General features: G+C 33.3%; 4 protein-coding genes and 1 non-coding gene across 8 annotated transcripts; 3 read left to right on the top strand and 2 right to left on the bottom strand.

Moving 5' to 3' along the window:
* Window positions 1-9,703: 9,703 nt before the first annotated feature.
* Window positions 9,704-9,810, bottom strand: LOC131174209 (small nucleolar RNA R71). The gene has a single exon (XR_009144457.1). It is a non-coding gene; the product is annotated as a small nucleolar RNA R71 (small nucleolar RNA).
* Window positions 9,811-10,922: 1,112 nt separating this feature from the next.
* Window positions 10,923-11,525, top strand: LOC131174049 (uncharacterized). The gene is made up of 2 exons (XM_058137087.1): window positions 10,923-11,129; window positions 11,211-11,525. Exons 1-2 carry the CDS (start codon window positions 10,923-10,925, stop codon window positions 11,523-11,525), a joined length of 522 nt encoding a protein of 173 aa, XP_057993070.1.
* Window positions 11,526-48,390: 36,865 nt separating this feature from the next.
* Window positions 48,391-53,562, top strand: LOC110650445 (protein IWS1 homolog 1). Its single transcript, XM_058136189.1, has 11 exons — window positions 48,391-48,567; window positions 48,839-49,355; window positions 50,110-50,229; window positions 50,562-50,782; window positions 50,876-51,005; window positions 51,105-51,167; window positions 51,261-51,338; window positions 51,752-51,840; window positions 51,984-52,046; window positions 52,160-52,313; window positions 53,127-53,562. The coding sequence occupies exons 1-11, from the start codon at window positions 48,548-48,550 to the stop codon at window positions 53,223-53,225; spliced, it is 1,554 nt and encodes a 517-aa protein (XP_057992172.1). The 5' UTR covers window positions 48,391-48,547; the 3' UTR covers window positions 53,226-53,562.
* Window positions 53,563-79,225: 25,663 nt separating this feature from the next.
* Window positions 79,226-90,150, top strand: LOC110644795 (pyruvate kinase isozyme G, chloroplastic). 4 transcript variants are annotated; one of them, XM_058135852.1, is made up of 13 exons: window positions 79,226-79,667; window positions 80,332-80,613; window positions 81,180-81,345; window positions 82,357-82,491; window positions 82,605-82,715; window positions 82,812-82,900; window positions 83,013-83,075; window positions 83,563-83,738; window positions 86,667-86,766; window positions 86,990-87,138; window positions 88,030-88,138; window positions 88,225-88,369; window positions 89,227-90,150. In XM_058135852.1, the coding sequence occupies exons 1-12, from the start codon at window positions 79,437-79,439 to the stop codon at window positions 88,336-88,338; spliced, it is 1,725 nt and encodes a 574-aa protein (XP_057991835.1). In that variant the 5' UTR covers window positions 79,226-79,436; the 3' UTR covers window positions 88,339-88,369; window positions 89,227-90,150. The 4 variants fall into 4 exon arrangements, with proteins under 4 accessions (XP_057991835.1, XP_057991833.1, XP_057991832.1 ...); XM_058135850.1 differs by lacking the exon at window positions 89,227-90,150 and adding an exon at window positions 88,829-89,152; XM_058135849.1 differs by lacking the exon at window positions 89,227-90,150 and adding an exon at window positions 88,845-89,152.
* On the bottom strand, window positions 89,639-93,712 carry LOC110644794 (protein NRT1/ PTR FAMILY 7.3). Its single transcript, XM_021797734.2, has 5 exons — window positions 93,501-93,712; window positions 93,163-93,277; window positions 91,785-92,002; window positions 91,071-91,633; window positions 89,639-90,961 (listed from the first exon to the last, which is right to left on the bottom strand). Exons 1-5 carry the CDS (start codon window positions 93,525-93,527, stop codon window positions 90,085-90,087), a joined length of 1,800 nt encoding a protein of 599 aa, XP_021653426.2. The 5' UTR covers window positions 93,528-93,712; the 3' UTR covers window positions 89,639-90,084.
* Window positions 93,713-144,179: the final 50,467 nt, after the last annotated feature.

Genomic DNA, 144,179 nt, shown 5'->3' on the forward strand with positions numbered 1-144,179 from the left:
TGGTGCCATTCTGTATGGCGTTATGGAGATTGGGTCTACACCAGGCATAACATCAATTTCAAACTGCACTTCTCTTTCTGGAGGAAATCCTGGCAATTCATCAGGAAACACATCCGGAAAGTCACATACAGTAGGAATGTCCATCAGTGCTGGACTCCCCACTTGGGTGTCTATCACATGTGCCAAGTATGCCTCACACCCTTTTCTAATTATTTTCCTGGCCAGTGCAACTGAAATGATGTTTGAAGGTAATAATTGTCTCTCCCCATGTATTACTACATCACCATACTGAGGAAAACCAAAAGAGACTGTTTTCAATCTACAGTCAATCATGGCGTGATGCCTTGCTAACCAATCCATGCCCAAGATAATATCGTACTCTCTAAAGGGCATTTCAATCAAGTCTAACAGGAAAACATGTCCTTGGATCACCAAAGGACAGTCTCTATAAATTCTGTTGACCAGGACCTCTTGTCCTAACGGACTAGTTACTAGCACTTCAAAACCCATTTGCACACATAGAACAGCAAGTGAACCAACTATGCTAGCACTAACATATGAATGGGTTGAACCCAGATCAAACAATACAAATACTTCTTGATCAGAGATAGAGAATGTACCAGCTACCACATCAGAAGTCTCAGCCTCTTCTCGTTGTCTCATTGTGTAGATTCTGGTTGAAGCACTTCCTTGTCTGATCGACCAATCGCGTTCTCGATCGCTCAAGTAGTGCCTCTACCTGCCTCTTCCTCCGCTAACCGATCAGTGAACCTCTGAGAGCAGGACTCTGAATAGATCCCTCGGCAGTAGTAAGAGCTGGACTATATCTCGGAGCACTAGTACAGTCTTTAGCTATATGGCCCTTGCCTCCACAATTAAAGCAGGCTCCAGTGGCCCAGTAGCACTCCCCCCCATGAATCTTGCCACAAGTCTCACAGGTAGGCGTAATGTGAACCCTCGCCGATCACCGACTAGACCTAGGGGGTCTCTGTCCGGAGAATCGGCCCCTACCAAATCTTCCACCTCGACCCCTGCTGGGTCCACTAAACTTCTTTCTCTTTCCAGAGGTAGCACCAGAACTCTGTTCAACTGATTTTTCCCCCTTATCTTTTTCTGATTTCTCAACTTTTTCTGATTTTTCTTTCTTTGGGGTTGCTTCTGATTCAATTCTCTCCAGTTCAAGTGCTTGAGATATAAGCTCTGAGAAGTTGCTGTGTTGAAATCCTACAACTTGCATCCGTATGCTGGGCTTCAAACCCGTTTCAAATCTCTTGCACCTTGCCTTGCTGGTAGTAAGGAGACTCCCCGCATAGTGACTCAGGCGGGAGAACTCCCTCTCATACTCTGCCACTGATCGATTTCCTTGTTTTAAGCTCAAAAATTCTTGTAGTTTCTGATCAACATATGCATCTGGGATGTATTTCTGTCTGAATTCTCTGATGAAGTCATCCTAGGTCAACACTGGTGGTTCAGCCAAGCTGTGGGGGATGGTCTTCCACCAGTCATACGCATCCCTTTGCAGTAGCAACACAGAGTATTCAAACTTCAGCTCATCTTGGCAGTGCAATTTCTTAAATACTCTGTCCATTCTTTCCAGCCATTGCTCTGCCTCTAAAGGGTCCACTGTACCCTTGAATTCTGCAGCCCCATACTTCAGTAATTTATCATACTGTCTGGCTGGAGGCAGTGGTTGTGTCACAGGTGCAGGGTGGAGCTTGAGCGAGCATACCCTGACCATTTGTTGAAACATCGCAGCCATCTGTCAGGCGACGTGCAGGAATCGCGGCATTTGTGGGGTCTTCTTGACCCACTGACATTCTACAAAGCTGGGGCTTCCCCTTGTGCCTCAGCTTCAACAGACTGCTCAACTGAGCGATCCCCTTCTTCCATTTCAGGCTGAAGTTAAGGTATCTCCTGAACAAGTAACACAAGGAAATTTCCCTCCGTTAGTTCATATTCATGATGTAAAGCACTGTATGTAACAATTATGGACATTGAGCAGTTGTACTTAACAAAAAAGACACAAATTTATATGTTAAAACATACTTCAAAAATTTGCTCTGATACCACTAAAACATGTCACACCTTACCCCTCTGTAAGGCATAACATGATCCCGTAGAATACCTAATGAACTACCGAACTTCACCTACCGATAACTCATTAAGTACCCTACAAGGGATTTTGAAACAATTTTCTTATTTTTGACAAGTGGAGATCATTTTCTAGTAAGTATTTAAAATATTTAGTTAAAATTAAAACTAGTTAATATTTTGATCCCTTTTTGTTTTCCGCAATTTCTATAAAAATTTTGACAGAGTTTCCTCTGTTTTTTGAGAAAACCGTTCTTCAAATACCTGTAAAAAGCACTTCTAAAAGTTTTTCTCAACCACTACTTCGGTTTCACATTCAAACTCAATCAATTTCACAATCATTTCAATAAAATTTTCAAGTTCAAAATTTAATAGTCCCCAAGGTACAGTCAATCAATTTCATACATTCATATTTCTTTAAAGATAAACAATTTATGTATACATCATACAAAAATTTACATTAAGAAAATCCAAACTAAAGTTTATTACGAATTTTATACAGATTTTGTACAAGCTGCTCAAAACCCGTCTTCACATGTCCATACATTTCTGTGCATTACATACATCAAAATAAATATTTACGATCAGGGTATAAATTATACCCGATAGCTTCAAAGCAGAACGATCCTCAATCCTCAGCAGCTCAGTCTGCTGCTCCTCTAGTCTTTGTATCTGCGACAGCAATAGAAGCTATCGCTGAGTACTAGGACTCAGTGTTGCACAACATACTAAAATAATCTTTATGCAAAACTTAAATCACATTTATTCAAAAATTTGACTAACCATGAGCAATAATCACAAAACATAAATTATGAGATTTTAATGCAAACCAAGTTCATTTCAAAATATCAAAACACATTTCATAAATCCCACAGTTAGATCATGCCATTCGAAACAAATAGAATCTCAATAGCCAGAGGCTAAAGAGAAATCACATCACAAGGCTAGCTAGCTCAAATATATGGATATCCATTCACATCCTCTTCTACTGGCACACCTCAACACTTCTCCAGAGAAGGAATCAAAATTCGAAACTAATTACCCCCACTAATCGTGTTAGTGAGATGTTCAAATATATGGTCATGATACTGTGGTTTCAAAACTTATCTTAACAATTTGTTAAACATTGTCATTTCAAATATACACAATAACTTCCAACAATTTAAGTCAAAACATCATAACTAATGTCACAAATAAATTCTCAATAATTCAAAGCAAATGTAAAATACATATTTCATTCACTTTATCAACACATTTTAAAGCATAGTGATGTTGTGCACAAACCTCAAATGAGTCGCCTTTTGGCCTTAACTCGACTCCTCGGGTTCTGTCCCGGTATTCTTTTCCACTGAAACACACAATTTTATAGTGTTTCAGTACCATAATTTAACATAAATCCAAAAATAAATTTAACTTCACAATTACTTAGCTCTAACGTGCTAAATTCGAAGTTCTTTAAATTTTGTGTTTTGGGTTGCTATTCACTGCACTATTCAAGTCAAATAATTGACTTTCTAAGGCTTAATAGGTATGGGAACTCCAACTTCACTCACATACCACATTTTGGTCATTAAACTTATTGGTTTTGGTCATTTTCTCAAAGCTTAGGTCATTTTGGCGAAATTGCCAATTTTCGGTTTTGGTGCTCCGAAGATGCACTGTTCCATTGGTCAATCTACTGTTGGAATTTGGCAAAACTTCCTTCATAGAAAATGTTCCTTATTGTCTTAAGTGTATTCTCATTTTCGGATCACCCCAATTGGAGTTTTGTAGCTCAAGTTATAGCCAAAATACAATTCCATCGCTCACGCAATCGCTCATGCTGAGATTTTGGTTCTGGCAGATTTTTGGTCCAACTTTATTCAGTAATTTGATCAAGTTAAGCTCATAATTTGGTCTAACTTTCTTCATATAAAATGTGCTACTATGTCTTAGGTTTCCATCAGTTCAAGAATCACCTAAATCTGAGTTTCCTAGAGAGAGTTATAGCCCTTCAAACATTACTGCTCAAATGGAATTCTGCAGAATCGCAGGTACAGTAACTCAACTTTGCTCAATAATTTGAATGGTTTAATGGCATAATTTGGGGTGGTGTTCTTCATGAAAGTTTTAGATATATGTCCTATCTAATTTCTGGTAAAATTTTAGGTCATTTTGACCTTCCTAACTCGAGTTATGACCAAATGAACAGTTACTATTCATTTGGTCAGTTTGGTGCAGTGGCAGCCTGCTCTCATTTCACTTGTTCAATTGTTTCACTAAGTTTTGGTCAGTTTTTGGCCATGGTTCCTTAATGAAAATTGTGCTATTTTATGTCTATTTTCATCTCCAATTGGTGGCATATCAATTGGATTTGTAAAATTTGAGTTTTGGTCCTTCAAAGTGGGTTTGGTCATGCTGCCAGCAGCATGACCAATTGACCTACGAATTTGGTTTTCGTTTCAACAATTCCCACACATCTCTTTTGGTCATTATTGACCATTTTTCATCTCACAATAGACCAAAGTCATCATTTAAGTATTTCTCAAAAATTTGGTTCACAAACCCTAGCATTCAAACCCTAATCTCACTAACTCTTGCATTTAACCATTTCAATGCCTTTAACTATCATCACTTAACTCATTAAGGTTCATATTCCTATCCAAGTCAATCAAGCCATGCAAATTACACTCTTCACAATGCTGGCCGAAATTCCCTCTCTTCCTAATCATGCAATATTTTTCAATTTCTTCATATAATCTCATTCATTTCTACCCTAAATCCATCATATATATATTAAAAGAAAAGTTGGATTAGCTTACCTTAGGTGAGCAGAATTTGTCTATCCAATTCTTCAACTTTGCTTGACCTAATTGCTCCCAACCTTCTTATCAATGTTCAAATACAAGTTTTAGTTATGGGATGTAAAGATTTCATGGCAAGATTTAGGGTTTAAGGGAAGCTTTAGATGGCTTCAATGGAGGTTTCATTCATGGGGAAGCAAGGGAGGGTTTCGGCTGGTTTGGGTTGGGAGAGAAGATGAGGGAAAAAAATTTTTTCTTTGTTTTATTTTTGTCTTATTCAATGGATATTTAACTTGGTCAACTTTGGTAGGAAATTAAAAATCAATTGTGACATCATTTTGATGTCATAAAGTAATGTAATTTGCTTTTTCTTTTCTTTTTTTTTTCTATTTATTTTTTTTCTATTAGTTCTTTAATTTAATTCTCGATTCTGAAATTTTCTTTTCTCCGATTTTATTTGACAGTTAGGTCAGGAGTCAGCTCTCGGGGTCAATTGACCAAATTGCGCCTCGCCAGTTCATCCCGGTTTGCAAATAATTCCATATTTCTTTTGGTTCCCTGACCTAATTATTTGACTGACTTAACAGTTCTTTTTCGTGACTTTCTCTTTTCCACTGTGTCCATAAGGGTCCTAAGGACCGTAGCGTCACTTTTTACGGTTCGAAATTTGAGTTTAAAATGACTTCGCAGTCGTTCCCGAGGAGGTCACCCATCGCTATGACTCTCGGCTCGTTTAACTTCTTATGTTCTGTTTTTCTTATTTATACTTAACTACTTGAACATTACTAATTATTTGTGTTTATGGTTTATCTAATTGTCTTAAGTATGGTTCTAATCCCCTTAATTGTCCGAACCGACACCGGTCACCGGAACAGTGAAATCTACCAGGCTATGCAAACGGGGTGTTACATCAAAAGTGGTAAGTATATATTTTTAATTATTGTTTCATTAAACTTTGAATGGGTGTTGTGGGTAGTTGATTTGTGGAAGGATTTTTGAAGTTTGATGAGTTAATGGAGAGGTACATTTTGGCAGCCATGGAACTTTAATAAAAACAGTTTATTCTTGCATGTAAATAGTGGTTTGAATGATGATTTAAATGTTAGATTGTATTGTACTTGAATTCCATGTGTAAGGTATGATTTGGAAGCTTCAAAAGTGAAAATGGCAATTAATGGGTATATGTAAACTTGTGGCAGCCTTATGAAGAAGATCAAAATGTGTTGTTTCATGGTATGGTTTATGGAATTATATTATTGAATTATGTTGTTATGGATGGCAGCATGTATGTGTGTATAAAGGTTTGAATTTGGACATATAAATGAAGTGCATTCATGTGTTTAATTATTGTAATTGGACTTGGAAAATTATGGGTTATAGTGTGCATATTGAGAATGGTTATAAGCTGCCAAAATGACCAAAAATGAGTTGCTAAATGTGTTAATGTTATGGTACAAACCAGAATTGGCATAGAAGAGTGACTTGGTAAGCATAGGATGTGTAATTGGTAAAGGATGAACAATGTACAATAGGGCAGTGTATATTTTAGCTTAGAACCTTAAGTGTGTGGCTCCAATTAGTATGAGACCAATTGGAGGTGAAATTAGGCACAAAATGTGCCAACTTTCATGAAGGAAGCTTACCAAAATTCTACCTAGAAGGTGACTTGAAAAATGATCAAATCCGGATTAGTGCTTTGAAAGCCTGAAAATTGACCATTTGGGCAGCAGTTAGTTTTTTAGCCATAACTCACTCAAAATAGATCCAATTGACCTGAAATTTTTATCATGAATAGTTGAGACATATATCTACAATTCTTATGAAGACACCAAAGCCCAGAAATGGCTAGAACCAAGCCAAATAGCTTGCATAATTTCGGGTCCAAAAACTGGCCGAACCAAAAGTGACCTAAAAATGACCTAAAGTTACCATTTTGGTACATTCTGTCCAGCATTAGTAAATTGACCATAACTTAGTCTACACAACTCAGAATGACCTGAAATTTTTCCCTGCATGCAATAAGACATAGACTTACAAGTTTGTAGTTTTGAACGAAACCCGAAAACCGAGGAAACTAGGTCATTCGGCTAGGTCAATTTAGTATATCGGAATCTAGCAAATTGCAATAAAATGCAATATACTTGGAAATGAATTTGGTAACATATACCAATACTAAAAGGCTACAAATGTGACATATTGATAACATTAAAACCTAATTCACCTAGACTGCATCGAGGGTCAACATCTTAGGATTGACTAAGGAAATAATAGAATTCAATAAGTTAATTATTAAGCCTTATTGTTAGAGACGGTTTAAATGAGTACTGAAACACTTCAAATTGTGTGTTTCAGTTAGCAAAAACTCAGGGAAGGGGAATGAAACACTGAGTCAGGGCCAAGAAACAGTTATCAGAGATTTGTGCACAACAGTTATTTCTTTTGAATTTTTCAATTGAAATAAATTATAACTATTTGTATATTATTATTTTAAACTGTGAAAAATTGTTTGATTGATATTTGATGGATAATTATTGATTGAAAAGCATTGCAAATAGTTTGAAACCACAGCTATCATGTATACTGATTAAATTCCTCGCTAGCTTGTCTAGTGGGACGAATTGAATTCCCTCTCTGGCTGAAGTGTTGAGGTGTGTGCCTGTTGAGGACGAATAGAATGAATACTCATATTATTGCTAGCTAGCTATGTTATTCCTCATTAGCCATTGACTTTTGGGATGAATTGAACTTTAGCAACATGATTAAGCTGTGTGTGTATGATTTATTGATATTTATTGTGATATTAAGAAATGGAGTTTAAATTCTTATTGACATTCACTGTCTTTGAATTTAACTATGGTTTTAAGTATCCACTATTTATATGACTTATGATTTGTGATTTAAAGTTGTATTTGGTTAATGTTGTGCACCACTGAGACAATGGCTCAGCGATAGCTTTTCATTGCTGTCGCAGGTAGATAGACTGATAGGGCAGCAAACTAAACTACTAGTACTACACTGAGAGATCATCGGGTATATTGAGTATACCATATTTTGTATTTTGTATTGTAATGTATGTTCATTGTATGTATATAGTGTTCTTGGTTTTGAGCAGTTGTAAATTAAAATTGTACATTAAGTAAACTAAATTTGTAAATTATTTTGGTTTGTAAATATTATGATATATTCTTTTATCTCGGCTTTTGAAAACACTGGAAAATTATTGTGGATTTGAGTTAACAATTGTTGAGACACTTATTGTATTGATTGAATATTGGAGTTTGGGGATTGAACAAAATAATTAAAGTGTTTTTTTATAGGTTTTTGAAGAACTGCTTTATTCAAAATACAGATAGCACTCTGCCAAAATTTTTGCAGAAATTGTTAATTCTTCAAATGTGTTAGCTGTTTCACTTCAGTTAAAAAAAAAAAATTTAACACTTGTAAATAGTGCTCAACACTCTAAAATGAAGTAAGAAAAGGTTTAAAATCCCTTGCAGTGTATTTAATGGGTTATTAGTAGATGAAGTTGGTAATTCATTAGGTATACTACGGGATCATGTTATGCCTTACAAAGGGGTAGGGTGTGACACTTAATACATGTTATGTGATAGTACCCACTTAGTTATGATACAAGATACTAGTTGAAGAACTGAAATGTGAAGATTAGTATTGGAAATTAGGATTTTGAACCTAGGAAATCTGACTTAGAGATAGGCTGACATTCTTTGTGGAATTTCAAAATTAATCAAAGACTTTAAAAAATTTTAATTGAGATTGATCACCATGAAAGTAGAGTTCAGATTAACTAAAATACACCTTTGATACCTTGAGACCATACTTAAGATATCTTAGGATTAATTTTCATTAAAGTAACAATTCTCAATCTATTAAATAAATGAAGTTAAGTCTATAATAGGGTTAAAATGTAAAATCTTTATTCTGGAATTATTTAGTTAATAGATTTCTAAATTTAATTTCATAGGTTTGATTTCTTTTAATTTTTAAGATTAATAATTTAGAATCAATCTCTCAACATATTTGATAGTTTAAATAGTCAAAATTGCTGTCTAACTTGGTACTTACTCCTATAAATTTCTCGTGGGAATGATATTCAACTCACTACTATATTACTTGTTCGCGATCCATGCACTTATGGAGTTGTAAACCAGCAAATAAGTTTTTAGCACCATTGCCGGGGAATTTAGTAATATCAAGCGATAAGCAATTTAGCTGTTTTAAACATTTATTTTTATTACTTTAATCTATTTAATTTGTTTTTATTTTTTATTCCTTTTCAATCCTTCTGTTCAGTTTGTGACCAAAATGAAACCTGAAGAAGAGTTATTGGAATTGGATCCTAAAATAGATAAGACTTTAAGAGCCATTAAGAGAGAAAAGAGACATTAAGAACCAAAACCTACAGTTTTTGAAACTCCAGTCATGGCTAACAACAACAATAATAGGCCAAGACCCTTGAGGGACTATGGAGCCCCAACTATCCAAGGATTTCAATCCAATGTTACTAACCCCACAGTGGGGGCCAATAATTTTGAACTCAAACCGGTATGGCTCTAGATGATTCAACAAACTCAATTTGGAGTTCACCTGCGAAGAATCCACATTATCATCTTTAGTGCTTTCTTGCTTTGTGTGACACCTTCAAGATGAATGGAGTATCTGATGATACTATTAGACTCAAAGCATTCCCATTCTCTCTCAGAGATGAGGCAAAAAAGTGACTATTTTCCCAACCAGCTAGAACATTCACCATCTAGGAGGATCTTTCACAAGCCTTCTTAGCAAGGTACTTTCCACCTATAAAGACTACAAAATTGAGAATAAAGCTGAACACTTTCAGGCAAAAGGAAGGAGAATCACTCTGTGATGCATGGGAAAGGTATAAAGACCAACAAAGAGAATGCCCACATCATGGCATAGAATACTGGCTTCTAGTTCAAAACTTTTATAATGGTTTACTACCATCTACAAGGAGTATAGTTGATTCTATAGCAGGAGGAGACCTCATGGAAAAGACAGTTAATGAAGCTCTCGAACTTTTAGAGAGGGTTGCTTATCATAATTTTGAATGTTCAAACGAGAGAGGAGACATAAGAAGAACAACGGGGATCCTAGAATTGGATGCCTTAAGTATGATTAATGCTCAGTTTGACCAGTTAACTAGGAGACTTGACAAGATGCAAGCCAATACAGTAGAATCAAGTAGCCAACATTGTGATAACTGTGGAAGAGACCACATGAATTTAGAATGCAGTAACTAAAGTGAGCCTTCCGTAGAATAGATGAACTATGTGAATAATAGAGGAAACTTTAACCAGAGATAGATTAATAACCCATACTCAAACACTTACATCCCTAGATGGAGGAACCATTCTAAATTCGCAAGGTCAAATTCGCAAAACTAGCCCATTAATAAGTAGCAGGGATATAGACCACCATTGCCATTTGGTTTTCAGAATAGAGGATAGAACTTAGCATAGTCACCACCACCACCACCTCAACCTCAACCTCAACAGCCTGAATCCAAGTTGACCATGGAATCCATGATGGAAAGCTTCTTACTAGTATAATAATAGCATAATGAAATAATAAAGCAATTAGGTCTAGAATGGATCAATTGGCAACTCACATAAAGATGCTTGAAAACCAAATTACCCAGCAAGCTAGTTCTTCAAGCAAAACCATTGGTAAACTATCAAGTCAATCTAAGATGAATCCTAAAGAGCATTGCAAGGCAGTTACTTTGAAGAGTGGCAGAATCTTAGAAAACCAAAAACTATAAGACAAATAAGAATTAGTAGAGGAAACTTCTAGTAATTCTGATAACCAAACAAAAAAGAAAGAGAAGGAAACTGAAAAGGACAAGGAAGAGGAGGAGAAAAAGAAAAACAAGCTACCTGAACCATACTAGCCCCCTCTACCTTCTCCTCAAAGGTTCCAGAAGGCCTAGTTGGACAAGTACTTTGAAAAGTTTTAGAAGTTTTATAAAAACTTTATATTAACATTCCTTTCACAAAAGCACTATCTTAAATGCCATCCTATGCCATGTTCTTAAAGGAAATCCTCTCAAAGAAGAGAAAGTTGGAGGATTACAAAACTATTGCTTTGAAGGAGGAATGTAGTGCCATCTTGCAAAACAAGCTGCTTCCAAAACTCAAGGACCTTAGAAGCTTTTCTATACCTTATCTTATTGGCAACATAAACATAGACAAGGCCTTCTGTGATCTTGGTACAAGTGTGAGTCTGGTGCCCCTATCAATATGCTAAAAGCTAAATGTTAGAGAGCTTAGACCAATAACAATTTCATTACAATTGAAGGACAAATCTGTTAAGTACCCAGTTGGCATCTTGGAGAACATTCCCATCAAAGTAGGCAAGTTATTTATTCCTGTTGATTTTGTTGTCTTAGATATAGAAGAAAATATTCAAATTTACATCATATTGGGAAGGCCTTTCTTGGCAACCATCAGAGTTATCATGGATATTAAAAATGGGCGATTAACTCTCAAAGTAGGAGAGGGGGAAGTAGAGTTCAACCTGTTTAGAGCAATGAAAGATAAACTAGATCTTGACGAATGCCTAAGTGCTAACATTCTAGACAAGCTGGTTGAAAAAGAATTTCACAGGAGATAACCTAAAGTCCTCTTGAAGCATGCATAGTGCACAGTTACATAGTAGATGATGATAACAAAGAAATTATAGCCTATGCATAGTCTTTGGAAGCTAGCCCACCTCTACTCTTAGCTCAAGCATTACAAGTGAAAGAGTTAAAGGAGTTATAACCCCAGGCTGAATCATAAAAGGCAAAAAAATAAGTATAATTAAAACTATTCCTTTTACTCTAAGGTATGTATTTCTAGACTCAAACTCTAAATTTCCTGTTATAATAAATGCTAGCCTAACTAGTCTAGAAGAGAAAAAGCTTTTAATGGAACTTAGGACCTATAGTAAAACTATAGGTCACACAATAGAAGACTTTAAAGGGATTAGCCCTTCTATTTATGTGTATAGAATACCTATGGAAGAAAATAGTAAACCTACCATTGAACATCAAATGAGACTAAACCTAAACATGAAAGAAGTAGTGAAAAAAGAAATTTTGAAACTATTAGATGCAAGTATTATAAACCCAATTTTTTACAGTAAATGGGTTAATCTAGTGTATGTAGTACCTAAAAAGGATGGGACAATTGTTATTAAAAATGAGAATAATGAGTTGATCCCTACTAGGATGGTTAATGTTGGTGTATGTGTATTGATTATAGAAAACTGAATAGTACCACTAGAAAAGACTATTTTCCTCTTTCATTCATTGACCAAATGTTAGAAAGGCTAGCAATGCATTCCTATTTCTGTTACCTAGATGGGTATTCAAGATTTTTTCAAATCCTAATTCACCCAGAAGATCAAGAAAAGATCACATTTACCCGTCCCTAGGGTACCTTTGCCTATAGGAGAATGCCTTTTAGTCTTTGCAATGCCTCAGCTACTTTTCAAAGATGCATGATGGCTATTTTTTCTGATTTTATTGAGAATATAATGTAAATTTTTATGGATGATTTCTCTATTTATGGAACCACTTTTGATGAGTATTTAGCTAACCTATCTAAAGCGCTATAAAGATGTGAGGAGTCAAACCTAGTCCTCAATTGGGAAAAATATCATTTCATGATAAGAGAGGGCATAGTACTTGATCGGCTTGTGTCAGAAAGAGGAATCGAAGCCAGATTATAGAGAAAATGCCGCTACCATCATTAGTCAAAAGAGTGCGAAGCTTTTTGGGACATGCAGGCTTCCATAGAAGATTTATTAAAGATTTTCCAAAAATAGCTAAGCCATTGACTAAACTATTAAACCAGGATGTTCCTTTTGTCTTTGATGATAGCTGTTTTAATTCATTTTGTAGGATAAAGGAAGCCTTAATTTCTACACCAATAATGCAACTACCAGATTGGGAGCTCCCATTTGAGGTGATGTGCAATGCAAGTGACTATACAGTGGGAGTCGTACTTGGACAAAGAAAGGATAGAAAAGTTCATGCTATCTATTACGCATGCAAGCCACTTGATAATGCACAGGTCAATTATGTAACCATAAAAAAGGAACTTCTAGTAGTAGTGTTTGCAATTAACAAGTTCAGATCCTACTTAGTTGGATCCAAAGTTTTTATATACACAGACCATATTGCTATCTGATACAACTTGAACAAAAAGAAAGAAAAACCAAGGTTGATCTAGTGGATTCTGCTTTTATAGGAATTCGATCTTAAAATTAAAGACAAAAAGGGGATTGAAAATATGGTAGCTGACCACCTCTTTATACTCAAGTAGGAAGAAATAGGGATTTCTTCTGAAGACCTGCCAATTGATGACTCCCTTCTAAATGAACAACTGCTAGCTTTCCCTCAACTCCAATGGTATATAGATATTGTTAATTATCTTGTATGCAGAGTATTACCACCAAATATGTCCTACCAGTAAAAGAAAAAAATTTTACATGATATAATAGACCATACTTGAGAGGAACATCTGCTATACAAAAGATGTAATGATGGGCTTATCAGAAGATGCATACCAGAGGAGGAAACAGAAAGTGTGCTGTAGCATTGCCATTCATCACCCTACGGAGGACACTTCAGCACATCCAAGACAGCAGTAAAAATATTACAAGTAGGGTTTTATTGGCCAAAACCTATTCAAGGATGTAAAGAACTTTGTACTGATATGCAATCAGTGTCAAAGAGCAGGAAACATTTCAAGAAGGAGCGAGATGCCACTCAATGGAATACTTGAAGTTGAACTATTTGATGTTTGGGGTATAGACTTCATGGGTCCATTCCCATCCTCATTTGGGAACAAGTATAGCCTGGTTAGTGTAAATTATATATCAAAATGGGTTGAAGCATCAGCCTCACTAAAAAATAATGCCAAGGCAGTCATCAAGTTCCTCAAGAAATACATCTTTACAAGGTGTGGCAACCAAAAGCGATCATTAGTGATGGAGGAAGTCACTTCTGCAATAACTAGTTCTAAGCACTACTATAGAAATGTGGAGTGGCTCACAAAGTAGCAATACCAAACCACCCTCAAACAAGTGGGTAGGTGGAGATTTCAAACAGGGAATTGAAGAGGATACTTAAGAAGATAGTAAATCACTTAAGGAAGGACTGGTCCTTAAAATTAGATGATGCACTATGGGCCTACTACACTTCCTTCAAACACCTATTAGAACCACCCCGTTTCACTTGGTATACAGAAAGTCATGCCATCTCCCTGTTAAAATTGGGCACAAAGCCTATTGGGTAATTCAAACCCCTAACTTTGACTTAAAGACTAGTGGAGAAAAAAAGGCTTTTATAGCTCAACAAATTGGAAGAGATTAGGTAAGATGCCTATAAAAACACAAAAATCTTTAAGGAAAGGACCAAAAGCTAGCATGACAAGCACATCATAAGAAGAGAAATCAAGGAAGGAAATCTTATCCTACTCTTTAACTCTAGATTGAAGCTATTCCCAAGCAATCTAAGGTCTAGATGGTCCAGCCCCTTCAAAGTTCTGCAAGTCTTCTCACATGGGATAGTAGAAGTATGGAGTGAAACCTCAAGAGCTTTCAAGGTCAATGGCTAAAAGCTAAAGCCATAATTCTCAGGAGAGCCAATAGAGAAAGTAGCCACACACTCCTTTAGCAACCCGCCTGCATAGCCATAAGCCAAGAGGAACAATCAAGCTAAAAACTATAAACAAGCACTCCTTGGGAGGCAACTCAAAACTTTAAATTTCCTTAAGTTTATTTCACCTTCATTTTCTTTAAGTTTTATGGGAATCCCTAAACCTTAACTTTGGACATATGGGTAGAAGCAAAGAGCAGAGAATAACGAAAGGATGGAACCAACAAGTCAAAACCACAAAAGAGAGAAAATTACAAAACTGAGGAAGTATTTTTGTTGCTAACCTCTATTATGCATCTCATTCATACACTTAAAAAAAAAGTTAGCATCAAAACTTGGAAAGATAGGGAAAAGAAAGCACTTAAAATACCTAAAATTCTAGATCAGAAAGTTACATAGGGTACCTTGTGTAAAGGCACATAGCTTATGTAACCTACTGGACCCATGAATACACATGCGAGTACACTCTAGAAAGTTACACATGGTACCCCGTGCAAAAGCACACGGTCCATGTTACCAAGATAAGAGAAAAGGGAATGGAAATTTTAAAGAATAAAAACTTATATGGGATACCTCATGCAACGTTACATGGACTTGTATAAGTTAATTGGGCTAAAACATGAAGGAGAAAAGGGAGGCTAAAAGTTACACGGGTTTGACCCGTATAGTGATACACATCTCGTGTAACCTCTAATGTACGGAAAAAATATAATAAAAGATTACACGGGGTGACCCGTATAGTGACACATGGCCCTATGTAATCTTTCGCAAATCGCACACTGAAGAGGTGTGAAAAAACTTCTCAAATGATGTGCCCATCCCTTTAAATCCCTTTTAAATGTTACAAAACCCATTCTTTCTTCTCTATGAACCACTCACAAACCCTCTCTTCCTCTTGATTCTCTCTCATAAACCCTAACCCTTTCTTCGATTTTCTCTCAATGGCTCTTATCAAAAGATTCACGGGAAGGATAGGTTCCTCCTCAAGGGGGAGGAATGATTCACAATCACCACCTCAGAGGCCAAAAACTAGGTAAGCAAGGTAAGAAGAACCACAACCCCAACCCCAACCCCAACCATGACTCAAATTTGTATTGGCCTGGCATTTTAAAAATGCCAAACACAGAGATATCTATGCCAGGTTGAGCACTAGGAGGATCATATCCACCAAATACATGGATATAGAGTTGCTATTGTCACACCTTACCCCTCTGTAAGGCATAACATGATCCCGTAGAATACTTAATGAACTACCGAACTTCACCTACCGATAACTCATAAAGTACCCTACAAGAGATTTTAAAACAATTTTCTTACATTTTGGAAGTGGTGAGCATTTTAGTGAGAATTAAAAATCATTTATTCAAAGCTTAAAGACTAGTAAAATTTTTTGTCCATTTTAATTTTACCGCAAATTTTATAAAAATTTTGACAGAGTTCTGTTTGTATTTGGAGAAAACCGTTCTTCAAATACCTAAAAAAAACACTTCCAAAAGTTTTCCACAACTCCCATCCTCCAATAAATCACAAATCAACTCAATTCGATTCACTTCAAAACAATTCCACAATCCAAATCAAAATTCATCATCTCAAAATACTTAATAACTCCATTCACAAGCATAAAATATGAAATTCACATGTACTAATATTAATTTACAGAAAGAAATCCAAAATAACATTATTACAATTTGTTTACAACTGCTCAACTTACATTGATACATACAACATTCCTATATTTACATCAAAATTAACTATAAGGGTATAAAATAATACCCGTACAAAATGATCGATGTGGTCCACAATTCGATAGCAGCTCACTCTACTGCTTTCTCCTTGCTCTTATCTGCGACAGCAAAATAAGCTATCGCTGAGTATAAAAATACTCAGTGGTGCACAATAAAAATACTCAGTGGTGCACAATAAAAATTTAAAATACAATAAATAAATCATTTATTAATGAAACACCATTTAAATAATTCTCAATCATATTTCACAAATATCAAAGCTCATAACAACTCCATTTAGTCAAATAATTCATTAAACACAGTGTTGCCAAAATCATATACACAACTTAAGTCATGACACAAAATTTCCGATCAATGCCGTGTTGTACACCACGACAAAGCAATCTCAACCCCATTAATCGAAAATCAATGAGGGAGGTGGCTAGCTAGCTAATGAGTACTCATCCGATCTCAACCTCAACTGGCAAGCCAGAGAGAGAGGAAAATAAACGATCTCAACCCCATAAATGGAGGAGGAATGATGTGATACTGTCATGCTAAGTGTGAACATAAAATCAATTCAAAACAATTTATGCAAATAATTTATTGGAAATCTGGTAAATTTTCAAAGTCATATTCACAATCATAAATGGCAACACAATTCGTAACTAGCTCAAAAAAAATCAATTTTTCAAGAATCATATATTCAAATAAAAATTATCGTACGAATCGACGTGAGTCGCCTTTAAGCCTTGACTCGGTCTCTTGAGTTTCAAGTCTTTTCAATTTGAAACACACAGTTTCACAGTGTTTCAGTACCATAACTTAGTATAAATCCAAAAATAAATTTCACTTCATTTTTACCTAGCTTTAATATGCTAATTTTGACGTTCTCGAAGTTTTTGTGTTTCGGGTTACTATTCACTACACTATTCAAGTCAAATTATTGACTTTTTAAGGCTTAATATGTATGGGAACTCCAACTTCACCCACATACCACATTTTGGTCATTAAATTTGTTGGTTTTGGTTATTTTCTCAAAGCTTAAGTCCTTTTGGCAAAATTGTCAAATTTTCAGTTTTGGTGTGCCTAGTTGCACTGTTCCATTGGTCAATCTACTGTTGGAATTTGACAAAACTTCCTTCATAGAAAATGTTCCTTATTGTCTTAAGTTTATTCTCATTTTTTGATCACCCCAATTGGAGTTTTGTAGTCAAGTTATGGCCATTTGAACCAGGGCTGCCGGATTGAAAATAACCCAGATTTTCTGGGCAATTTTGGTGCTGGCAGATTTGGGTCACCAACTTGGGGTGGCCAAATGGCTTGGTTGCTGAAAGAATTTGGACTTGTGTTCTTCATGAAAGTTTTAGGTCTATATCTCATCTAACCACTGGTAAAATTTCAGATCATTTGGACCTGCGTAGCTCAAGTTATGACCAAATGAATAAATACTGTTTATTTGGTCAGTTTGTACAGTGGCAGACTGCACTTATCCAACTTTGGTCAATTTGTTCACTAGGTTTTGGTCACTTTTTGGGCATGGTTCCCAAATGAAAATTGTGTCATTTTATGTCTATTTTCATCCCCAATTGGTACCATATCAATTGGACTTGTAAAATTTCAGGTTTGGTCCTTCAAAGTTGACTTGGTCATGCTGCCAGCAGCATGACCATACAACCTCCGAATTTAGCTTCCATTCCAACCATTCCAACACAACTCATTTGGTCACAATTGACCATTTTTCACTTCACAATTGGTCAAAGATATCATTTACTCATTTCTCATATTTTTGGTTCAAACCCTAGGTTTCAAACCCTAATATCACTACTTAATTACCATTAGCAAATTTCAAAGTTCTCAACCATAATCATTCAACTAAGGGAGGTCCATAAATTCATTCAAACCCATTAAATTCATGCAAATCATACTCCCCTTCAAGCTGGCCGAAAATTCAGTAATGGTCCTTCCCCCATATTTTTATTTCATTTCATTAGTTCTAAGCTCATTTCAACAACTAATTATGCATTTAAAATGGAAAGTAACAAGTTAACATACTAACCTCTCTTAAAACTTCAAAACCCTATCTTAACTCTTCTTTCTTCTTGTAATCCTCTTCTCAAGTTGCAATAACAAGCTCTAGTGAAGTTTTTATGAGAGTTATTAAGGTTGAGTAAGGAAAAATTAAGCTTAAGTGTAAGCTTAAATGAAGAGCTTTCATGGAGGATTTATGGAAGAAGTGAAGCGGCAAAGAGAGATGGAAGATGACTTTTTGTTTCTTTTTTTTTTCTTTTCTTTTGTTTTCTTTTATAAATTTTGGCTTATGGAAGACCACAAAATCTAAATTAATAAATAAATTAATTAATTTTTATGGCATCATGCATGAGGTCATGCATGATGTCATCACCTTTTTATTTTTTCATTTTCCTCTTTTTTTTTTTAATTTTTCTATTAGTTTTTTAATTTAATTCTCAATTTTGAAATTTTCTTTTCTCCGATTTTATTTGACAGTTAGGTCAGGAGTCAGCTCTCGGGGTCAATTGACCAAATTGCCCCTCGCCGGTTCATCCCAGTTTGCAAATAATTCCATATTTCTTTCGGCTCCCTGACCTAATTATTTGACTGGCTTAACAGTTCTTTTTCGTGATTTTCTCTTTTCCACTGTGTTCATAATGGTCCTAAGGACCGCAGCGTCACATTTTACGGTCCGAAATTTGAGTTTAAAATGACTTCGCAGTCGTTCCCGAGGAGGTCACCCATCGCTGTGACTCTCGGCTCGTTTAACTTCTTATGTTCTATTTTTCCTATTTATACTTAACTAATTGAACATTACTAATTTTTTTGTGTTTATGGTTTCTCTAGTTATCATAAGTATGGTTCTAATCCCCTTAATTATCTGGACCGACATCGGTCACCAAAACAGTGAAATATACCAGACTATGCAAACGGGGGTGTTACAATTCTCCCCCCCTTAAAATAAATTTCGTCTCGAAATTTTTACCTGGTATCAATCTCTGAACAGCTGTGGGTGTTGTCTCCTCATGTCCTCCTCTCGTTCCCAAGTAACCTCCTGGCCCGAATGATGGTTCCACAGCACTTTTACCAATGGTATCTACTTGTTCCGTAGCTGCTTCACCTCATAAGCCAGAATCTTTATGGGTTCTTCTTCATATGTGAGGTTTGGATTCACTTCAATTTCTTCTACTGATAGTACATAAGATGGGTCTGATCGATACCTCCTCAACATAGACACATGGAAGACGTTATGTATCTTCTCTAACTCTGGAGGTAGTGCCAAACGATAAGCCAAAGGACCCACTCTTTCCAATACCTCATATGGCTCGATAAAACCAGGACTTAGTATCCCCTTCTTGCCGAATCTCATAATCCTCTTCCAAGGAGAAACCTTGAGGAAAACTTTTTCACCCACTGCATACTCAATATCCCTTCTTTTCAAATCAATATAGGACTTCTGACGGTCTGATGCAGCTTTAAGTTGATCTCTGATCACCCTGATTTTCTCTTCAGTCTGTTGAACAATTTGGGTCCAATCATTTTTCTTTCACCCACGTCATCCCAACACAACGGGGTTCTACATTTCCTGCCATACAAAGCTTCATATGGAGGCATCCCAATGCTAGATTGGTAGCTATTGTTGTAAGCAAACTCAATCAAAGGCAAGTGTGTATCCCAACTACCCTTAAACTCAATCACACAAGCCCGTAGCATGTCCTCCAAGATCTGAATTACCCTCTCAGACTGGCCATCTGTCTGTGGGTGGAATGCAGTACTGAAGTTCAATCTAGTTCCTAGGGCTCTCTGAAGACTACCCCAGAATCTAGAAGTGAACCTAGGATCTCTGTCTGATACAATGGATACTGGCACTCCATGAAGTCTCACAATCTCATCAATGTACAACTTGGCCAATCTGTCTAGACTGTAGTCCATTCGGACTGGCAGAAAATGAGCAGACTTAGTTAGTCTGTCGACAATGACCCATACTGCATCATGACTCTTCTGTGTCCTCGGAAGTCCCATTACAAAATCCATAGTTATTCTTTCCCATTTCCATTCTGGCACTGGTAGTGGATGTAACAACCCAGTTGGTACTTGATGCTCTGCCTTTACTTGCTGACAAGTCAGGCATTTGGATACAAACTCTGCCACATCTCTTTTTAAACCCATCCACCAGTAATGTTCCTTTAGCCCTCTATACATTTTTGTACCACCAGGGTGCATAGCAAAAGGAGACTCATGTGCTTCCTTCAAAATAATCTGCCTCAAATCAACATTATTAGGAACACATATTCTACCCTGGTGTAGTAGTAAACCATCATCTCTTATTAAAAACTCTGGTTTCTTGCCCTGTCTGACTTCTTCCAACAGCTTCTGATACTTTTCATCATTCTGAGCAGCCATTCTGATCTGATCAATCAACACTGGCTGTACATGCTATGCAACTGCTGTCTACCCCTCATCATTAATCTTTAAACTGGCATGTAATGATCTCAACTCATGTACCAAAGACAAAGGAGTAACCCGTAGACTTGCCATAGTCTTGGGACTTAAGGCGTCAGCCACAACATTAGCTTTCCCTGGCTGATAGTCTATCAGACAATCATAGCCTTTTATCAACTCTAACCATCTCCTCTGTCTCAAGTTCAGCTCTTTCTGGGTGCCCAAATACTTCAAACTCTTATGATCTATGTAGATGTAATACTTCTCCCCATACAAATAATGTCTCCAGATCTTAAGAGCAAACACAATGGCTGCAAGCTCCAAGTCATGTGTCGGATAATTCCTCTCATGCGGTTTCAGCTGGCGTGATGCATAGGCAATGACATTTCGTTCTTGCATCAACACACAACCTAATCCATTGTGAGAAGCATCGCTGTAAACTGTATATTCTTTACCCGGTGTAGGTAAAGTCAGGACTGGAGCCTCTGTCAAACATCTCTTCAATTCATCAAAACTTTACTGGCATTTGTCCGTCCACTGAAATTTCACATCCTTTCTAAGTAGCTTGGTCAATGGAGATGCCAACATGGAGAATCCCTTCACAAATCGACGGTAGTATCATCCACTAACCTGAAAATCTCTGTGACATTTCTGGGTGGCTTCCAATTAAGGACAGCTTCAATCTTGCTAGGATCTACCTTAATACCCTTTGCTGATACTATGTGCCCTAAAAAGGATATCTCCTTCAGCCAAAATTCACATTTCGACAATTTGGCGTATAGCTGTTTCTCCCTCAAAGTCTGCAGTACAATCCGCAGATGTCTATCATGCTCTTCTGCATTCCTCGAATAGACCAATATATCATCGATAAATACCACAACAAACTGGTCGAGGTATGGTCTGAAGATAGTGTTCATCAGATCCATAAAAGCAGCCGGAGCATTAGTTAACCCGAATGGCATGACCAAGAACTCATAATGGCCATAGCGGGTTCTGAAGGCAGTTTTAGGAATACTCTGCTCTTGTACTCTCAACTAATAATAACCTGATCTCAGGTCAATTTTGGAGAACACAGCTGCACCTCTCAACTGATCAAACAAGTCATCAATGCGGGGCAATGGGTATCTGTTCTTTATTGTCACCTTATTCAACTGCCGATAGTCAATGCATAATCGGAGAGTGCCATCCTTCTTCTTTACAAACAACACCGGCGCTCCCCAAGGTGACACACTAGGGCGGATGAGGCCCTTGTCAAGCAACTCTTGCAACTGTACTTTCAATTCTTTTAGTTCTGCTAGTGCCATTCTGTATGGCGTTATGGAGATTGGGTCTACACCAGGCATAACATCAATTTCAAACTGCACTTCTCTTTCTGGAGGTCATCCTGGCAATTCATCAGGAAACACATCCAGAAAGTCACATACAGTAGGAATGTCCATCAGTGCTGGACTCCCCACTTGAGTGTCTATCACATGTGCCAAGTATGCCTCACACCCTTTTCTAATCATTTTCCTGGCCAGTGCAACTGAAATGATGTTTGAAGGTAATAATTGTCTCTCCCCATGTATTACTACATCACCATACTGAGGAAAACCAAAAGTGACTGTTTTCAATCTACAGTCAATCATGGCGTGATGCCTGGCTAACCAATCCATGCCCAAGATAATGTCATAATCTCTGAAGGGCATTTCAATTAAATCAGACAGAAAAGTGTGTCCTTGGATCACCAAAGGACAATCCCTATATAGCCTATTTACCCTAACCTCCTGGCCTAATGGACCAGTTACTAGCACATCATAGTCCATTGGTACACACTGAATAGCAGTAGAACACATCACCCTAGCACTAACATACGAATGTGTGGAGCCAGGATCAAATAACACATACACATCTTGGTCAAAGATGGAGAAAATACCAGCTACTACATCTGATGTTTCAGCTTCCTCCCTCTGACGCATGATATACACTCTGACTGGTGCACCACTGGATACTGGCTGGTTAACAAAGCTTTGACTTCCAGGAGTGCTACCAGGACCCCTACCTCTGCCTCTACCTCTAGCAGCTGACTGTGACACTCTAGGTGCAGAGACTTGGGCTGATCCTTCCGATGTAGCAACAGATCCATATCGGCGCGGACTAGTACAATCTTTAGCGAAATGTCCACTCCCTCCACAGTTAAAACATGCTCTGGTGGCCTTGAAACAAACCCCGCCATGAGTTTTACCACAAGTTTCACAACCTTCGATAAAGCTCCTCGGTGTTCTGGTCTGGGTCTGTGACTGCACCAGTGGTGGTCGTTGGCCAGAAAATCTGCCTCTGCCAAATCTACGGGAGCTGGATCCCCCAAACTGTTTCCTCTTTCCAGAACCGCTCTCAGATGCTTGTCCCGTAGTCTTTTCAGTCTTTTCTTTCTCTTGTGTACCCTTCTTCACTGCCCCTTCTGATTCTATCCTTTCCAGTTCCAGGGCCTGTGAGATCAATTCAGCGAAATTCTGATATCTGAAACCCACGACTTGCATTCTCAAATTCGGCCTTAATCCGGACTCAAACCTCTTACATCTGTCTCTGGGGGTGGAGACTAAGCTTCCAGTATAGTGGCTTAGCCTTGAGAAGTCTCTCTCATACTCTGCTATGGTTCGGTCCCCTTGTTTCAAACTCAGGAATTCTTGCAATTTCTTATCTACATATGCATTAGGAACTCATTTCTGCCTGAATTCCCTCAGGAAGTCTGTCCATGTCAGCACAGGCGGCTCAACCAAGCTGTGGGGGATGGTTTTCCACCATTCATACGCATCCCCTTGTAACAAGGAAACAGAATACTCAAACTTCATCTCTTCCGTACACTGCAGTTTTCTGAAAACTCGTTCCATTCTTTCCAACCACTGTTCTGCCTCCAGTGGATCCACAGTGCCTTTAAACTCGGTGGCCCTAAATTTCATCAATTTTTCATATTGCCGAGCTGAGGGCTGTGGTTGTGCTACAGGTACCGGCATTTGAACTTGGGGTGGCACATTACCCGCCATTTGCTGGAAGAACACAACCATCTGCTGTACAAATTGAGCAGAAATCGTGATCTTTGGAGCGGGAGCCGGAGTGGTGACCCACTCACGCTCGAGTCTTTGGGGTGGAGTGGCTAACCCACTCACGCTCGGAGTCCGGGCTTCCCTTGAACCTCAGCCTCAACAGATTGTTCTTCGGAATGATCTCCTCCTTCCATTCTGTTTTCCTAAATTTTCTACTTCCTGAGATCAAACACAAGGAGGTTGACCTCCGTTAATGCATATTCATGATGTAAATATGTCATATGTATCAATTAAAGACACTTGAGCAATTGTACTTATCAATAAAATATTCATACACATAGTCAAAATTTATTGAAAAAACATGCTCTGATACCACTAAAACATGTCACACCTTACCCCTCTGTAAGGCATAACATGATCCCGTAGAATACTTAATGAACTACCGAACTTCACCTACCGATAACTCATTAAGTACCCTACAAGGGATTTTAAAACAATTTTCTTACATTTTGGAAGTGGTGAACATTTTAATGAGAATTAAAAACCATTTATTCAAAGCTTAAAGACTAGTAAATTTTTTGTCCATTTTAATTTTACCACAAATTTTATAAAAATTTTGACAGAGTTCTGTTTGTATTTGGAGAAAACCGTTCTTCAAATACCTAAAAAAAATACTTTCAAAAGTTTTCCACAACTCCCATCCTCCAATAAATCACAAATCAACTCAATTCGATTCACTTCAAAACAATTCCACAATCCAAATCAAAATTTATCATCTCAAAATACTTAATAACTCCATTCACAAGCATAAAATATGAAATTCACATGTACTAATATTAATTTACAGAATGAAATCCAAAATAACATTATTACAATTTGTTTACAACTGCTCAACTTACATTGATATATACAACATTCCTATATTTACATAAAAATTAACTATAAGGGTATAAAATAATACCCGTACAAAATGATCAATCTGGTCCACAATTCGATAGCAGCTCACTCTGCTGCTTTCTCCTTGCTCTTATCTGCGACAGCAAAATAAGCTATCGCTGAGTATAAAAATACTCAGTGGTGCACAATAAAAATTTAAAATACAATAAATAAATCATTCATTAATGAAACACCATTTAAATAATTCTCAATCATATTTCACAAATATCAAAGCTCATAACAACTCCATTTAGTCAAATAATTCATTAAACACAGTGTTGCCAAAATCATATACACAACTTAAGCCATGACACAAAATTTTCGATCAATGCCGTGTTGTACACCACGACAAAGCAATCTCAACCCCATTAATCGAAAATCAATGAGGGAGGTGGCTAGCTAGCTAATGAGTACTCATCCGATCTCAACCTCAACTGGCAAGCCAGAGAGGGAGGAAAATAAACGATCTCAACCCCATAAATGGAGGAGGAATAATGTGATACTGTCATGCTAAGTGTGAACATAAAATCAATTCAAAACAATTTATGCAAATAATTTATTGGAAATCTGGTAAACTTTCAAAGTCATATTCACAATCATAAATGGCAACACAATTCGTAACTAGCTAAAAAAAAATCAATTTTTCAAGAATCATATATTCAAATAAAAATTACTGTGCACAGAACTGACGTGAGTCGCCTTTAAGCCTTGACTCAGTCTCTTCGAGTTTCCAAGTCTTTTTCAGCTGAAACACACAGTTTCACAGTGTTTCAGTACCATAACTTAGCATAAATCCAAAAATAAATTTCACTTCATTTTTACCTAGCTTTAATGTGCTAATTTTGACGTTCTCGAAGTTTTTGTGTTTCGGGTTACTATTCACTACACTATTCAAGTCAAATTGTTGACTTTTTAAGGCTTAATAGGTATGGGAACTCCAACTTCACCCACATACCACATTTTGGTCATTAAATTTGTTGGTTTTGGTCATTTTCTCAAAGCTTAAGTCCTTTTGGCAAAATTGTCAAATTTTCAGTTTTGGTGTGCCTAGTTGCACTGTTCCATTGGTCAATCTACTGTTAGAATTTGACAAAACTTCCTTCATAGAAAATGTTCCTTATTGTCTTAAGTTTATTCTCATTTTTGGATCACCCCAATTGGAGTTTTGTAGCTCAAGTTATGGCCATTTGAACCAGGGCTGCCGAATTGGAAACAACCCAGATTTTCTGGGCAATTTTGGTGCTGGCAGATTTGGGTCACCAACTTGGGGTGGCCAAATGGCTTGGTTGCTGGAAGAATTTGGACTTATGTTCTTCATGAAAGTTTTAGGTCTATATCTCATCTAACCACTGGTAAAATTTCAGGTCATTTGGACCTTCCTAGCTCGAGTTATGACAAATGAATAAACACTGTTTATTTGGTCAGTTTGTACAGTGGCAGACTGCACTTATCCAACTTTGGTCAATTTGTTCACTAGGTTTTGGTCACTTTTTGGGCATGGTTCCCAAATGAAAATTGTGTCATTTTATGTCTATTTTCATCCCCAATTGGTACCATATCAATTGGACTTGTAAAATTTCAGGTTTGGTCCTTCAAAGTTGACTTGGTCATGCTGCCAGCAGCATGACCATACAACCTCCGAATTTAGCTTCCATTCCAACCATTCCAACACAACTCATTTGGTCACAATTGACCATTTTTCACTTCACAATTGGTCAAAGATATCATTTACTCATTTCTCATATTTTTGGTTCAAACCCTAGGTTTCAAACCCTAATATCACTACTTAATTACCATTAGCAAATTTCAAAGTTCTCAACCATAATCATTCAACTAAGGGAGGTCCATAAATTCATTCAAACCCATTAAATTCATGCAAATCATACTCCCCTTCAAGCTGGCCGAAAATTCAGTAATGGTCCTTCCCCCATATTTTTATTTCATTTCATTAGTTCTAAGCTCATTTCAACAACTAATTATGCATTTAAAATGGAAAGTAACAAGTTAACATACTAACCTCTCTTAAAACTTCAAAACCCTATCTTTAACTCTTCTTTCTTCTTGTAATCCTCTTCTCAAGTTGCAATAACAAGCTCTAGTGAAGTTTTTATGAGAGTTATTAAGGTTGAGTAAGGAAAAATTAAGCTTAAGTGTAAGCTTAAGTGTAAGCTTAAATGAAGAGCTTTCATGGAGGATTTATGGAAGAAGTGAAGCGGCAAAGAGAGATGGAAGATGACTTTTTGTTTCTTTTTTTTTTCTTTTCTTTTGTTTTCTTTTATAAATTTTGGCTTATGGAAGACCACAAAATCTAAATTAATAAATTAATTAATTAATTTTTATGGCATCATGCATGAGGTCATGCATGATGTCATCACCTTTTTACTTTTTCATTTTTCTCTTTTTTTTTTTAATTTTTCTATTAGTTCTTTAATTTAATTCTCGATTCTGAAATTTTCTTTTCTCCGATTTTATTTGACAGTTAGGTCAGGAGTCAGCTCTTGGGGTCAATTGACCAAATTGCCCCTCGCCGGTTCATCCCGATTTGCAAATAATTCTATATTTCTTCCGGCTCCCTGACCTAATTATTTGGTACCGCTTAACATTCTTTTCGTGATTTTCTCTTTTCCACTGTGTTCATAATGGTCCTAAGGACCGCAGCGTCACATTTGACGGTTCGAAATTTGAGTTTAAAATGACTTCGCAGTCGTTCCCGAGGAGGTTACCCATCGCTGTGACTCTCGGCTCGTTTAACTTCTTATGTTCTGTTTTTCCTATTTATACTTAACTAATTGAACATTACTAATTTTTTGTGTTTATGGTTTCTCTAGTTGTCATAAGTATGGTTCTAATCCCCTTAATTGTCCTGACAGACACCGGTCACCGGAACAGTGAAATCTACCAGGCTATGCAAACAGGGGTGTTATAGCTATAGTAACTAGGACTCAAAGAAGAGGTGGATAGGCTTTTGGACAGCATTGGGTGGACTAGATTAACAACACCACCCAACGTACAAGGACACCACCTAGACTTTCTGGGTAGTTTCAAGCCCACCCTTTGGGCCACAGATAGAGGAGATAGGGGAAAATTTGAGTTTAAGCTCTTGGGAGTTGATCGGATAATGAATATGGATGAATTCAATGCTACATTTGGATTCGATAGTGAGGGACTCTAAGAGATCCCTCAAAATAGGTTGAAATATGATAGCATTATATTATGGAGGATAATCGCCTTAAACACAAAGATACACAACTCCAACAAGTCAAAATCTTTAGGATTGGCGAACCCAACACTAAGGTACTTACACAGGCTTGCAACCCACATTATCACGGGCTGTGGTGACAGCTTTAGCATGGTTAATGCCACTGAGTTGTTTTTTCTATGGTGCATGGGGAAAAGATGCAGCATTGGATACTTCCTATGCCAGCACCTAAAGAGGATTTCTTTTCAAGCTATGAGGCACATAGTGCTGGGGGGCCTCATCACAGCACTTGCCTTACACTTTAAGTTTGTGCTAGCACATGTCAGGCTACATCCCATCCAGGCACCACCAGGATAGATCAGACTATCTGCATATCCATGGGATTATGCAGGAGGGTCAAGGACAAATACCAACTACTGGATACATAGGGGAATGTCATCCCCAGGAGGACACCAGCAGGAGCAGAATAAGGGGAATCCTCCAAAACACATGAGGAGGCACATTAGGTACAGTAGGAGGAATTAGATCCCTTCCTCGAAGGATCACCAGAAAGAGTCCCACCATATACACCACCACCTGCAGACACTGTCCTAGCATATCTGCAAAAGATGGAAATGACCATCAATAATAGGATGAGACACTAGGAGACAACCATCCTAGACAGGATACTAGCTATAGAGGACAGTCTTCAGGAGGCCTACAACAAACTCAACATGATCCTCGAGAGGCAGAATGAGGGGGCACCTTCCTCGCCATCACAAACTTTCTAGGTGTAGGATAGTAGATTATGACACATTTTTTATAAAATGTATTGGCATAGGCCGTAGCCTTAATTGCTACCTAACCTAGTAGGCTTATTTTGTCAAACTATACTCCTAATGTTCATATGTCTTACATTAATACATATATGCTTTGCTATTATCTTGTGTTTATTGTTTTATCTTTAATTAGCTTGCATAATATGTTGCCATAGAGGACAATTCCAAATTTGAGTTTAGGGATGTATTCATGCATTGCATTTCATCTTTACATTGCTTTATTATACCTACAGCATACTTGTGTATTAAAATCTAGAAAAAATTTTGTAAATTTTAAAATTTTTAAAGGATTTTTACCTTACAACTATAACGAAATACCTTAACAAGCTAATAATTGAACTCTCTTGGAAAGAGGAATGAACATAGCTGGATAGGTAAAAAAACTTTAATTTATTGTCTGTGAAAAGTTTAATTTCCTAAGTGAAGTTAAACTAATTAAACCCATCATAGCTATTAGTTTGTCAAATTGGACTTGCAAAAAAAATTAAGAGAAAATTTTTGAAATATGAACAAACCTAAATATGCCTCACCAACCCTAAAACATGTCTCTTAGACTTATTGAGGCAAAATCCTAGCATATGCTTGATAAAGAGATGATTAAGGCATTCTTGTAAAAAAAAAATCATCATAGCCTTAACCACCCAACATTAAAATTTTACCTCTTGCAGCCAATTTTTGCCTATATCTAGTCCCTTAAATAATTTTTTATAACTCATAACGCTACCTTAGCCCCTAACCTAAACACTTATCCTACCCTATGAAGAAGCTAAAATTGCATAGGTGAAAGGTATACTAGGTGTATGAAAAAAGAGAGAAAATATAGAAAGAAGGTGCAAAATTCAATAAAGGTGCAAGTGTGTAAAGATAAAAGGGACACAAGTACAAAATTGAAGAAAAATAAGCAAGGAAGTCCCAAAGTGAGCATTAAGTGAGCATACTTAGCACTGAAAATAAAAGAATCCTCTTTTCCAAACAAAAATAGAAAAAAAAAACTTAGTATAGTTGGAACTTGTGCATTATAGCAATCCCCATACTTGTATTTCCTAAAGACCCTTCATTGCTAATCAAATCACTACTCTTTAAGCCCATTACAACTCTTTTAAAGACTTTTTGATCTTTTAAAAGGTGTATGCTACATTAGTGGAGATAGGGAAGTAAGGCATGCCTATGGGGTTAGAGATATATCACCTCATCATAAACATCCATAATAGAGGCAATTCTAAGAGAGTAAGTATTTCTCAAATCTATCCTAGTTAAACTGGTTATTTGTGACTTATTAATGGCCTTGCAAGTGGATTGATTAGTTAAAACTTCATGAGGAGGATGAAATTCTAACAGGCAATTGTTGATGTCCCTATGCCTTGAAGGTAGGGAAATTAGTACGAAGGCTGAAGGGAGTTCAATTATCTATAAGTTACGTTTTGTGTTATGTTTCTAAGAAAAATAAAGTACCCTAATGAGTTTTCAAAGTTTTGTTTTATTTGGGGACAAACAAAAGTTTGAGCTTGGGGGTATTTGATACACTTATATCATATAAATATTTTAAGGCATTATTGCATTGCATTCCATATCATTTAGGTAGTTAATTATAAGCATTTTACTTAGTTTCATTAATTTTTGTTAATTTGGTTAATCTCTGCTTAATTTCATATTTTCTGTATCTTTTCAGGTGTTTTAAGGGAAATCCATGGCATGGAAGTTAACAGGATAAGTTTGAAAAGCAGGAAAAGCAAGGGAAGCTATTGTATAACATTACAAGGGCCATGTAAGGGTAGAGCCTGACCTGTGTAACCCTCTGGCCAAGAAAAACTTAAAAAGACATGGAGAAGCCACAATACATGGGTTGTGTAACAGGCCCTGTGTACCTCACATACCCCCGTGTAACCTTTTGAAAGCTAAAACCTAGAAAGCCAAGGAAGGATAGCAGTACACAGGCTGTGCTAATGACCCCATGTAAACCCTAACACCCCCATGTAACTTGCTGCCTCCTTATGAACAAAGCCCAAAATTGGTCCAAAAACTTACATGGCCTAGATCCATGTAATGCTACACGGGCCGTGTACTTTATAGCAAACAAAGTTTTGATATGATTCCAACTCCCTTCCACATGTTCTGACCAAACTTTTAAAGCTCTTAGGACTCTAAAACATAGCTCTGAAGTACCTGATATAAATACCAAAAAACCGAGACATGCAAAGGAGCCTTTAGTTCAAGATAGAATTAGTTTTACTTTACATACGCTAGTTTTCTAAGCAACTTGAAGAGAATCTGCATTAGCATCAAAGAGAAGGCTTCTCAGCTAAAGTTCCAAAAGTTCAAGGCTGCAGAATCTTTGTTCTGAGTTTTTTTGTTATATTTCTTCAAATTGCCTTATGTTCTTTTATTTTAATTTCAATATCTTTGTTAAACTCACCATGAGTGAGTAGTTTATTTAATTCTAGAATTAGGAGAGTAACATTCTTAATTTCTGTATGGATACATACTGAGTTTATTTAATAGATTTGAGTTTTATTCTTTAATTTAATATTCTGTGTTCTTAATGTATACTATGTAATAGTACCCACTTAGTCATGATACAAGATACTAGTTAAAGAACTGAAAGGTGAAGATTAGTATTGGAAATCTTGATTTTTAATCTAGGAAATCTAACCTAGGGATAGGTTAACATCCTTTGTGAAATTTCATAATTAATCAAAGAGCTTAGAGAATTTCAATTAAAATTGATCACTACGAAAGTAGGGTTCAGATTAATTAAAATACACCTTAGATGCGTTGAGAGAGGACTTAAGATATCTTAGGATTAATTTTCATCAAAGTAACAATTCTTAATCTGTTAAATAGGTAAAGTTAAGTCTATAATAGGGTTAAAGTGTGAAATCTTAATTCTAAAATTGTTTAGTCAATAGATTTTTAAATTTAAGTTCATAGCTTTGATTTCCTTTAATTCTCAAGCATTAATAATATAGAATAAACCTCTCAACATATTTGGTAGCTTAAATAGTCAAAATTACTATCTAGCTTAGTACTTACGCTTATAAATTCCTCGTAGGAATAATACTCTACTCACTATTGTATTACTTGTTCGTGATCCATGCACTTGTGGAGTTGTAAACCAGCAAGCACCAATCACCTATATAGACACACTGACTTAATTAATTTAATTTACAAAAGTAAGAATAAATTATAAGGTCTTGCTGAAATTTCAGCATACCTATAACTGGACCAAACCCCCTATAAGAAAACTCAGTAAAAAGAAACACACAGGGCCTTAGGCCCACAACAATAACATCACACACCAATCTAGGGCCTACAAGAACCTAATCTAAATCTAATAATCCAAATTCCAACTCTGGTTCCTAACTCCTCTACAGTCCAAATAATTATTTTCAGCACTTTAATAATTATAAAAATATTCTTGAAAGTCCTCTATATCATCCTTGATTCATTTTACTTAATTTTACTCAACCAAGAATATTTTACCGAATTAACTAATTAGCTTAATAAAGGCAAAAATTGTTCAAGTTGAGTTAGGGACTACCTTTACAAATTATGCTATCTGGAACAAGTTCAAAAATGCTAGAAATAATTATGAACATGACCACCTTTTGGGACAGCCCATCGAGCATCTAGACCGGGTCAAAAACTCGATCTTGTGCACTAATGAGCTACTGTCGATCCGATTGCATTAAGCAATCTAAACTGTCTAATAGCTGCCTTTCCTAAATGGTGTCCAATCGGAGTAGGGTTGGTCCCATCTCGAAGGTTTCATTGTTTTGAGTTCAACGGTAGTCTCTGTTGAGAAATTGGTTAAAAAGTTGTTGCCATACTTGATGTGCCTTATGAAGGAGAGAATGAAATTGATTAGTTATAAAAAAAATAAGAAATTCTTCTGGAATGAATCGAGGAACAAGAATAAGCAAAAATTAAGTAATATAACACCAAAATCAACTTCAACAAAAAAAAAAGGATTTCTTTTTGGTATTTTATGATTTAAGATGCAACAGTAATGAAAGACAAAAATAAGAAGATAACTATAGAACGTAAAATTTGATAAGAGTAATCTCGCTACAAAGATTACAATCCCAATGAAGATTCCACACAAGGAACTCTTATGATAAGTCAAGACTTCCCACAAACAAATAATGTTTGATAAGAAAGAAGAAGCGATACTTGCTATTGATTAAAATTCTTGATGTTCGCATACAACTTTTCTTGGCGTAGAACTTCAAAAATAGCCCTTAGATGCTTGAGATGATCTTCAAAACTCCTACTATAAATGAAAATATTATCAAAATAAACAACCACAAATTTGCCAATGAAGTGGCAAAGTACATGGTTCATGAGTCTCATAAAAGTGCTAGGGGCATTAGAAAGGCCAAAAGGCATAACCATCCACTCATACAACCCAAACTTTGTTTTAAAGGCTGTTTTCCATTCATCCCCCTCCTTCATTTGAATCTGATGGTAACCACTTTTCATATCAACTTTTGAAAAGATAACAGCACCACGTAACTCATCAAGCATGTCATCAAGTCTAGGGATGGGATAGCGATACTTTACAGTGATTTTGTTGATGGCCCTACTATTAACACACATGTGCATGGAACCATCCTTTTTGGGCACCAACAAAGCTGGAACAGAGCATGGGCTCATGGACTCATGAACATAGCCTTTTTTCAACAGCTCCATGACTTGCTTATGCAACTCTGTAGCCTCTTCGGGTTTACTTCTATAGGCTGGTTTATTTGGTAATGCTGCTCCAGGAATTAAATCAATCTGATGCTCAATGCCACGAAGGGGAGGTAGTCCCTCTGGCAATTCTTCAGGAAAAACATCTTAAAATTCTTTCAAAAGTTTGGCCACCATGGGAGGAACTGCAATGTGGTTAGATTCTAACAATTCTTTAATAATAAGCACAAAAACAAAATTATGGTTAGTGATAGCCTTCAAAACATCCCCCTTGTTCAGGAACAGACTCTCCTTCTTTTGTTTGTTACTAATCAGCTGCTCTTAATGTATTTGTTGGGGACTAAAAGGGGCCAATACAATTCTTTTCCCATCCTTCATAAAAGAATAAGTATTTTTAAAACCATCATGCACAGCCCTTCTATCAATTTGCCATGGCCTCCCTAATAACAAATGGCTAGCATTCATGGGCACAATGTCACACACAACTTCATCTTTATACTTGCCTATGGAGAAAGGAACAACTACTTGCTTAGTCACCTTAACATCACCATTATCATTCAGCCATTGCAATTTATAAGGATGAGGATACACTAAGGTGGGCAGATTAAGTTTCTCAACTAAGGTAATAGAAGCAATATTAGTACAGCTACCACCATCAATAATGACATTACAGACCTTGTTGAGAATAGTGCATCTGGTATGGAAGATGTTCTCTTTTTGCTCTTCCTCTTTTGTTGCATGTGCACTTAAGGTTCTTCTGACCACTAACATCTCCCCAACATCAACATACTCTACTTCCTCATCACCATATGCTTCATGATTCTCTTCCTCTTCGCAAGTCTCATCTTCACTCTCTAGCTCCCATTGGGCTTCCCTCAACACCATTACTCTCTTATTGGGACATTCTGAAGCAATGTGTCAATGGCCAAGGCACTTGAAGCATTTTATGTCTCTACTTTTTTTGGGAGGGATTGGATCTATTTCCTTCTCTTTGCCCTTGCTTGCACTAACTGGTGCTTTGGCAGAGCTCTCCCCTTTATCATGCTTCTTCATGCCACCTTTATCACTAGTAAGTGGGGTGCTAGTGTTGGAAGGTTTTGTGAATGTTTTGGTAGTAGTTCCCTTGTATCCACCTTTCATTCTTTGCCTTTCAACTTTAATGGCAAGTTTGATCACATCCTGTAAAAACACATATGGCTGTAATTCAACAGTATTAGCAATTTCATAATTCAAACCACCAAGAAAACGGGAAATGGTTTGTTCTTGCGATTCCCTCACATCACATCTAAACATTAGCATCTCAAATTTTTTAACATAGTCTTCCACACACATTCCACCTTGGCGCAAACTTTGAAGTTTGATATACAACTCCTATTTGTAATAGTGAGGTACCAATCACTTCTCCATGATTCTTTTCATCTCACGCCAAGTTTGTACATCATCAAGCCCATCCCTACGTCTTTGAGCCTTTACATTCTCCCACCATAAGTTTGCATAATCAATAAACTCAATGGCAGCATGTTTACACTTCTTTGCTTCGTTGTACTCTTGATACTCAAAGATTTTGTCAACTCTTTGTACCCATTCTAGGTACTCTTCAGGTGAGCTGGTACCTCGAAAGGTTAGAATCTTCATCTTGATGTTGTCTCTTTGGCCACGTGGACGCCTAGGCAGGTGCTGATCACAAGCACCTTCTTCAACTCTAGGTTCTTCATCATCATCACCACGCCCTTGCTGCCTAGGACCATTGCACTCTCTTTATGGCTGGAGTGCAACTAGTCTTACCATAGCTTGTGTGATCTGAGCAATTTGCTCTTGCATTGCATTCTACTGTCTTTCAAGTCCTAGCATACGTGCTTGATCCAATATGAGACCTCTTGGAACTGGTGGAGGTACCTCTTCTTCATCAGACATGTTGCTATCACAATCAAACTCACTAAGTGTTTCACTTGATTAAAAGACAGGTTGGTTCACTCCCTCATGTGTTTGCACTCCAAAGGCTTCAAAGTGCTTAACCAAGGCTCTAATACCAAACTAATGTGCCTTGTGAAGGAGAGAATTAAATTGATTAGTTATAAAAAAAATAAGAAATTCTTTTGGAATAAATCGAGGAACAAGAATAAGTAAAAAGTAAGCAATATAACACCAAAATCAACTTCAACAAAAAAAAGAAAGGATTTCTTTTTAGTATTGTATGATTTAAGATGCAACAGTAATGAAAGACAAAAATAAGAAGATAACTATGGAATGTAAAATTTGATAAAAGTAATCTCGCCACAAAGATTACAATCCCAATGAAGATGCCACACAAGGAACTCTTGTGATAAGTCAAGACTTCGCTACAAACAAATAATGTTTGATAAGAAAGAAGAAGCAACTCTTGCTATTAATTAAAATTCAGAATACCTTGAGCTTACAAGAGTTGGCCTTTATATAGGCTAATTACAAGCACTATAAAGGAAAATAGTAAGGTTACTAAATAGGAAGTTTGAATAGTTTTCTAGATAGGAAATAATATTGAATTTTTTAGAAAAAAACAGTTCAAAAATCTGCCCATATAGTGATGCATGAATTTGAGGAGATTTGGGTGACTTTTCAACCTTATTTCCTTCCTTAATTGAAAGATATTTCAATCTTCTTATGATTTCTTTGACTTAGTCAATTCCAAACAGCAAATAAGGGCCTTTTACACATATATGGGCTTGTTTTCTTCATAATCAGCCCATTATCTTTATTTTAACTTAAGCCCAAACATTTTAGTATGAGCCCATCTCACATACCCCATGGATTTGCCAAGTCCAGTCCAACTTCTTTAATTCTGAATATAAGCAAGCAAAGTAATGAGCTTGCTTTTGGACCTAGTCAATGGGCCCTTGTATGTCATGTCATCATGTGGCACATCAATACCCATCTCTCTCTCTCTCCTCTTCCTTATCGAAAAACACCATGGAATCCAGTGAGGAAGGTTGAGTCTTGAAGTTAGGCATGTGAGGAGCTTGTTACTAGTCGTATCATGGCTGTCAGACATCAGGATTGGTTCAAAATATATAGAGAAGGCTTTGACAGCATCCCTCTCTTTGCCTTCACATCCTCGCCACCCGAAAGCCATGGTCGTCACATCTAGTTCTTTTGTGTTCATTGGAGATTTTTGTAACTCATTCGGACCATTGCTAAAGGTGAAGGCGTGGGTCCCATTTGATTCTTACAATGAAATTTGTACTCCCTCTAGGATACCTAAGCCAACAACTCTTTGTCACACACTATAGTCTCATTTGGAACATTATTCCATTGGTCACCATCACTAGAAGTAACTTTATATCTCTCCTAAAATGATAAGACCATACTCTATAACATAACTAACTGTAAGAGAGATAATGCATATGCCACATTGCCATAACATTTAAGGCTATCCATTCTTTTATCATACTGTAAACTTTCCTAAAACATCATTTCAAGGCCATGAATATCATTTATAGCTTCCAGTCTCCTTTAGGGAGCAAAGTGATACTCTACATCTCGCTACCACATAAAGGAGATACTATACTCACTAAACTTTATGGAAAACGCCCATCGTACTGCCAAACTATCCAAGATCCCAACCGAAGACCAAAAGATCTCACTTAGCAAGTGCCATCCATGCACTACAACCATACTAATCCTTTAATCCCATGATAACTCATAATATAACTCTAGCTCATGTGAGGGTGACTGAGTCACTAACTTTGATTACTACCCAGTTGTGATCTTTAATACTCTAGCTCATGGATTTAAACCCTTAACTAGGAGTTCCAAACTTCTTTGCGAAACAAAACTATGTTCTGGCATAATTGTACTAAAACAGAAGCTAGCTATAAACATCTGCGTAAAACACATTAAAGATGCATGCAATTTTGCACAATAATCCCATGTCGGTACTGTAATCTGTAGCTTATAGTACAAACAATAAGAGCATTGCCTAGATTACTACGGTACATCCCAACAAACTATATTTCCCAATCTCTTATCTCTCTTTAACCCACTGATACCATAAACTTGCTATGACTAGGCTGTTCACTGATAACTGCCAGCAGTGGTACCCTTACCCCTATCTAGGGTAGCTATACTACCATAATATATACTCGTGCCTTGTACTAGATAGGCACGCCACTTAGTCCCACTCTAATAGAAATACAATATTAATTGGAGTACGTATCCCCATGGCAGACCTCAACATATCTGCTAGCTCAAGTTCACATCACCATGTACTTCACAAAAATCGAGACACTAAAGTAAAGCACTCTTACACTACCTAAAGAATAACAAAGAATTTAGAATAAGGAATTATAGAAGAAGATGAATAGGATCTTACAGTCTGCATGTGATAACTCTAGGTACACTTTTTTCCATGAATCTAGAGCCTAAGCTCTAATACTAATTCTATCACGATCCAACTTTATGGGCCAGACCGGCACTAGGACCTGGGCCGACATAAAGCCCCCAAGGCCCCTAGTAAGCCTCACTATTCCTAAATCCATAATTAGGACTAAATTCAAGGCCCAGCATATTAAACAAAATATTATAAATTTATTTAATCTAACTCAACTTGATAACTATCAGAAATTCACAGCTAGGGGAGCCTAGCTCAACCCTAATACCTAGTATGCACAAACTATTTAATTTTCATTAATTGACACATTATATATACACAACAAGTGCCACCACCACCCCCTGTACGTCCAACAGTTCCTATATAAGAAACCGGGGCAAGTAGTTAAAATAAAGCAAGGATAACAAACGACTTAAAGTTGGATGCTCCTAAGTACAAAGAAGGAGATTATTCTTTCGAGTACGTTAAGGCAGTCAAAATGATAGCGAACGAATTGGATGTTAATGATAGCAAGGCCTTCAGATGGCCATCTTTGCCTTAAAATGTAGAAAAGCAAAGGAATGGTATAAGTCCTATGTTGAAGACAGGGTTGATAGTATGACCTAGTCTTAGTTTGTGACAGAGTTAACAAATTGGGCTTTTCCAAAAAGCTCTAGGGAGTTGAAGGTGGTGAAGTTTGAACAGTTGAGACTACAAATATGAGCATGGATGAGTATATAGATAAGTTTGTTGAGCTTCTATAGTATGTGAGTCAAGGATATGATACAGATAAAAAGAAGGTGAAAAGGTACACTCAGAGGTTGCACTCTAGATACTCTTCATTGATTTTAGCTGCAGAAACTCATAGTTTCCTTTCAATAGTAAGTGATGTAAGAAAGATAAAAGTTGGGGCTATCATTGAAGGGAAAGCTAGACAATTTGTAATTCCTAAGGCTATGGATGCAAGGAGGTTTAATCACCTAACCCAGACTATTTCTTCCTCTGGAACTAAGAAAGACAAAGGAGGGAAGTTTGGCAAGAAGCGAAAGAAGAATAAGTTCTGGAACAGAATCAAATTAAGCCTTGGGATGGGAGACAACTCTAGTTTGGGTTCGGATACCTTTGATTATGATAGATGTGGGAAGCCTTATTGAAGAGTTTATAGGTTTAGAACTTCCCAATGTTACAGATGTGATTAGAAGGGGCACATGTCTAAAGAGTGTCCTAATATGGAAAGGGTGGCTTCACAGCAGCAGACTGGGTAAGGCAATGTGGCTTAACTGGTAGCAAGAAAGATAACTATGGGTCCCTTATCAAGAAAGGGATAAGGTAGAGGATGAGGTTCTTCTTCCTTTACAGCAGACTCTCAAGGAAGGGATTCAACAGCACTGACATGAATCTTTACCATGATACAATAGGAAGCCAATACCTCTAACACTGTGGTGTCAGGTAACCTTTGCATTGGAAGCTTCAGTGTGCATGTTTTGATTGATCTTGGTGCATCCCAATCTTTTATTAAGCCCAAGGCAATTTTGAGATTGGGTTTAATAGTTTCAAATCTATAATGTCCATTGCTTGTCAGTGGGCCCAAGTGTGATCCTTCAGTAGCAAAGATGATCGGTTATGCCTGTCTAGCGATGGTGAAGAATAAATGTTTTTCAATTGACCTAGTGGTCTTAGAGTTGATGGATTTTGATATCATTCTAGGGATGGAGCCAATTATGCCACCTTAAACTATAGAAATAAGGTAGTAAGGTTCAGAGGACCAAATGGGTCAGAGGTAGTCTTCAGATATCAGTAATGAAGGGAATGATCTTAGTAATACAAGCCAGTATAATTGTTTAAAAAGGATGTAAAGGATTTTTAGCCCATGTTAAAGAAGTTGTGGATAACAAAAGTGGACCGAAATCAGTTCCTGTGATATGAGAGTTTTCAGATGTGTTTCCTAAGGAACTACCTAGCATGCCACCTAAAAGGAAGATAGATTTTGAAATTGATCTAGTGCTTGATACTAAACCCATATCTATTCCTCCTTACAGGATGGCTCCTGCAAAGTTGAAAGAATTGAAGGAACAACTGTAGGAATTAATGGGTAAGGGATTCATCAAACCGAGTACTTCTCCTTGGGGTGCTTCAATACTATTTATAAGGAAGAAGGATGGATCCTTGAGACTGTGCATTGACTATAGACAGTTGAACAAGGTAACTAAGAAGAACAAGTACCCTCTGCCCCGAATTGATAATTTGTTTGATTAACTGACTAGAACTAGTTATTTTTCAAAGATAGATTTGAGGTTTAGGTATCACTAGTTGAGGATTAAGGAGTCAAAATTTTCAAAGACTGCCTTATAAACTAGATACGGGCATTATGAGTTTCTGGTAATGCGGTTTAGGTTAACAAATGCCCTGGTTGCATTTATGGATCTCATGAACTGAGTATTCAAACAATATTTGGATCACTTTGTAATTGTCTTTATTAATGATATATTAGTGTATTCTAAAAGTCCAAAAGAGCATGCACAAAACCTAAGAATAGTTCTTTAGGCGCTGAGAGAGCATCAGTTGTATGCTAAGTTCTCTAGGTGTAAGTTCTAGTTGAAAAGTATATCCTTTTTAGGGCATATAGTGTCAGAAAATAGAATCAAAGTGGATTCTAAGAAAGTAAAAGTAGTGGCAGATTGGCTAAAGCCAACCATAGTGATGGAGATCAAGAGTTTTTTAGGTTTGGGCAGCTATTATAGGAGATTTGTACCTGATTTCTCCAAGATAGCTCCTCCAATGACTAGGTTGACTCAAAAGAATAAGAAGTTTGAATGGAGTAATAAATGTGAAGAGAGCTTTCAAAAGCTTAAGGAGTGTCTAATTTCAGCACTAGTACTGGCTCTGCCTTCAAGTAATGAAGATTTCACTGTGTACTAGGATGCCTCTAAAGTGAGTTTGGGATGTGTTCTCATGCAGAAGGGAAGAGTAATAGCTTGTGCTTCAAGACAGTTAAAGAAGCATAAAGCTAATTATCCCACTCATGACTTAAAAATGGCAGCTATAGTTTTTGCTCTAAACATGTGGAGACATTATCTTTATGAAGCAAAATACGAGATCTTCATAGACCATAAGAATCTTCAGTACATCTTCAAGCAAAAAGAGCCGAATCTCAGATAGAGAAGATGGGTAGAACTACTAAGTGATTATGACTGTACAATCCAATACTATCTGGGAAAGCCAAATATTGTTGTAGATGCCCTCAGTCAAAAATCATTTGATAGTTGAGCACATATATCCATAAAAAAATGGCCCATCTTGAAGGAGTTGCACCAGCTGATTGGAGAAGTGTTGTAGCTAGAGTTATTAGCCAAGGGTACTTGGATAGCTCAGATGAAAGTGACACCAGTGTACCTAAAGCAAATAGCAGAGAAACAGCATAAAGACCTTGAGTTGGTGAAAATAGCGGAAGTAGTACAAAAAGGTAAGATTAGTGAATTATGTTTCAATGGAAAAGGGGTGTTAAGGTACGGCAACAGGTTATGTGTACCAAATGACATCCAACTCAAGGGAGACACTATAAGGAAAGCTTATAATGTTAAGTATACTCTGCACCCTGGAGCCACTAAAATGTATCAGGACTTAAAAAAGGTGTATTGGTGGCCTTCCATAAAGAAGGAGATTGCATAGTTTATGACCTGTTATGAGGTTTGTTAGAGAGTGAAGCTAGAGCATCAAAAGCTAGCAAGAATGCTCAACCCACTACCCACTCTAAAGTGGAAATGGGAAAATGTTGCCATGGATTTTGTTGTGGGGTTACCAGTCACCTCCAACAGATATTACTCAATATAGGTTATAATGGACAGATTAACTAAGACTCTTCACTTCATTCCTATTAGAGCTAACTACTCTATGGATAAGTTAGCTCAAGTGTATGTAGCAGAGATAATAAGTTTGCATGGAGCTCCAGTGTCAATAGTTATCAATAGAGGATCGCAGTTTACATTAAGGTTTTCGCACTATTTTCAAAATGAGTTAGGCACCAGGTTAGACTTTAGCATGGCCTTTCACTCTCAAACAAATGGACAGTCAGAAAAAACCATACGGACTTTGGAGGATATGCTAAGAATGTGTGTACTTAACTTTGGCAGATCATGGAAAAAGTATCTTCCCCTAGTTGAGTTTGAATACAACAACAACTATCACTCTAGTATCGAAATGATATCATATGAAGCTCTGTATGAGAGGAAATCTAGGTCTCTTGTGTGTTGGAAAGAAGTTAGTGAAAGAGCCTTAACAGGAATGGAGTTGGTAAAAGTTACCAATCAAACCATGCCATTAATTAGGGAAAGGTTAAAGACAGCAGCTAGTAGACAGAAAAGTTATGCAGATTTCCATAGGAGAGAAGTAGTTTTTCAGGAGGAGGACATGGTGCTTCTAAAGGTATCTCCAATGAAGGGTGTCATCCAATTTGGAAAAAGAGGCAAGCTAGCTCTAAGATACATTGGACCATATGAAGTGCTGCAAAGGGTCAAAAATGTTTCTTATAAGTTAGTTTTACCATCAAAGATGGAGAGGATACATCTAGTGTTCCATGTTTCTATGTTGAGAAAGTTTATGCCATATTCGAATAAGGTTATAAGTGAACCAAACACGGAAATTTCAAAAGATCTTCTTATGTTGAACAACCTGTCTGGATTATAGACACTCAAGTAAGAAAGCTGAGGAACAAGGAGATACCTATGGTCAAGCTATTATGGAACCACCATAATATGGAAGAGTGCATATAGGAAACTCATGATTCCATGATACAATAATATCCCCACCTTTTCTAGGTATGTTCTGTATGTTATGTTTGTTATGTTTGCTTTTATGTGTTTGTTTTAATATTCAAGAATGAATGTTCTTAAGGGGGCAGAATGTAACACTCGCCATTTCCCGGTGTAAGAATATCGGTCTGTAACTGAATATTCTGGTGAAAACTGAGACTTCACTGTCTTAGAAGTGGCAATAAAATGTGAAAGTAGGTGCATGTATATGTATTTAAAATGTTCAAAATGCGTTTAAGAATGAAAAATGTTTAAAGAGTTTTGTTCTTTAAAAGTTTTAAAGAAGTGCTTTGGGCAGAATGAACTTTAGTAGCCGAAAGATGGATTTTCATCAACTGAAGTCCCTTTTTGGTCCAAATGCCCATTTGGGCAGAATTGACTCCGATAACTGAAAGTTGAACTTTTGGCAGCTGAAAGTCCTCCAATTATCAAGGTTATAAAAGGGACCACAGCTCTTTTTTAACTCAAAACACTTGAGATTCTTTTTTCCTCTCTCTCTCTCTCTCTCTTAACTATTAGAGCATACAAGGAGCTCCTTGAAGAGATCTCCTTGGGTCTTTGAAGATCTATAGGTGGATTCTTTCATTTATAAGTATGGAAGAGTAGATTCTAGATTTGAAGTTTTGGTTCTCCCGCTTCTAAGGTCCAAAAAAAGAGGTAACCTTATTTTCTTCTTGATTTAAAAGATAGATCTAAGAGAGTTGATGAGGAATTAGGTTTCTAAAGCTTTAATTTCATGAAAAGTTGTTTTAAGTTCAGTTTTTGATGAAGTTTATGCATGTGGGTTTGGAGAAAAACCCAGGATTTGAGTTTTAATGAATGTATGTAGGTATTAATCATGTTTTCTAGTTATTTTAGGCCCTAGAGATGTGTATAGGTAATGAGATTGTGTTTGGAACTTTAAAATGAGTTTTGAGGCTTTTGGGATAATGAATATGCAGGTTTTCAACTTGGGAATTCTAGAAATTCTGGAAATTCCTAAGTTCAGCTGCCAAAAGTGAAAGGTTTGGTAGCCGAAGCTTGCATCTTCTCAGAAAATCTGAAAGTTTTCTAGGTTTGGTAGTCGAAGTCCCAGGCTTCGATAGCAGTAGTGGCTACTACCAAAAATGGGCACCTAATGTTCCAAGGTTCGGCAGTCAAAATCCAAGGCTCCAATAGCCAAACTTGGTTCTGCCCATTTATTTTCTCCTTTGATTCCAAGGTTCCAAAACCTAATTTCATGATTCCTAAGGGCCTAGAATAGGATATTTATGTTATGTATAGAGTTTTAGAGCCTTGTATAACACTTTAGGGTCCAATTTTATAAGATTTGGCTTGAGGGACTTGAAAGGGTAAGGATTTAAGGATAGCTTCCGTTCAAGTAAGGAGGTTGATAGGCTACAAGAGGTAAATAACTCTAACCTTAATAAAATGAAAACTATTTACAGGTCATTTATAAGCATCCTCATTCATCATATCATATTTATTTAGGATGTATATGTCTAGAACACAAAGATGTTGCATAATTACATAAATTACTATTCGTGCATTAATAGATATCGGATAACCCATTACTCCCCCCATGTTATGTTATGTAATGTTATGGATTCATAAGCAAATCCTAAGGGGAGATCTTGACGTTGCCCTTCAAGGGAGATCTAATAGCTATCCCTAGGTACATGACACAAGTCATGTTCAAAAGAAAAGTTTAGAGAGTTATTGGTGACAATGTCCATCTTACGTGAAATGTTTGTGAAGTGAAAATCCACATGAATGATGCATTACACATGTATGAATGAATGATGAAATTAATGATGATTAGTTTACTCACTGAACTTGTGTAAGCTTACCCCATTTCCCTAACCCCCAGGTGCAGGGTTGCAAGATTAAAGAGTTCTTTAAAGAGGTTGCAAGCTTCAAGGTTAGTCTTAGCCCTTCTTTATGTATGACGCATGGTTAGATGGACATGTAACTCATGAATAGATAATACTGTGCTGGTGATTTAAGAAAAAATATAATAATTATTTCAAGCATACTAATGTTTATGTTATGTAAACCCTTTTGAGGGTATGCATATTGAACCATTACACTTTGAATCTTATGTATGTTAAGGTTTAAGTTATGAACTATTTTTATGTTATGAATATTTATGTATGGATGAAAGACTAAGGTGTAATGGTTTGATGTATGTTAAGATGGTAAGATGTAGGAATATATGTAAGTTTTACAGGTTTCAGGCTTGTTACGGGTTCTAGCATTCTTAAGCTGACCTGATCCCTAATGCCAGTAACGGTCCCTAGTTTGAGTCATTACACCAAATTTCCCACATTTCCTTCTTTCACTGCCTTCTCTACACTACTTTCTTCTTTAATTAAACTTTTAACTCCATGATCTTATGAGCTTGTAGTGGGCACATCAAGCACAAAAGAGGGTGATGGGTGAGAAAGCAAATCATTGGATTGTTCCGGTATAGTTTTTGAAGCATTTATTGAACTATTAATTTTATTTGCTTCTATCATTTGGTCTCAAACTCCTCCTTTTTTTTGTAAGTAGTAGTAGCTTTCTCTATTGTATCATAGGTACCAACCATACATGAATCTGTAACACCTGCCATTTTCTGATATTGAAATATCTATCCTTAACGAAATGTTCTAATGAAGAGTGAGACTTCACTGACAAGGAAGTGGCAATAAGATGTGAAAATATGTTCATGTATGTGTATTTAAAATGTTCAAAATGTATTTAAGAATAAAAAATTATTTTAAGGGTTTCGTTCATTAAAAGTTTTAAAGTGATTGTTTTGGGCAGAAGGACAGACTTTCAACAGTCGAAGTCCTTTTTATGGTTCAATTGCTCATTTGGGCAAAATCGACTCCAATAGCCAAAAGTTGAACTTTCAGTAGCCAAAAGTCCCTTGACAGAGAGGGTATAAAAGGGAACTCAGTTCATTTTCTACTCAAAATACTTACGGTTTTCTTTCTTTCCTCTCTCTCTTAACTTTGGGGCATACAATGAGCTCTTTGAAGAGATTCCTTTGAGTTTTTAAAGATTTTGAGGTGGATTCTTCTATTTAGAAGTGTGAACAAGTAGATTCAAGTTTTAAAGTTTTAGTTCTCTCACCTCTAAGCTCCAAGAAAAGAGGTAACTTTCTTTTCTTCTTGATCTATGGGTAGATCTATGAGAGTTGATAAGGAATTAGGGTTCTAAAGCTTTAATTTTATGAAAAGTTATTTTAAGTTAAATTTTTTAAAGTTTATGCTATGTTGGGTTTAGATAAAAGTTAAGATTTGAGTTTTGATGAATGTATGTGGGTATTAAGCATGTTTCTAGCTATTCTAGGCCCTAGAGATATGTATATGTGATGGGGTTGTGTTTTGAAACTTTGAAATGAGTTTGGATGTTAATGGGAGAAGGGATCTGTAGGTCTTCAACTTGAAAATTCTGGAAATTCCTAGGTTTGGCTATTGAAAGTCAAAGATTCGATAGCCAAAACTTGCATTTTCTCAAAAAATCTGAAAGTTTTCTAGGTTTGGTAGCCAAAGTCCTAGACTTTGATAGCCACAGTAGCTACTACCCAAAATGGGCACCTAGTGTTCCAAGGTTCGGTAGCCGAAATCCAAGGCTTCAGCAGTTAAACTTGGTTCTGCCCACTTATTTTTTCCTTTGATTCCAAGGCTCCAACACCTAATATCATGGATCCTAAGGGCCTAGAATAGTACACTTATATTATGTATAGAGTTTTAGAGCCTTGTATAATACTCTAAGGTTCGATTTTATAGAATTGGGTTTGAGGAACTCAGAAGGTTAAGGATCCAAGGATAGCTCCGGTTCGAGTAAGGAGGTTGATAGGCTATAAGAGGTGAGTAACTCTAATTTTAATAAATTGAAAACTATTTATGGGTAATTAATGAGCATCCTCATGCATCATATCATATTTATTTAAGATGTATGTGTCTAGAACATTAGATGTTGCATAATTGCATAAATTGCTTTTGGTGTATTAATAGATATTGGATGACCCATTACTCCCCCCATATTATGTTATGTAACATTACGTATGTTATGGATCCATAAATAAATCCTAAGGAAAGATCTTAACATTGCCCTTCAAGAGAGATCCGATTGTTGCCTCTGGGTATATGACACAGGTCATGTTTAAAAGGAAAGTTTGGAGAGTTATTGGTGATAATGTCCATCTTACGTGAAATATTTGTTATGTGAAAATCCACGTGAATGATGTATTGCACATGTATGAATGAATAATAAAGTTAACAATGATTAGTTTACTCATTGAGCTTGTGTAAGCTTACCCATTTCCCCTAACCCCCAAACACAGAGTTGCAGGACTAGAAGAGTTCCTTGAAGAAAGAGCATCAAGGGTAGTTTTAGCCCTTTCTTTATGCAAGATGTATAGGTAAATGGACATGTAATTTATGAATGTATAGTACTGTATTGATAATTAAAGGAAATTGGAAAAATGTAATATTTGTTTAAGTATAATAGTGTATATGTTGTGTAAACCCCTTTTGAGGGTATACATGTGGAACTATTACACTTTGGATCTTATGTATGTTAAGTTTCAAATTATGAACCATTATTATATTTATGTATGGATGAAAAAATTAAGGTGTAATGATTTGATGTATGTTTAAATGGTAAGATGTATGAATGTATGTAAATTTTACTGGTTTCAGGTTTGCTACTGGTTCTGACAGTTTTAAGTTGACTCAATCCCTAGTGCTAGTAACGGTCCCTAGTTTGGGTCATTATAAAATCTTTCGAAATGGATCTCTAATTTCTTATATATACTTCCCCATGTCCTTCGCCCTTGTAACTAGAGGACACCATTCGAGTTTTCTTAATGTCACCAAACTTAGTGCTCATTTTGATTTTGCTCCTACTACTATCGTGTTGTGAAGAATTTTTAAAACTTGATTCATATGGCAGGATTAAGAGAGTGATCTAATTCACAAAACACTTATCGCTGGTCAGTCGGTTACTCATCTCAATGTATCTTTCATCTTCATCACTTGAAGAGCCTGTGACCACTGGATCATGGCACATGATTCTTATTTTTCTAAAACTGTTTTCCATGCCTAGTTTATTTTTCTCTTTTTCAAAATTTAAATTTGTTCCAAAATTGGCCTTCTAAGGCCTAGCATTATATGAAATTGAAATTTATAGAAAAATTTATTAGTATAAAATTTTAATTAAAAATAAATATGACCCATCTTTCTCATTGTTTTATCTCAAATTTAAGACCCAACAAGGGAAAAAAATTTCAAATGTTTAAACATAAAATAATAATAAATAATACAACCAAAATAATTAAAACTTCCAAAACAATAAATATTTAATTTAGTAAAATAATTTATTTTTGTTTGATTTATTTGAGAATAATTGTTAAAATAATAAAAAAATAAAATAATTAACTAATATTAATAATGCTATAAATATTTAAATTATTTTTATCAATAAAATTATTTAATTAAGTTAATTTCTAAAATTAAAATTAATGTGAAAATTTAAAATCAAATTGATAAAATTAAATGATTTTGCTAAAATTGAAAAAATATTATAAAAGCTTAATTTTTTTTAATTATTTAACCATTAATAATAACAATAATGAGAGAATATAGGTAAACTAAAACCCATACAAATCATTGACCAAAATAATTATTTTTAGATATTTAATTCAAAAATAGTTATGAAATTTATTTAATAAAATTTAAATATAATATTTAATTAATATATATTTAATTATTTTTTTGTGATTTATTAGTTGAACCGACCCATCAATTCTGTCCTCCAACCGGGTCAAGATCCGCCTGGTCTGATAAGATAACAATGCCAAAAACAGGACGGTGGACCTCCTTTGAATCGAAAGAAAAAATAAAATATATAATTACGAACCCTTCATCTGCTCGGTTAAAGGCTCTGCTCTTATAATCAAAATCTGTGGTCTGCTGATCTATCGTCAGATTTTCTCCGATCACCGCTGTCTCCGCCATCATGGCTTACGAAGACGATCCGTAAGAGCCCTCTCTCTTTCTATATATGTCAACGTTTGGTGCTGCTGGATTCTTCAATTTCGTTTCTTAGCTTTAATTCTTCTCTATCTGTACTTCTTTATAATTGTAATTTAGGGTTACTGTTCGATATTTGTTTATCGATTGCAATTCTTCTAATTCGGGTTTTAAGGAAGATGGGTTTTTCCCCCGTTTTTAAATCTCTAAGAAACATCACATTTTAAGGAATTAAGGTTTCGATAATCTCATACTCTAACCACTGCTCTTTGTCCAGTTACCGCGATGAGGATGGAGAGCCGTTGATGGACTACGACGAAATGCAATCAGACGGTGGGCAATCCCCAGAACCTCGCCACGATGATTTCCTGGAAGATGATGTTGATGGGTGGGGTGAACAAGAGCGAGAGAGGTCTCAAACTCCGGTATATGACGTCGATAAGGTTGACAAGCCGCGAAAGAGGTTGGTGAAGAAGAGCGATTCAGGGATCGGTGCCAAGGAAAATTATGTGGTGCCTGAGTTGGTTGATGAGGATGAAGATGAGGGGTTTGGGAGGGAGTATGCAATGGAAACAAAAAAGAGGAAGAAATTTGGCAAGGAAGGATCTGGGAGTAGTGGGAAGGATAGGAAGAAATACAGTAAGGGGGAGAAGAAGTTTTCTAGTGGAGGCAAGGGGGTAATTGGTTCAAAGTCAGGGTTGATGAAGAAAGGGATATATTCAGGGAAGTTGTCGGGGAAGGAAGATGGCGAGGTGAAGGAGATGTGGGATACTATTGCTGGGGGTGATTCTGAGGTTTTGAGCTTTTCTTTCCTTCCCTTTTTATGTTTGGTATTTTGATAATTAGGCTGAGTTTTTATTTGTATAATTGTTTGCATTGATTATGTTATCTGTTGAATATGCTGTATGTCTGTGGACTGTGGTGATGATTGATAACTTGAATAATAAATTAAATGATGTTGGTATTAGTTTGTGTAGAGAATATTTTCTTCCTTGACTAGGGTTCCTGGTACTGATTTTGTTGCTGTCTGTTGATTTTTGGTGGCATATTAATGTTCTCTGTTGAAGGTGTTAGCCAGTTGGTTGAATTGGTAACTCAGTGAACACTGTATGTCTGGTTTATGTTTCTCTAATGTATAAATGTTATTCTTGATGGGATTAATGTGGTATTTTTTTGTTAATTCATGTATTTTTAATAGTAGGTGAGTTTTATGACTGTTGATTGTAGCAAGTCAAGTGTGTAACTATTATTTCTTCTATGCAAGAAACATCTGTGGAAGATAGAGATCTATTTAGCTGTTTTATTTTGTAATTACAGGAGGGTCTATAGGTCGGATTGGTTGGTTTGTGAGTTCCAAGTCACTATGGCTAAGCCTTGGATTACAGAACAAGAACCACCTTTGTCACTGTCAACAACCCCCTTCTCTCTCTCTCTCTCTCTCTCTCTCATTTTTCTATGACTGTGGGTGTGGGATTTTAGAGATCTTTATAGGTAACATGTTTTTGGTTCATTCTTGGAGTTTTCTAACTATAATTTTTCTTGGAATAGGATGATCAAGAGGGTCCTAGGACTGTGGATGATGACAATTTCATAGATGACAGCGGTGTAGATCCTGCTGATCGGTATGGGAGTGACAATGAACCACGCTCTCCTGGTGATGCTCCTCAGGTTAGTATTTGATCATTTTCTCTATTCACACTTTACTCTTAACAAAATGTAAAAAGAAAATTTTTCATTTTGGATATGGTACTGAGAAAACTTGAATTTTAAATATGGTACCAAGGAATAATCTATTATGTTTTATTGATGGAGCTCTTGGATAACCTAGATTATTTTAAGATGCTTCTCATTGTCGATTGTAAGTGTAAGGTAAATTGTGCCTAATGTTGCATGTTTTTGACTGTCTATTAAAGTATCTGTATAACTTGCTTAATGAATGTCTGTTAGATTACTTAATTTTTATCTTTCTTTTTATTAGTTTATCGTTCTGATATTGCCAGGCAGAGGAGGGTGAAGAAGATGAGGAAATCAAGGAACTCTTCAAGATGGGCAAGAAAAGGAAGAAGAATGAGAAAAGTCCTGCAGAAATTGCATTGCTAGTCGAGAATGTCATGGCTGAGCTTGAGGTTACTGCTGAGGAGGATGCAGAACTTAATAGACGGGGTAAACCTGCTATCAATAAACTCAAAAAGTTGCCTCTTCTTACTGAGGTCCTCTCCAAGTAAGCTGGTTCTCTGCCTCAAGTGTATGTGGTTTCTTTTTGTTTCCTTGCCATTCACAGTTCTTGTATTCTTGTTGATTGCCTGTGGTGCAGGAAGCAGCTCCAGCAAGAATTTATAGATCATGGAGTACTAACTCTACTGAAAAATTGGCTTGAACCTCTTCCAGATGGAAGTTTGCCCAATATAAATATCCGTGCAGCGATTTTGAAGATATTGACTGATGTATGCAGAGGGCTTTCCACCATTTTATATTGTCTAGTAATGTTCCCTGATTTTGATAGAACATGTTCTGTAATGTGAAATGTATCTTTTTCCATGTAGTTTCCAATTGATCTGGAACAGTATGATAGAAGAGAACAATTGAAGAAAAGTGGTCTTGGAAAGGTTAGAGATTTCCTTATGTGGCTACATTTGTACCCTTTTTTTTTTGGCTGATTACAATGAGATGTTGATACAATTTAAAATATTTTTTGACAGGTTATTATGTTCTTATCAAAATCTGATGAGGAAACTACATCCAACAGAAAGCTTGCTAAGGATTTGGTTGATAAATGGGTAATGCTGCGATCCCTTCAACTTTTTGTTCATCAAATGCTTTCAACCCTGTCTTCCATTTAAAATTTCTGTGCATTCATTTGATAGTGAATGCTTAAGTGGCATTGGTTCTGTTAAATGCATTTTGCTGTTTGAGGAATAATACCATACTCATACTGGTGCAATTTACGTTTCACAGTGGTTTAAAAAATTTATCGTAAAACATGTTTGTTGTCTTCTGTCCTTCATACATTAAACTGAATTTCAATTTTGATCTTGTTGACCTTCTCTTTTGCAGTTTCAAAAAGATGCATAGTATTATTTACTTATTGGGGGACATCCTTCTTTAATTGGAAAAATTGTTGACGGAAGTCGTTATTTATCTGAATTCTGAAGTATTAAATTGCTTGTATTTTGGAAAACCATAAATGCAGAGTCGGCCCATATTTAATAAGAGTACACGATTTGAGGACATGAGAAGTATTGATGATGATCGGGCCTACAGAAGACCAACAGTGAGAAGGTATTTTCTTCTACACATGCGGATGTGCTTCATTTTTTTTCCCCAATAAATCAAGGGATACTTGTGCCTAATTTGTAAGTTTGTAATTTGTCTAGGCATACTGATTTTGTTCTACTTGGGTATTTTCTTTTACTCTCTGGTAGGCCTGTAAATAATTCTGCAGGGATGGAATCTAGGGATGGTGATCTGGACTTGGATATTTCACGGTAAGATTTAATGGATGATAGTTTCTTGCATTTTGCTGTACAGTACACCTTTTTTCCAATATCATTTTTCACCACATGCTTACGATGTTCATTTTCAATTGAAAAAAAAAAAGGGAGCGAAGATCTGGTCAGTCATCTGACAGACAACATGCTTCTAGGCCAGAAGCAACTCCATTGGATTTTGTGGTGCGCCCTCAGTCTAAGATTGATCCTGAAGAAATTAGAAACCGTGCTAAGCAAGTTGTACAAGATCAGCGCCGACTAAAGGTTGGTTTTTTTTTTTTTTTAATTCTTGTAGCTGATAGCAAATAATGTGGTTTATATCTACGTTTTTATAAAATTTAGCAAATAATCACTTGATAAATTGTGCAAAATGATGTGTTTGTATCTCTTAAGTTATTTGGAGTAAGTAGTAGTGTCTAGATATCTACAATTAAGTAGATATATAAGGAATGATGTGTATATAAATTACTTTTGGTTTGTCCCACCTTACTTAATTCACTGCTCAGTCTATTCTTGCCTAGGTCAGTGTCTAAATCTCGCATTTGTTTCATACTTCCATTGATTTGAGCAAATGGTTCATGGATTAATATAAAATCCTGTTATCAAATAATTTTAATTAGATCTATCTCAAAGTCGAATATGGCCCTTAGTTTTGGTTCCTCTTTTATTTATTTATTTATTTTCCTTCATAAAGTTACATTTTATAAATTTTGATTTTTTAGAAAGCAAACTTTATAATAAGAAAGTATATTTAATAAATATATGAACTTTACTTTAAACGACAAGAGGAAATTTTTTTTTTTTATATACTTTTTAAATATTGCCTATTTTATTAATTTTTGCACTTAAAATAGCAAAAAGTGAAAAATGCAACTGCGCCAAACAGACAGCTACATCGAGGCTTTTCTAGTGTTGACTTCAAAATCCTTGGACAATTGATATAAATTTGTTTTGCATGGATTGCTTTAATTGATGACCAACTCAGGGAGGAGGTGGATTCTTGAGGTCAATTCACTGCTGTGTTATGTAATGTTTTCAATTTAGTATTTTTGCTAAACTATTAACAATGAATTGCAGATGAATAGAAAGTTGCAACAGCTGAAAGCACCGAAAAAGAAGCAACTGCAAGCAACAAAAATTAGCGTGGAAGGTCGTGGCATGCTCAAATATTTGTGAATTATGAAGCTTCTGCGACTCCCTTTGACCGCAAAGGCAGAAGTGGGCGATTCTGGAGCCAAATTATACAGACCCTGTGGCGGATTGTGTTCACTGTTCAGAAACAAACTGTTATGCTAGTTGATTTTCTGGCCTCGGGATCATTAATCGGATGGAGATGTTTGAGCTAATATAAGCCCATTTCAATTGATTTGGATAAACAATTGTCGTGAGGATGATTGTATTTGTTAAATTGTCTGACAGCTTTTCATGTTAAATGTTCAAGTTGAAATGTTGATGCTAAGTTGATCAAATTTCTGGAGGAATAAAATGTTCCCATTTGCTCTGGAACAGTCAATATGGCATTTGGGTGTGTGAATTGGTAATTATTACTAATAATGATTTATATAATTCATCTAGGTAGAGCATATGGTGGGTAAATTGACTCTCACCAAAATTTAGGTGGTTATTTAATTTTTGTTATTTAATCTTAATTTATTAAAATAAAATCTCTTAATTTTAATTTTATTTAGAAAAAAGTATAGGTTTGTAAGATTATTTTATACGAAATTAATATTTAATTAAAATAAATTTGTAAAGTAAATATCAATTTTTTTTTCATTTTTTATATAAAGATTAAAGTATTAAAGATTAAAGTATAAATAAAATATTATATATTAATAAATATCATTTTAAATTTTAAAATTTATTATTATATTATTATTAATAAATACTTATATGATAATTTTATAAATAATGATTATTAATTAATTTAATCAATAAAAATAAGAACAAAAAAGAAAAAGATAGTTTTTTTTTTTTTTAATCTGAAATCTGTTATACTTTTTTTTTAAATAAAATAAAATTTTATTTTAATAAATTAAAATTAATCCATTAAAATTTATTAAAATAAAATAATATTATAAGTTAAATGACGGTTGGTACAATTTGAAACAGGTTTTGCCATTTTGGTGTTTATATTATCATTAATGAGATTTTAGGGTATTAAAGCATTTTATAGTATTAGCTTTAAAAATTAAAATATTATTAAATTTAAGAATTCTTTATATTAATTATTATGACTTGTTTGGTTCATAAAAAAAATAAATAAATAAAATAGCTATACATGATAATAAAATAGCTATTTTCGTTTATATTTTTAAGTTATATTATATTATATTATTTTAAAAATATATATATTTTATAGAAGTAATTATTATACATTTATTTTAGCTCATTATTTAAGCATTTGTAGTTTTTTTTTCTTTATATAAATTTGATAAACATAAATTTGAATTTCCAAAATTAACATTTTAATTTTTTTAAAAGAAAAACTATTAATTTAATTTTAAATAAAATATTTTATGACAAAATCAGAATACATGTAAACCAAAATCATCTCTTAACTGTATCGAAACTCTATTGATGAGCATTAGGAACTGGAAACTCCGTTCTCTAAATTGTATGAATAAATTGCTTAGTACACATAATAATAATAATAATAATAATAATAATAATAATAATAATAATAATAATAATAATAATTTAATATCTATGTAGAATATTTTAAAAAAATAAAAAAGTATTAAGAATAAACATATAAAAAGATAATAAAAAAATGTAAAATGAAAAATGATGTGAAAAAAAATAAAGCATCCGAAATTCTTATATCTTATTTTGTATTATGATAATTTTGTATCTAAATATTTTCGCTTAACATTAAGTGTTATGTTGAGCATATGGAGTGGTTATGCTAACTTGGATGTAGTATACACCTTCTTTGTTAAGTTTTTTTTTTTTTAATATTTAAAATTAATAAAATATATTATTTATAAAAAAATAATGATGGTTAATTATTGTTTGATAAAAGGGTAATTACAAATTTTTATCAATTATAATAATTATATAATCATTCAAATTTTGACCCCTTAATTTGTGTTCGCCCTTAAGGATCATTATGTTCTTGGTAACCCATGGATCCCAACTCAACATAACCTAAAGCCCAGCTCCCTTGCAGAAACCTTAACCCGAAAATCCAACTCAAACTTCATCAGAAGGCAGTTGAGATTTCACCCAAGATTGAGTAGCTAGGTTAATTGTGGCACTAGAGATGGAGAGAAGCTCGAGGACTAGGGAAGTCCAGAACCAAGTGTAGTAGTAGAGTAAAACTCTTAAAAACAACTCAACCTGCAACTCAATTGAACAAGCTTTCATTGAGAAAGGACCCCTCCTTGATTCACCGAGTGGCAAGCAGAGCTTCGTAGGCTCTAATGGCCACTTAAGAGACTAGTAGATGGGACTAGAAACATCACCTGGAGATACGAACCCCAAAAAAGCAAACCCTAAACACAAACCAAAGGACCAAAATCACATAAGCAATCCATTTTTCGCTGAAGCCGAGGGAGGCTGTGTAACGCCCTCACTTTAAATAGTTCGTACATTCTACTATTTCGGTGATCAATGTCTGTCCGGATAGCTAGAATGTCTGGAACTATATTTAAACTAGAGTGAGGAGTCATAAATAAACTAAATAATGGTAAGAAAAATTAAGGAAAAATTTAAGCAATAAAATGCACTAAGGTTAAATGAGCTTAAGCTTCGGCGATTGGTGACTTAATGGGAAGCGACTGTAAATACAGTTAGCAACCTTAGATCCGAGGGAAATCCTGTAAAATAATTTTTGGGACTTCAGTGAAAAGTTATAGAGCCTTAGATAGCTATAGAATGCCAAGAAAACATGAAGAAAATTTTCTAAATTGATACAGACAATTTTAGCTCGTTAAGCTAAACGAAGAGCATTTTGGTTATTTCATCTTCAGAGATTATTTTTGACCAACTTGTCCATTTAAGTAAGTGAATTATATGATACAAAATAAGAATAAATATTAATGAAAAATTAATTAAAAATGAGTAGAAGAAAGAAGAAAACAAAGTGAAATAAAATTCAATTATAACATCATGCTTAAGTAAGCATGATGCAATTAAAATTTTTTCACCAATCAAAATTTGACAAGCACTTAAAGAAAGAATAAAAGAGATAAACTTCACCAAAATTTTCAGCTTCTTCTTCTTCCCTTAACTTGGCCGATTCCTCTCTCTCTCCTCCTCCATAGCTATTTCTTCTTCCTACTTCCAAATTTCTTGATTTCTCACCACCAAATCCATAATTTCTTCATCAAAATTTTCCATCTTACCTTGTTAAAGAGTTTGGTTGCCAAGATTCAAGGAGAAAGTAAAGATTTGGAACCCTAAAAACTTTGCTTCAAGAGGTTAGTGCCCCTTTTCTCTTCTCTCTTTATGAATTTCTTGCTAAGATCATGAAATTGATGAGAAATTGGTAGAATTTAAATAAAATTTTGCATGTTAGGGTACCATGAATTTCTGCATCCATGAAGGACTCAGGGTATGATGATTTTGATTAAATTTAACATGTCTACTAATGTTGGGTTGAAATGGAAAAATCACATGAATTGTATGGTGTATGCATGAACTAGGGATTTGAAGTTAGGGTTTTGTGGCTAAATTGGGAATTTTGTGCTCTGAAGTTTAATTAGTGTTCTAATGGTCAATTAGTGACCATTTGAGGTGAATTGACCATGATTTGAAATGAATTGTAGCACTAAGAATTGATTTGGTATTCTGCCCCTGTTGTGCCAGAATTTTTGGACTTGAGTCCAGTGTGGTTAGGCTACAATAACTTGACTTATGTAGCTTCAATTGGTGCAAGGCCATTTGGAGGTGAAACTATACACATAATGGCATATTTTTTATGAAGAAACCCTACCCAGAAAACCAACTTAAGATGACCTAAATTTTGCCTCAATCTGGGTAACCAATAGACTAGACCTGGAAATTGACTATATAAATAATGTTTGTTCATTTGGTCATAACTTTGTGTAGAGAGATCTAAATGACCTGATTTTTAAACCAATGGAAAGCTAAGACAATTTAGATCAACTTTAATGAGGAATAGAAACTCAAATTTTGATGAGAACTAATTCAAATGGCTAGCCAAAATCAGGATGCCAAAATTGTCAGAACCAATTTGTCCCCAGAAATTCTGAGTATTGACCTATCCGGCTAGCTATGGTAAAAATGCCATAACTTGAGCTACAAAACTCAAAAATGGAATAGTTTAAAAAGGAAATTAAAGAAGACACATAAAGGAACAACTTTCATGAAGAAAGTTTAGCTAAATTTTCACTGTAGATTAGTCTAATAGAACAGTAAACATGGACCATGAAATCTAAAAATTTGAAATAACAATCAATAGGCTATGAATTGAGTTTGGCAACTAATGCCAATAAGTATAAAGTTTAAAATGTGGTATCTTAGTAGAATTAGAATTAACAAATTATTATGTATTAAAAAGTCAACATTTGTGTATAAATAGTAACTACCAAACCTCAAATGCAAGAAATTAAATAATTAACTTTATAAAATGCCCTAGTATACCTAGAATGATTGGTTTGGATAGGTTGGTATGCCAATAGGGTTCCGATAGCAGTACTGCATATAGCTTTATGCTATTCCGTGATTTGTGATATTTTATGTCATTTTATGATATTATGGCCTATGGCCATTTTGCTATGATTGATACATTCGGCTTTTATGCCTGACTGCTTATATGGCTTATTAGCCATTTTGTTGCACACCTGATAGACACTATGTGATCGATGGTGTGACGGCTCGAGATACTTGATACCTAGTGTCAGTTTACCTATTTATCCAGTCCAATCGACTAGTGTAAATTACTTGAACAACTGAAATAAGACTTAATAAATTATAACCAAATAATGAACACATAATGTATTAAAAGTTATACTATTATGAACAATTATCATAAATTCATTCTGCATGAAATGATAATATAATATCTGCTTATTTATTTATTTAGTTTATTTTTATTTTATATTGGCACCACTAAGCTGTATTGCTTAGCGCGTCACTTTTGTAACGCGTAGGTACTGATGAGACTGATAGAGAGGCCAGCAGACCTCAGACTGGATGAGCGTTCGAATCTGCAAAGTATACAGTGTCGCTACTTCTGCAGTGTTCTTGGTAGGACTCTAGGATTTTGTTCTGTATTTTATATTTTGTATTTTATACTTAGATTTTCATTTTGCCATGTGAATTGTAAACTCCTGTAATTAATGTAAATTATGTAATTAACAAGATTTCTATATTTTATTTTTGAAATGTGAGTATGAATTTTGTTTATATATGAAATTAAGATTTGCAATATTGAGATTTGATGAAATTTAGTTGAAGTTGATTGGAGTTGAGATTTGAAGAATATATTGGAAGTGTTTTTTTTTAGCAGGTTCTAAAGAACTGTTTTTCTCAATTTTTAACCGGTACTCCGCCAAACTTTTTGTAAAATTTTCAGAATCCCAAATAAATTCAAAACTTCAATAAATGGCATAAACTTAATTTAGGGGCTTTTAATAAATAAATTAAAAACTAGAAATTGAAATAAGATAAGATAAGATACTTTGGCACACTGTATGACATGTCTTGCTCGGCTACACTATAGACGGGTAAGGGGCGTCACAGGCTGGAAGAAGTGCATGCAACACTCTTAACTCAACCAGACGTCCAAATCAACGAAGCAAGCTAGTGAGAAATAAACCCAACCCAAAGCTACTAATAAGAAGGGCAGATTAAGACAATGCTCTCTCTCCATCAAAGCTCTGATCTGTTAAGAACCATGAACCAAAAATCTATCTATAGCTTCTTAGAGGTGGAGGAGAACAACCCACAATTGGGAAGAGGGATGGAGAGCCACCCCTCCTGTCACGACCCAACCTATGGGTCGGACCGGCACTAGAACCTGGGACAGCTTAAAGCCCCCGAGGCCCGTAGTAAGCCTAACTATTCATTAACCCAACTCTAAGGCCCATTTGGGCCCAATTTCAAGAATTCAACCGGACAGAGCCCGACCACAAAATGGACCTTTCAACGGGGAGTTTTTGACTCACCCGACCTGTAAACAAAATAAATACTCAATTGGGGAGCTCAGCTCACCCCTCCACATACTCATATCAACATAAAAATAAATGGGAGCTCAGCTCCCTCATCCAGTCCATCAAACATGCATGTGATAATAATTTTACAGGTCCAAAATAACAATTTATATTACAGACCCAAATCAATTAAATATTTCTAACACATGCGAAAATTCTAGAAATTTATAGAATTACACAAACATGAATAAATAACCTGCGAGGGAGAAAGCAGGTTAACCTCAAAAATATCCTCCTGTGGCCTGGAAAAATATTGAACAGGAGTGAGCGTTCGACTCAGAGAGTAAAATATCAATTTTAACCATAATCTCTATAACTATCTGAAACTAATGCACCCTGTAGAGTGAAATGCAACATCAGCAATAAATTCACATCATAACAGCAAAAAGGTAATTTAGAGCACTCACACACCCAGTAATATCAATCATAATATATGGGAGCTGATCCCCTATACAGCTCTCTTAAATCCAACCTGGTGCCAGCGAAGAACTCAAGCCGGACTTTCGCTTAATAAACCAAATCGGGATCCCAGCGAAGAACTCAAGCCGTGACTACCCCCGAAGGATCGGGTCCCAGCGAAGATCTCAAGCCGTGACTACTCGTCCTATCCATAGTACACACCACATCACACGCACGCCAACGCACACACACTGCTCCAAATTACCACAACAACATCCATGGCACTTTAACAGTTATGAATGCAACATAAAACGTGCCTAGAGTTTAACTACATAGATACATACATATAAGTGATGCATGGGCATGCTTAAACATATAATAATATCGAAATTATAATTAAAATTAATATTTTACTCACAGACTTGATAGTTGTCACTGTGGCAGCCGGGCGGAGGAAGAAGGCTGTCCCGGCTCACCTGACAATTACATTACAATTATTTAACACAATTGACTCAATACAAATCATGAAAAGACCAAATACGTCCTAAGTCGTGCCGAAAATCCAGCAGAGTCTCCCCTATGCCTAAGACCTACCCAACCTGCAAAAGGTCTCAAAACACACTTCTATATTCGCAACTCATATATCCACAATTCAATCACATCACACAGCCCCTCCTGGGCCCATCAAATCAATCATCCATCATAATATGTAAAATTTCAATATAGTCCTTATAATTGATCATTTTTGCAAAAACTATCCAAACAAGCTCTAAAAATTCTAAAACTTTACCCCGCGGTCCTTAGCAATATTACTAGGCTATTGCAAAAAGAATCATAATTTTCTGAGCTACCAAGAATATTACGAAAATTATGAAAAAGTAAGGTTCGGGTTTACCTTTGCCGATTCCGACTTTGGGAACGCGCTCGGGATGTCTGACAATGGTGGGGTAGCTAAAACCTCGATCCAGTTCGGAGACTTTTCCGGTAGCGGGTCTGTCTGGCCGGAAATTCACAAACCCGGACAACTGTCGAATTTCCGCGAATTGAGGATACCTACACGAAGCCCACAACACGGGGGTTAGTACATAAATTTTACGGAATTTTCTAAGCTCATTTAATGCTCTGAAAAACACTGCGAAGTTCCGTGGGACCCACCAAAAAACGGTGTCGAAAAAATTTGAAATTTATGTCGCCATGAAGCTCTCGACGAGTGGAGCGCTCTAGTACTCTTGGTTTTCTCGTGGGGTTCACGGTTTGCGAGAAATCTAGTCCAAAAGTCAAAATGGGCTAAAACTTCCTGGGCAAAAATTGGACAAACCGCTCAATGGATTTCGGTGTTCTTGGTGTCTATGGAAAGCTCTCGACGAGTAGATGTATTTAGACACAAGACCCGGTCCGATTGTTGGCCGGATCGCAGATTTCGCCGAAGACGGCTGCGCGCTGCGCGGCTGCCGCGTTCGTTCGAGCGGCGCGTTGTGCCGGTGGCCGGGACAGTGGGGATGGCGGCCGTGGCTGGGGGTGGCAAGGAGCGTGCGCGGCAAGGGGAGGAGGGAGGAGAGAGAAAATGGGAGAGAAGGGGAGGGAGATCAGAACGCGCGCGGGAAGGAGGAAGAAAAAGAAGAAGACCGGTCCGATTCGGCCGGTCCGATCCGGTCTGGTTCAATTTAGCCGGTTCGATTTAGGATACAAAATTTTGAATTTTTACTCTGCCTTGGGACCGAAAACGAGGTCTAAAAATTTTCAAAAAAATTCTAGAAAACTCAGAAAAATTTGTAGACTCCAAATATATTTTTAGTTTTGCCACGTGGTCTTTAAATAAATTTTTAAAAATATCAAAGTTTATATTTTTGAAAAATCGAACCCGATTTTTAAAATCCGAAAAATCTCAAATAATTTCTTAAAATTTAAATAAAATTAAAATATCAATAATACTCATAAAATAATAAAATTTAAAATTTTGGGGTGTTACATTCTTCCCCCCTTATAGAAAATTCGTCCTCGAATTTTACACAAGGCAGAATAAAGTACATGATTACACATTTAACAGATAAGGATACTTGCTACGCATATTCCGTTCTGACTCCCAGGTGCACTCTTCCACTGACTGACTCCTCCACAAAACCTTAACCATAGGGATCTATTTTGATCTTAACTGTCTGACTTGGTAGTCCACTATGGCTACAGGTTGCTCCTCAAATGTCAAGCTCTCTTTTAGCTCTATTACATCCGGCTATAGTACATGAGAAGGATCTGGAATGTATTTCCTGAGCATGGAGATGTGAAACACAGGATGAACATGAGAAAGGTTGGGTGGTAACTCCAACCGGTAGGCAACTGCTCCAACTATATCAATAACCTCAAAAGGTCCGATATACCGAGGTGCCAACTTGCCCTTCTTTCCAAATCTCATGACTCCCTTCATTGGAGAAACCTTCAGGAATACATAGTCGCCTACTGCAAACTCCACATCCCTCCGTCTGGGGTCTGCATAACTCTTCTGCCTACTGAAAGCTGTTTTCAATCGTTTCCTGATTAAAAGAACTACCTCTGAAGTGTACTGCACTAGGTCTACATCATGCACCTTCGCTTCTCCCATTTCTGTCCAACACAGAGGAGACCTACACTTTCTTCCATATAGTGCCTCATAGGGTGCCATCCCTATCTTTGGAATGGTAATCGTTGTTGTAGGCAAACTCCACCAAAGCTAGCCGATCATCCCATTGACCTCCAAAATCCAAAACACTCATGCGAAGCATGTCTTCGATGTTTGGATTGTCCTTTCTGTTAAATGCATGCGAGGGTGGAAAGCCATACTAAAGTTCAACTGTGTGCCAAGTGCCTCCTGCAACTTTCTCCAAAACTGAGAAGTGAACTGGGGCCCTCTGTTAAATATTATGGAAGCCGAAACTCCATGCAATCTGACTATTTCTCGAATGTAGAGTCGAGCATACTGTGCCACAGAATATGTAGTCTTCACAGGCAAGAAGTGAGCTGATTTGGTTAGACGGTCTACAATTACCCATATCGAATCATATCCTCGCGTGGTACGAGGCAACCCAGTCACAAAATCCATAGTGATCATTTCCCACTTCCATTCTAGGATAGGGAGCTCTTGCAGCTTCCCTGACGGTCTCTGGTGTTCAAACTTCACCTTCTGACAAGTCAAGCACTTGGACACGAAGTCTGCTATGTCTCTCTTCATGCCATTCCACCAATAGCTATCCTTCACATCATGGTACATCTTGGTGGAGCCTGGGTGGACATTATACAGTGTATAGTGTGCCTCTTGCATGATTTTATTTCTGAGATTGTCCACATCGGGCACACATATCCTAGAACCTTGCATAAGGTCGCCATCATTGGCAAACCCGAACTCACCACCTTCACCTTGCTGTACTCTTTCTATGATCTTCATCAATTGTTGGTCTCTGTGCTGGGAAACTCTAACTCTGTCCCGCAAGTCTGGCCTCACTGAAAAATGAGCCAACAATACCCCCTCATCTGAAAGATCTAGGATTAAACCTTGATCCATTAACTCATGTACTTCCCGAATCAACAGTTTTTTCTCTGTTGAAATGTGCACCAAACTGCCAGAAGATTTTCTGCTCAAAGCATCTGTTACTACATTGGCCTTCCCAGGGTGGTACTGGATAGTGCAATCATAGTCTTTCAGAAGCTCCATCCATCTCCTCTGTCTCAAGTTTAAATCCCTCTATTGGAAGATGTACTTCAAACTCTTGTTGTCGGTGTATATCTCGCACACTTCACCATACAGGTAGTGTCTCCAGATTTTTAGTGCAAAGACTACAGCCGCCATTTCCAAACATGGGTGGGGTAGTTATGCTCATGCCTCTTCAACTATCTTGAAGCATAAGCCACTACTTTTCCATTCTGCATCAAAACACACCCTAGGCCAACTCTGGAGGCGTCACAGTACACGGTGTATCCTTCACCACTCATAGGTAGTGTCAACACAGGGGCGGTGGTTAGACACTCCTTAAGCTTCTGGAAGCTCTTCTCACAGTCATCTGTCCAAATGAATGGAACATTCTTCCGAGTTAACTTAGTTAGGGGAGCCGCTATCCTGGAAAAATCTTGCACAAAACGCCTATAGTAGCCAGCTAGACCCAGAAAACTTCGCACCTCAGTGACTGTTGTAGGCCTAAGCCAATCAGTTACAGCTTCAATTTTCTTGGGATCCACTTGAATACCGTCACTAGAAACCACGTGTCCCAAGAATGAGATGTTTTCTAGCCAAAATTCACATTTTGAAAATTTGGCATACAGCTGGTGCTCCCTCAAAGTCTGCAACACCATTCTCAAGTGCCACACTTGTTCTTCCTCGGTCCGAGAGTATACCAAAATGTCATCTATGAATACGATGACAAAACGGTCCAAAAATGGCTTGAACACCCTGTTCATCAAGTCCATGAAGGCTGCTGGTGCATTAGTGAGTCCAAAAGACATCACCAAGAACTCATAATGACCATATCTTGTCCTGAATGCCGTTTTGGACACGTCCTCATTCCTGATTCTCAACTGATGGTAGCCTGATCGTAGGTCTATCTTGGAAAAGAATCTAGCCCCTTGGAGCTGATCAAATAGGTCATCGATCCGAGGAAGTGGATACTTATTCTTCACAGTTACCTTGTTCAGCTGTCTATAGTCAATACACAACCTCAATGACCCATCTTTCTTTCTTACAAATAGCACAGGAGCACCCCAGGGTGAAGTTCTCGGACGTATGAAACCCTTGTCCAAAAGCTCCTGTAGTTGCTCCTTTAACTCTTTCAATTCTGCTGGTGCCATCCTGTAAGGCAACATTGATATGGGGTTTGTACCCGGTACAACATCAATGCAAAACTCTATTTCCCTTCCTGGTGGTAACCCTGGAAGCTCCTCAGGGAAGACATCCATGAATTCTCTAACAACAGGAACATTTTCCATGTTAACACCTTCTACAGATGTATCTCTCACCAATGCCAAATATCCTTGACATCCATGCCTCAACATTTTTCTAGCACTAATTGCTGACACCAAATTATATGGAGCCACGCTCCTGTCACCATCAAAGCTAAACTCTTCCACACCAGGTATGTGGAAATGCACCTTTTTGTTCCTGCAGTCTAAAGTGGCATAATGAGTTGCCAACCAGTCCATCCCCAAAATTACATCAAAATCTATCACTGGTAGAGGAACCAAGTCTGCTGGGAGGATCTTTCCATCCACCACTACTGGGCTACCCGGAAAAACCATATCTACATCTATGTCGTCACTAAGTGGGGTAGCTACCGACAAATGGCATTCTAAAGTTGTAGGGTTTCTACCCAACCTCATGGCAAACACAGGGGAGACAAATGAGTGTGTAGCACCCGGATCTATTAAAACACGAGCCTCATAGGAACAGACCAGAAGAATACTTGTCACAACTGCATTTGAAGCCTGAGCATCCTGATGGGTCAGGGTGAAAACCCGAGCTTGACCCCTACCGAGTGGCGTAACCACATCGACTTCTACCTCCTGATCTGCCTCCAAATCCACGTCCCCCTTGTCCTCGGCCCTGTTGGCCATTGAACTGACTGCCTGCCATGCTGGAAGCACCCGGATACAACTGACGAGGAACATTTGCAACAGAACCCTGTGACCCCATCTGTGGCTCGCTGAACATGGGGCATTCCCTAGCAAAGTGACCTGGTTGGCCACACCTGAAGCATACTCCTAAACCAATCATACAAGGTCCTGAATGTCCTCTTCCACACTCTGCACAAGGTGCCAAGGAGGATCCTGAACCAGACCAATCTGCTGCACTGATCGTGACCACTCTTTGGATCAGTATCTGAGTGAACCCTCGTGGTTTGTGTCTAAAACCACTCCTTGTTCCTATTTCTTCCTCTGTAATTACTCTGGCCACCACTATCCGGAGTACCCATGTGGGGAACACCTGAAGAACCCTCTGCTCTGTTTTTCTTTGCCCTTCCGCTGTCATCCACAGCATAGCTAATCTCTATCTGTCTGGCTCGATCAACTACCACATCAAAAGACTGATCAGACATCATGGCCAGGTTTGCATACCTCCTGTCCAGCCCCTTTAGGAATCTCTTCACCTTCATAGTTTCTGTAGCTATTGCTGTAGGGGCATACCGCCGATTCGAAATTATGTAGCATATTCATCTCTGCACACGCCATTACGTCTTAAGGCCTCAAAGGCCCACTGCTTTTGGTCTCTGAAACTTTCTGGCACAAACCGATTAATGAATAGTTCCAGAAACTGAGTCCACGATAAACCCTCCATCTGAGGTGATATGTAGTCATTCATCCATTGTCTAGGCATAGGCCCCATGACATGCTGCATACACTCTATAAGTCTTCTATCAGTCAACTGCAATTCTATTCCTGCCTGTTTGCAAGAATCCAAAAACCGATATGCGTCGTCTGACACATCACAAGTACCAGGCACTAACTTCTTAAAATTGATGATATGTTTGTAAGGTTCCCCTCTTGGTGCGGTGGACTGCTGCTGTTGTGGAGGGTGGACCATATACTGCGCCATCATGTCGATGGTTCTCTGCAACCCAGCTAGAGTAGCTGCCATGGGGTCCATGGGACCCTGTGCCATAAACGACTGATCCTGAACTGGTGGCAGCTGCTCTTCTACTTGAGCAGCTCTAGGCCTCCTACCCCGCCTCCTCGGGGCAGGCGCCTCATCCTGTGCTGTCACCTCATCAGGCACATCTGGTTCTGATGCAGTGGCAGCTCTCCTGCTTCTACGCATTTTCCTGAAATTTAGCAGCATTAGCCCACAAAATTCAAAACTGCACATTACATAACTCTATAGACTCATGTTTACACACAATATATAAAGTAGAAACTAGAAGCAAAGATGACAATGCAAGATGAATGTGGACCCTATTTTTCGCATCTGACTCCTAGTAGACTCTTCTCAACACTTTAGACAATCAATCCCTAAAAATCTGGAGCCTAAGCTCCGATACCACATTTGTCACGACCCAACCTATGGGCCGGACCGGCACTAGGACCTGGGCCAGCCTAAAGCCCACGAGGCCTGTAGTAAGCCTAACTATTCATTAACCCAACTCTAAGGCCCATTTGGGCCCAATTTCAAGAATTCAACCGGACAGAGCCCGACCACAAAATGGACCTTTCAACGGGGAGTTTTTGACTCACCCGACCTGTAAACAAAATAAATACTCAATTGGGGAGCTCAGCTCACCCCTCCACATACTCATATCAACATAAAAATAAATGGGAGCTCAGCTCCCTCATCCAGTCCATCAAACATGCATGTGATAATAATTTTACAGGTCCAAAATAACAATTTATATTACAGACCCAAATCAATTAAATATTTCTAACACATGCGAAAATTCTAGAAATTTATGGAATTACACAAACATGAATAAATAACCTGCGAGGGAGAAAGCAGGTTAACCTCAAAAATATCCTCCTGTGGCCTGGAAAAATATTGAACAGGAGTGAGCGTTCGACTCAGAGAGTAAAATATCAATTTTAACCATAATCTCTATAACTATCTGAAACTAATGCACCCTGTAGAGTGAAATGCAACATCAGCAATAAATTCACATCATAACAGCAAAAAGGTAATTTAGAGCACTCACACACCCAGTAATATCAATCATAATATATGGGAGCTGATCCCCTATACAGCTCTCTTAAATCCAACCTGATGCCAGCAAAGAACTCAAGCCGGACTTTCACTTAATAAACCAAATCAGGATCCCAGCGAAGAACTCAAGCCGTGACTACCCCCGAAGGATCGGGTCCCAGCGAAGATCTCAAGCCGTGACTACCCGTCCTATCCATAGTACACACCACATCACACGCACGCCAACGCACACACACTGCTCCAAATTACCACAACAACATCCATGGCACTTTAACAGTTATGAATGCAACATAAAATGTGCCTAGAGTTTAACTACATAGATACATACATATAAGTGATGCATGGGCATGCTTAAACATATAATAATATCGAAATTACAATTAAAATTAATATTTTACTCACAGACTTGACAGCGGTCACTGTGGCGGCTGGGCGGAGGAAGAAGGCTGTCCCGGCTCACCTGACAATTACATTACAATTATTTAACACAATTGACTCAATACAAATCATGAAAAGACCAAATACGTCCTAAGTCGTGCCGAAAATCCGGCAGAGTCTCCCCTATACCTAGGACCTACCCAACCTGCAAAAGGGCTCAAAACACACTTCTATATTCGCAACTCATATATCCACAATTCAATCACATCACACAGCCCCTCCTGGGCCCATCAAATCAGTCATCCATCACAATATGTAAAATTTCAATTTAGTCCTTATAATTGATCATTTTTGCAAAAACTACCCAAACAAGCTCTAAAAATTCTAAAACTTTGCCCTGCGGTCCTTAGCAATATTACTAGGCTATTGCAAAAAGAATCATAATTTTCTGAGCTACCAAGAATATTTTATGGATTTTTAATCCTATTTAAGCACTAGAAATTATGATAAAGCAAGGTTCGGGTTTACCTTTGCCGATTCCGACTTTGGGAACGCGCTCGGGATGTCTGACAATGGTGGGGTAGCCAAAACCTCGATCCAGTTCGGAGACTTTTCCGGTAGCGGGTCTGCCTGGCCGGAAATTCACAAACCCAGACAACTGTCGAATTTCGTCGAATTGAGGATACCTACACAAAGCCCACAATACGGGGGTTAGTACATAAATTTTACCGAATTTTCTAAGCTCATTTAATGCTCGGAAAAACACTGCGAAGTTCTGTGGGACCCACCGAAAAACGGTATCGGAAAAATTCAAAATTTATGTCGCCGCGAAGCTCTCGACGAGTGGAGCACTCTAGTACTCTCAGTTTTCTCGTGGGGTTCACGGTTTGCGAGAAATCTAGTCCAAAAATCAAAATGGGCTAAAACTTCCCAGGCAAAAATTGGACAAACCGCTCAATGGATTTCGGTGTTCTTGGTGTCTATGGAAAGCTCTCGACGAGTAGATCGATTTAGACACAAGACTCGGTCCAATTGGTGGCCGGATCGGCCGAATTTCGGCCGGAAAGGTGAAGCGGTGCGCTTGCGCGTCGTGTCGCTTCGGGCGCCATTTTCCGGAGTTCCAAGCGGCAGCCGATGGGCGCCAGCGAGCTGGGGTGGCAGGGGAGGCAGCGGCCAATGGGCAAGGGGAGGAGGGAGGAGAGAGAAAACGGGAGAGAAGGGGAGGGAGGTCGGGACGCGCTCGGGGAGGAGGAAGAAAAAGAAGAAGATCGGTCTGATTCGACCGGTCCGATCCGGTCCGGTTTGATTTATGATACAAAATTTTGAATTTTTACTCTGCCTTGGGACCGAAAACGAGGTCCAAAAATTTTCAAATAAATTCTAGAAAACTCAGAAAAATTTGTAGACTCCAAATATATTTTTAGTTTTGCCACGTGATCTTTAAATAAATTTTTAAAAATCATCAAAGTTTATATTTTCGAAAAATCGAACTCGATTTTTAAAATCCGAAAAATCTCAAATAATTTCTTAAAATTTAAATAAAATTAAAATATCAATAATACTCATAAAATAATAAAATTTAAAATTTTGGGATGTTACACCTCCCTTGTAGGGTAGGAGCAGCAACTATTCGGCAATAAAAAGGCCTAAAACCTCAAGGAGAAGTTTCACTTTGGTCTGTGGTAGGGGTGGTAATTCGGGTTGATGGATTGTGTTCATGTTGTGTCAACACGCGACACGAATACGATTAAGGTCGACACGATTAATAAATCATGTCAAAAATTTAAACACGAACACGACCCTTCTATTATACGGATTAAACGACACGACACGATTAATATTAAATTGTATTACGTGTATTCAACACGGTACGACCCATTTAATACGAAATAACTCATTTAACACTGTTGGACACGACTTAACTCATTTAACACCCTACATAAGTGGGTTCATGGGTCATAATGGGTCAAATGAGTTAGTAGGTCACGGGTCAACACGTGATACGAATATTAAATTATGTCATAAACGTGTCAAGTCGTGTTAGCGGAATAACATGTGACACGACACGATTAAATCAGTAGAATTTAAAAAATAATCTATTAATAAACTTTTTCAAATTTTAAAACTTAAATATTATATATTTTTATATTATCTGACAATACAAAATTGTATTAGTTGCTACTAATTTAAAAAATAATAAAAATAATATGTTGACAAACTTATCTTCCTTTAATTATTATTAGTATAAAATGTTTAAAATAATTAGTTTTCTTAGATAAGAACTATGTAAGTTTTAAATTCAATTATTAGTATAAAATTTATTTTATATATATCCATCAATTGGCACTGTTATAATTTTAAAAAATAATTATTTAAAAAATATAAAATATTTAGAATTTAAAAAATACAAAATATTTAAAATTTTATTTAAAATTAAAATTAATTTTATTAAATAAAACCTTGCTGAGTTTGAAATTTCATTTTAACTTATATTTTTTAATTATAAATTTAATTTGTTTAACTTAATAATTTTATTTTAATAATTATTTTAATAGTATATAGTCTAAACTAAAATAACTAACCAAATAAAATTTTTAATTGATATTTTTTTTATTGGGTAATTTTGATTTGGTTCAATCGAATTTTTTTTTATTAAAACTAAATCAAACTAATTAAATTGTTTTTAAAAAATTTCAAAATTAACATGTTGAAGTTCAATTCATTTAGATTAAATAAAAATTAAATATAAAAATTTTTAATTATTATCACAAAACGCATAGGTGAATGACCAGCTATTATTAATCAGCAGTAATCCACACCTGTTTTTCTTTATCTACTTTTAATAAATTCAAATTTATTTTTCAAATATAATTTTATTCTTTTATTTCTTTCCCTATGTGAATTTTTTATTTTTTCTTTCTTTAGAGCTGATTTTGGCATATAATTGTTTTTTTACCCTTTTATTGATATTATTTTGACATTTTATACATGAGTATTAATTAATTTGTATTATTATTGATCACTTTTTTTTCAAATAAATGTGATTTTTCAAAAAAATAAAATAATTATAATGAAGAGTTATACTAAAAAAATATTAAAATATTGAAACAATTGATAAGCCTAAACAATGAATTTCAACTGATTTGTATTACTATTCAGCACTTTGGCAAATAAATGTGATTTTTCATAAAATTAGAATAATTATAATGGCAATTATACTGAATGATACTATAGCTACTAAAACAATATCTGAACACGATTAATAAATAATTAAGTAACTAATGATGAAACTCAAATACGATATGAGTAACTGTATGATACTTAAACAGAATGTTCAGAGATGTTAATCGTCTAAGTATATCCTAAATATTTGAATCACATTAGAAGATAAGCATTTTAAGCTAATCGTTATTTCTGAAAACTCTAAAAAAAAATAAACTCATAATTTTATTAAATTACAAACTTTAATTTTAATAGAAATCTACACCATATAAAGATAAATCTAATCAATTCTATTTATCTACAAGCGCAGTTTAATTATTAATTTAAGTATCTGAGCAATAGTTAACTAATCCATTTGATTTTCCATTGTTAACTTGCAAATTTAATATTTAAATCCATCATCTTATATAGAAGAGAAGAATAACATCACTAAAAAAATATTAAAACAACTCATAAAGTTAAATAATTAATCAATCTATGCCAAAGATTTGTTAAATAAAAAATAGACGAATACAATTGTAAATTAAAAAAAAAAAAAAAAGATAATATCAACATTCAGGTTGCCTCAGCTCAAAAAATAAAATTATTCAGCTTGCCTGACTGGACTAGAAAGTTTGATGATCGATGGACGACAGCAGTAGATTGTCAGTCACGTTACTTCTGGACAGCAGCAGCGATATTTTCGAGTCGATACAGCCAGAATATACTAACTCAGGATGCCATATGCAAACATACCTGTCAATTTAGCAGACCCCTCCCTGCTTATGAAAACGCCGCCGTTCAGTAAACGACAGCGATTATAATCTTTGTTTTTAAAATATGCTTCACGAATTTTCCGTCTAGTTGGCCGTTCTATGACCAGTTTTCCACGTGGCAGACACCTATTGGTCTCACTATGGGATAGTCAAAGGCGGCAATTCTCACGATATTTTCTATGGTTTTGGGTTAGTAACCTTCCATCTTCTTGTTCAATAACGGTGTGATGCCCTAATACAAATCACACTCTCTTCTTGGCGCGTGCTAACATTTGCTTCTATTACTAATTTATTTTTAGGAAGTTTATATAAAATACTCACAAGTAAGAAAAGTGGAAGAGAATTTTATTTTTGCTTCATTTAAATTGATATAAATTTCAATGTTCAAATTATTGAGTAAAAATTAGTCAAAATAGGTTCAATAAAAAAAATTATGAAATTATGTTTTAGTTAGATGATTTTAATTTTAGTAATTTAGACTCAATTTTCTAAATTAATTTGTTTTAATTTCATTGTTATTGAAATAATTTTTAAAATTATGAGGTCTTGAGTTCGAATTTAATTATAATTATTATACCAATAAAGAGTTAATTAAGATAATTTGCTTATTTAACTTTGATAAATGAAAATTAAAAAAAAATTAAATGGGTTAAAGAAATTACATTTAATTATTTTTTTTAAATTATGTATTATATAGGTTTCATTATATAATATTAAATTATATGATGTGACATTTATTTAGAATGTATTTAGTAGAGTATTAACAAATTAATTTTTAAATATTATCTTTATAAGTCTTAATTTTTAAAGAAGATAATTATTAACTTAAACTCTCAATATTAATATTTAATCTCTTAAAAAAATATAAATATTATTAAAATAAAAATTAATCTAATTACTTTAAAATATTTAAATAATAGTATTAAAAAATATAAAAGTAACAATTATTATGAAATACTTGCAACTAATTTGATTTAAATTGTTAGAAGTAAAATGTACATTAAATTATTTTTATAAATCAGGAAAATTTAAAAAAGTCAAACTGGTCTCAATTCAATTGATTTGACTGAATAGTTTGATCAAACAATGAAAATACCAAATTTGACCTAACCAGTAAATACCTCCTCTAGATTTGAAACTCAAAATTACTGGTTGATGTTCTCCGACCTAACTTTGTAAAAATAATATTATTATTGAGCTAAAGTACCTTATAAGACACGCTATTAAATAATTTATCACTAATTTATTTATATTTTACGTTTAATGTTTATAATTATAATTTAATATTCATCATTATTATTATTATTATTATTTTAATAATTCTAAAATAATGTGCACCAAGATGAAAAGAAAAGTATTTTAATATGTAAGTTACAGCGCGTTACCTTTGGTCAAAATAGAACAGCCGTAGATTTATAGGACAAAAAAGGCTCCTGTCAAATTTGCAGAGATCATTAAATTAACAAATATAATGGAGATTTTATATTTAATAATTATTTCAAATGCACATGATTACATTTTTTATATTATTTAATTTTTATTTATTTATTTTAATAATAAAATAAATTATATAATATATATTTTTATTAATTATCTTACTTATTAACAATTATAGTTTGGGGTGTGTAAATGGTCGGTTTAATTTTGAATCGAACCGAAATGATAAAATTGAAAATTAAAAATAAAAAATTTTAAAAATCGAATCAAATCGATTAATAAAAGAAAATTAAATCGAATCAAATCAATAAATATCAGTTGATTCGATTTTAAACCGATCAAACTGAAATTTATAAATTGAGCATTTGATTTTCAACAGGGTTCGGTTCGATTTTAAACCCATCAAACCTAGATCTTAGGGTTTGGTTCGGTTTTTTTTTATTTTCTTGATATATATATTAATAATTTCGGTTCGGTTCGATTTTTTATTTTTTTATGAAAATAACCGAACCAAACCGATTAACCGAAATTATCAAAAATTATAAGCTGAACCGAACCGATTGATTTTAAAACTGAACCGATTGAATCGAATTGACTCAGCTCAATTAATTTTTTTTATTTTCATGAAAATAACCGAACCGAACTGATTAACAAAAATTATCAAAAATTATAAACCGAACCGAACATATTAATTTTAAAACCGAACCAATTGAACCAAATTGACTCGATTCGGTTTGATTTTTCAATTTAAACCAAAAATTGCTCTCCCTTAATTATAGTTAGATAAAATTATACTGAATACTTAATATAAATAATTTATTGTCAACTATTAAAGGTCTTACATCAATTAATAGAAATAGTCATTAATTATCAACTATCAACTATATAAAATCATTGAACCAAATTTTACATAAGTGACAAAATATTAATTTAGATATAATTTATTCAAATAATTATAATCAAAATAAATTTTTAAAATTAAATTATAATTGTAAAAAATAAAAAAAGGTTTAAGTGTTTTTTTTTTTTTCTTTAAATTAGGCTCAATTCAAATGCTACATCAACCTGGGCATATAAAACTTACTAGCACTATTATAAAATCAAATCAACTTGACGGGTTAATTCGGTGAACCAATATAAAATAATATCAATTATTTTATTAAATTATACAAAAATTTGACCTAGAAAAAATTAGATGACTCCATATTTGAATCAATGACTTTTATAATTTAATGACTTGACATATTTAAATTTTATAAATTGAAATTTTATAAATATTAATGGTATTGATATTTTAATAAATTAATCAATAGATAAGATATTATTTAGCTATTATTTTTTTTTATTTATGATAATATAATAAAATTTATAAAATAATATCGTTATCTTTTTATTTTTAATATATAATTAATATTTTATGAATATTAGGAAGATAGTTATTCATTAGTAAAAAAAAAAAAGAGATAGTTATTTATTTATAAAAATATTTTTATTTTTTATATTACTATAAATATTGAGAATACAAAATTTTAATAATAATATTTAAAATTTTAATATTTATATATAAAATTTAAAAATATTATTAAAATATGTGTAAGCATAATTTAATAAATATTGAAAGATTGATTTTAAAATAAAATTTAATTAATTAATATATATTTAATTAATTTTTTAATAATTCATTAGTTCAAAGATTAATTCATTAATTGAATCAATGATATATTAACCCGATCTCTCATTCGAATCAAAATTCGAGTTGAGTTTAATAACGTTAGAACTTTTTTTTGACGTAATAAGGTTAGAAGTAAAATCTCTCAACTTTGAATCCATTTTCCCTAAAGGCATAGGTCAATCCTGGCATCGTGAGAAATACATAGGCAAGTGAGCAATTGACAATTATAGAAGCAATAAATTAAGTCATTTGCAAATGATATTAAGTGGTAAAAGGCTGTGCACGGTTCTTGAGATACTTAATTAGATCAAAAAATTATATTAAATTAAATTTATTTTGATATTTTAAATCAATTTTAATTTTTTATTAAAAATTAATCGACATCATATTGAAATTGTATAAAAATTAAATTGAAATCATATTAAATTGAGAATCAAACTTTTGTGTGTGTATATATATATATATATATATATATAATTTTTATAAATTTTTTTAAATGTATTATATACTTTCAATATAATTATATATATAACTATAATTATAGATTAAATACAACCCAATATTATATTTTATTTTTCTACCTTTTCTTAATAATTTTAGTTATAAATGCATTAAGTTATCTCAATTATAAGCATATTATTATATCACATATATACTTAATTCATAATTATATTTATATCTTAAAGTTAAAGATTATATCTAAATTATATATAAATATATGAAAGGAGGGGGAAATATTGATCTTACATAAACTGCCCTTCATTCTTAAAATTGATTACAATTATATTTTTATTATTACCTAAACTGCCCTTCATTCTTATATTTTTATTATTAATTATAATTAAAATTAATTTTTATTATTTATATAAATTTAAAATTCTTAATTTTAGAGTTCATATAAATTTAAAATTTATAATTCTACTTATATTTAACTTTAATTAAATATAAATTTATAAAAAAGTAATTAACTAAAATATGGAATTAATAAATAAAAAATAAAAATAAAAAATATTATTTATCTATTTATTATTTATAAAAATTATAAAAAACGTATTTATAGTGACACATAAATAATTCGTTGTCAATAATACATATTAAAGACAATAACATGCTAATCTATATAAATTCAGTGATAATATTATTTAGCAAAAAAAATATGCATTGCTAATAATTTTAACAATTAGCGCATTTCAAATATTATCGTCGCTAATATTTTAGCGATAAAAAATTTATCACTAAATTTTTAAAATTTCAATTCTACAATATTCAATTTTATATTGTCTCTAATAACTTTTAGTGATAAAATATTTATCACTAAACACGTAATAATTTCATTTTTTAATATTATAATAATTAATATATAAATTAAAATTTTAATATTATTTTAATAATAATTTTACTTACACAAAAAATATATTATAATTCGTAATATAATAATTCTCTAATTATAATTCAATAAGTATTATTAATCATTAAAATTATTTTAATAAAATTAATGAGTATATATATATATATATATAAAATCAAGAATTTAAATTTTTAATCAAATTCAAATAAATGAACCACATTATTAATTATAATTTATATCTTTTTTTAATTATTATATAATTTTATTCAAACCTAAAATTTATTTTTATATATAAACAAATTTTATTTATTTCATTTTCAATAAGAATAAAAATAAATAATTTTATATTATAAAATTATTGTTTAATATAATAAATTAAAAAATAATTTGAATTAAAAAATTTAATGAAATTATTATAATTGCATTTCAATTTTGACTATTTTAAGTAAATAAAATAAAAACTAAACTAATTTAGCTAAATAGAATGAAACTAATACTAATTTTATAATTTTAATAAAATTAACTAAAATTTAAATAAAATTAAAAAGTGCTTTGAATTTTTTAATTAATTAGTCATATTTTCAAATTAATTTTATTCTTTACATCAATAAATATTATAATTTTTAAATGTATTAAAAATTTTTTAAAAATACTGTTCATAAAAATTATTTAGTCAAATATAATTAATTGCTTAAAATAAAAATAAAATAAAATTTTATAATAAAATATAATAAAAAATCATAATATCAAATTTAAATACTTATTTATTTTCAATATTTATTTATTTATATAAATTTTATATTATTATTTAATAACTAAATAACTAAAAAAACTAAAACCTTTATAAATTCCGTCAATTTTAGCCAAACATTTTAATTTTATCAATTTAATTTCAAACTTTGACATTAGTTTCAATTTTAACAATTAGTCTAATTGAATTACTTAATTGATAAAAGCAAGCCATTTTTTTATTTGTATATAAATTTTAGCATTTATTCTCAAGTTGATATAAAATATTATTTTAATTAACTTATATATCATTTTGAAAATTATAATTATATATTTTTATTTTATTATTTGTTCAAACTTTATTTTTAAATATTTTATTTTTTTCTTTTTTTTGCTTTAAATTTGAAATAAAAATGACAGGAAAGATGTTGATTAAAAGTATAAGTAGGAATAAAGAGATAAAAAAAATTAAAAACTCAGATAATCATATTAGATATATTATTCATTTACTTTTTTTTATCAACAAAATGTTAAAATTAATAAAAATACTAAAATTATTGAATATATTAATAAAACTTAAAAGAGTAGCTAAAATTGATAATAAATGAAAAAAATCTGAATTATTTTTACCAATTAATGAGTTAATTATTTTTAATTAAATTTATTATTAAAATTGAAAGCATTTGGAAAGATTTATGATTAAATTAATATAATTAATTTTTTTAAATTGATGATTGATAAAAAATATTTATTTTTTTGTCTTTTAATCTTATTTAATTATGTAAATATATGAATATTTAGAGTTATATTAAAGAATAAAATTAATATATAATATATAATTGTAACAATGTATTTTTAAATTATATAATTTAACTTTTCATCTATATATTTACCATACATATATTTTTTTAAATACTTCAATTTTTTAATTTTTAACTTACCTTACATAAAATGATATATATAAATTAATAAATAATAAAAATTCATTCAATCATTAACCTAACTTTTTTACTATATTCTTTTTTAATAATTAGTTAATAAATATAAAAATATGAACGGAAGAATTTATGAAATGATCAAATTATTTTTATAATTTTTAATTTACAATAAATAATATTAATATATTAAAATATTAGTCTTATTATAATTCTTATTTAAAAAAAATACTTATATAGTTAAAAATTCTAATTCATAATTAAAAAAAATATTTTTTAAAATTTTTATAATTATAGCTAATTTTTTAAAAACAATTTTAACATAGTTTTAAAAGTTTTTTTTAATCTATAGTCAAAATTGAGTTAAATCAGTCAACGAAATATAATTTTAATTGTTGATTTCTCTTCTAGTCATAATTTTGACAATCAATTTATTTCAATTTTTACTACTTACTAAAAATAATTCATATCAAATTATTATATAAAACTAAAGATAGAAGTAAAAAAAATATATCATAATTATTATCAAAAAGTAATTATTATTCTAATATTTTTATTTTTATTATTTAAATTCAATTATTACTTATTTATATTTTATTTATTTGATTTTATTGGTATTTATGTTGGAATAATAATTTTTGATTTTATAATTATATACGAAAAATTAACAAAAAATTAAATAAAAATAAATTAAATCATGAATAATGGGTATAAATAATATGCATAGCATGTTTAAAAAATTAATAATTAATAAATAATTAAAATATATATTATATAATATATTTATATTATTATATTATAAAATATATTTAAATCTAAATATACATCTATTTTATAATTAAATATTATATAATTTAAAAATAACTAAAATATATTAATTCATTTCAAAATTTAAATACTAATTAAGTATAACTTCTTATGAAAATAATTGTATGCAATTATTTGAGAATCAAGAATTAAACCAGATTTGAATTTTAATGAAGTATACTTTGCAATGATGACATATTTATTTAATATTAATTAATTACATAAATATTAAATTTTGAAAAATAAAATCTATATCTTTATAAGTAATGGCATATAAACATTAGATACATTTAATAATTTCATGTTAAGTGTCTTGGCTCATACACTGTAGCATTTTTTAAAAATTATTTCATAAAAAATTATTATTTACCCTCTATAATTTAATGAAATTAATTACTTATTACCTATAATTTAAAAAATATACTATTTTATTTTGTTAAACTTTTTTTTTTTAATCTTAGAATGGCTAAGCATATTCCTAAAGGAACTAAATAATATAATAGATTAAAAATAAAGGTGCTAAATAATACAATTTTTTAATATGAAAGGATCAAATAAGAAATAAAATAAAATAAAATGAAACTTCCATGCGACCCCTAATAATCGGGAGGTGCACTTATGCTCGCGTGTGCGAGCGTCGCTTTCTTTTCTCAGAAAATCAAACTCAAACTCAAGCAGCGCAGAGCAGAGCAGCCAACTGTCCTAACAAGCAAAATAGACTCTCTCTCTCTCGAATAAAAACCACATGATAAATCAATCAAAACGAATCACTTCTGTGTCTCTCTAGAGAATAGTTTTTTGTTTCGCTCTGCGCCTCTGTTTCACTGTTACTCTCCATAACGAAAGCCGCAGCAGAACACAGATACAGAGCTTATACAAATGGCGACTATTAACCATATCTCTCCGAGAATGTCCACCAAGGATCCTAGCGTCTTATCCTCATCGAGGAACCTGAGCGATGTTTCTCTTTTGGATTCCACAATTACTCGAACCAGATGTTTCTCTCAATTTCAAAAGCGAGTTTTTTCTGTTAGATCCATGGCGGTTACCGAGCAGAATCCTCAGAAAGGGTCACTCGCTTCTGTAAATGGTCCTTTGGCTACTACTTCTGTGAGTTTGCTTTCTTATTTGCTTTTACTCTGTTTGCTTGCTGAGAAATTGTGAGAGAAAGAAAATTAAGAGAAAAACGACGATTTTTAGATTTTGATTAGTTGAGAGTAGTTGAAGCAATATGAGGAAATGAGCTTCACTAGTTTCTTTTAGTAATATTGTTGTTGGTGCTACTAGTATATATATATATATATATATATATATATATATATATATATATATATATATTTATTATTTTTATTTTTATTATTATTATTATTATTATTATTTTTTACCTCTTCCACGAACATTAATGGCGCTATTTCGTTAATTGAAAGACTGGAAATCAGCTCGAGTCTTGGAATTTCGTGCTTCAATTAAGCTTTCATTTCATTATAAGGGAAGGTAACTGTGGTTCTATAAACATTGACTTGATTTTTGTTTGCATCCATAACTATGTTCTTTATTAGCGCTAAACGCTATTGAAGATGCCTCATCAAAATTATTTTTGCACCAAACATGTCAAGAGTGCTGTGTTTTTAATGAGTATGGGATTTGTGATTTATTTATTTAATTTTATGCACCAAATTGATGAGATTCTACGGCTCCTATTTGGGGTGCACCTTAGAATTGAATTGTACGGATGTATACAATTATGTAACTTGTAGATATTCAATTATTCTAGGACAAGGTGAACTCTCCTGTTGAGCTTTTGACTAGCAGCCAGAATCTGGGACGTGAAAACAAAAATTCATATGCTCAAAGAAAAACAAAAATAGTTTGTACAATTGGTCCTTCCACAAGCTCACGTGAAATGATATGGAAACTAGCAGAAGTTGGAATGAACGTGGCTCGCCTAAATATGTCACATGGAGATCATGCATCCCACCAGAAAACTATCGATCTGGTTAAAGAATTTAATGCTCAATCTGATGACAAGGTTATTTCTATAATGCTAGACACCAAGGTATATTCCTTTTGAGAAGTTCTAATTAGATCTCCTTTAATTCATTTCTTTTTATGTCAAATCTCCATTGATAATGGTTGTTTGTGAGGTTAAATTTGTGCATCTTTTGAAGTCAGTTGAAGAAGAGACTTGGTTTTATGAATTCTAAGTTTTTCTGTATCACATTGCAAATCCATTTTCTATTTCTAATATAACATTTTAAAATTTCTAATTGTTATTGACAAATGTTTAGGCCTTCAGATTTTTTTAATTATTATTTTTAACTAATGCTTTGGACTTAGGTTAATGGGGAACATAACACATTGCTACTTTCACTTTTTGTATTTACATTTATCACATGTCCTTTTATATTGACATGCGGTCTGCCTAGCTGCAATTTTTGTTGCCAAAAAAAAAAGGAATGAAAGAAAAGCAAAAGAAGGTACTATAGGGTGGGATGAATCTAATAATACCATTACCTAAATGTATTCACCAACTATCTGGATAAGTTTTCTTGCCATTGAACTGTGTATTTAGAACTACTTTTCATATATCAAGGTTTTTTTAGATACTTTTGATTGATGCAGGGTCCGGAGGTTAGAAGTGGGGATGTACCTCAACCAATTATGCTGAAGGAGGGACAGGAATTTAATTTCACTATCAGAAGAGGAGTCAGCACAGAGGACACTGTTAGTGTAAATTATGATGACTTTGTGAATGATGTTGAGGTTGGGGACATACTATTGGTGGATGGTAAGTATGGATTGTATTTGCACTTCTCTACTCTTTGTGATTTCACCAGTCCGCATCAAATGATTCATGAAGAAATGCCTGTTACATAAGTGTTTGAGTGGATAACTTGAGACTTGAAACTTTGGGTCCAGGTTGATAGGCCCCCTCCATTCAAGTTACTAGCACAATAGGCTATTTTTAGCACAACAGGCTATTTTTTGTGACACAAAGTGATACAGAGCTGAACTAGAAATATGGTTGTATAGATTTTCAACATTTAGTGCATTGGGAATGTGCTTATGAATCACTGAGAGTGAAACATAGGCATCTTTGATAGACTTTGGCACTCAGATTAGCCACCAAATGGAGAAAGATTGTATTAGTAGTTGTATTATGGGCACAATGCAGACAAGGCAGGTAATTGTGATACCCTAATTTCACGTTAAAAGAATATTAAAAAGGATGCCTTGTATGCAAGAACTAAGTGGAAGTTGTTAAAAATTAGGAGTTGTAAACTTTTTGACCATGTCAGCTGGTCCACTTAATCTTGGTTGTTGGGCTGTTAATTGTTATATTGCTTGTACCTTACACTAACTAATAGGATGTTTGCTTTGCATTTATAGTGGAAATCAATAATATCCAAATTGTTGAATTTTACAATATATAAAAATGAGTTATGGGATTGTGATTATTGATGACATTCATATTTGAAGTATTTGAACTCATGCAATTCCATTAAATTGTTGATTTCAACGATTATTAAATTGTGGATTTCAATGATTAAGGTAGATCTACTTGTAGTGATCCATTTTGTTCCTTATTGAGATCTTTTTGTTGTCTGGATTATCATTTATTTGTACAATTCTTAATGGTAACTGTCATATTGAGACCATGAGTTGGCTATATTTTTCTTTTGACCTTTTCTCTTTTCATTTACTTACAAGGGGGATGTTTTCTATAAATTATATGATGAAGTCCTAACTTGCCAGTTGTTTGCAAGACTTGAGGAGTTATTTTCTTTGACCGTGGTAGGTGGAATGATGTCATTAGCTGTGAAGTCAAAGACAAAGGATTTGGTTAAATGTGTAGTAGTTGATGGTGGAGAACTAAAATCCAGGCGGCATTTAAATGTGCGTGGAAAAAGTGCAAATCTTCCTTCAATTACAGGTTATTATCTCTTTCAAAGATGGTAATTGTTGCTATGAACGTTTATTACTTGTTCATTTGCCATCTATTAGTTTCTTAATGAGGAGACTAATATATATTGTCATTTTTCACAGATAAAGACTGGGAAGATATCAAATTTGGGGTGGACAACCAAGTTGATTTCTATGCTGTCTCCTTTGTGAAGGATGCTAAAGTGGTCCATGAATTGAAAGATTATCTCAAAAGTAGAGTATTTTCTTCATTTTATAAAGTCCAAATTACAGTTTCGGCATTCACTTATTTCTTTTTCATCTAATCAAGCTCTTGAAATCCTCATGTAGGAAGCAATGCTGACATTCATGTGATTGTAAAAATTGAAAGTGCTGACTCTATACCAAATCTTCATTCAATAATTTCTGCATCAGATGGGGTTAGTTTTAATTGCCCTTTTGCTTGTGTGCACATGTAGAGTTTATCTGTTATTTGGGGTCATCATGTCCTCTTGTATTTTGTCGTTTTTATTTTTTTTATTTTTTCAACAGGCAATGGTTGCTCGTGGAGACCTTGGTGCTGAACTTCCAATTGAGGAAGTTCCTTTATTGCAGGTAAATTGACTATATGAGGCTTGTCTAATATATAATGTGTATGTGTTAAATTTCCTCCTAATTTTTGATTAGATGGACAAGTTTGGGGCTAAGAAATATAAAAATCATAGGTTCACATAATGGAAAAACCAGATCTTGAATCTAAGCAAAGATAACTGAGATGACTGGTTCAAAATAATATTGACTGACATTCAATTCTAAGGTCCTACAAAACAAGAGATGGATTTTTTGAGGTCTGGCTAAATTACATTCTATTTCTAGTAATATTGCCTGCCACTCTTGCATTCCTAATCATACTTGGTCAGCCAAATCATTGAAGGTGAAACTCCTACATCTTATTAATATTAAGTCTTCAGATAATCAACAGCACATGCCTTCTTACTTGATTATTTATGTTCAGTGTTTAGATATGCATTTGATTTCATTATTCTGTTAAAAAAATGATGGTTTCAATTATTTAATTGAGTGTTTGTTATTATTCAAACAGGAAGATATCATTAGAAGGTGTCACAGCATGCAGAAACCAGTGATTGTAGCAACAAACATGCTGGAAAGCATGATTAATCATCCTACACCAACAAGGGCTGAAGTTTCAGACATAGCAATTGCAGTACGTGAAGGTGCTGATGCAGTCATGCTTTCTGGAGAAACTGCCCATGGAAAGTAAGTGAACTTAGCTCATTTAGTGATCAATAGCTTTCCTATTTATATGGTACTTGGTGCATTCTTTTGTAGCTTAAACTGTAACAAACTATGACCTGATGTGGAAATTACTTCTTGTGGTAACTCTGCTATTATAGAGTCAGTTGTTCTTTCGGTAAAAAAAAATACTAGTGGAGGCAGGGCTGGAATTGGAGTAACGATTTAGCAGTCTCTAAACCTGGTGACGTGCAACTGTTTGTTAAAGATTTTGGGTGTATGAATCTTAGAAAGAAATTTAGAGAATAGTTTATTTGGGTTATTTTGGGTATTTAAATTATTTATTTTATTTTTGGTATTTGACTTTGTTATTACGGTTACTTTATTTTACTTTATATTATTACCCTATATGAGAATTATTAGGTGCTCTTTGTCATTAGTTTTATATTTTGGATGATTGAGAGTCAAATCAAATTGAGAGTATTGTTCTATTATTTATTGTGTTTTCTGATTTATTTTTGTGGGTTTAAATCAATCTGGTATCAAAGTAAATGGTCAAAATCAAATATAGTATTTAGATATTCAAAACCAAGTTAGCAATTAATTTGGACCTAATGCTCTTTACTTTACATGGCCACCCAATAAATATAAAACATCATTTGAGTCTCAGGTAGAGTACTTTACCTCATTGATAAGCAAAGTTTCAAAGGAAAATGGTCAAGGGTTAGAAATTCTACTCGGGAAAATTCAGATTTAAGGAGGGTCATACACACATACTCCAAATTATAAATTGAAAAAACAATTGTAATAAGATGAATATAACTAATGCAGTGTAATTGTAGTCCTAATGACAAAGTGGTGTATGATATACTTTTCTACACACACACATGCACATACCTATATTTGAAAATTAAATTAAATATATAATACTTCTAATGTTAGTTCAACTGTTAAAACATGAGAAAGATCTAGCTTCAAGTGTACAATGCATATTTAAACTCTTTTTCTTGGAAGTTCCAAATTTTGTCTTAAAGGGCAGTTTTAATTCTAGAATTTACATGCGATATAGAAAATGGAATACATATATAGGTGAGGAACAAATAATATATTTTTTTTTTGTTTCTTTTAGTGTTTATATTGTGCAAGCATGGTACTTTATTTTTGTGGTTTTTGTTCCTTTTGGCTGATTAATTAAATCATATACTTAGTAACATATATATAGGTGAGGAATAGATAATATTTTTTTTCTTTCTTTTGGTGTTTATATTGTGCAAACATGGTACTTTATGTTTGTGGTTTTTGTTCCTTTTGGCTGATTAATTAAATCATATACTTAGTAAGTGGAGAGAGAGTTGTGGAGCATCGACTACGTCGTGATACTTCTATCTCTCTCAATCAATTTGGCTTCATGCCCGGTCGTTCAACTATGGAAGCTATGTTTCTCATTAGAAGCTTGATGGAGAAATATAGAGATGTGAAGAAAGATCTACACATTGTTTTTATTGATTTGGAGAAGGCTTATGATAGTGTTCCAAGAGATGTCCTATGGAGTGTGTTAGAACAAAAGAGGGTATCTATTAGGTATATACAAGTGTTGAAAGATATGTATAAAGGAGCAAGTACTATTGTGCGCACAGTGGGAGGGGACACAAGAGATTTTCCGATCTCAATTGGATTACACCAAGGATCAGTTATAAGCCCTTACCTTTTTACATTAGTTTTAGATGAATTGACAAAACATATACAAGAGAGTATTCCTTGGTGCATGATGCTTGCGGATGATATTGTTCTGATAGATGAGACGCGAGAAGGAGTCAATAGAAAGCTATAGCTTTGGAGAAGTACTCTAGAGTCAAAGGGCTTTAAGTTAAGTAGAACGAAGACAGAATACATGCATTACAAGTTTAGTGAAGGCCAAACTGGCGATAGGGAAGGAGTTAGTTTGGATGGAGTGGTACTGTTCCAAAGTAATCACTTTAAATATCTCGGCTCAGTCCTTCAAGTAGATGGGGGATGTGAGGAGGATGTTAGTCATAGGATTAAAGCTGGATGGTTGAAGTGGAGACGTGCCACGAGAGTTTTATGTGATCGCAAGATTCCCAATAAGTTGAAAGGAAAATTTTATCGTACAGCCATACGACTGGCTATGTTATATGGTAGCGAATGTTAGGCATTGAAGGAGTCGTATGCGTCTAAGATAAGAGTTGTAGAGATGAGAATGTTAAGGTGGATGAGTGGCCATACTAGACTAGATAAAGTTCGTAATGAGAGTATTAGAGAAAAGGTAGGATTGGTACCAATTGAGGATAAGTTGAGAGAAGGGAGATTGAGGTGGTTTGGTCATATGAAGCGTAGACATACGGAGGCTCCAGTTAGACAAGTAGAGCACATTAGGTTAGAGGATAGAAAGAAAAAGAGGGGTAGACCTAAATTGACTTGGAGGAGAGTAGTACAACATGACCTAGAAGTATTACAAATTTCTGAGGATTTAACCCAAAATCGTTTAGAGTGGAGAAAGCGAATCCATATAGCCGATCCCAAATTTTTGGAATAAAGGTTTAGTTGAGTTGAGTTGAGTTGTAGTAACATATAATTTAGTGTCTTTTTTCTATCTGCTTATGGTGGTTCTCTGACATAACCATCTCATAGTTCATTCTATTCTAGTGTAGTTTTTTGCAGTTGTAATGCTTCTAGCATGGTACAATTAAGAATGTAAAGGCTAGATTGTTCTCTCTTGTTCAACTTTGAGAACCGTAACAATTTTGATCAAGTTTGGTCATGGCAATGACCCTCCCTTGACCTTGCAAAAGTGGGGAGTCTCATGCACTGGAAATGCCCTTTTGGTCATGCTAGATACAATTCCATTTTATTAGTCCTAATTGTCAATGTATTTATTTGATCTTCCCTTTTGTAATTGATTTTTCAATTTGGCTATTATGATGATGCGTAAAGGTATCCGCTGAAAGCTGTTAAAGTCATGCATACAGTAGCATTGAGGACAGAGTCAAGTCTTCCAGTCAACATAACACCTCCTGCTGATGGTGCCTATAAGGTATGCATCTTTCTTTTTTATTGTTATTATTTTTAATTTCTAGTTGTTTGGCCATATAGGTTTTATGTTACATCAACTGTATTTGTTTTTGTGATTTTGGACTTGGTGAGAACTGGAACAAGTAAATTTTGGCCATGCTGCAACTGTCCAAGTGACATTTTTCTTAATTCTATCTTTTGTTGTTCTTTCATAGGCTGATTACTTGGTGGGCACTCTTTTGCAGGGCCATATGGGCGAAATGTTTGCTTTCCATGCCACAATTATGGCTAACACTCTCAATACACCCATCATTGTCTTCACAAGAACAGGATCAATGGCTGTACTTCTAAGTCATTATCGACCTTCATCAACAATATTTGCCTTCACAAATGAGTGAGTGTCCAAAGCAAGGTGCAACGTTCTCGTTTTTAAACTTGCTTTTGAGTTTGTAACTTTAACGAAGGCCTTTATATTGCTGCTGTATACAATGTGCTCAAAACTTTATCAGTCGGAGAGCTGGAGGTGATAGTATATGCATTTTTGCTTGTGGTGTTTAAATATAAACTTTTTAGAATGCAATGAGTAGATAGAAGACTAGGCAAGTAAATTGCCTCAGTCAAATTTTTTTGCAGTAGTGTGATTTTACACACCCCAGTGTTTAGGGTTGTTAATGGGCTGAGGCACTTGTGAGCTGCTTGAAGCTTGGCTTGTTTGTTTAATGAGCCAAGTTCGAGTTGATCTTACCAGCTTTTTAAATGAGCTAAATACAAGTTGAGCTCATGAGATTGATAAACAAGTTAAATGCAAGCCGAATTTTAAATGAGTTCAAGTCTAATAAAATCTATACTGGCCGAGCTCTAGCTTCAAATCCGAGCTCGAGTTTAATGAAAATCGTATGAGTTGAACCCGAACTCTTCAAAGCTTGGCTCGTTTACATGCCTACTTGTATTATTGTGCTAATGTTGCATTGTTGGCAGGCAGTGTATGTGCATCCGTGAAAATGATAAATTCTTAGATGTCTAGCTTTTTCTAGTTGGTCAACGGACATATCAATGATATTTACTTCATTATTTTGATATCATCATTGGTTTACCATTTCTATGTTCCATTTAGAAATGACACATCCACAAGCAAACTTGCCTTCAGCTTACAAAGCTCATATAGTCTGCATAACTGAATACTTTCTGTGGCTGCATGATTGTTGCAGTTTATGGCTATACAAATCTAGAGTTTGTGTTAATTTTTCATTCTTAACTTTTCATAACCCATTTTCATGCTGGCCAGAGAGAGGATTAAGCAGAGACTGTCACTTTATCGGGGTGTTATGCCAATATATATGCAATTCTCAAGTGATGCAGAGGAGACCTTCTCCCGAGCCCTCACACTATTACTGGTTAGTAAATTTTATCTACATTGTTTTCTTCTTGAATCAGTACTGCAGGAAGTTAAAACTTTTTTGGAAAACTTTCCATGCTATAGAACAAGGGTCTTTTGGTAGAAGGAGAGCACGTCACTCTTGTTCAGAGTGGAGCGCAGCCAATCTGGCGTCAAGAATCTACTCATCACATTCAAGTTCGCAAGGTCCAGAGCTGATTTTGCACCAGCAAAGCTTTTTATTGGACAGGTTATTTTGTAGTAGCTTATATCTGTATGAAACTAATTAATTATTGTTTGATAAGTAGCAATCTTGTGATTTGTTGTTCCAAGTATGAATTTGAAAAATTCTGTTATGTTTGAAAACCACGAATGAAAATTATTTGTTGGAAATATTTTAATGGGAATTATTCTAGTGATAATGAGTCAGATGTTACCATAAAATTTTGCCATTGTTTAATACACGTTGAAGTTTGTTTTTCAATCTCTATCAACTTACATCCATCTTCTTTGTACTTCCTCCTATCTTTTTATGCTAGATTTGCTAGTGCTCATAAATGTACTTCATCACTCAGCTTCGGCATAAAATTTTATTTATTATTATTATTATTATTATTATTATTATTATTATTATTAATTTAAAATATGAAGTCATGCCAGTATATCCTATCAATCTCTTTCCTTGCTGATCACTAATTTTTGTTTTTAGCGTTTGCCTGAATCAGCCTTTCACTTCAACATAATCTTCTATGCGATGATTTTCACTACCCAACAGATGGCTGACCTTTAACGAACAGATACGTTGTATCAGTTTAGAAAAGGATTTCTCTTATATATGTAAAAAAGCCTAGTGGACGGATGAAATGGTAGTGGTTAGAAATATTATCTGCATACTATAGGCTGCTGATGTATGGTAGCCATTAATATTTTGTACTATACTCTTGACTTTCCTTGGTTTACGAGGGAACCTTTTTTTGAGAGTTGAAACTTGAGACAGCAGCCTTAGCCATGACGTTGACTCTTAGAACTTAAAGTGTTGCTTGCATGTGCAGTTGTTCAGGTTTCTTATTTTGATGTCTTATCTGAAGATTGATATGTCATTGCTAGATATCCAAATACATTGATGGACATCAAGATGAGCATTACTGGGACTATCAACTCCCATCTGATAGATATTTGATTAATGCCGGGAAAATCTTCTTCGCTGATAGAAAATTTTCATCCTCATTTTCTTTCATTATTGATAAGGTATCACTATCAGGATCCTTTTTTCGTCTATTTGGCGTTGGTTCGAAGTTGACATCTCTAGAGACGTCGACTCTAATACCTTTGAACTAAAACTTAATTTTCTTTTGCAATTCAATATTTGCAAGACATAGTAGTGTTTTTGATAGCCTTACCAGCCTAGTTGATGGATTCTTTTTAATTAAGTAGAAAAAGTAAATACAAAAGTTTTTACTAGTATGCTTCATAGATGATTTTCCAGTTAGTCTCTAGTGAAAAGGTAGATAACAAAGACTTTGGGAGGAAAGGAGGCACTTGTTCTATTATTGTCCAGAGAGCAGCTCTCATATACAGGAACTTTAAGGATTCTACAAAGAAAGCTTGCTCTATTTTACATGAAATGACTTACAAGCTCAGGTTAATTCTATGGCTTGTGAGAACCAACAAATTAGTGTGAGGTGATTTTAAATCAAAATTTAATCCACCCCTTTAAACCCATATCTACTCAAACCTACCTCTAAAACCAGAATCAACAGGACAATTGGGTGTTGTAGGAACATGGACAATTAGGTGTTAAGAGTACAGCAAGTAGGTTCCCTGCACTCTCATAGCACCCAATTGTTTTTAGCCCCTTTTCAAACAGATGCTCTCTACAAGGTACTTATCACTACCCCGTGCCTCCCTCTTATTTATATAAGGTGGTACTTTAGGCATTATTGTCCGATTGATGTTTACTAAACATCAGACTTTGAAGTTATCCTCGTCATCGTCATCGTTCTCCATTGCTTTTCCTTCCAGCTTGATACACTTGTACCACCTAGCACATGCCATATACACAACAAAGTCTATGGTTGTCAAAGCAGCTAAGAGGAAGTAAAACCTGTCCAGGTGACCCCTGTTCAGATTTCCTGGGATCCATCCAGGCATGTGATCCACAGTCGAAATCTTCATAACCATAGTCACCAGCAAGCTGCTCACATAGTTTCCTAGTGATATAGATGTCATGCAAAGTGCACTTCCAAAGCTCTTCAATCCGTCTGGTGTTTGTGCATTGAAGAATTCCAATTGACCTACATACATGAAAACTTCGGATGCTCCAATAAGTGCATACTGAGGAACTTGCCAGAAGATGCTCAAGGTGCTTGAGCCTTGGCAATGTGTGCAGTCTCTTCTTGCATACTTCAGTCTATAGCACTCCACAATCCCAGCTGAAACCATTGCCATTATTGCTATCACGAGGCCAATACCCATTCTTTGAAGCTCGGTTAATCCTTTCGATTTTGAGTTTCTAATCCTGCCCACAAGTGGATCAAGAACTCGCCGATAAAGGAAAATGAAAAATGCTACACTGAGAATGTCAAAGCTAGACATGCTGGCTGGAGGTATTCTGAAGTTTGAGATGGTAGTTTTCATTGCAGCACCTTGTTCTACAAACAGAGAGGCCATTTGTGTAAAGACCACTGAGTAGATTATGGTGCAGAGCCAAATTGGGAGTAATCTCAGTATGCATTTAACTTCTTCCACTTGTGTAATAGGACAGAGAAGCCACGGGTTGTGACAACCCTGCCTCCTGTCCTCCATATCTCTTGATGAGATGAAAGCTGCTCTATCCAAGAACCTGAAGTTCATCAAATGAACATGAGTTAGCATTATTATCAATTAAACAATTGTGCAGTAATAATAATCTTGTGGAATCTGAGAAAGTTGATCATGCTTTCAATACTTACTTGAATCCATGAGTGTGGAGTATCTTTCTGTTGCCATTCGCAGAGCACTGTTTTCCATCTACATCATACAAGTCCTCTGCATCTTTTGGCATCTCGACATTGCACTTCTTTGTTGCAGCAACTATGACTTGACAGAACCGGGAAAGAGGATTACCAGTAGGTTTGAAGTGCCTGTATCTGGCTGTTCCTCCAAGAAACAAGACCAATGCTGCCAAGGCAGAGCCTGTTGACACCCAGAAGCCTAGTGCCCACTTCCCTTCATCCTCAAAGTAACCCAATATGGTGTTGGAGAAGAGGGAACCCAGGTTCAAAGCTAGGTAGAAGTAGCTAAAAAATGCCACTTTTGAGTGCCCTTCCTTAGGGTCCTCTTCATCAAACTGATCAGCCCCAAATGTAGCAATATTAGGTTGATATCCTCCATTACCGAGAGCAATCAGATAAATAGAGAGGTAAAAAAATCCAACTTCCATGCTTGAATGGGATCCACATGGAGTCAATTCATCACCACATCCTTTTGGCTTGATCAGGAAAAGGTATGAAGACAGTGACAGTAATACCAGGCCCTGTAAAAACAAGCAATTAGACCTCACAGCCTTAGAGACGATAAAATTCACTTATTTTTGTTGCAAGAAAAATTTGATATTCAGATTAAATAGCTGAGAATCCTTATTGTAAAAGGAAAAAACAAAGGAGGTTAATTGTCAAGTAACTTACAATGACAAAAATGACCTGAAAAATGGCACAGGTTTTGAATCTTCCCCAGTAGGAATCGCTGAGGAAAGCACCCACAAGAGAGAAGATGTAGACAGTTCCAGTCCATTTGCTAACGTTGTTAGCAGCATCAGCATTGTTCTGTTGCAGAACTCTTGTCAGGAACAGCACCAAATTCACCCCTACGCCAAAGAATGCAAGGGTTGCTAGGCCTTGGTTCACTGATTAATTCATGGAACACAACAAACAACACAATAATTTGTGGTTAGTGTCTTCAATTAACACCTATATACCATTGTTGAGATTCTTAATATCTGCTTCTTACATGCAGTTCTAATGTATTATGCAGTTCAAATGGATTACATACCAAAGACAAGAAATTACTCGACCTGAGAGAAGTGATGAAAGAGGCAAATTAGGTGCTATTTGCTCCGGTGAGGTGCAATAGTGGCATGGAGAGGTAAACCATACCTTTCATGTTTTATTGGACTTCTAAGAAGCTTCTTCCACTATAATATATAAATATAATATATTACAATAATATAATATATTAAAAAAAAAAAAAACACGTTTTCAATAACCCACTAACCCGCAATTAATTGTGTAAATTTATGGGAGAGGGACGAAAGAATACGTGGCAGAAACCCAAATCTCAGAAAGAAAACCGAAAGATTACGTGTCAGGTACGTCTTACTTTCAGTGCATGGTTTCTTAACCTTGTCTATCTGTGTCTTTTTATGGTGGCTAAGCAAACAATACCTGTACGCTTGTTTTTTTCTTCACTCTTTACTCTTACGTATGTATTTGTATTCATTCTCTTGCGTCCTCTTCTCCAAAGCGTCATTTCACACAGGAGAAAAGAACCTCCTCTTATCACCTTTATGTTATGTATAGCCGGTTTAGAAATACACTCAAAATTTTTAAAAGTCAATTTTTCCTCCTTTCTTTATTATCTTTTCCCAGAAAATTTGGACAAGAAAAGAAAATTGGATTATCATCTAAATCCCTCTCTTTCTAAAAAATTCCAACTTTTAATGGATAAATGTTGTAAGATGTATGTATAGATATACATAGATCATATGTAGTGTGTTGGGACAAAAGCAATGAACCTATATGGATATGTGGCATTGATGAGTGATGACCCATGCCATGCATGCATCCATACTACGAGGAGAGAGAAGTATATTTTTCTCTTCTGCTTAAGAAAAAAGAATTGAACAAATATAAAAATAAAGCATATCCATCAGGATATATCTGAAAATGACTATTGAACTATTTAAAAACCTTTCTCCAAAACAAAATAAAATCACATAAATAATTAATAAATTTGTTTATTTATTTTTCTAAATTTAATTTTCTTTTTTTTTTCTCAATTACTTACAGAGGATGATAATTCCAGCAACCCACTGTCCAGATTTCTTCTTAATAGCTGGATGACCGTGCCAATCAACTGTTCCATCAAGAGTGTACTCTTCTTGATTCTCTTTGAACTCACCCTGCATGTATAGTAAATTAAAATAAAATTAAAACATTAATATGAATTATATAAATTAATATCCCACTTGCTGCGTTTACACTATGAATTAACAGATTTCTTCATTTTTTATTTTTTCTATAAAAAACAAGAAGAAAGAAAAAAATGAAGTTCTTGGGATTAAAGAAGGGGATGGAAGTTGATTGATAGCTAGCTAGCTAACTAGGAGAGCTTTCCTCACTCACCTCCTTACACATCTCCAAACAAGCCATTGATGAAGTGGGCCAAAGAAAGAAGTATCTCTTCCCTTAAAATGTAGAATTGAAGACGAAGAAAATTAGAGGAAATAAGATTTTGATTTTGTGGTGGGTGATGAAAGATCAGTATTCTCAAGAAGAGAAAGTTTGGGGCTGAAGAGAAGAGGAAGGGTTGTATAAATAGGAAGCAAGAGGCAGAAATGAACGGTGGAGATTTAGAGGAAAAAGAGGGGAGACCCACAAGGCCAAATCATCCAAAAAAATTAAAAAAAAATTATATCTAATGACTGGGGAAAGAAAGTGTCTTTTTATAAGTTCAACATTTTTTTTCTTTTTTTTTTTTGGATTTGTGAAATTACAAATAGGTACATGTAGGTATCCAGAGCCTCTTTCTTGTTTTTAAGGCTCGGATAGGGTGAGGGAAGGGTAATTAATTGGAGGGCGAGGGAGGGTAAGGAGAGGGAAGGGTAAGGGTAAGGAGGGTTACAATAAAAAAAAAATCTCCTGTTTAAAAATGGGTGAATTAATGGAAATGTAAGAAGATGTGATATATATTTTTTTTTGTTTGGAAAGAGATAAAAAAAAGGTAAATAATTATTAAAAATACAAAAATACCATTTCCTATTAGATAAAAATTTATTTTTAATTTTTTTTAATATGTAAATTAAGGCCTTTTATTTTTGACTTGACGATTTATAATTTGCATTTTCGATTGTCTCTTTATGCTAGAACATGGCATGTACCATTTCAACATTCAACATAGATATCTACAAGTGCAAGGATTATTATGAATATGTTAAGTCAAAAGGAGTGGATGTTGGCATGTCAGTTGGACTTGATGTTCTTGTTACATATAAAACAAAATCTGAAGTAATATTTATTTAGTTTGTAATTAGATAATTTATTAAATGGTAAACTCATCATGATAAATCTTAAATTTGCAAATAGTAATGGTCCATCATGAATAAATTACAAAATTAATAAATTAAAACAATAATGGACAAATCTAACAAAGATTGAATAAAGAATGGATTATTTAAAAAAAATTTGATAATTGAAGCATAATAATTGTAGCAAATTATTGAAAGAACAAATGATTTAACAATTAAAATTAAATAGAAAGGTAAAACTAATCTTGTTTCTGCAAGAATTCGAAATCCACGAGAGAGAGCGAAGAGATTAGGTACGGCCACTTGAGAGAGAAGACATTTGTTTGTATTGTTAAACTAGATTTATTTTTAATGTGTGTAATTGGATTTTGATAAAAAATTAAAGATATAATAGGAAAATAAAAAATAAAGTAATTTTCAGCTCTCACCTCCCCCTGCTTACACCCCAATTTGGGGTGTAAGAAAAATTAGAATTTGAGGGGTAAGGAAGGGTAAGCCTTACCCTTACTTACTCTTACCCTTCACTAACTCACTTCTTTCCAAATAAGGGTACAATAGTTACTTACCCCTCCTTGCCCTTATTTACCCTTCCCTCACCCCCATCCAAATAGAGTGTAAAAGATAAATTTTCTCTGAAAGAAAGCTTTTCTTTTTTAAGGCTTTAGGCTTTTCTTTCGCTGAGCAGCGGTTGGCCCTGTCCCTACAGGGAAATGGTTGGTTCTCTATCCCTTCTCCAATTGTGGGTTGCTCTCCTCTGCTTTTGGGAGGCTGTAGATAGGTTTTAAGTCATGGTTATTGGCATATTGGTGCTTCAAGAGACAGAAAGACTTGTCTTAATTTGCCTTCCTTATTAATAGCTATTGGGTTTTGTTTTTGCTACCGGTGTGGTTCAGTTGAGAAGATTTATGTCCCACGTGGGTCTGACTTGCTAAGTTGATCTGGGTGTCTATTTGAGCCGAGAAGGTTGCATGCTCTTCTTCCAGCCTCCCTTAGTTTTGGTGAAGCTGCTATGATGATGGTCCTTTGGTTGGTGTTTGCTGGGTCTAATTTTTGCTGTTGGGATCTCTGGGTGACGTTTCCAGTGTCATCTGTGGGCACCTAGTATCTTAAGTGGCTTTGAGAGCCTACGGAGCTCTATCTAGAATGGGTCCTTACTCGACGGGAGCTTGTTCACTTGAATTGCAAGGTTGAGTTGGTTTTAGAGCTATACTTTGCTTCTACAATTGGTTCTTGGCTTCCCTAGTGTTCACGCTTCTCCCTATCTTTGTGCCACAATTGATCTAGTTACTCCATCTCAAACGAAATCTCAACTGCCTTTTGTGATGTTATTTCGGGTTCGGTATTCGGATGCTAAAGTTTCTATGAAGGAACTGGGTTTAAGGTGATTTTGAGTATGGATCCATGGATTATACCCATGTGCTTGCTGTTGTATTTTATCTGTAACGAACTGAGTCACTTTTTTTTTTTTTTATCAATGAATTCTATATCTATTAAAAAAAAAGGACCTCTCAATCCAGTATCTACAATGTCTCTCATTTGGGTTGTGTTGATTTTGACTGATTTGAGATGCTTAGTAACCTTAAACAGTGTCTTAGAATTGGGAATTTTGTAGTGGGGATTGGACTCTTTGGTTTGACAAACTATTCCTCATGTCATCACTCATTATATTTATAACACATCATTATTATTCCAATTCAACTTATTACAAAATTGAGAGGGAAGATAAAAAATAAAAAATAAACTAAAAGACTCTTCTTTTTATTATCCAGTAGTTTTTATAGGCTTTCAACTTTTTTTTTTTTTTCATTAGAGTGCTACATGGGTTGTTAGCTATGCAACAAAAATAGTTGTTCATGTAGTAATTTTTACCATATTTTTTTAGAGTTAAATGTAATATTTACCTATTATTGAAAATAAATTGCATACCAGAAGTAATTGGGCCAATAATTTAATTGTTGGATACTTGTTTTATTAATACAAAATGGTTAATTAGAGGTGATAAATTTTAATTTAATTCACACCTATTGATTTGAAATGATTTATAATTCATATCAATTCTTATAAAATATAAAGTGACTCAAATTCGAATGACTAATAAAATTTAAAGTTCAATTAAGGGTAATCAAAACATTTAGTATGATTGGACTTGACCAATTTGAATTAATCTAATCAATTCAAAAATTAATATAAATAAATTATTTTTTTAAAAAACAAAATATATTTAACTTATTAAAATGACTTGTAATCCACAAATTGGATAAAAATCTTTTGATGATAAGTATGAAAAATGTGAGAGCATGCATGGTTAATTAGCATCTTGAAATAAAAGTAGAACTAGAAAAATTATGAAGAATATTCTAGAAAAATAAATAATTAATAAGAATAAAGAAGATGGCAGTAATAATTGAGGTTATCTTGTGGAATAAATGAATTTGTTATCTGTAATTATACGTTGATTTTGCATCAAACATCTTCTTTAGATTTGCTGCCTCAATTATTATCAAAAGTATATGATTCCATTTACATATATTTATGTTTTATCTTTTCAATATGTGGATGACGCAAATGTCTCACATTTGATTTCTCCCCTTGGTGGAGACATATATATACATATATATTGGCATATATCTATATGCTCTTCTTGAAATTTTTTCAATTATGTGCAAATAATACGCTTCTTTAATTCTTTTATACCTCAACTTGCTAAAACATTCTATTATATGCCTTTGTAAACCTCCTCCTCCATCTTTTAGAATATTTTCTCTCTTAAGAAAATAGTCAGGTTTAACTCACTCTTAAAAATTAATTCAAAAAGAAAAGAGTATCCAAACCTTTATAAGAAACATATTAATATCGTTGGAAAAGGTTTTGACACCATCTTAAAAAAATGAGCTAAGTCTAACTCATTCTCAAATGCTAATTTAAAGAGGAGTGTCCAAGAGTTTACAAGTGACATATTACCCTTATTGTAAACTGATATGGGATACTAATATTCTCTTTAATTAATTTGCAAAACCCCATTTTCAAAAGTCATTGATCCTATACTTATTCTACATTGATTCCAAGACCTACAAAGCTTTCCATTTAATAAGAATTTGTGATGGATTATTATTGTTTTTGCGAAACCCTAACCATATATATGTGTGGAAAACAACATAAGATAATATGCTATGGTATTTTTTGCTTTACACAAAATGAAGATAAGAATACCTTCCCCCTTTTTTCAATTTGTGGATGTGCTTTTTTAGCACTTAATTATAATATTAAAATCATTTATTAGGTAGGTATATAATAGAAAATCCAGATTATATGGTTTAATCTTGTAAAAAAAAAATTGCAATGTCACATAGCTTTTTACTCATTAAAGTAGCATTATTTTATATATGATAGATTATATATATTGTTATTTATCATATTTCTAGCGAAGATTGGCTAGTATATACTCTTTGCAAATGCTAAATTTGAAAATAATTAAATTTGGGCATTCATTTTTGTTCCACCATTTTCAAATTGGGATAGCTGAATATAAATTTTACCAAATTAAATCTTTCATAGCACTCTATATATATATATATATATATATAGAGAGAGAGAGAGAGAGAGAGAGAGAGAGAGAGAGAGAGAGAGAAACCAAATCCTCTTTCTTGTTTTCTTGGCCATTTAACAGATGAGTGCTTTAGATGGGTACAACTGTCTCACACTAAATTATGGATCTCCCACATTATATATATGATATGATTTTTCTTAATTATTGGTAATCTTGTTGACATTCATCCCCAAGATGCAAGTGGAGGATGAACAAATTTGAGGTGTATTTCTTTTTTATTGTTGTTTTAAATAGACATATATTTATTAATAAAAATAAATGGAAATCGTCCATAAAAATTACGAGATTATAAGTTTAAATTCTGATAAAACTCGATATAAAAAAAAAAAAAATTATTATCAATGGAAACTTTGAAGTTATTTATCCATTCTTGCACCTTAATTTTCAATTTGAATTTCTATTTTATGTGCACGACCCACAAAAAAAGAATGAAAATATTCTTTGTTTTAATTGTTCTTTGTATCAAAAATAAAATTCTTAGCTCTAGTCTCTTTCTGTCTAGCAAAGGAATAATAGTGTGCAACCAAAAGAGGAAAAAAATATTAGTTTAATAAAATTCAGATTTCTTCGACTATTATCTTCGATTTATAATTTATCCATCTATCTATGATAATAATATATATAAAAATAGAAGAGAGAAGAGAATAATGAGATGAATAAATGGTATATGATTGAATTTAATAATGATAAATTATTCTTCATTTGATTGATTAAAAAAAAATATAAAAATTTTAATTTAATGGGTTAAATTAGTTTCTTAAGAATATAATTCTCTCCTTGTAACGACACTTGCAAAATCAGAGACAAGGCAGGAAATGGATTAGGCTCTGAGATTTTTGCCAAGCTTTGCTTTAAAAGGTAAGCATTTGTTTAGTTTCCATTGATCTTGTGTCTGTTATTTCCTTGCTGGAATTTCAATTTACAATGATTTTGCTTACAAAATCATTCTTTTTTAACTTATAAGATCATTTAAAATATATTAATTAAAAAAATGTAAAAATATTTTAAAATTAAATTAAATATTTTTAATCATAAAATTCTAAAATAATTAAATAATTTTTAAATAATACTTAAAATAATATAAAAAATAATAATGATAAAAAGATAAATCATGAGCACATACAATAAATATAAATATGAGTTGCTAAAAACAAATCTGCAGATGGCCTTCGTCTTATTTATTTATTTGATTTTATTAAAATTTAAGTTTGGAATAGAATATATTGAATATCTATTTTTAAAATTTTATTTATTTAATAATTTCACTAATATTTAATAAATTAAAAAATAAAATTCGAATCATCCAATTTTTGCTTTCACTTTTAATAAAAATAAAAATAAATTAATTTACGAATAACTAATTTTTTTTATATTTATAAATAATTCATAAAACGAAAAAAATATTCTTCTTTATTGACATCTACTAATATTAACCCACTTTGATCCAATTGCTTTTCCTTTCCTTTTCTTTAAATATTCCAGCCATTTTAATTTTTATATTATTATTAAACAGATTTATTTTATTATTAATTTTCCATTTTAACCATGTTTCCTTAAATCCCTATTACACTCCAACAAGTCCTAACCAGCATAAAATACTTAAAACCCAATAAACTTTAATTTTGTAATATTAAAATATATAAATTTTAAGATATGAGATTTCAAGTTTGAGATTTAATTATATTTTTTTTCTTTAACAATCGGTTCTAATTGGAACTTAAACTTAAGACTTTATGGTTCAGGAAACTACTTCAATATCACTGAGCTCATTAGTAAATTCTAACTAGAGTTAAATGAACTAAAAAAAATGTTTAAAATAAGTATGATTTATCAAATATCATTTCCTCTCTATTTTGTCATTTGCTTCTGTTGATCTCGTCTTTTGGTAGCACCGGTGAGTATTTTCATTAGTGACATTCCTCTCCTTCATTTTTAATTGGATTTTTTTTAATACCTATCAGATTTGTATCTATTTCGAATGAATTTTGGGTATATCTATTCAGATCTATAATTAATGATAAATCTTGAGTGTTATTTGTAAATTTTGAGTGTATATGTTACTTTGTTGGTAAAGTTTCATTGTGTTTCTCTTCTTTAATAGAGTTTTTACTTTTTGTTGAGGGTTTGGGGAAAAGTACTAATTAAGATGTAAATATTTTTTCTTTTTCAATAGGAGATTTAGATTTAAAGATTATCTAATGAAATTCGTAAAAGGACCATAGTGTAGCATGCATTCTGTCTCTTGGCCAACTTTTATACTCTGTGAACCTTATCAAAATTTTTAATTTTTTTATATAAATAATTAATTTTATTTATATAAAAATATATTACATTCATTTATATTCACTTTTTATTTTATTTTCATTAATAAAATAATTTTTCTAAAAAAAGAATGATTTATCAAATAAATATATATATATTCTTAGAAAATAAGAAAAAAAAAATAAGAAAGAGGACACAATTTCAATAACAGCAATGCCATTTAACAACAAAAGCTTTGGCATGGCAATTGCAAAATAAGGTAGGTGAAACTTAGCAATAATTAAAAAATCTTTCAGATATAGAGAGAGCTGATTAGAGTGACCCAATTCAACTGTCAAGTGATTGAGAAAAGAAATAGCTCTTATTTCTGAGATTCAATCTGACTTATCTACCATATAACCATGAATTAATAATTCAAATATGGGAATTTATTTTATTTTTATATATTATAAGTAGTGTTAGTTTTTATATAAAAAGACTGCATTATCTTATATAAATATATTTATTTTTTTTTCTTTTTTAATTAATAAAAAATAGAATGTATGAGAAAGTCTTTGATGAGCAAAGTCAGATTTCCACTCATTTTTATAATAATAAGAAAATAAAAAACATCACCATCCTGACCAAATTTATTTGATTGAACCCAACAATACAATTTCAAGTGACACAAATCAGTCCACGCACACATCCACACCCCATTCATTTCCTTGGTGCTCCGGCTCTTTCTTTTTCTTTTTCTTTTTCTTTTATTTTTTTTCTTTTATTATGTATTCACTCTGAGCATAAGTTTTTTTTTTAAAAAATTTTAAATTTTTTTAAATTATAAATTAATTTAAATTATATTAGAGTTTTAAATACCGGAACGAATCTAATATTTAACAAAAACTAAATGACAAAAAAAATTGACTTTAATTACCTTAGTTATTGTTATAGTAAATTAATTTAAATTATTCATTAAAATATTACACTATAACAAATATTAAAATTAATGATAAAATATTTTGTAGCGACATATAAAGTTAAGATATAGTAATAATATGAATAATTATTATTAATGATATATAAAAAGGATATGATAGTAATTATTTATATTACTGTTATATGTTAACTTTATAACAATAAAATTAATGTTACCGTAAAATTTTTTTTTTGTTAATTTTATTATTTGTTATAGTATTATATAAATTATAATTATTTTAAACTAATTCTTTAAAATAATTTTTAAAAAAAATTAGTTTCAAGATAAATTTTATTTATTTATTTTTTAGTCATATTCATATTAATTGAATGAATTTAAATTGCTAGTTTTAAGTCAATTCATATAAATTATCAGATTAAATATTAATTCTATGAGTAATTTTAAATTTCAAAAATTAAGAATCTCCCATTCAGATTGAGCAAACAAGTCAAAATAAAAAATTGTTATTTCTAATATTTAATTAGCAGTCTAATCAATTCAATTGGTTACATTAATTCATATGGGTTATCAAGTCACTGGCACTATGGATCATGACATATTCCTCTTCATTAGCTATTTTCTTTATTTTGACCTCTTTTTTAAGTTATTGCCCACATTTTTATTGATTTTTGGTATCCACCTCAAACAATTTTGGATTTATCTGTTAAATTTTTTTCCCTGATTTATGCTTAATAATTTTATTGCTAGTTTCAGGTATTTTTCTATGTCAATTTTATAGAAGATTAATTCTTTCAAGATTTATAGTTGTCCTTCTTAATAATATTTTCTTCAAAAATGAGTAAATTTTAAGATTTTTTTTAGATATATAATTATTTATAAATGAAAATGACTATATTCTTCTCTTTCTTTAAAAGAAAAATCATAATTTTTTAAAATTAATATTTATTAATTGAATTTTTATTGATCCATTTAATTTAAATAGATTAATTTTATATTGAATTGTACATATTAACTCTCAATTGAACCTTCGGTTTTATTGATCGCATTGAATTCGATCGGATAAGTTCATAGAAATTAATGAATTAATAAAAAATTTACTATCGTTAGATAAATTTAAGGAAATAATTAGATAATTTTATTTTTATAAAAATATATTAGTTATTGAATAAATTACTTTTTATTTTATTTAGAAAATTATATAAATATTTAGGAAGAAGAAAGGGTAAAATTATAAAAAAAATTTCTTTATTTTCTAAATGCGATAGATAATTTTAGACAAAAGAAAATCTCAAATGTGATATATAAAAATGATGGAGGTAGTATGTTTTACACAAATTTTGACGTGCTATTAATACCGTTTTTGACACAAAAAAATAAAAATTCACAACTGTAATTTGTAAAGGGGATGCGGTTATAGAACGTTCGAATTCATATGAAAACGAATTCATCAATAGTTAGGTTAAATATTTATATATAAATTTGTGCACTCTATAGACACCCTTTAATTAATCATGCATACATCTTGATATAAATATTTAATTTAATAGTTATTAAGCTTGTTCTCGTAGGAGTTGGAGCTTATATTAGACTCTTTGTAAAGATGCCCATCATTAACACATGATCGCTAAGAGGTTTAATTCATTAATGATGCATAGAAGGATAAATGATGAGATTAGAAATGTGTATATAATGATAATGACAACCATTAAGTATATTAACACATGATCGCTAAGAGGTTTAATTCATTAATGATGCATAGAAGGATAAATTATGAGATTAGAAATGTGTATATAATGATAATGACAACCATTAAGTATATCTTAATTAATTATAATATGGCATGTTTAGCCACTAATTAACAAAGACCAAACCTCCCCCATAAAATGCCATTAATTAGGATTTTTAATAAGTTAATCAAGCACTACATGAATTTAAGGGGTTATTACGTCTCCATTGATATTATTGTTTAATTACCATAAAAATTAGGGGAGCTTAAGATCAATATTGGTCCAGAGTGAAGAAGCATAGGTGCACTAAAGCTGCGCATGCTTATATTAGATCAGCAAATATATCTATCTATAATTGGATACAGCAATTGAACCACAAGAGGAAACATCACAATATTGTTGTATCTTTTTTATTAACAAATAGTATAAATAGTATGGTTACTAATGGAAGACAAAGACCTTTCTTGCCCACTCATTTTTTATTTTTTGCTTTCTGTAAGGGCCTTTCTTTTCAGTTAGGTCATCCAGCAAATGACTCATTTATTTTATATTTTTTTTTCTTTTGTTTTCATCCTTAGATTATTATTATTATTTTTTATATAAAAATGAGTGTTCAGATAGATTAACAATGCATTCAACAGGAAACATTTTACCTTTTACATTCATATATATCTAAAAAACCAAAGCTTAAATACTTTTGTGAATGGAATTAATTGAACATGAATATAATATAAAGAGATCAATAATAGGATTCACCTCACTAAATTTTTTATTTTTATCTTCAGATTATCCTTTAGTACCTATTTTTAAAAATAAGGGAGACATACAGAATTGCTCAAACTATAGAGGAATTAAACTCATGAGTCATACTATGAAGTTGTGGGAGAGAGTTGTCTACGTTATGATACTTCTATCTCTCTCAATCAATTTGGCTTCATGCCTGGTCGTTCAACTATGGAAGCGATCTTTCTCATTAAAAGTTTGATGGAGAAATATAGAGATGTGAAGAAAGATCTACATATGGTTTTTATTGATTTGGAAAAGGCTTATGATAGTATTCCAAGAGATGTCTTATGGAGTGTGTTAGAACAAAAGATGGTGTCTATTAGGTACATACAAGTGTTGAAAGATATGTATGAATGAGCAACTACTATTGTGCGCACAGTGGGAGGGGACACAAGAGATTTTCTGATCTCAATTGGATTACACCAAGGATCAGCTATAAGCCCTTACCTTAGGGGTGGCCACGGTTCGAGGCGTTTCTGATTCTGAGGCCATGATTCTGATTCTGAGCCGATTCTGATTCTGAACCGCCGATTCTGATTCTGAATGAAATCATGAATCTGAACCAAACTGCCAGGGAACGGTTTGAAAGACAGTTCCTGAACCACCGGTTCCGGTTTGAGCCCCGGTTTAAAATGGTTTGAAGGGCGATTCGAAAAAGAACGTTCAAAACAGTTTGGAGGACGGTTTGGAAGCGGTTTAGGGATGGTTTAAGGGTAGCTTAGACAAAAAAAATTAGAGAAAAATTTTATTGATTCAAAATTTAAGTTATATTTGTAAAAATATTTTAATTTTTCTTAGAAATCTTACAATCAAAATAAAATAAGAAAAAAAAGAAAGAAAATAATTTATCTTTAAGAAAAATTTAATAAATAAAGACTTGACACTGATTAAAAAAACTAGAGATGAAATTAATTTTTTTTAAAGAAATTAGCAAAAAGTGTATGAACTTAATTTTGCCTATATATCCCTTTAGGATTTAGAGGAATAAAAATTTCTAGTTCTATTACTTGCATTTTTTTAAAAATTATATAATAATTGATAATTAAAAATTATAAAAGAGAAAAAAAATTAAAATAGAGGGTATTGGAAATTTTATTGAGAATTTAAAGTAATAACAAAGTAATTGAGATAGTATTAAAAATTTCAGTAAGTATATAAAATGAAAAAGTAGGAAAATTGAGAGAGTATTGGAAATTAAAATGAGTGTAGAAAATAATTATTTAGAGAATTTGAGAAAAAATGAAAAAATATTAAGAATTGAAGAAAAATGCAGAGAATAATTGTGTAGAGAATTAATGATATATAAAAATAAATTGGGAGTGACGTAACATATTTATTGAATTTTTTTATATTTAAATCGCCGGTTTAATCCGATTCGAAATCGTTGGTTCAATTCTGCTCGGAACCGCCAGTTCACGGTTCTTAAAAAATATGAACCTGAACCAAACCGTAGAAGGACGGTTTCGGTCTGGTTCGAAGCCAGTTCCGGTTTTCATCGGTTTTAGTCCGATTTTGACCAAACCGGTTCCGGTTTGATTCTGATTCAAAATCGGACTGTGGCCACCCCTACCTTACCTTTTTACATTAGTTTTAGATGAATTGATGAAACATATACAAGAGAATATTCCTTGGTGTATGATGTTTGCGGGTGATATTGTTCTGATAGATGAGATGCGAGAAGGAGTCAATAGAAAACTAGAGCTTTGGAGAAGTACTATAGAGTCAAAGGGCTTTAAGTTAAGTAGAACGAAGACAGAATACATGCATTGCAAGTTCAGTGAAGGCCAAACTGGTGATAGGGAAGGAGTTAGTTTGGATGGAGTGATACTGTCTCAAAGTAATCACTTTAAATATCTCGGCTCAGTCCTTCAAGTAGATGGGAGATGTGAGGAGGATGTTAGTCATAGGATTAAAGCCGGATGGTTGAAGTGGAGACGTGCCACGGGAGTTTTATGTGATCGCAAGATTCCCAATAAGTTGAAAGGAAAATTTTACCGTACAGCTATACGACTGGCTATGTTATATGGTAGTGAGTGTTAGGCACTGAAGGAGTCATATGCGTCTAAAATAAGAGTTGCAGAGATGAGAATATTGATGAGTGGCCATACTAGACTAGATAAAGTCCGTAATGAGAGTATTAGAGAAAATATAGGAGTGGTGCCAATTGAGGATAAGTTGAGAGAAGGGAGATCAAGGTAGTTTGGTCATGTGAAGCGTAGATATATGGAGGCTCTAGTTAGACAAGTAAAGCACATTAAGTTAAAGGATAAAAAGAAAAAAAAAGGGTAGACCTAAATTGACTTGGAGGAGACTAGTACAACATGACCTAGAAGCATTACACATTTCTAAGAATTTAACTCCAAATCGTTTAGAGTGGAGAAAAAGAATCCAAATAGCCGACCTCAAATTTTTGGGATAAAGGCTTAGTTGAGTTGAGTTGAGTATCTTCAGATTATCCTTTAGAGTCTTATCATCCTATTTCTCCATTGCTTTCTTCTCTTTAAAAAAAAAAATCTAAATTTTTTTCTCAAGAAATAAAAAAAATTCTTAACCTTTTATTTAATTTTAATTAAATATGAATTTAAAATTTACAAAAATTTAGAGAAATTTTAAATTCTGCTAAACAAAAATAGTATACGAAATTAAACAAAAATAAAAATTCTTAATTTTTGTTAACATGAATGTTATTATATATAGGCACATTCATTGAGTAAAGACTAAATTCATAGATGAGAATTTGAACTCATATGAGCCTGAATTTGAAGGGAAAGATTTGGCTATCCCAACTTTCTATTAAATTAGAATTTTATAAAAATTTAATTTAATTGATTTTTTTTGTCAATTTTTATGTTAGAAAGAATGAATTTATTTTTTTTAATTTTAAAATAAAATTTCATTTTAAAAAATTTAAAATAAATATGATTGTGTGATTGCTTTTATATGATTGTGTGAGAATTTAATTGAATTCTTTTCTTGCAAGTAATTTATTATAAAAAAAATCCAAAGTATTATATTAATCTAATAGATGAGCGTTATATATTTTGGGTATTTTATATTTAAATAATAAATAATTAACATTAATATTTAAATAATTTATATACTTGTCTATTCATTAGTGTATATTGAGTGTAATTAAATATTTTTCAAATTGAAATGCATATTAGAAAGATGTAAAATCAATTAATTTTTTGTTAAATCAAATTTCAGTCTTATACACTAAAAAAAAAAAAGACATTAGCATGGATTCATCACTAATTTATATCACTGGGATTAGTAACGGATCCATGAATTTGTCGCTGAAGTTTATTAGTGACGAGATTTTCAACAACGATAATATATTGTTAATCTATTGCTAATTTAAAAAATTGACTTTCAACAATAAATTTTAGTCCGTCACTACAATTTTTGGCGCATTAGTAAAATATCAGCGACGGATTTGTAATAGATCTGTACTAATCAATATTATTTGTGATAAAATTTTAATACGTCACTAAATACATATGTTTTCTTATATTTATTAATGATTATTTATAAATTCTATTAAATTTCATAGAATTTAGTTAATAAATTTCATGAAATTAATTATGTAAAATTGCAAAGATTTTAGAACGAAGCAAACATGATAAATGTGAATAAATTTCTAAATACATTATATATAAAACAATCCTAATGAAAAGACAAAAATTCATATGAAGAATGAAAGGGAAGAAAGCAACGTTATCTAAAATTTCATTAGTTACTGATTTTTTTTTTGACAGTTTAATAAAATTTTTTGTTTAACAAGTAAAACAAGCCATAAATTTTATTATACAATTAAGACTTGCATACTCATTTTACAAGAAATGAAATATGCCTTTGTATTTTTACAAGAAATATAGTATGTTATGGTTCGAGTCTCATCAATGCAATCTTCCTTCTAATATAAAAAAAATTATTATATTATTTTTATTAGCAATGAAATTTTTTAACAAATAAAAAGTTTGTCAAGAATTGAATTTCAACTTCTTAGACTACATATATGTATTTTTAAAGTAAGTTCTTAACCACTATAATATTTTAAGATATTATAAGATTTTGAAGTGATATATGGTATTAATTATATGTTTGTGGCTTATATTTTTATAGGACTAATTCCTTCTTGATATGAATTCCATTTTGTTGGAAAAGAAGGAAAAGGACATATCCATAATTGTTTAATTTAATAAGTTTATGATTTAATACCTACAAAATTAAAAGATTTCACGAAAAAGGAAAATTTTTTTACAAAAACTTTGAATTTAAATAATTTTACAAAAAATCCAAAATTGAATTATATATAATCCCCTTTTACAATTTAGTCTTTTATTAGTATAACCATTTATATTAAAAATTAATTTTTTATTAAAATTAATTTTACGTTTAAGATTTATTTGATTAATTTTTTAATAGATTAATGTTATTTTATTAATTAAGTTAGGAGTCCAAAAATAATTTAAATTAATTGATAACTATTTAGATAAGGAAGATGAAATAGTTTATTCGAAGTGGGGAAGTTAAAGAGTAAAATATATAATGAAGAAGTGTGGCAACGTAAAAGACCTCAGCGAATTGACCAATCAACAGCTCAAAACTCAATTTTAATTAATTGTCCTTTCAATTTCAATTTCAATTCCAATAGTTTTATTCAATTTTCAAGCATTGTCTTTACGTTTCCAAGCCGCAATTATTTTCCAACAATCAATTAAAATAATTTCAGTACATAAAATCCTTTTAATTTCAATCTACATTTTATTTTGAGTTGAATATTAATTTACAATGTATTTTGATGGAGTGAGAAAAGAGTTTATATAAGGTAATAAAAAGTAAGACAGCAAAACTTCACCGACTTACCAATTTTACAGGTTGAAAAAATAAGAATTTGGAAAATTTTGAAATCTCAAAAAACTTTACCTCTTCCTCTTAAATAAGTATGATGCTTTAAAAACCCACTATTTACCTCCAAAATGTGACTGGTCTCAATTTTTATTTGATTTAGAAAGTAAAGGGCAATTAAACGGTTGATATATCTAGTATTTAGCATGCCAGACACCCACAATTTTCAAACTATTAGTCAGCTAAATTATTTTCATAATAATAATAATATATATTTTAATTAGATAGTTAAGTATTTATTTTCATGAGTAACATTTTGCCATAGAGTTTTGAAATAAAAAAAGAAATTAAATCATAGATGGAGCCAAGAAATTTAGTAAGGTAAAAAAAAAAAATTACTCAATTTAAAAAGAAAAAATATATTATATAGAATAATAATCTATTAAGAAAAAAAATAATCTATATAAATTTCTTATATGTTATAAGAATAGAGTAATAAAAATTAAAGGAAAGTAATTTCATAAAATAATAAATAAAAATAAATCATTTGGATATAGGCATGCTATACAAAGAAATAATTTAGTATTCATCTTATTAAAATGATTGTTAAGCTTTTAAAGTTGTAAATTTATGACAATATAAAATAACTCTTCTTTATAGTAGTGCAAATTAGTAACTTGATAAAATTTTCATTTAGATAACTTTTTTTTTTATTTAAAACATATTATCCATATTCAAAATAATTAATTATATTGCATTTTTCAAAAGAAAAGAAAAGAAAAGAAAAAGATAGCTAATTAACAAAGAATAAAAAAAAAAAAAAAAAAAGAGAGATGAGATTGGAGAAAAAAAAGTTGTGATTCTTGTGAATATGAAAATAAGAATAAAACGAAGAATATCAATAGATAGAAGAGTTAAAACTTTCTTAAAATATAATATTAAGAAGACTTTTTTAAATTTTTTTTATATCAATTGGTTTAAAATTTTATATCAATATGTGGAGAAAATCTTTTTAATTTATCTTTTTTTATTTTGATGATATATCAATTTTTGTATAATTATTTAAAAAAAAGAAAAAAATTAGATGAATATTTTTATTATTAATTTTTGAGTGGGTAATTAGCAATTTTTAATAAAATTTTTCATATTTATACATATATATTTTAAAATTTTTATAAATCAATGGTCAATTGGCCCCATTCTCTCTGTGTAGATTTGGCCGTGAATTAAACCAAAAAATGTTCTAAAAATGAGTGATTTAAAATGCGTAGACCTATAAATTATTTTATTTGAAAAGTAAATGGCTAAAATATAGTAAAAGGTAAAATAATGTTTTTTTTTGAAGTTTATTAAGAACTATTTAATTCATTTTAGAAACAATGAAACAAGTGTAAAATTTTTTATTAACTAAGATGTTTTGTAACTTGTTTTGAAAGATAGATTTTTTTAAGGGAATATTACTATGATTTTTTTAGATAAAAATTATTATTTAGTCCCTTTATTTTAATAAAATTAATTACTTAATTTAAAAAAATATATTAGTTAGTCTCTATATTTTTATTTCTTTTACTATTTAGTCTTTCATCCAATTTAATCAAATTTTTTGTTAGTCAAAATATTCAAACAAATAAAAATTAACTTTATAATGACTAAAAAAGTTTAAGACTTAGAAAATAAATGGACTATATAAATGTATTTTTTAAAATATAGAAATGGAATGAAATTCACTTGTCTAAAATGACTAGAATAACTAAATAGTAAATGAAATAAAAATAGAGAGACTAGGTAATATATTTTTCAAAATAATAAGTCTAAATAATTAATTTTATTAAAATAAAGAGACTAAATAATAATTTTCTTCCTCTTTCAAATATCACAAGATAGATTGAATTTTTGGTGGATTATGTAAAATTTGAATTCAACTAGTCATGAGTTCAGTCCGAAATTGGAGTGGAGTTAGAACTGAGAATCGATGAAAGTTGAATTTAATTAGAATTTTTTTGAGTTGAATTAAATTAAGTTAAATTGATTTCCTATAAAAAAAATATTAATGTAACAACTGCTATTTTTTGATGTCAGAATATATGTCCTTGACAGAATATTCTAGTGAAGAGTAAGACTTCACTGACAAGAGAGTGGCGGTAAGAAGTAAGAATATGTTCACGTGTGTGTGTTTAAAATGTTTAAAATATATTTAAGAATGAAAAAATGTTTTAAGAGTTTTGTTTTTTAAAAGTTTTAAAGTAGTTGTTTTGGGCAGAAGGAGTTTCAGCAGTCGAATGGCAGACTTTCGGCAGTCAAAGTCCTTTTTATGGTTCAAATGCCCATTTAGGTAGAACCAACTCCGGTAGCCAAAAGTTCCTCTACAGAGAGGGTATAAAAGGAAACTCAGTTCATTTTCTGCTCAAAACACTTGGGTTTTCTTTCTTTTCTCTTTCTCTCTCTCAACTTTGGGGCATACAAGGAGCTCATTGAAGAGATTCCTTTGAGTTTTTGAAGAATTCAGAGGTGGATTCTTCCATTTAGAAGTATGAAGAGTAGATTCAAGTTTTGAAGTTTTGGTTCTCTCACCTCCAAGCTCTAAGAAAAGAGGTAACCTTCTTTTCTTCTTGATGTATGAGTAGATCTAAGAGATTTGATGAGGAATTAGGTTTCTAAAGCTTTAATTTCATGAAAAGTTGTTTTAAATCAAGTTTTTGAAAGTTTATGCTCTGTTGGGTTTGGGGAAAACCTTGGATTTTGAGTTTTGATGAATGTATGTGGATATTAAGCATGTTTTCTAGTTGTTCTAGGCCCTAGAGATGCATATATGTGATGGAGTTGTGTTTTGGAACTTTGAAATCAATTTGGGTGTTGATGGGTGAAGAGATCTATAGGTTTTCAACTTGGAAATTCTGAAAATTCTCAAGTTCGGATGGAAAGCCAGAGGTTTGGCAGCCGAAGCTTGCATTTTCTAGGAAAATCTAGAAATTTTTCAGGTTCGGCAGTCGAAGTCCTAGACTTCGGTAGCCACAGTGGCTACTACTCAAAATGGGCACCTAACGTTCTAAGGTTCGACAACTGAAACCCAAGGCTTTAGCAGCCAAACTTGGTTCTGTCTACTTATTTTCTCCTTTGATTCCAAGGTTTCAAACCCAATTTCTTGGTTCTTAAGGGCCTAGAATAGGATGTTTATATTATGTATAGAGTTTTAAAGCCTTGTATAATACTCTAGAGTCTGATTTTATAGGATCAGGCTTGAGGGACTTGGAAGGGTAAGGATCCAAGGATAGCTCCCATTCGAGTAAAGAGGTTGACAGACTACAAGCGGTGAGTAACTCTAACCTTAATAAAATAAAACTATTTACAGGTAATTAATGAGCATGCTTTTGCATCATGTCATATTTATTTAGGATGTATGTATCTAGAACATGAAGATGTTGCATAATTGCATAAATTACTGTCGGTGCATTGATGGATATTGGATGACCCATTACTCCCTCCATGTTATGTTTATGTAACGTTACGTATGTTATGGATCCATAAGTAAATCCTAAGGGGAGATCTTGACATTGCCCTTCAAGGGGGATCTGATAGTTGCCCCTGAGTACATGGCACAGGTCATGTTTAAAAGAAAAGTTTAGAGAGTTATTGGTAATAATGTCTATCTTACGTAAAATGTTTGTGATGTGAAAATCTATGTGAATGATACATTGCACATGTATGAATGAATGTTAAAGTTAATGATGGTTAGTTTACTCACTGAGCTTGTGTAAGCTTATCCCATTCCTCTAACCCCCAAGTGCATGGTTGTAGGACTAGAAGAGTTCTTTGGAGAGAGATACAAGGGTAGTCTTAGCCTTCTCTTTAGGTATGATGTATGGGTAAATAGACATGTAATTTATGAATAGATAGTACTGTGCTCGTGATTAAAAGAAATATGTAATATTCGTTTAAGTGTAATGATGTATATGTTGTGTAAACCCTTTTTGAAGGTATGCATGTGGAACCATTACACTTTAAATCTTATGTAAGTTAAGGTTCAAACTATGAACCATTATTATGTTTACATACGGATGAAAGGACTATGATGTAATGATTTGATCTATGTTAAGATGATGAGATGTAGGAATGTATATATGTTTCTTAGGTTTCAGGCTTGCTACGGGTTCCGGCAGCCTTAAGCTGACCCGATCCTTAATGCTAGCAACGGCTCTTGGTTTTGGTCATTACAATTAATTTTGTTGGATTTAATTTTAAATAAAAATTATATTTTCACTTTTTAAAAAATAAATTTAATGAAATTTATTTATTAAATTTAATCAAATTAAATGAATTAAATTGAATCAATAATCAAATTAAAATCCAACTAAAGAACCTTATAATCAAATCCTAAAACTCAAATCCTTACAATTGAAAATCACTGATCAAGTTTATAAAAAAAATATGGGTTGGATCATCAGATTTGACTTAAAAAATAAAAATTAAATTTTTTACAAAAAATAATATTTTGGTTCAAAATAATTTATAATTCTTATATTAATTTGAACTTCACTAGAGATTTTTTTTTATTAGTTACTTGATGAATAATATGAATTAACCCACAATTTAAAATAATTCAGCTTAAATTTATCTTAAAAAAAATTATATAATTTATAATCCAAGATAATTCAATTTTAAATGATTTAAACCCGATCTTGTTGCCACCACTATATAAGATGGGGTGGTATTATTGGGATACACAATAGGTATTACAAAATATGTTCCTTTCTCGAGGGATACACAATAGTGAATTAAAAATAAAATTATTGGGATTAATATATAAAAAATAAATAATAAAATATTAAAAATATAATATTTATTCGATTGAAGTATAATTTTTTAAAAAGTATCAAGGATTACATTATTATTAACTTAATAAAGATGATTATTGAAAAAACTCGTTTCATAGTTGCAATGATAGCAATCAACAGTAATAGAATAAGTATAAAGTTCAAAGTAAGTAAATAAATTTGTTAATACACAAATACATCGGCCAGCCAAAAAGGGCCAATGAAAAAAAGTAATCTTAATAAAGAAAGACCAAATTAAATTAATTAAGAGTGCAAACTTTTATTTGAAAAAATAAAAATGTAATTAGGTGATGATTTGATTACGGATCAATTATTATTTCATAATGACACACTGGTATGGCCCTTGAACCTTAAGGGTTATCCAGATCCCGTTGCAATATCATCTAATGATGTTGAATTTGCAAATGTATGGCCGGTATTAAGTAATAAAGTGATAAATCAAGTATCGTTCTCATAAAAATTTACGTTTGAATGCTAAATTATGAATGAAGCGATTATTTGAGTTAATGATAAGGAAAATAAAGTGTAAATTTAAATAAATTTGATGAAACTGACAATTCTAAACAAAATAAGAAAATAATAAAGTAAATAAATCCTTAAGCTAAATGCAATTAAACTAAATAAATAATGGGTAATAAACTCAAAGACTAATTAATAGTAAAAAAATGATTGAAGAGTTGAAGTTTATGCATAAATTAATTAAAATTTGTCTTGATTAATCAATTTTTAAGAGAAAATAGAGTTTGAAGGTGATTGATTCTAAAGTCCTTTGATATCTTTTCAAGCAAACCAAAGAGTGTTTTAAGAAAACCAAACCTACTTTTGTGCGATATTTGATTCACTTAAAACCCATTAAGATTTATAATCAATCAATGAATCCTCTTAAATCCCTAGTTTATTTCTAAATCTAGGTGATTTTAAGTTTTAATCTTTGATTATCTATCAATTATTTTTACCTTTTGGTCTTTCAATCAAAATTAAAATCAAAATTAAAACAATACCCAATGGGTACCAACATTAAGAGAAAATAGAGTTTGAAGGTGATTGATTTTAAAGTTCTTTGATATCTTTTTCAAACAAACCAAAAAGTATTTTAAAAAGACTAAACCTACTTTTGTACGATATTTGATTCACTTAAAACCTATTAAGTTTTATAATCAATCAATGAATCATTTTAAATCTCTAGTTTATTTCTAAATCTAGATGATTTTAAGTTTTAATCATTGATTATCTATCAATGATTTTTACCTTTTGGTCATTTAATCAAAGATTAAAACAATACCCAATAAGTACCAACATTTGGCAAGCAAAATAGGCACACAAGGAAAAGAATCAAAACTCATATTTACATAAAATCTGAAATAAATTAGTCCAAGTCCACAAATTAATCTAAAACATAGTTTCCAACTCTGAAATCTAAAGATTCTACTCGCTCATATTAATATTTACATGAGGAAATGATGAAAAAAGTAAAGAAAAACGTGATAATGGACTAAAAATAGAAAACCCCAATCTCAGAATTCTGGAGCTTCCAAAACATCAACGGTAGCTCCTCTGTCCAGGATTAATGGCGTTTCCTCTCCCTTTGCCTTTTTTTTTTAATTCTTTCTTCTTAGGGCAAAAATTAGAAAATTATGCTTTTATATGGTCTCAAAAGTTGTCCTAAAGTAGGTCTAAAAATGGATAAGGACAAATGAATGGACAAGAGATAAGGTGTAGAAGTTTCTAGGTCAGCACAAATTTTCTCACTTTTGAGTTGCTTACTGATGAAGTTGCTTAACCCTAAGCAACATCTTAAGCAAATCTAGGTTTTGCATTGTCTGTCTGTATAGGGTAAGCAGGTTCTTTAGCAAATCTAAGCAGATTTTATTTTTCAATGGATTTTAGCTATGCTTAACTTTCAGCTTAACTCGAGCCATATCTTAAGCATCACAACATACCCTAAGCGGGATCTTAAGTAACTTTTCACGCAAATCTCAATAAGTTTGATGTTGAAAACTCTAAAGACGTTGGAATTAAGTTGCGCTTTATTTGCGACTTGCCCTATATCATAGGCTAAGGAGTGTGACATACCATAAATAACATCTTAAGCAAATCTCAACAAACTTAATTTCCAAAGCTTGATTTCTTAAACTATTTTCCATTCTTCAAGGCCCTAAATTTCTTCAAATTATCTCCTAATGTATCATTACCTTTAATTTATCACAAAACCTATTAAAAATATCAAAATTATAAAAATCAAATATAAAGTAATAAAAATAAACAAATAAGCTAAAATAAAACTAAGAACATAAAAAGTACTTAATTATAAGGGCAAAATGGATGCAAAACCATCATAAAATGCCTATATGAAATGAGTGTAACAAATTTCCCCAAACTGAAACCTTTGAATGTCCTCAAGAAAATTAAAAACAATTAATGCAGTTGGGGTACCTTCCTTAGATTCATGAAAACTACTTATGCAAGCTCTCAAGCTTACCTCTAGCCACCAACAAATCATATATCCACTTTCAAGGTACAAAGAATTCAATCTTCAACAAAGCTATCATCGCTTAGCCTTGGGTCAATTATTCATCTCATCAAACCCAAGCCAATCAAATGCAAAGAATGATCATGCCCAAATAGACTCTAGAGCAATCCATAAACTAAATTGTCTCAAATAATGATGGAAATAAATGAATGGATGAATAATATCCCAATCCCATAGGCAATTATCGTATTCCAATCTCCACTAATGTAGCAAAACACTATCAAAAGATCAAAAAGACTTTCAAGGGTTGTAATAGGGCTAAGTGGGTAATAATGTGGCTAACAAGGAAAGGATAAAGGTAACAAAGTATGATAATAATTAAATTATTAAAATATCAAGATACATAAATATTTTTTTCTTTCTTTTTTTTTTTTGAATCAAATGGGATAAAGAACTTTACTACTATTTATCAATACTAGCATATAACTTTGAAGCTTTTGGAGATACTACATAAATAAAATTGACTTTGAATTACAATTGTCTCTTTTAATTCACCTCAAACTCATTTCTTTGTGTACTTGGATGGTAAATTACTTTACATACCATGATTGAATTTGCTAGCCTCTTTAATTTAGTTACTTCTCACATCTAATTATTATATATTTTTTTATTTTTTTCTAAATTTTTTCTTTCTTTTTTTTTTCATTTTATTATTTTTTTATAGTGTATATATCACTTAAAGAATTATTCTCATGAAGGGTAGCTAAGTGTTTGGGTTTATGGCTAGGTACTAATGTGGGTTTCAAAAAAATAAAAAGGATAAATATAGGCTCAAATTGGTTATAAAGGGAAATTTTAAAGTGAGATTGGCTAAGGCTAAAATGTGAGTTCAAAATCTAAAGAATGCCTAGATCATTTCTTTCTCAAGTACATGCTAGGATTTTACCTTGAAAGGTCTAGAAGGATTATTCTAGGATTGGTGAGATAACAATAGCTACTTCTTACCCTAGAGCTTTCTCTAAGCACTCAAACTCATTGCAATTGATTGGGTGGCCCTTGCATAAGAAAATATAAACTAAGGCAAGAATCTCACAACCTTGCACCTATCTAGAACTTTTAATCCTTTAAACCTTTCTAAAAATAAGCTTAATTGCTCTTCAAAGCAACTTTCACTCTTCTAAGGATAAGGTAAAAATTTATTTCTATAATATGCAAGATCCTAAAATAAATGCATAAATCAAATTAAAAATAAGTGTAATCTATGTAAAAACTATAAACAAGTGCATGTGCATAGATATGTGAGGTATAAGTATAAGTATATGGACTAACTATGTATGAATGAATGAAATGTAGTAAGTGAATGAAAATGCTAAAAAATTTTAAAAATTTTGCTAAAATTTTGCCCTCACCCCCAAACTCAAATGAGACATTATTCTCAATGTCTAAAATGAATGCAAAGATGGGCAAAATTGAATAAACTAATCAATTCATGAAATATACACAATTGGGAATTAAGTCTAAATAAGCACAAGAAATTCAAAATTAAGCTCAAAAAGATATTAACAATGTATTTCAAAGAGAAAAATGTGTAAAAATATTCCAAATATATGAATTGGCAAAGCTTAAAAAGTTGCTTATTTAGTGTCAGCATTGACATAGGTTAAACAATATCATAAGCACTAGCAGTATATCATAAGCATAAATAGCAAAGGGGTCAGCTGTTACCTCATGATGATTTTAAACATACCCAATTCAAATGAAACTATGCAACTTATCAATATTAACAAAATTAGGATTGAGTAAAGCATAAAGTACAAAAATAAGTTGCAAAAGAATTGAAGATGCAATAAAAGAGAATTCAAGCAGTTTAAAACTTAGAGCAGGTATACACACAGAAAGCTAAGAGTCAATCAGCATTCATAATATATGTTCACAACTAAAACTATATCAAAAGATAAGAAAAACTAAAGTAAATTTTCAAAAGTTCAATTATAACCATAAAAATCAACTAAAATGTATTAAAACTGTTACCAAAGTTTGAAAATTCAACAAATAAATTACAAAAGAGATTTAAAACAGAAATTAAAACTAACACAAAGTACTAAAACTAAAACTAATATTAAGCTACTGCTATTGCTATTGTCATCCACTGTTTAGTCTGCTACTGTAAGGTCTGTAGGTGGCATAGGGGGTTCTGCTATTAGCTCTGCTTCAGATTCAGCTACTGCTTCTTAGTAATCAGATTGCTCAGAGGCTGTCTCTAGTTTCTCTTTCAAGTCCTTCATCCGCCGGAACATGTCTTGGCCCCAGTGATATAAATTGTTATAAGATTGGGCAAATTTATTGTAAAGATTTAGAATCTGAATTTCCTGCTTTTGTTGCTTTTTTTTTTTAAGAGACAAGAACCTCTTTTTAAGCTTTTTGTCTTTTTTTTTTTTTTTTTTTTTTGCTGCCTGAGCTCCTGCTTACCCAAGGCATCAATCTTATTTTCTAAACTCTTCAAAATAGTAAGAATTTCACTAGTTTCTGCAGTAAAAGCTGATGGTTGTGCAGATAAGCTAGCCATTTTGGCTTCCAATGATTTCAAAATTGATAAAATTTCTGGTGAGGGTGCTTTGTTGCAGAAGAAGCTGTTTGGGGGACTTGCATAGGGTCTACTGTAGCAAAAGCACTTGGTGCTACAAAACCAATAGCATCACTTTGCTACACCAATAACACATAAGTACTCCCTCTCTTCTCACATAAGTCTATATGAAGCAAAATTGTGCTATCAAGAAAAGACTCACAAAAAATTGGAGCCAATTTATACAAATTATCTTCAAATTTGTACCCATGGGTAGCCAAAAAGTATGCTATGCTAACTGACTTTTTCTCTTTCATGCACCATAAGAAAAATAAGTCTCCAGCACCTACTATGCTATTATTGTGTCCTCTTCCCAAAATAGTGTAAGAAATAAATCTATGAAGGTATTTCAAAATTAGGTCCATGATTTTAGAGGCTTTTGCAGTCCTTTACCTATAATAGCCTTTTTATTGAGCTATTTCTGTCCAAAATTTTACAGGATCATATATAGGACCTTGCCACTCAATCTATTTATACCTTTCATCTTTAAAGCCAAAAATAGCACTCACGGAGCCCATATCCATATCTCTATCTACACCAGCACACCTAAAGTTTATCAAATCCCTATGTTCTGCTACATCAAGTCTAATATCCAACCTCAAAGAACTCAAAAATTCAAAAGTTAGATCTTTATACATAGGTTTTTTAATCCTAACAAACTCAGTCCAATTCACAGCATCTAAATTAAAGGAGCGGAAGCATGAAAAACACAAGTTTATATCATTGAATTAAAAAATTTTTCACCTAGGGTCACATGCATCATGCAAGATTCATTTTTATCTATTTGATTTCAATGATAAACAGCATATTAAAACTCTTTTAATATGTTTTGGATTTAGATTTTCCATTTAAGATTTTAGAATTAATCAGATTAATTCATTAGAACCCTAGATTAGATCAAGAACAGATACACTAACCTTTTAATGCACTGCAGTGTGTTTGGCACCTTTGGGATGCGTCTTAGGACACCAGATGTTGTTCCTCTAGCTTGTCTACACCAAGATCACCTATGGCAGCCCTTGAACAGCTTCTAAAGCTTTTTCTATGAATTAGAAAATCAAGTTTTGCCTTTTGAGAGATTACAGATGTAAACAGTACACTAGAAACAATTTCTAGTATTTTTAATTCAAGAGATTGTTGTCTAATCTCTTTGAATTGATGATAGATGAAGAAGAAGAGAAGGGAGAGTAGCCAAGGGTGGCGGCACAAAGAGATGAATGGCAGCTTGTATTTTTTTTCTTTCATCCTTACACTTATATAGCTAGCTCATCACTTAAAACCCTTGCCACATGTCACCTTCTAATTAGCTCTAGGTTTAATTGACCCAATCACATTATGCCAAGTGTCAAACCTATATTTAATCTTGACTTTGATCATCTTACATGATTAAAAGACATATGGCAAGCTTATGTGTAGTGCCATGTGTCACCATCTCATGGTGCCATATGTCACCCTGTGAAATGACCAAAATACTCCCGTGTCTTAATTTTGAGTTCTTAACCCAAAATAATTATTTCTCTTCTTCTAATCAATTTATATCAAATGTAAATTAATTAATTAATCTCTATTAATTAATTTCTCATAATTAAATTCATATTTAAACACTTTAAATATAAATTTAACTTATACTATACATCTAATAACCTAGATTTGGTTTCAAGCCATGCTAGAGACTTTGCAATCTAATTGCAAACCAAACCTATTTAATTAATCACTTAAACTCTTTAATTAATTAATTGAATCATATTTAATTTGATGATTACTTGTGTATGTGTGACTTACTAGGCTCATCACTAATTGGCAATGAGACATGATATCAACTCTTAATATCATCAGAACTCTTTCTTATCATAAATGATTTCTCAAAATCATTTTATGCACCTCATAGACCATGGTTAACACCTAGCATAGCATGCCATGGTGACCCAATCAGTAATACGGTTTACCTTAAATGAACCTATAATCATATGTTACCATGCACTAGAATCTCTCTGTTACAAAATCCCAATTCGAGCTGGAGTCATAGTTTATGTCAAACCCCATTTGCTATGAATATTATGTTCTCTTTTAATTTCAGTTCTTAATTAAAAAGATTTTCTCATCAGAAACCCTTTTCTTATTAAATCTATCTGTCCTGGCCAGGAACTTGAAACATCAAGAACAATTAAATGAACATAGAATTTTATCCCTATTTACTTAGAGGAACAAATTCCATCTTGATCAATACCTACCTCCATATATAACTAGTAGGAGCCAACACATGCCCATATACCCATACACAGTACAAGTATGAAAGCAGTATCAAACTCAAACCACATATATACAAGATAACTATGCTATCTCAGGTCTAAAGATTATATGCACTGATATGATTTATGACAATACATTGACAAGAGTAAACTCCATGTGCTTGTCATAAATGTCACTAGTTCGACCTACTTATCATGTATAAGTGCCTATCATATTTGTTATATGGCATGAGACTCACCATTCCATCTTATTTACATCTCATATAAATAACTTGGGAAAAAACATGATTATAATCTTTCTGGATAAGTCATGTCCTTATTGTGAAGTATCCTCGATTGCGAACTAATTTATGATACTTTGTGCTAAAAATACTGTCACTTATATTCTTAACAACTTAAGAATAATATTTCTAACAAAATATCAATGGACCTTTTCTATTACACATAAATATATTATGTAAACGGAAAAGTGAAAATGCCTTTTATTAATAAAACATGCACAAGATACATACTAAATGATATGCTCTAGGGCATACTACTAACATAAATATGCAAATATAGCATCATGAATTCCTAATTCCCTCAAAATTTATTCATCCATATATTTTGTTGCTGAAATGGGCTTAGAGGCTAAAGTCTCATAGGTATTTTTCATATCAACATTTTTAAAAGCCCAAGGTAGAGGAGAATTTACCTCCTCAATATCATCTATGGATGCAGAAGGTGCTATTGAACCTTTAGTAGGCTAAGAAGATATTATAGGTGACTGAAAAATAGGTGCTGAAATGCCAAGTGAGGAAAAGGATACAACAGACCTAGTTCTCTTACTAATGGGTTCAGAGGAAACCCTAGTTTGGGAACCTAACTCCATAGAAATAGGTAAAGGATCTTTCCTTTTTGAAATAAAGGCTTTCTTTGTTCTGCCCACATCCATTTTAATTTCTATCTTTGGTTTTTCTTAAGCAAGCAAAGGTTCAGGCACGGGTGGAGTATTTTGAGGTTAAGGGGCTTTGGTGGGTGTTGTTAGCAGAAGGATTAGAGTAGGGGTTTCAATAAGTGTTTCTTATGGAGTAATAAGGGTAGGAGGAATAAGCGTAGGAGTTTGGTCTGGTGTTAATAAAGGAGAAGGTGGAGGAGAAGATGGGTTAGGATTTGAAGAGGGAGAGCAAGGGGAGGTGTTTGCCATTGTTGATTTGGTAAAGCTTTTGGATTTCTGAGGCTTATGGGTAGACCACTGTTTAGTTCCAACCATTAAAAGGCAACAAACTTTCCTAATTGCTCATAGAAACTACTTGGTGAAGGAGATGGAGAAAGTGATGCCGTCTTAAGGTTAGCGGGTAGAGGAAATATAGGAAAAAGGGCAAAAAGTTAGGGTTTTAAAACAGGGCTTTTAACTGGTGACATAGGGTACTGGCTTAGGGTAAGCGTAGAATGTCTTAGGGTAAGTAGGGTTGCATAGGGTAGAAGCTTAAGGTAGGCATGTGGAGGTTACTAAACTAATGATACTGGGTAGCGACATAGGGTATGCACAAAATGACTTAGGATAAGCAGGGTTGCATAGGGTAGCAACTTAGAGTAAGCAACATCATAAGCCAATTTTGGCAGGTTTGATGAAAATTTTGATTTTATTTACTAAAAATATATCAGAGACTACCAAATGCTATCCTGACCCTCAGCAAACACCAAATGCACACTAATACCAAAAAATTAAAGAATTTATCCTAAAAATTCTGAAAAATATATCAAGTATAGCATGAACATGGAAAAACTAAGAATTTAAATAGCTTAACTTAGGTAGGCTTATACTCAACTTCTGCAGATAACCTATGTAGCCTATGAAATGAAATTGAAACTAAGCTTATACTCAAGTAACTTCATCAGCAACATCTAAAGCATATTTTAAACACCCAAAATCTGTATAAGAAACATGAAAAATGGCTTCCAAAGCAACATGAACAGTAGCATGAACAGTAATATGAATGGTAACATAAAACTTTGTTAACAAATAACTAAAACCATATATACACTAAAAGATAAAATTTAATAAATATAATTTTTGTACTCTAATAAAGTTCACATCAATCCAAAATATCAAGATTGATGCTCATTCAAGTTGCATTCAACAAAAATATACAAAACACATAATTGAATATGTGTTGTCAAGAAAATTTCCAACATCAGCAAATTAGCACAAGTTCAAGAATGTTACTGCTCACAGGGACTAGAAATGTAGAATTTTCTTCCCTAAAATTGCTGCTCTCCAATTTTTGCCTCTTTCAACAATTTTCAATTTGCCCAGTCTTCATGAATGACCTACAAAAGATATACAATTGTCACTTTTGAGTTGAATGGGTTAAAAAATAAAATAAAATAAAACTAAAAAAGAAAATTAATAAGCTATAAAAGGATAGGCATGGGGGTGCCTATCAAGAAGCGCTAGTCTAAGGTCTTTAGCCTGACCTTCCACTTTAAGTCACTTAAACAACCCCATTTGGGGAACTAAGCCATGAAACCTCTATAACTTTCTCTATGGGTTCTCTAACAATATAGTGCTTAAGTCTTTGCCCATTAACCTTGAATGTACCTAAAGTTTCATTTCCTATTTCAACAGTCCCATATGGATATACCTTTGTAACCGCATAAGGCCCTGACCATCTTGAGTTCAATTTTCTAGGAAATAACCTTAACTTGGAATTAAACAAAAGAACAACATCTCCTTCCTTAAATTCTCCCCCCCTAATGTGCTTATCATACCATCTCTTAGTTCTTTCCTTGTAAAGCTTGGCATTGTCATAAGTATTAAGTCTTAGCTCCTTAAGTTCATTCAATTGTAATATTCTTTTTTCTCTAGCAGCCTTCAAATCAAAATTCAATAGCCTTATGGCTCAATATGCTTTATGTTCTAACTCTAAAGGCAAGTGACTAGCTTTTCCATAAACTAATCTAAAAGGGCATCATACTGTCCTATAGGCCCAAAGAGCATCATCTAACTTTATTAACAAATCTTTTCTTGAACTACTTACTGTCTTTTCAAGAATCTTCTTTAACTCTTTATTTGAAATCTCCACTTAGCCATTGGTTTATGGATGGTATGGAGTTGCAACCTTATACCTAACTCCATAATTTTGTAATAATCTCTCAAATTGATGATAGCAAAATTGAGAACCTCCATCACTTGTAATGGCACGTGTAGCTCCAAATCTTGTAAAAATGAATTTCTTGAGAAATTTGACTACAACCCTGACATCATTGGTTGGAGATAGTGTAGCTTCAACCCATTTGCTCACATAATCTACTCCAACCAAGATATATTTATTCCTAGAGGATGATGGAAAAGGTTCCATAGAGTCAATACCCCACACATCAAATAGTTACACTTCCAATATGTTTTGGAGGAGCATTTCATCTCTTTTATAGATATTTTCTATCCTTTGACATTTATCATAAGAACTCACAAAATTCCTCACATCCCTAAAAATATGTGGCCAAAAGAATCTTGCTTGAAGTACTTTTGCTATAGTTTTTTAAACATTCATATGACCTTTTACGGTAAAAAATGGCAATCTCTAATCACATCCTCTATCTCATCATTTGCTAGACATCTCCTACTAAGCCCATCTCCACATCTTTTGAACAAAATGGTTCTTTCCAATCATAATTTCTAATATCAAAAAGAAATTTCTTCTTTTGTTGTCATGTCAGATCGGGTGGAAGGATTCCACACACCAACTACTTCACAAAATCTACATATCAAGGGATTTTTGCACTAATGTTTGTCAAAAGCTGCTCATTAGGAAAGTAATCATCAATTGGAAGTTCTTTCCCCAAACTTTCTCCTTGTTCTTGCCTCAATCCAGATGAATGATTAGCTACCATATTTTCTATTTTTTTCTTGTTCTTAATCTCTAAATCAAACTCTTGAAGGAGTAGTACCCATCTTATCAACCTAGGCTTAGCCTCTTTCTTCTGTAAAAAGGTATTTATTAGCTGCATGATCTGTGTACACTATTACCTTTGACCCCACAAGATAAGACCTAAATTTATCTACTGCAAATACTACTGCCAAAATTTTTTTCTCTTTGGTAGCATAATTCACTTGAGCATCATCTAAGGTCCTACTTGCATAATATATAATATACACTTTCTTATTTTTTCTTTGTCCTAAAATAGCCCCAATGGCATAACCACTTGCATCACATATTAACTCAAAGGCAATGACCAATCAAGTGGCTGCATAATAGGAGCAGATATCAAAGCCTCTTTTATCCTATAAAAAGCATTCATACAATCAATATCAAAATTAAATTCCACATCTTTACTCAATAAATTAGTGAGAGGTTTAGAAATCTTAGAAAAATCTTTCCTGAATTTTTTGTAAAATCCAGCATATCCCAAAAAACTCACTGCTTTCACAGATATTGGGGGCAGCATTTTCTCAATTACTTGTACCTTGTCTTGTCTACCTCAATACCCCTTTTTGATACAAAATGTCCCAAAATAATTCCTTCTTGTACAATAAAATGACACTTTTCCCAATTCAAAACTAAATTAAACTCTTCACATCTCTACAAAACCTTAGATAAGCATTTAACAAAAGATTTACCATATACAGAAAAATCATCCATAAACACTTCCATAATATCATCAATAAAGTCAGAAAAAATGGACATCATACATCTTTGAAATGTGGTTGGGCATTATATAATCCAATTGGCATACTTCGATATGCAAAGGTACCATAAGGACATGTGAAGGTAGTTTTATCTTGATCATTTAGGTGAATAGGGATCTGAAAGAATCCTGAATAGCCATCCAAATAGCAAAAATAAGAATGATGAGCTAATGTCTCCAACATCTGATCTATAAATAGCAATTGAAAATGGTCATTCCTAGTTGCACTATTCAACTTCCTAAAATCTATGCACATTCTCCATCCAGTTACAGTCCTAGTGGGTAAAGGTGAATTTCCTTCCAAAATTTGAGCATATTCTATAGCTTCTACAATTTCATCCCCTTTAATGATGTTGTGGACCAAACAAGCTTCTAAGGGATCTTCAGGATGTTGCTTTCTAAATATTTCTTCAACCAACTCATCTATCACATTAACTCTCAAACATAAATCTAAATCATCTTTCTTTTTCATTGCTTAAAATAAATTGAACTCACCATTTTCTTTCCTATCTTCCAATATAAGCCTCCCATTCTTTACATCAATCACAACTCCAACAATAGAAAGAAAGGGTCTACTAAGAATAATAGGAATATGTACATCCTCTTCCATCTCCAATACTACAAAATCCACTAGTATGAAAAATTTTCCAACTTTCAGAGGCACATTCTTAATCACCTCAATTGAAAATTTAATAGACCTTTCTACTAACTATAGTAAAATGGTGGTAGGCTTCATTTCTCCAATCTTCATCTTCTCATAAATGGATAAAGGCATATGACTAATACTGGCTCCAAGGTCACATAAAGTTTTATCTATACTAACATCTCCAATGTGACATGGTATTGAAAAGCTATCAAGATCTTGCAATTTGAGTGGAAGTTTATTTTGCAATATAGCACTGCTTTCTTCTGTAAGAGCTACTGTCTCAAATTCTTCCAACTTTCTCTATTAGATAGAATTTCTTTAAAAAACTTGGCATATGAAGGCATTTGTGCTAAAGCATCAATGAAAGGAATAGTCGCATGTAAAAACTTCAACACCTCTAAAAACTTCTCAAATTGTTTATCTAAACTTGCTTTCTGAAATCTCTGTGGGAATGATAAAGGTGGAATATAAGCTTTGGGTGCCACATATTTAGGTTTTTCCTTTTCACTTTCCTTCTCTTTACTTTCTTTCTCTTTTACTGAAATCTCTTCTTCAACTTTAACTCTAACTTCAATTTCAGCTTTTTTATCTCCCTCTCTAGTTTTCTTTTCCTCAACTTTCTCTTCACCCTTTTTGTCCCTACTCTCCAATATTCTACCACTTCTCAATGTAATAGCCTTGTAACGCTCCCTTGAATTTTCTAGTTAGCTAGGAAGCTTCCCAAATGCTTTATTACTTGAAGAACTTATCTATTGAGCTATTTGATTCTCTAAAATTTTGTTGTGTGCTGCCATTTAATCCATTCTAGATGTTAGTTGAGAAATCATATCTTGCTGACTTTGATGGCTTGCTAGTAGAGTATCAATCATGGCTTCTAATCTAGCTATTTTCTTTGGTTGTGTTTGTTGTGGTGGAGGTTGTTGTAGAGCAGGTGCATTTTTAGATTTAGGAATTCCAAGAGGAAGCCCTCTATTCTATTGAAAATTCTACTGTTATTGATATACAGGAGGTTGCTAAAAATTATAGTGTTGTCATTGTCTACCTCCCTAAGAGAAATTGGGGTGGTTCCTATAAGGCTCAGCCCACTAGATAGTATTGTCTGCTTTGACCCCTATAAGCCTCATGGATTTGTCCCTTGGGCTTTTCACACGCAAAAGAGTACTACCCAGTTGACCAAAACTTCCCAATATAAGCACCACTAACTCTGTCTCCCATTCTGATGTGGGATCACTTCATTCTCATGCCCCTGGACGTTTGGTCATGTTTTAGTGGTATCAGAGCCTAGTTTTATGGAAATCCTAGGATGTGAGGTATGGGTGTCTATTAGGGATAATATTTAAAAATATTGTTGCATTGCCTTGAAAACTTTACGGATTTTTCTTGTATCATATTGAATTGCACACTCAATAAATGATTGTGGATGGACTTGTGAAGTATGTTACACCATAAAGTGTGGTATGAGGTGAAGTGAATATAATGATCTTGAACTTTCTTAATTGAAGGTGTGAGCTATTAAAATGGTTAGGAACAATCAGAATGAGTTGAATGAGGAGGTTCAGAGTGTAGCACCATAAGTTGTGGGAGCAGGGGAAGCTTAGAATGGTGCTAATGTGCGTGCAGCCTCGACTGGTAGTAGGAGAAAAGTAGGGAATCAGGGTCATCAGGCCCTAGTCGACTCAGTCATTGAATTGCTTGGCAGAGTCATGGCCTACATGCAGAACCATGACACTGCAAACTACAAGAGGCTGAGACAGTATGAGGTGCTAGAATTTCATAACACCAATGACCCACAAGAAGCTGAGTGCTGGTTAGAGTGCATTGAGAGGGAATTTGATTTGATGCGTGCTGATGACCGCTAGAGATTTGATTTTACGGTGTACTTACTTGGCAGGATTTCCTCACTGCTTTTAAGGCCAAGTATGTATCTTATACATTTATTGAATTGAAGCTCAAGAAGTTTAATGACCTGACACAGAGAGGGCGACCACTGGCAGAGTATGAGAATGAATTTTTTATGCTGAGTCATTATGCTGGTAGTCTAATGGACACTGAAGAGAAGAGGATGAAGAGGTTCAGAGATGGTATTGATAAAGGACTGCAGAAGCTAGTTACTACCGGTAGGTGCACCACATTTGCTGAGATGGTGAATTATGCCAAGGAGTTTGAGAGCATTAAGAACAGAGTAGCTGATCAGAAGGATTTTGAAAAGAGGAAATTTGAGCAGGGTGGCTCCTCTAGGAAGAAATGGATATTTGGTGCTGCTACTTATCCTTAGAGGACTGATAGTTTCAGATCACATGGACCATCCAGGAGGCAGACTGTCAGGCTTACACATTCCTATGTTAGTTCACTCATTGTGAACCAGAGTAGGCCAACACCTATTCCAATCTGTGGGGTGTGAGGGAGGCCACACCATGGTCAGTGCAAAGGATTCGGTGGTGGATGTTTTTCTTATGGTTAGATGGGCCATTTTGCTAGAGAGTGCCCATAGGCCGGGCATGCTGTTGCTCCGATTTAGTTTGATGGATCGGTAAGGAGACTCGAACCTACCACCGCCCAGGGACCTAAGAGAGGCAGGAGAGGATTCCAACAAGGTGCACTACCTACATTTGGTAGTCGAGTAAAGGGTTCATAGGCTGCAGCTAGAGTTTATGCTATCAGGTAGAGGGAGGAGGCTCAGGCTCCTGATGTTGTGGCTGGTATTTTTTTTCTCTTTTTGATCGTGATGTGCATGTATTATTTAATCCCAGATCCACACATTCATACATCAGTTTTGCATTATCTTGTGCTACTTCTATGAAACCTTCTAGGTTAGATTATGATGTGTTAGTGTCTAGCCCTATGGAACAGGAAGTAGTGGTTAATCAAGTGTATAGAGATTGCCCTTTAGTAATTTAGGGCGTTGAGTTCCCTTTGAATTTGATAACGATGCCGTTCTGGGACTTTGATGTGATTCTTGGTATGGATTGGTTGTCCCGCCATCATGCAATGGTTGATTATCGGTTAAAGCAGGTGACATTTAGGGCACCTGAGTTTGCTCATGTGGTAGTTCAGGGAGTGAGACATACCTTACCATCTAATATTATTTCAGCGTCTCGGGTGATGAAGATGTTGAGAGGTGGATGTGTTGCATATTTGGCTCATGTGATAGACACACGTGTGGAGAGTCCTAATTTAAAGGACATTCCCACTGTGTGTGATTTTGAAGATGTGTTCCCAGAGGATTTGCCCAGTTTGCCACCCACTAAGGAAGTTGAGTTTGGAATTGAGGTTCTTCTGGGGACTAATCTTATTTCTATGACCCCATATCGAATGGCATCAGCTGAGTTGAAGGAGCTAAAGGTGCAATTGTAAGAGTTACTGGATAAGGGGTTCATTCGACCTAGTAGTTCACCGTGAAGTGTGCTAGTATTATTTGTGAAGAAGAAGAATGGTAGCCTCAAGCTGTGTATTGACTATAGACAACTCAACAAGGTCACAATCAAGAATAGGTATCCTTTGCTAAGAATTGATAACCTATTTGATCAGTTGAAAGAGGTGAAGGTGTTCTCCAAGATGGACTTAAGGTCGGGCTATTATCAGTTGAGAGTTAAGGAGCAGGATGTTGCCAAAACTGCTTTTAGGATGTGGTATGGGCACTATGAGTTCTTGATGATACCCTTCGGGTTAAATAATGTCCCGAAAACTTTTATGGACTTGATAAACTGGGTTTTTCAACCCTATTTTGACTCATTTGTTGTTGTGTTTATCAATGGCATTTTGTTATACTCTAAGTTTGAGGAGGAGCATGATAAGCATTTACAGATTGTGTTATAGACTTTGAGGGAAAAGGAACTCTATGCCAAATTTTCTAAGTATGAGTTCTGGCTCAAGGAGGTAGCCTTTCTGGGACACATAGTTTCAGCAAAGGGAATCATAGTTGATCCTGGAAAGGTGAAGGCAATCATAGAGTGCAAGCCGTTTAAAAATATGACTGAGATACAGAGTTTTCTCAAGTTGGCAGGGCACTATAGGCATTTTATGAAGAGGTTCTCGATTATTACAACACCCCTCACTAAGCTACTTAGGAAGGATGCCAAGTTTGTTTGGGGTGATCGGTGCTAGGAGAATTTTGATAAGCTCAAGCCCTATTTGACTTAGGCATCAGTTCTTACACTTCCCACTAAAGGGAAGGATTATGTGGTGTATAGTGACGGTTCCCATAATGGCTTGAGGTGTGTTTTGATGCAGGATGGAAAGGTTATAGCTTATGCTTCCAGGCAGCTTAAGTCTCATGAGTTAAATTACCCAACTCATGACTTAGAGCTAGCAACCATTGTATTTGCTTTAAAGATATGGAGGCATTACCTGTATGGTGAGAAGTGTTACATCTATATTGATCATAAGAGCTTGAAATACTTGGGCACTTAAAGAGAACTTAATTTGAGACAAAAGAGGTGGATTGAGTTGATTAAAGACTATAACTGTGTCATTGAATACCACCCATGCAAGGCTAATGTAGTGGCTGATGCTTTGAGTTGCAAGTTCATGGCTGGACTAATTTTTTTCTCACTGCCACTGTTATTGGAGATGAGGGCCTTGAAGGCACAATTACAGATTCTGGATGATGGAGCTATTCTAGCACAGATGAGTGTTAGACCTATTCTTATGGATGAGCTAATGGAGGCCCAAAGGAAGGATGGGAAATTGGTGGAGATCTTGGCAGACTTGCAAGATGGTGAGCAGTCTGAGTATACCTTGAGAGAGGATGGCCTGATTACTTATTAAGGCAAGATCTGTGTTCCAGATATCCCTGAGTTGAAGGAAAAAATTTTAAAGGAAGCAAATTGTTCCACCTTCACTATACATCCTGGTGGGACCAAGATGTATCGAACTGTGAAAGAGAATTACTAGTGGAAGGGGATGAAAAGAGACATAGTGGAGTATGTGGCTAAGTGTCTTGTGTGCAACAAGTTGAGGCAGAGCATCAGGTTCCTACAGGTTTATTGCAACCATTATTTGTTCCTCAGTGGAAGAGGGAACGTGTGACTATGGACTTTGTATCTGGACTTCTATGGACTCAGAGAGCGGTATGATGTTATTTGGGTGATTATTGACCACCTTACTAAATCAGCTCATTTCTTACCAATCAAAGTTGATTACTCTCTAGAGAGGTTGGCTAATCTATACATCTCTAAGATTATAAGGCTGCATGGAGTGCCGGTCTCTATTATTTCTGATAAAGATCCTCAGTTCACATTCAGGTTTTAGGGCAGCTTACATCGGGCTGTAGGAACCAAACTCAATTTCAGCACTATTTTTCATCCTCAGACAAATGGTCAATCTGAGAGAGTCATTCAGGTTGTAGAAGATATGTTGAGAGCCTGTGTTATGGAATATGAGGGTAGCTAAGATAGATACCTACCATTGGTGGAGTTTGCATATAATAATAGCTACCACGCGAGCATTGGGATGCCACCTTATGAGGCTTTGTATGGTCATAAGTGCAGGACTCCACTATGCTAGGATGAGGTAGGAGAGAGAAAATTTTAGGGTTCTAAGTTAGTACAACAGATTAATTATAAAGTGAGGTTGATTCGAGACAGGTTGTAGGCCGCCTCAAATCGTCAGAAGTCTTATGCGGATTTAAAGAGGCGAGAGATTGAGTTTAAGGTCGGTAATAAGGTATTTCTAAAAGTGTTGCCATGGAAGCGAATTATGAGGTTTGGGGGAAAGTGCAAGCTTAGCCCTATGTTTATTGGCCCATATGAGGTGTTAGAGAGGGTTGGCCCAGTGGCTTATCGACTTGCATTGTCTCCAGAGTTAGAGAAGATACACAATGTTTTTCATATTTTAATGCTCAAGAGGTATCAGTCGGATCCTTCACATGTGCTTTCAATTAAAGAGATTGAGGTTCAACTAGATATGACATCTGATGAGGAACTGGTTCATATTTTGGCTCATAAAGCAAAAGAGTTGAGGAACAGGCATATTAAATTAGTAAAAGTACTCTAGAGACATCATTCTGGAGAGGAGGCAACTTGGCAGCGAGAGGAAGATATGAGAGCTCAGTACCCCCATTCATTTGTGGATTGAGGTAATTTCTATTTTGGGGATAAAATATTCTAAATGGGGGAGAGTTGTAACGCCCTCACTTATGCTCTAGTCGTAAATGGATAAATTTTTATGGAATTGAGTTAATTTGAGTAATTTATTCAATTGCATTAGGAATTAATTTAATTATTCTATAATTGGTGTTAATTACTCAAGTGGAAAGTCAATTAATGTAATTGGGTTGATTTTCCTTTAGTAAGAGGTGAGTGGGTTGAGCCCATTAAATTATTTTGGCCCTAGTTATAATTTCCCTCATTTTTTTATTAATAAAACCTACATAAACTAAACACTCCAGCCACAAACCCATTTCCTCTACCTTAGTCGACACCCATACTCTCAACTCTATTAAATTTTTTTTTTCAATCAAACAAAGGAAGAGCACACCAAACCCTTACACCCTCCATAGCCAAATTCCCTCTTCCCCAATCATTGAATTAATCGATTCTTGGCATTAAAAATTTGAAGAAAATGTGTTGAAGAGAGAATCTTGAAATGCCGAATTGAATTAAGGTAAGAGACTAATGATTTTCCTCTCTTCTTGAATACTTTTTCAATTGCATGTTGAGAATTGAATTGGGGGTTTATTGTTTTTGAAGATTGGTGTAAATGAAACCATAAACCCCATTGGTCAAATTGAACTGGGATAAATTTAGGGAAGATTCAATTGATTTTTTGGTAAGTGAGGCCCTCCCTTGATGATTTTAGCTATGGCTGAATGGAATTGTGTGATGATTGTATGGGGTTATGCGATTAGGTTATCAAATTAGGGGTTTTGGTATTGGCCGATTGATTTGAATCTTTGGAGGCAGAATTGTGGAATTTAATTTACTGGAAATCAAGTTCAATAGGTTAGTGTATTACCCTTGTGCTTTGGCCTTTGTTTTGATGCAAATTATATGGGTGTTGTTGTGAATATTGATTGCCTAAAAGCTATTTGATTAAATTTCGATTATAGTACTGTTGGAATAGTCCACTTTGAGAGGGTATAACTCAGCCAATTTAAATGTTTTTTGTGCAAATCTTGTACCTAAAATGAAATTCAATCCAAGAGCTAAAACTTTCATGTTTTATGGAAAAACAAATTTTATCAAATCAAATTACATATTGCTTGTATAAATTGCTGCTCTGTTTGTACTGTTGCTGGAATTTACTCTGTATTTTGTTACAATAACTTTAACTGTTCATAATTCGGGCTATAGGAATAATTTTTAATTGAATCTTATGTCTAAATTAAGAGCCCTACAACTTTGTAGTTTGGGTCAAAGGCTAATTTCGACTGTAGCATATTGAAAGAAAGCAAAATATTTTAGTGCTCTTTGTAGGCCCTGTGTAGTGCACAGCAGCTTTAAAAAAATTCATAACTGGAGTTCTGTAACTCAAATTGAGGTGAAACAAGTTAGAGAATTAAATAGACTCATAATGCTATGTTTCTGTAAAGTTTAATAATAAATGGACTACTATAGAATTTATGGCATACTTTAAAAGATGACTATTATGCTGCCATTGTTCTAGAAATTGTGCAACATGTTGATTATTGCATTGCATGTGCCATTAATATGTTTAATGAGTTGTAAATGATATGAACAGCCACATATATGATATTTTTTGTTGGAAACATCAAATTAAGCCCATGTTAAAGATAATCAATGGTGACATGATGTGTTTAATGCCCCCTGATATGACTAGTCATTTATTTATATATGCGCATACGTGGTTTAAACTACCATGACGTAGATTTACTTGGCCTAGGGCCATGATGTGATTATAACTTGGCATGTAGCCATGACGTGATTATAACTTGGAATGTAACTATGATGTGTACTTAGTAAGGAGCCATTATGGGAATCAAGGGGAGGAAATTCTTGGCTAAAAGCCATGACGTGTTACTTGTCACCACCATTATAAATGACATGGGCATTGTAATAATAAATTATATGAAAATCAATGTGGCATGATGCTTGAGGTGTTGATTTGTGCGCATGATTGTGTTACATGATAATATCATATATGTGTGGGGATATTATTGAGATTGGCATGTCTAGATGTTATAAATGAGCATGAAGGTGCATACAAATGGCATTGAGAATCATACACATAAATTCTTACCATAATGGTGCTCAGGTATGTGACTTTCAATTTACCATGTGAATTATGATTGGTATAACATATAAAAGTATATATGTTATAATGATTATATCTTAATAAATTATATATGCCTTTATGTCGGTATTTCCTCATATTATATCCCTACATTATAGTATGCCATATTATATACTTTTTATGCATATTACCACACACACAACACAAGGGTAAATACACCACTAAGCATTATTGCTCAGCGGATTGTTCTTGTGAACGTTCGTAGGTTCAAAAAAGGGTAAGGCAGTGTAGGACACGTAGGCAGCATTGGACAGGCAACTAGAAGGTGGAAGACTCAATTGAATAAATTGACTACGTAGGATTATTTTCATATAGTATAGAAATTCTTATATGGGACAATACTAACCTATGTAATTAATTGGAAGTGTTGAGGGTGTAAACAACTTTAATGTTTTGGATTGAGTATGGTTATTGAGTATGTAGTTCATACAATAAATTTATGAGATCTTTACACTATCATTTATTTATGGAATATCTTTAGGCATGTGTGTGGTTGGTTTGTGTTAGAAATCCCATAGGTTTCCTTGAGTTATTATCTCTTTGCAAGTCCTAGAGGGTTATCTGTGGGGTAACCAAGGTATTTTATCCATATTACAGAGGAAACTCTGTCAGATTTTACCTTTGCATGATCACTGATTTGAGATGGACTTTTACTATCTATTACATGTTTTAATAACCTTAAAGGATTTATGATATCATGAAATGTTCTAATTTAAATTCTCATGAGTTTTACTTTATACTAAAGTACACTTACCTAAATAGTTTAAAATGAGTTTTAAAGTGGTTAAATCCCTTGGGATATACCCTTGGGTATGTCTCGAAAGCATGTAACTCCGATTCTAGCTGCAAATAGGATTCGGGTGTTACATGTTTTAGTGATATCAGAGTCGAATCTTCTCCAATTGATGTGGTTCAAGGACAAATCAGAAAAAAAGCTAGTGGGCCTATGGTAGCCCGTGGTACAAACTGTGAGGGTGTAGAAGAAAGGCCCAAGACCAGACGTCTAGGAGCACAGGAATGAACTGATCCCACATTGGAATGGGAAACAGAGTTAGTGGTGCTTACATTGGGAAGTCTTGGTCAATTGGGTAGCACTCTTTTGGGTGTAAAAAAGCCCAAGGAATAAATCTGTGAGGCTTATGGTGGCCAAAGTGGACAATACTATCTAGTGGGTCGAGCCTTGCAGAGAGCCATCCTAAATGTGCTTCCTACTCAAGTGAACTTATAGAGATCTCCTCTATTGTGCCTTTTTGTTTATTTTGTAGGGTTGATGAATCCTTTGTGCACTTGTGTAGGGATTGTTTGGCTATTAATTCGATTTAGTCTCACATGTGTTTAGTACAGGCTTGTCAAGTTGATGAAGATTCTTTTAAGATGTGGTTTTACGAAGTAATACAACTTTTATATAGAGGTAATCTCAGTTTTTGTTTTGCCATATTGTGTTATAATATTAGGTACACACAAAACCATTGTTTGCATGAGAATATGGGGTGGTGAAAGGATTTATTGAGCTTTTTGGTGAACTAAATGGGGGACGAAGTGCTCTTCATGCTGTGAGAGTGTAGAGTTAGAATTTGCCACCGAGGTCTTTGGTGAAGCTTAACTGCAATTTGTGGTGATTATGGAGTTATCTCTCTCTTTCTCTCTACAAGAAATTATAAGAGTTAGTGCTTAGAGATACACATTACACATAAGGGTATTTTTGTCTTTTTATCCAACACTAACAACAAATTGATTTAAAATTAGACAAAGGGACCTTAGTTTTAATAGAATCACAAGTTAGTGACTAAATAGTTTAATTTCCAAATATAAGGACCCAATTGTTATTAATATAAATCTAGAGACTGAATAGTAATTTTCCCTAATAGTTATTGGGTTATAAATATCACTTAACTACCATTATACACATGCAAATATAACACCTAAAAAAAACTTCATAAATTTTTTAGAATTTTCATCAGTTTGGTCAAGTTTATTTACATTATTTTAATAATTCCATATTTTCTACCCTCTTTTATTTTCCAATGAGGGCATTTTATTTTTACTTCTTAAAAAAAATTATAGGTATAAACCTACATCTACGTGGTGGTTGATTGGACTTTAAGATAAAATTCAAGAATCCAAACAAAAGAAAAAAAGTTAATATTGCTTACCATCAAACTTTAAAATATTTCTAACTATAAATAATTTTAGAGTTCAATTTAAATTGGAATGAGAAGATTAGATAAAATAGGAAGTTCAGTAAAATTTAAATTATGAAGTTTAATAATTAAAAGTCCCAAAAGGACTAGGTGTTAGTAGTATATATATATATATATGAATAGTTGGTTGGCCATTATATAGTAGTGAGCTCATGAAATGGAGAGATGTGCTGAATTCCGTGAGTTTTATTTGAGTGATTTTGAGGGTAAGAAAAATAATAAGTGGTTGTTATTATTTTTTCTTAGTCGAACACGTTAAATTTTGTATTCTTTAATTTGTGAGGGTGTAATTTTCACAATAAGTGATATTAGAACTATAATTCAAGATGGCAAACACAAAATTTGAGATAAAGTCATTTGATATAAAAAATAATTTTAGTCTACAGTGAAGCACCGTGAAGGATGTCCTTGTACAACAAGGACTAATTAAAGATTCAAATGGGAAACAACTAGCGATCATAAAAGATGATGATTGGAAAGAGCTTCAACAAAGGGCAGTAAGTACAATTAAATTGACATTAATTCTTGATGTGAAATACAATATTTTAGAGGAGACTTCACCAGTTATTTTGTGAAAGAAATTAGAGAGCTTGTACATGTTAAAGTCACTCACAAATTGCTTGTACCTAAAGAAGCAGTTGTACCAACTCAGAATGGAGGAAGGTAATTATATGAGGAATCACCTTAATGTTTCAATAATTAATTACCCAATTAGCTAGTGTTTATATGAAGGTTAATGATGAAAGTAAAGCTTTTTTGCTTCTAACCTCTCTCCCATAGTCTTATAAAAGCTTGGTGACAGCCCTAACAATTGGGAAGGAGCTTTTAAAGGTGAAGGAGGTTACAATAGTTATCTTGGATGGTAAGAAGTTAAAGAAGACAAGTTGTAGCAATAAAGGTAGAGCTTTTGTTATTGGTTCTAGTAGTGGAAGAAACATTTCACGCAGAAACAATTGGATAAGGAATAGCAAATTGAGCTCGAGACCACAAGTAGACCTTGAAGTTAGAGAATGCTACTACTTCATGAAAAGGGCCACATTCAATACCATTGTATGAAGATGAAAGAAGATCTTGCAGAGTTTAAACAATTCAAGAAGAGTTGCAAAAAAGAAAAAGAAGGAACTGTTGCAATTACAATTGATGATAGTATTGAAAATGAATGTTTGAATGTAGATGATGATAAGAAAAAAACAAAAGATCCATTGCAAGGTGAGTGGTTAATGAATTCTGCTTGCACATTCCATATTTGCTCGAAGGAGTAGTTTGATATGATTGAAAAGAAGAAAGGAGAGAAAATGAAGCTAGCCAATGAGAATAAAATTGAGGTCAAAGGTGTTAGAAGAGTGAAGATCAAGCTGCATGGTGTTAGTAGTATGCCCTAGAGCATATCATTTAGTATGTATCTTATACATGTTTTATTAATAAAAGGCATTTTCACTTTTCCATTGACATAATATATTTATGTGTAATAGAAAAGGTCCATTGATATTTTGTTAGAAATTATATTCTTAAGTTGTTAAGAATATGAGTGACAGTATTTTTAGCTCAAAGTATCATGAATAGGTTCACAATCAAGGATACTTCACAATAAGGATATGACTTATTCAGAAAGATTGTAATCATGTTTGTTCCCAAGTTATTTATATGAGATGTAAATAAGATGGAATGGTGAGTCTCATGCCATATAACAAACATAATAGGCACTTATACAGGATAAGTAGGTCGAACCAGTGACATTTATGACAAGCACATAGAGTTTACTCTTTTCAATGTATTGTTATAAATCATATCAGCGCATATAATCTTTAGACCTGAGTTAGCACAGTTATCTTATATATAGGTGGTTTGAGTTTCATACTGCTTTCATACTTCTACTGTGTATGGGTATATGGGCATGTGTTGGCTCCCACTAGTTATATATGGAGGTTGGTGTTGATCAAGATGGAATCTGTTGCCCTAAGTAAATAGAGATAAAATCCTATGTTCATTTAATTGTTCTTGATGTTTCAAGTTGCTGGCCAGGACAGATAGATTTAATCAGAAAAGAGTTTCTGATGAGAAAATCTTTTAATCAAGAACTGGAATTAAAAGAGAACATAATATTCATAGCAAATGGGGTTTAACATAAACCATGACTCCAGCTCGAATTGGGATTTTGAAACAGAGAGATTCTAGTGCATGGTAACATATGATTATAGGTTCATTTAAGGTAAACCTTATTACTGATTGGGTGGCCATGGCATGCTATGCTAGGTGTTAACCATGGTCTATGAGCTGCATAAAATGATTTAGAGAAATCATTTATGGTAAGAAAGAGTTCTGATGATATTAAGAGTTGATATCATGTCTCATTGCCAATTAGTGATGAGCCTAGTAAGTCACACACATACACAAGTAATCACCAAATTAAATATGATTTAATTAATTAATTAAAGAGTTTAATTGATTAATTAAATAAGTTTGGTTTGCAATTAGATTGCAAAGTCCCTAGCATGGCTTGAAACCAAATCTAGGTTAATGGATGTATAGTATAAGTTAAATTTATATTTAAAGTGTTTAAATATGAATTTAATTATGAAAAATTAATTAATTAATTTATATTTGATATAAATTGATTAGAAGAAGAGAAATAATTATTTTGGGTTAAGAACTCAAAATTAAGACACATGGGTATTTTGGTCATTTCACAGGGTGACATGTGGCACCATGAGATGGTGACACATGGCACTACACATAAGCTTGCCATATGTCTTTTAATCATGTAAGATGATCAAAGTCAAGATTAAATATAGGTTTGACACTTGGCACAATGTGATTGGGTCAATTAAACCTAGAGCCAATTAGAAGGTGACATGTGGTAAGGGTTTTAAGTGGTGACCTAGCTATATAAGTATAAGGATGAAAGAACAAAAATATAAGCTGCTCATTCTCTCTTTGGTGCTGCCACCCTTGGCTACCTCTTCGTCTCTTCTTCTTCATCTCTCCCCAATTCAAAGAGATTAGCCAATAATTTCTTGAATTAAAAATACTAGAAATTCTTTCTAGTGTCCTGTTTACATCTGTAATCTCTCAAAAGGCAAAAATGATTTTCTAATTGATTGGAAAAGCTTTATAATTTGTTCAAGGGGCTGCCATTGGTGATCTTGGTGTGGACAAGCTAGAGGGGCAACATCTGGTGTCCTAAGCGCATCCCAAAGGTGCCAAACACACTGCAGTGCATCAAAAAAGTTAGTGCACTTGTTCTTGATCTAATCTAGGGTTCTAATGAATTAATCTGTTAATTCTAAAATCTTAAATGGAAAATGTAGATCCAAAATATATATTAAAAGAGTTTTAATATGCTGTTTATCATTGAAATCAAATAGATAAAAATGAATCTTGCATGATACATGTGACTCTAGATGAAAAATTTTTGAATTCAATGATCTAAACTTGTGTTTTTCATGCTTCTGCTCCTTCACATGGTAATCGTATGAAATTGTATGATGAAATGAGGTATGTTTCTAAATTCGAAAGAAACTTAATTTCCTTAGGTAAGCTGGATTATTTGGGTTATGGGTGTTCAATTCATGATGAAGTCATGAGAGTTAGTCGAGGTGCTCTCGTGATCATGAGGGGTGAGAAGATTGGTACAAGAAATCTCTACAAATTGGAAGGAAGTATAATGATTGGAAGAATACAAGTTAAGGCAAGAGGCAACATTAACAATCAAGAGTGTAAGGAAGTATAATTATCAATTAGGCATATTTTTAGAGAGTTGTTGGAATAATTGTGTTAAATTGAGAAATTTTCAGCATTTGCTTTAATTTGACATTTATTGTATTTTTTAGGTGTTTCTAAAGTTGTGGGTCTCCAAATCCAATGCTGTTTAATTCATTGAAAAGCTAAGTCAACGCACTACAAATGACAAAGAGGGACCAAAGCCCAAATCAGTCTCTAAGGTTGTCAAAATTAGTTATGAGTCTATTATAAAAGCCCACACTTGACGTGTCACCACCAGTTTTAGTACTTATTTTATATCTGGAGCTCTAGATGTCCAAATGAAGCAAACCCAAGCCCAATTGAACATTAAGAACCATCTCTACAATTTCTATGAAGGGCTGAAGACAAGACTACGTCGATTTTGGTGGTTAAAAACAGCAGTGAAGTCAAATTTATGGGTTGGATCGTCTGTCAGAATCAGTTTCGGTTTTTAGCCCATAGTTTGGGTTGTAGACCTCTGATTTGGGCAAATCATGACTTGTTATAAAGTTAAGGTAGGGCTACAACTTTCTTGAAGAAATTAGAGACAGAATCGGAAGAAAAGTGGCTAAAAGTTGACCGTGATTGCAGAGCAGAGAATCCATCTTTTTGAATTTCAAAAATTTTCCAAGTTTGGTTCTTATCTTTGGATTAAGTTTTTTAGTATAAAGATCATATTTGCAAGCAGCGGAGAGACATACCTTCATTCTCTATTCACGTTCTTAGTTTTAGATTTTTTTCATTATTTTACTTCATTTTTTTTGTAAGCCATGAACATGAGTGGCTAAGTTTTTAAATTCAGTTCAAGGGATTCTAGTTCTTATGCATAATTTGTGAGACCAGGTTCTTAATTTAAATTATGCCTTTTTGAATATCTATTATTTCTCAATTTCTTTGTTTTTCATCTATTGAATAATTTGCTAAAAAGGCCTGTTAGTTAATTATTTGATGTGATTAAAATGTTAGTTCATCTTCATAACCCGTAATTATTGTGTAAGATTGAATGTGAGTAGTCATGAGGTATTATTGATTATGATACAAGTTTTCGATAATAACCTAAAGAAACAATAGGATGAATTAAATGATTTATTCTTTATAAATCGTTGTTCAAGCTTAACTACTTCTTGTTCTTAAAGCAGTTATTAAATTGATGAGAATTGCTTAATACCAATTCAGTTAATAATTAGAGTCAACAAGAGTGCTGGGCTCGAATTGACGAGTATAGGGAAGTTAGGGGTTTTATCTCACTATTTGGTAAATCTATGTTAAGTATTCAATAAGAGAAAATTATATTTTTTTGTCTATGATCGAGTCATGCATTGGAATGCGAATTCCCTTGGACCGAAGTTTGTTTAAATTGAGAATTTTATACCTAAATTTAGTTCTTTAATTTCTAAACTTAATTTCTTCTGATTTAGTGTTACAACAACCCCCCCCCCCCCCTTTTTTCATGTTATACATGTGTACGAAATTTAGTAACTCAGTCTCTAGGGTTCGACCTGGATTACCACTTATTGCATTCATTCAGAAAATAAAAGAGCATTTCATTACTAGTAATTTCAGTTAATTTTTTGTGGAATCAATAACTATCGGGTATGTTTCTAAATTCCAAAGAAACTTAATTTCCTTGGGTAAGCTGGATTATTTGGGTTATGAGTGTTCAATTCATAATGAAGTCATCAGAGTTAGTCAAGGTGCTCTCGTAATCATGAGGGGTGAGAAGATTGGTACAAGGAATCTTTACAAATTGAAAGGAAGTATATTGATTGGAAGAATACAAGTTAAGGCAAGAGGCAACATTAATAATCAAGAGTGTAAGGAAGTATCCAAGATAAAATTGAGTTTTGTAGAAGAGTTGAAAACTAATTCCATTTGACTTAGAGGTAAAGATTGTTAGAATCCAAGTTAAATTGAAATTAGAAGATTAGATAAAATGGAAAGTTTAGTAGAATTTAAATTATAAAGTTTAATAATTAAAAGTCCCAAAAAGACTAAGTTTTAATGGCCTATATATATGAGTAATTGATTGGCTATTATATAGTAAAGAGCTCACGAAGAGGAAAGATGTACTAAATTTCATAAATTTTATTTGAGTGATTTTGACGGTAAGAAAAATAATTAGTGGTTGTAATTATTTTCTCTTGATAGTGGATTTGATTAGTGGAATAAGTTTATGCCGAACCACATTAAATTTTATGTTCTTTAATTTGTATAGATGTCATTTTCACAACAAATATAAAAAAAAAATTCAAATTCAATAAGTCAATTAGGCTGAGGTTAGAAAATAAAAGAAGTGCTTTTCAAAAGTATCATTCTAAATATTATAAAAAGTAAGTAAAATATATTCAATTTATTTTTAAATTAATTTTAATACTTTTTAATATATGTGTGTGTGTGCGTGCGCGTGTGTATTCCATTTAACAAAATCCTTTGCAACGGACAAAATAAAACTTGATTTAAACTAAACGAAAAAATTAAAGAGCAGACACAATAAAAATACAGAGATTAACTAATGTATTTTTTCAAAATAAGAAGACTAAGTGGTTATTTTTGTTAAAATAGAAGACTAAATAGTAATTTTTTAATAATTAATAATTTACATATTGGGAGGTAGCATTTTTTTTTTATTTAATGAAGGCACATAGCAGGAGATAGCCCTTTCCTTTTCGCACCATGAATAATCCTAGAATAGGCATATAAGGAGACTTAGGGGTGTAAATGAGTTAAGCCACCTACGAGCTTCTTAAGGTTTGGCTTGATAAAAGCTTGGCTTGTTTGGAAAATGAGCCAAGGTCGAGCTCAATTTTCAGGTTTGTTTAATAAATAAGCCGAGCTCAAACTTCATAGTGTTTGGCTTATTAAGGCTCATGAGCCAACTTGTTTAGGCTCACGAGTTGGCTCGGAAGTAGACTCGTGAACAAGCTCCTTTTTAACAATATTTATATTAATTATTATATTTTACTATTTTATAAATATTTATTATTTTATTTATAAATGTTCTAAAAATAATATATTTTTAAAAAATTATGATATAATCAATATATAATATATAAAATGTATTTATTAAATACAGTTATTTGCAATTTAAATTTAATTTTTTTTACCAAAATTAAAGAATTTTTTATATGAAAGCTTATTAAAATTACCTAGTTTAAATTTCATATCCCTGAACCTAAAACTCATTCTGTAAATGAGTCGAACTATTTGCGAACTGCTCAAGAGTCAATTCGATAAAAAACTTGATTTGACTCGACTAGTTTAGAAACTCGTTTAGAACTCATTTTCTAAATGAGCCAAGCTTGAGCTTGCTTGGCTCAAGTTCGAAAAAATTTTGATGAAGACGAACCAAGCTCAACTCAATTCGTTTACACCCCTAGGTAGACTTCATCTTAAAGGTGATTTGTGGTACATAATACTTTTTCTTTTAACAACTCTTATAATGGATAGATGAAAAGACCTTCTCACTTAGCTGTACTTGCTGTTGTGCAATGTTATATATACCTGCTTTCTCTCTCTATATAGAGGGAGAGAGAAATACAGTAAACTAAGAGAAAATGCAAGAATAACTAAAGAAGGTAAAGAGTAGAATAAGTAATTTGCTTGCGTAAAGATAGTTGTATAGCTTCTGTTTAAAAGACCATTTATAGGCATCCAAGATCTTTATCTTCATGCCTTCCTAATTAGTTCAGATACATGTCATCTTCTTTTCTTGATACATTTCGATTCACATCTTTGCTAGAAACCTAATTAGTTCAGATACATGTCATCTTCTTTTATTGATACGTGTCGATTCACATCTCCGCTAGAAAACTTCCTTTTCCAAGAGTTAGCAAACGAAGTTGGTTTCCATAATGACTCATATTTCTTAATTTTATTTATTTATTTTTTGTGTGTATATCTAAATCCCATGTAAAGAATTAATGCTGACATTAGAAAGAA

Source organism: Hevea brasiliensis, chromosome 15 (genome assembly GCF_030052815.1).
Source record: "Hevea brasiliensis isolate MT/VB/25A 57/8 chromosome 15, ASM3005281v1, whole genome shotgun sequence".
Lineage (NCBI taxonomy): Eukaryota > Viridiplantae > Streptophyta > Magnoliopsida > Malpighiales > Euphorbiaceae > Hevea > Hevea brasiliensis.

Excerpts from the sequence above, each read along its gene's own strand:
- LOC131174049 (XM_058137087.1), top strand. The coding sequence starts at position 10,923 with ATGCCATCCTATGCCATGTTCTTAAAGGAAATCCTCTCAAAGAAGAGA. Across the intron at positions 11,130-11,210 it reads TCTGTGATCTTGGTACAAGT|GACAAATCTGTTAAGTACCC; the intron begins GTGAGTCTGGTG and ends TTACAATTGAAG.
- LOC110650445 (XM_058136189.1), top strand. The coding sequence starts at position 48,548 with ATGGCTTACGAAGACGATCC. Across the intron at positions 50,230-50,561 it reads CTCCTGGTGATGCTCCTCAG|GCAGAGGAGGGTGAAGAAGA; the intron begins GTTAGTATTTGA and ends TGATATTGCCAG. Across the intron at positions 50,783-50,875 it reads CTTACTGAGGTCCTCTCCAA|GAAGCAGCTCCAGCAAGAAT; the intron begins GTAAGCTGGTTC and ends CCTGTGGTGCAG.
- LOC110644795 (XM_058135852.1), top strand. The coding sequence starts at position 79,437 with ATGGCGACTATTAACCATATCTCTCCGAGAATGTCCACCAAGGATCCT. Across the intron at positions 81,346-82,356 it reads GGACATACTATTGGTGGATG|GTGGAATGATGTCATTAGCT; the intron begins GTAAGTATGGAT and ends TGACCGTGGTAG. Across the intron at positions 82,901-83,012 it reads TAATTTCTGCATCAGATGGG|GCAATGGTTGCTCGTGGAGA; the intron begins GTTAGTTTTAAT and ends TTTTTTCAACAG.
- LOC110644794 (XM_021797734.2), bottom strand. The coding sequence starts at position 93,527 with ATGGCTTGTTTGGAGATGTGTAAGGAG. Across the intron at positions 91,634-91,784 it reads TTCAGGTCATTTTTGTCATT|GGCCTGGTATTACTGTCACT; the intron begins GTAAGTTACTTG and ends TTGTTTTTACAG. Across the intron at positions 90,962-91,070 it reads CTCCACACTCATGGATTCAA|GTTCTTGGATAGAGCAGCTT; the intron begins GTAAGTATTGAA and ends GATGAACTTCAG.